This window comes from Amblyomma mixtum, chromosome 6, assembly GCF_055824585.1.
Source record: "Amblyomma mixtum isolate Tamu chromosome 6, ASM5582458v1, whole genome shotgun sequence".
NCBI classification, from domain to species: Eukaryota; Metazoa; Arthropoda; class Arachnida; order Ixodida; family Ixodidae; genus Amblyomma; species Amblyomma mixtum.
Genome location: NC_143017.1, coordinates 45,608,450 through 45,752,628, shown reverse-complemented (window position 1 = coordinate 45,752,628; position 144,179 = coordinate 45,608,450). Strand labels below are relative to the sequence as shown.

At 44.8% G+C, this 144,179-nt stretch overlaps 1 long non-coding RNA gene and 1 pseudogene across 1 annotated transcript; one reads left to right on the top strand and one right to left on the bottom strand.

Moving 5' to 3' along the window:
- Positions 1-2,121: 2,121 nt before the first annotated feature.
- LOC149338959 (uncharacterized) lies at positions 2,122-13,034 on the top strand. Its single transcript, XR_016283770.1, has 3 exons — positions 2,122-2,418; positions 3,501-3,574; positions 12,944-13,034. It is a non-coding gene; the product is annotated as an uncharacterized LOC149338959 (long non-coding RNA).
- Positions 13,035-28,653: 15,619 nt separating this feature from the next.
- LOC149338958 (uncharacterized) lies at positions 28,654-125,483 on the bottom strand (annotated as a pseudogene).
- Between the last annotated feature and the right edge of the window lie 18,696 nt (positions 125,484-144,179).

Here is a 144,179-nt window from a genome sequence, read left to right as displayed (position 1 = left end):
TGGAAACCACGGTGGGAGCCTATGGATGTGTACAGTCGCGAGCAAAATATATTAGCACAGATCACTGGCGATCAGAATTCGTATATCTCACCACGCGGCGCTGCGGTAGGCAGAACTGCCTAACGGGCCGTTTCCATGTTTGCAGCCTAGGGGGGGGGCGGCAGGAAGTAAGCTTTATCAAGCGTGCACCGCCCGAGCGTTGAAGTGCCAACCCTACGTGACTGTGCTTGCGGAATTTATTTTGGCTCGGTTATCATGAGCACAGATGGCTTCTTTTTATTACTGTTTTTTTATGTCCGCGATGGTTTGTCAAAAGGAACTCGCGGGAACAATATATGATAGCGCTGCTTTTAGTCAGCAGTTTTGCTGTCCGTGGCAGTCCGCTAATTTGCTGTCCGTGGCAGTCCGCAGTAATTTTACTGTCCGTGGCAGACCCCCTTAATACTGTAGAATGGGAACGGCCCGGCACTCCCGTTATCAGCCTCTCCGCCACCCGCAGTGCCAGGCGTTGTCATTCCGGCGCTCTGGTGTTCCGTCATGTGTGCTAATCTTTTTTACCCACGACTGTACCTACTTGTTTGGCATGGCACAAACCATGGCTGTATTTGAATGGCCGATGCTGGGCAGCAGATACTGCATGCATGTGCCTATATGGTTGACAAAATGAAACTCATCAATGCACTAACAATCTCAGTGGGTCAAATCCATCAAACGTACAGCCTTTGTCAAAAGTAACCAGGCTGCATGGTTTGCTTCTAGCTCGTACAGCGGATCCCTCACAGCTTCCCTGAAGCTGGAATGGTAGCTAAAGGTAAGGGCTGAGGGTCTTATTACCTTCCAACACGTTTTGATCCTTAGGAATAACACAAGGGCTCCTCTATACAAGCTAGAAGCAAACCATGCAGCCTGGTTACTTTTGACAAAGACTGTACACTTGGCACTTTATGCTGTTAGAATAAAAACTGCAAGACAAATTTCTCTTTTTTTACACGTGCATTTGTTGACTTGACAGTTTCAGAAAATTTTTTTAAAAAGTAACGACTTATATACTTGGGCTTAGATTATCATTAGCAAAATATTTGAGAAAAAGTTTAACTTCATTGTTCACAAAATAATAAATTGCAGGTTTGCAGAGCCCTGCATGCCTGAATCCGAACACTCAATTTCATTCAGAAAATTTTATTGAGCGTGCATTTCAAGACATATACTAATTCAATTAACAAATTGTTAACCACATAGCTGGCCACACAGCTTCTTTGTAGAAGGGTTACGAATACAAATATATACACAGAATATTTCGACAAGGCTGCACTCTTATACATGCACCTCGGTACACAATTACCAGTACAACACTGCTTTTCAAAATATAAATGCAGATATATATAAATACAATATGAGGATATAAATTACACAGCATATTTCATACTAAGAATTGATTTGGTTTTCACGTTGGATGAGAGAACTCCACTATAAAAAATGCACACCTTCACTGTAGTCTCAAGAAAGCATATACCGTGGAGGTTGTTCTCTCGACGCGCGTTTCAACGCTGCCGCCTCTCACGTCGTGCTGCCGATCAAACAGCGTCACCATGTTTTTACGACAACCTACTCTCTACGACTGCTACGTTGGGTATTTTGTTAGCCTTGCTGATCTCCCATCAATATAAAAAAAAACTTCCCCATACAAACAGAAATCGGCATGTAATTTCGTGAATGAGCAAAGCAGCAAGCCATACTGCCGTGAGAACTCAGGCATTTTTCAACCGCAGCGCAAGCAACAGGTTGTTAATTCGCGCATTTCTACCAGTGGTAATTGCTCGCAATCGCTGCAATTTCTGTGGATGCCGATACGGCTGAATACCCAATAAAAATACCAAAAATAAAATAAAAAGTAGGCTACAAGCTTTTTCACAACGAAACCGAAACAAAAACTGGTTGTCACCGCCAGGTGGCTGCCGGTAGCTGTTTTTCTGTGTTTTTCTGTATAACCCTCATGGCGGTTCGGGTGCTGCGTCGCGTGCATCGCGCTTCGGCGCTTGCTACAATTCGCTACTTGGATTGTGAGCCGTCGTGAACTGTGTTGTGGTTTGCGTGTGTTTCTTCTTGCTCAAGAGTGCACAATCGCGCAGTGCTGTCGACGTAGCCTATTCGAGGCAAAGTGTCATTTTTCTGGTCTCTCTAACTTTTCAGTCTGTGCGCTTCTTTGTGTAGTCCAGGATGGGTGTCCAGGCACAAAGACGCGCGGGCAGTGTCGCGGTGGAAATGTTCCAAATAAGGCCCGGAATATTTTCTTCTGTGTGACTACGTGGTAGAGAGTGCCGGCTACGTAGCACTCGTGCTGAAATCTCACTGGTTGGTGTAGTGCCCGTGACACGAAGGCAAACAGCGTTCTGCACGACTACGCAATCATCTGAAAAGGTAAGCAGTACTCGTGCATTATCCGAAGCATATAATGCTGGAACGGTGACCTGTCGTACTGCTGCAGTATTCGTGTTCAATGCTATAAAAAGCGTTTAAGGCGCTTTTGTTGTCGCCGCGGTGAGTTGCTCTGCCAAGAATTGTCGCTGTCGGTACTTGTTTTGGCGAAGGGGATGCGACCGTGCGTGCGCTAGCTTTGCATGATTTTGGTATGCGCATGTTTGCGCGTTTTGTTTCTTGTTGAGCACAGATTTGTCCTCGTATATGCCTCGTTCTACGCGTTTCTGCCCATGCTTGTTCACACCACCGCGCACGTTTCAAGGACCGGCACTTTGGCTGTGCGTAAAATGTATGATTGTCTTTCAAGATAGCGTTAGCACTTTGAGGGGGATTGAAACACTTTTTATTCGCCGCGGTTTTTGCTTGGCCCTAGACTGTTGAACCTTAGGTCGTGGGGTCGATCCTGATGGCAGTAGCCGCATTTCGATTTAGGTGAAATGAAAAAAAGAATGCCCCTGTGCTGTGCGATGTCAGCTCACGTTAAGAAATTCTAGGTGGTCTAAATTAATCCGGAACCCTCCAATACGATCAGTGCCCATTTTCCGCATCTGAATTCAAACCCCACTATAAAGAAAGCACTGTCTCAAGTTGCAGTTACCAACGAAAGTTAATTTCCGGCCGTCAGGATCTAATTTTTAAATGAGTATGTGAAGATTTTTTTTTTATGATACCGATAGCGTTTCTGGCTACCCAGAGTATAGGATCTTGCATTTCGATCACTCTGCTGTTTGAAAATTGGTTTCTGAGGAAAACAAGTGACGCAATAATTGTCTCAGTTATTACGATGTTTATCTACGCTTTCGAACGCAGATTTGTTTTGCTCATAGCAAGATTCCTTTACTAGTGCTAGGGGAACTGATGCATTTTAAACAGGGTAGTTTTCCTTTGTATTGAGGCGTATACTTGGGCAAGTATATTTTTCCTGATCTTTTTACATTCATGTGATATTCACTGTTGGACCGAGTTCGCATGCTTGTTTTTGTACTCCTGTCATAGTGATAATGGAAAATTGGTATCTGCAGGTGGCACATCTGTCTTCCAGTCCGAGTCAATGGCATGGATTTTGTGGCCACCAGATGAAGTCAAAAGCTGTGTTGTAAGTTGTTACTGCATTGTGCTTTGTTCTTGTGGTTGCCATGAAATGTTCTCTTACTTTCATTGCTCTTTTCCTTAATGCTACTGCTTGGAGCAGTTTGGATTGCTCTGGCCTGATATGTTTACATGTTTATATGAGTAATATTAGTTGGCTGTCAGAATGGGCCGGTTGCAGGCCATTTGAAGTTTTACATTCAATATTGCTCGTCTTTTAACCGTTGCATTCTTTGCATGAAGTGCGAAATGTCTGCATGTTTTTGGCTGCATTATGTGATACTATTTGACTACGAATATTAACATTATGATGCATGTGTGTTAACTTAAATATGTGTTTTTATGCCACTCATCGCAGGTCACAGATGTAAAAGAAAAAGTGCACACATGAGAACTGGTTTCATTACTGCTGCCTTGTTTTTGCTAAGCATGGAGAGCTGAGCTAATTGGTTCTGGGTATAATTATGAGACGTCATTCCAGTGTACAAAAACACATGAACAAAGAGAGTAGACTCCATAGACCCCATACTTCAACTGAGGTTGATTCCACAACATGAGCTTTTTACATGCAAAGTGGTACTAGTGACCCCTGTGGCTGAAAAGTGTTTCCTCGACCAGGTAACAATTATTCAATGTTGCAAAAACAAAAACATAGGCATAAGGTTAGCTTGTCACTCAAGTTGAATGCATTGGCGTGACTAAACATTGCCTACCTGGCTGACCCAACACACATTTGCGTTGAGATAATCTATTTCTTTTTCTGCCTGCCTGCTCCAGTCGCCTTACTTTGTCATTGACGCTGTCACGACTCTGTGACAGCATCAATGCGCAAGTAAGGAGACTGGAGCAGGCAGTTTTCACAGGAGAAATTGTAGCCTTAGTGGTAGAAAGCCAGGTTCGAGAGATGAAGTGTGCTGGGCAGCGCAAGCCGGAAGACAACGCACATTCGCAACAGTGACCTGTCATTGTGCCCTATTGCCATCAGGTGTCACACCGCCTCAAGAAGGCCAGTGACAAACACGATGTACATGTCGTATTTTCAGCTTGGGAAAGCTGGGATGCATGTGCCACCTGATAAATGACGTTACGAAAAAGCCTGCCTACAAAACTAAGCACACCAAACCCCTCGTTAAACATGAGGTTGACATGGTGTACAGCATCCTCCTTGCCTGTGGCAAACATTACATTAGACAGACGAGGCTTGCATCAATGAACGCTTGCTTGAACATTGCAGGACAGCTGATTCATTAAGTGGCAGAGGTCATTTAGCTGAGCACATTCGCCTTTGCTCGCACAAGCGAGCATGCAAGGCGTTTTTGAAAGAAACACATGCCTTGTGCAAGTTTAGCACTTGAAAGGGCTGGGAAATTTTTTAAGCCTTTTGTATCTCTGTTGAAAAAGAGAATTACGTCAGCAGCCCTTCTGCAGCGCTCCAGAAAAAGAAATAGATTATCTGGAGGCAAATATGTTTGTTGGGTCAGCCAGGTAGGTGATGCATAGGCGTGCCGATGTGTTTAATGTGAGTGGCAAGATACCTTTACCCCTATGTTTTTTTGTGTTTTGGTTTTTGCCGTCCTGAATAATTGTTATCTGGTGGCGGAAATACTTTTCAGCCCCAGGGATCACTAGTACCCCTTTGCACATAAAAAGCCTGTGTTGTGGAATAAACCTCAGTTGAAATATGGTGTCCATGGAGTCTACTCTCTTCATCCGTGTGATTTTGTGTGCCGGAATGATGTCTCATAATTCTCCCTTGTTTTCAGTGAATAAGGAGGGCTTCTGGTGTCTCTTTTTTTGTATGTGATGGTTATAACAAAGTGGCTACCCATAAACTGTCATTTTGGGCTTAATTGAAGGATCCTTGGGAATTTGTTTGACAGCATATTCCATGGGCACTTTCTTGAGAAAAATCAGTTATTTGTTACCCATTTCACTGCATTAACCATTGCTTCTCATCATGTCTCGAAAAGTCATTGATAAGCACAAGCTTTCGAGTACCTGAGGGCTGTGTGAGAAGCCTTCTGACATACTTTAAACTACTGAGGATATCTGAAGACAGATTTTACCAATAATTGTTAGCCAATCCAAACCTCTTGGTTCTATCCCTGACAACCTGAAGCTGACCTGTCAATAATTAAGGCTGGAAACCGTTCTGATCCCCAAACTGTTCTCCTATTTTATTGATGTGCATTTTGCATGAACTGTTAGAGCACGAAATGAGTCCGCATATTACTTGCCACCATAATTCAAACTAATATTTCTATACCACTCATCACGGCTCCCATTCTCTTTACTAATGTGCAATCCAACTTTTTGAATTCACAACAGATTTTCACCCAAATTTAGATTCTTTATTTTAGGCAAGTGTCATCGACTTGAATTTCTCCAAAGCTTTTCATGTTTGTCATTATAACCTTTTAGCTACACTCTCATGCTTGAGCCTTCATTCTTTGATATTAGTGTAGATTCATTGCTTCCTGTTCTACGGCTGGCCTTAAAAAACTATTGTACTTCTTCTCTTATGAAGCCCAGCATATCAATATGCAAAATCATAAGGCGTCCCTCATCCTGAGTCACTTTGGGATGTTAAACCCCCATAAACCAAACCAAGCACATTACTAAAGTACATTAATATTAGCCATTCAATAACAGTCTTTGTCTTTATGTCCCAACCTTGTCTTTATGACTGCATTATTCTGAAGGATGCCCCAACTATCTCAGCTACTCTGACTGTATTGACTTTTGCAAGACGGATGAATGGGCTTGTTTGTAATTCATTATGTCAAAACAGCGCAAAGAAGAGAAAGATGAGGAAGGAATGCGACGGTGCGAGTGCTGACTTTCAAGAAGGTTTATTGGAAAGCACATCAAAATATATACACTGTGGCCTAAAAAAAGAATGAAGAAAGGGTGCCTTGTAACATTCACTTTGGATCTGTCAAAAACAAAACGAAAGTTGAATATGAAGCATTTAAGAGCATGAACTCTTTATTAGGGAGCGATAAAGAAGGTGTGTTAACACATTGATTGCGTTTTTTCTACAATTTCAGTGGCCTCGATCATCTCATGCACAAACTTTTCTGTGTCTGTCTATCACAATGCAGCACAAGAAATTACGCCTCACAGCATAAAGGATGCGGCAAACGATCGCAGTCGCGACAATGAAACATCAGATTCCCCTGCTAGCTTTGTTCACATCGTAACGGTGGTCTTTTGACCTCTCATTGGCACCTCTGCTAGTTTCTTGCTGAAGTTGATACATTAGCCAGATGGTTCAACTTTAGATTATTACATAGTTTCTTGGCTCTGGACATTGCTATTAACAAATCAGCTGTTGTGTGACACTTGAACTCAGAATTAACTGCCTCCGTTGCCTTGGACAGAAAGACGCCTTTAGACATGACCACAAAACCACCTTCTTTATCAGCAGTTGAATGCGATAGGGCCCACCGTCTTAAACCCGTTACAGTTCAGCCTGCGGACAAGTTCCTGGCATGGTTCAAACCACGACACCCCATCAACCAACGCCCCCTGAAACACACCTGTCACGCTCAGGTCCAGGCACAGGAAGGCAAGACGTCAAAGTATGGCAAACAGCTCCAGAATAGTCCTCTTCGAAGGAACAATGGCAAATTTTGGCCCGTATATGCTTCAAGCAGCAGACGAGGCAGCAACTCAGTGTCGACATTGTGCACCTTGTTTTCAGACACTCGTGCCTTGGCTTCTCTGCTCCGGGCTATTGAGCGCAAAGTGGCTGCAAAGTGGCATTCCAGATGGCTTTCACCTGGTCAACGGTGCGTGACACCGTCAACCAGCCACTCCCTGGCTTGTTTTCAGGCACAAGAGTTTGACAACAAGGTGCACACCTTCAGCTTGGAGTCGCTGCCTCGTCTGGTCCTTGAAGTGCTTATGGACCAAAATTTTCCGTTCCTCCGAAGAGAACTATTGTGGAGATGCTTGCCATGGTTTGACGAGTTGCCTTTTCCACGCACAGACCTGAGTGTGACAGGTGTGTTTCGGGATGTTTTGATGCAGTGTCACGGTTTGAACCCTCTTGAGGAACTTGCCCACAGGCCGAACTGTGTCGTATTTAAGAGGGTGGGCCCTCTTGCTTTCAACTGCTGATAAACGGTGGTTTTGTGGTCGTATCGAAAGGCGCCTGTCAGTCCAAGGCCACAGATGCAGTGTATTCTGAATTTGAGTGCCACTTACTATCTGATTTGTTAAAAGCAAAGTCCAGTGCCAAGAAACATTAACAATCTAGAGTTTAACCATCAGGCTAATGCCATCAACTTCAGTAAGAAAAATTGTCCAGCTATCTTCTTTACCGCAAAGACCCATAAAGGTGACTGCTCCTTGAGGGTTGTAGTTTAAGAGAATGGAACCTGTCAGAAACAAATCGCCTTCTCTTTGCGACATAAAATTAAGTTGCTGAGCATTGATGACTCCTCTCGTGTAAGATCTGCAGAGAAAGTAACGCAGTTTCTACACAATAACTCTCGCACCAGTTTCATGGGGTGCTATGTTGACATCAAGGATTTATATTACGCCATCCCTCAATCAGGATCAATAATGTGTTGAAGAATTCATTAACCTAAATGGAGCAGTGGCATTCCAAAAGTCTCAGGCGTTTTGGTGAATAATTTTGTCGCACTTTTAAGCTCATACCTTCAGTCCACCTTTATTACATTTCAGAATAGCTTGTTTTTGCAAAAAAAACTATTAGCGCCGCTGTTACGTGGCTTATTGCACGATCTCCAATCCTGACGAAGCATTGTCTAAGGTGAGAGAGGAGTTCAGTCAAAGCCTCAGTCCACTTTGAATCACCACTGAAATTATAGAGGATAATATGTCATCACATTTATTGGATCTCAATCTTGGGTGGTTACACTTGTTGGGCTTACGAGCCAAGGGAAAACAAGCTACTTTTACCATTTTCTTCGGTTCAGTCTAAGCTGGTCAAGAGGTGTCACTAACCTTTGCTTCAAAAATTCCTTAATGAAATCCTGTTTGATTGCCATGACATCCAGTTTTGCCCAGCTCATATGCCGTTTGTCCTTTACTGGATATTTAGAACCTTTGTCAGTGTCTTTAGCCGATTGCTTTAAGCAGAAGTTGAAACATTCTTTTTGTGCCCCCGTCGAGACTAACTCCCAAAAGGAAGTTTGTACGTACCTTTCCCTACATCCACAATTGGTCGCACCGGTTAAATAGGCAGTCGAGTTGGCGTCGATATTGTTTTTCTAACCCTATGAAGTTTCAGTACCTGTAGTCAACCGAGATTATCCATCAGAGTCTCTTCGTGCACTGCACAGAAGACATAGTGTGTTCGAACGCCTTGAAATGCGGCTATGTTTACAGTGGGAAAACAGGCAAGTGTGTCACTGAGAGGTTTAAAAGATCACCACGACGATGTGAACAAAGCTTGCGGGAGAACTTTGATGATTCACTGTCGCAATTGCAATTGTTTGCCAGATCCTAAACGCTGTGAACTGGAATTCATGTTCTGCATTTTGCCTGACAGACACAGAAAAGTTTGTGCGTGAGATAATCGAGGCCACTGAAATTTAAAAAAAAACCGCAATCACTGTGTTAGCACACCTTCTTTACGCTTCCTAAGGAAGAGTTCATGCTCTTAAATGCTTCTTTGTCAGTTTTTGTTTTGTTTTACACTCATGCAATGTGGTTGACACAAGGTGCCCTTTGTTCGTTGTTTTTTTTAGGCCACAGTGTATATATTTTGACGTGGTTTCCAATACACATTGGCGATAGTCAGCACTCATGCCATCATATTTATTCCTTCGTTGTCCTTGTCTTGTCTGCATTGTTTTGTCACAACGTATTGACCTCCTTTCCAACCTCTAGGGTTAATGGTATGGAGAAACCTTAACCAGATGCAGCCCCACATACTTGGAGCATGTCACGATACATGCTGCTGGCACCACAAGGGCACTCGGGTTTATCAGGAGATGTCATGATCTGTGTGCTCTTGCCATGCTGCGCAGTTTATGCATAAAAATTTTATTGATTCCAAACTGAAGTATCCCCTAGCTCTTTCAATTTTGCACCAAACTGTTTGATGCTACGCCACCAACTCCCTTTAATCCAACAGCGACACTTGGTACAGCATATGTGTAATCAGTCATCTCATTTGACCACCAGACATCACTGCATAAAAGGGGAAACGCTCGTTTAGGTGTGTTCCACATACTCTACAATACTTTTCCACAACTTAATGTTAAATGTTGCTGCCCCGCTTCAGACCAGGATGCCATCACAACTAAATCAAGAAATTTTTCCTGTTCCCATTGAAGAATAAATCAAATCAAAGTTTATTTCCCATCTAGCACTACAGATGGAGGAATCGTAGAAAAAAGCTGCCCTTGGGCAGCTTGACGAGTCTACAATACTTATTATTGACAGGGAGGCAACACGAGAGTTTATACAATTTTAAAAAACAAGCACATCAAGGAAGCACCGGAGAATACACGAAACAGCAATATGTATACATAATGAAACTTAAACAATGTTATGCAAAAACAAATTATGTAGTTCATGACGTGAAAAAGAAAACAAATCGAGGTTAATGTGGATATACCTATTTAGAAGAGATGGAAGTGTGTACTGAAGGCATTCCCTACCAAGATTTAGTCGAGGTGTTGGCACTGTCCATTCTTCGCCACGTCTTGTTGGATAGACTGATTCTTTTTTCCTTAGTTCTGCAAAATTTTTAAGATTTGTTACATTCTTCTTGATTTCTGTTTTAAAAGTAACACTGAGGCGATATTTATAAAGATTATGTGCTTTAATAACTCTGGAATGACAAAAGAAAGCTGCACTGGGATGTCGGAACGGTAAATTATATGCATTTCGGAGATATCTTTTTTGCATTAAATGAATACGTTCAAGGTTAGTGAATGTTGTAGTGCCCCACACCAACTGGCAATAGTTTAAATGCGAGTTGAATATTGAATTGTATACCAGCATCTTAGTTTTTGTGGGAAGTATGTATTTTAGACGGCCTGTAACACCAGTGATTTGAGCTATTTTTTTCAAGATATAATTGACATGATAATCCCATGACATACTGGCAGAAAATATGACCCCAAGGCATTTAAACTGCTCAACAATTTCTACAGCCCGCGAGTTTAATATAATATTCTCGTGCAGTGGGATAACTTTATTTTTCGGCCTAAATATGACAGCTTTGGTCTTACTCTCATTTATTTGCATCAGGTTAACTGCAGACCAGACCTCAAGAGGCATTGTGGCATTACATTGTTTGATAAGTTCATGAACATTTTCACCCGAAAAAAATACGCTCGTATCGTCTGCATAGATGGAAAACTTTGTATTATCGCTAATGTTGACAATATCGTTTCGGTAAATATTCAAGAGTAGAGGCCCTAGCGTACTGCCTTGGGGGACACCGTAGAAGAGCGGCTTCGGTTCAGACTGTATACCATTTATGTACACCACTTGCTGTCTAAACGACAAATAAGAACTTAACAATGAGAGCGCTTTTTCTCGGATACCATAGTAGTGTAATTTATTTAGTAAGATTTTATGATTTACCAGGTCAAAAGCCTTTGAGAAGTCCACAAATACACCAATGACAATAGATTTGTTTTCAAGTTGCTTTATTATATATTCCTTTTGTTGGAGTAATGCAAGTTCAGTGGATTTGCTTTTGCAGAAGCCAAACTGAAATGGTGTTAGCAAGTTAAATTTATGGATGAAATTTGACATTCTTAGATGCAGCATTTTCTCAAATGCTTTCGAAAACACTGGCAAAATAGAGATTGGTCTGTAGTTGGCGAGGGCGTTGCGATCTCCTTTTTTGTAAAGAACAACAACTTTTGCTAATTGCATTTTTTCCGTAAAAACTGCAGTTTCTAAACAGATGTTAAAGATGTGAGCAAGTATGGGAGCAATTATGTCAACTACATGCTTGACTGGCCGTATTTGGATATCATCAGTGTCACAGCTACTGCTATTGTTAAGATTTGTTATCACCGACACTACTTCGTCTACCGTGACTGGGTGCAGAAAAATTGTTTCATCATTCTGAATTCGAACATATTTGCAAGCGTCAGATCCGGCAGCACGTGTTATAGCACGGGTAGCCAAGCTCGTTAAAAAAGTATTGAATACATTAGCCAGTTCGACGCCAGAAACTTCCTTTCCATCAATATTTAATTTTGTTAATGCAGTGCGTGAACTGTCCCGCTGCAGAAGTGTATTTAATCTCGACCATAGTACACCATTTCGAGCATTCTTAACATCTAGAAGTGACACGTGATAGGCTGTTCGTGCAGACCGCAGTTTTTTAGTCAATTTGTTCCTATATTTCTTAAATACCGCAAGGTCCTCAACCTTCCGGCTGCTCAAAAATTTTCTGTACAGCTTGTCTTTCATTTGTATTTCTCCGCGAAGCTCTGGCGTTACCCATGGCTTGCGGATTCTGCGACTTTTCACGCGTGTTACAAGAGGAAAGCAGTCGTGATATATCTGTTTAAAGCAATCGACAAACGTATTATAGGCAACATTTGCATCATGAAGTTCAGCTATCTTACTCCAATATACTTTCATGAGCGCATCCCTAAAGGATTTCAATGATGATTCTGTAATAGCTTGGTATGTGATTGATGTGGGCTTACTTCCTATTGTACTAGCGTTCTCAATGCAAGCAAACACAGGAAGATGGTCACTAACACAACAAGATAAAACACCAGAAAAAGCATTCAGCTGCATAGAGTTAGTAATAATTAAATCGAGAACAGAATGGCCTTCGCTTGTGACTCTACCTCACCACATTTTCATTGCATGTGGTCCCTCAAAATTATGGAAATAAGTGATATCGCTTGGAGCATTGACACTGGTTTGTTTTACCTTTTCTTTGCTGCTGTTTTTATTTTTTGCAACTGATGTATCAATGGATTGTATGCCTCTTTTCGTAGTGTATCGTCTGCGACATCTCAGCTGTGCTACTGCAGTCACCCTTCTGATGTTACCTTTATATTGTCCCTCTTATTAATACCCCACTAAAAGCCTTCAGAGGACAAAAAACGATGGCTTTTTTATTTTGCTCATTATGGCACACGTCAGGCTTATGTTTAGGGATATAGGAGAGGCCTTTGTCTTGCAGTGGTGCTAGTTATGCTGCTGATGATGGTACTTAATGACGAGCATATGATATATTGAATAAGAACCTCAAATTATTTTTCTTTTTGAGTGCGAATAGCTTCAGTGGTTCTTGATTTAGGCTCACTTTATTCCTGTGGCCACAATACGGAGTTTACTTTTTTAGCACTCTAATACTGACAAGAATAAAAACTTGTGGATCCTGATTCTTTCATTTCAATCTTTTCTGCAGAGTGCATCGCCCAGTTTTCCCAAGCCCTCATGCATCGGTGGTACATCAACAAGGCTGTTTCATGGGGCCCAGCTGCATTGACAAGTCGCTAAAGAAGAGCAAGAGGAGCATGAACACAAAATAAAACTGGCTCTAGGAGATTCATCTATTTTGAAATTTGCTGTCTCATTGCGACAGACATAACATTGCTGCATGGCCCCTGCCCCAACATCTCCCAGTCATTCCAACATGCCCAGTCATTCCAACATGCCCAGTCATTCCAACATGCCCAGTCATTCCAACCTGCCCAGTCATTCCAACCTGCCCAGTCATTCCAACATGCCCAGTCATTCCAACATGCCCAGTCATTCCAACATGCCCAGCATTCCAACATGCCCAGTCATTCCAACGCATTTTCCATTACCATAATCCACCAAGGTTTCCAGTGTTGGTTTCCAATATTTACATCATTGCCTTTTTTTCCAATAGGGGTTGGTTACATTCCGCTAATTTCTCTCTTACCTGGATGATAGTGTGAATATGATCTATTATAGAACATCCTTTACGAAAGCCGGCCTGATCATTTGGTTGATTGAAGTGAAGGTAATTTCTATCTCACCTTATTTATAGTGTGAATATGATCTATTATAGAATATCCTTTACGAAAGCCGGCCTGAACATTTGGTTAATTGAAGTGAAGGTAATTTTTCTCTCACCTTATTTATAGCGTGAATATGATCTATTATAGAATATCCTTTACGAAAGCCGGCCTGATCATTTGGTTAATTGAAGTGAAGGTAATTTCTCTCACACCTTATTTATAGTGTTAATATGATCTATCATAGAATATCCTTTACGAAAGCCGGCCTGATCATTTGGTTAATTGAAGTGAAGGTAATTTCTCTCTCACCTTATTTATAGTGTGAATATGATCTATTATAGAATATCCTTTACGAAAGCCGGCCTAAGCCGCCGCGGTGGCTCAGCGGTTATGGTGCTCGGCTGCTGACCCAAAAGACGCGGGTTCGATCCCGGCCGCGGCGGCTAGAATTTCTTTGAAGGAGAAATTCTAGAGCCCCGTGTACTGTGCGATGTCAGTGCACGTTAAAGAACCCCAGGTGGTCGAAATTTCCGGAGCCCTCCACTACGGCGTCTCTCATAGCCTTAGTCGCTTTGGGACGTTAAACCCCATAAACCAAACCAAACCGAAAGCCGGCCTGATCATTTGGTTAATTGAAGTGAAGGTAATTTCTCTCTCACCTTATTTATAGTGTGAATATGATCTATTATAGAATATCCTTTACGAAAGCCGGCCTGATCATTTGGTTAATTGAAGTGAAGGTAATTTCTCTCTCACCTTATTTATAGTGTGAATATGATCTATTATAGAATATCCTTTACGAAAGCCGGCCTGATCATTTGGTTAATTGAAGTGAAGGTAATTTCTCTCTCACCTTATTTATAGTGTGAACATGATCTATTATAGAATATCCTTTACGAAAGCCGGCCTGATCATTTGGTTTATTGAAGTGAAGGTAATTTCTCTCTCACCTTATTTATAGTGTGAATATCATCTATTATAGAATATCCTTTACGAAAGCCGGCCTTATCATTTGGTTAATTGAAGTGAAGGTAATTTCTCTCTCACCTTATTTATAGTGTGAATATGATCTATTATAGAATATCCTTTACGAAAGCCGGCCTGATCATTTGGTTAATTGAAGTGAAGGTAATTTCTCTCTCACCTTATTTATAGTGTGAATATGATCTATTATAGAATATCCTTTACGAAAGCCGGCCTTATCATTTGGTTAATTGAAGTGAAGGTAATTTCTCTCTCACCTTATTTATAGTGGTAATATGATCTATTATAGAATATCCTTTACGAAAGCCGGCCTGATCATTTGATTAATTGAAGTGAAGGTAATTTCTCTCTCACCTTATTTATAGTGTGAATATGATCTATTATAGAATATCCTTTACGAAAGCCGGCCTAAGCCGCCGCGGTGACTCAGCGGTTATGGTGCTCGGCTGCTGACCCAAAAGACGCGGGTTCGATCCCGGCCGCGGCGGCTAGAATTTCTTTGGAGGAGAAATTCTAGAGGCCCGTGTACTGTGCGATGTCAGTGCACGTTAAAGAACCCCAGGTGGTCGAAATTTCCGGAGCCCTCCACTACGGCGTCTCTCATAGCCTTAGTCGCTTTGGGACGTTAAACCCCATAAACCAAAGCAAACCGAAAGCCGGCCTGATCATTTGGTTAATTGAAGTGAAGGTAATTTCTCTCTCACCTTATTTATAGTGTGAATATGATCTATTATAGAATATCCTTTACGAAAGCCGGCCTTATCATTTGGTTAATTGAAGTGAAGGTAATTTCTCTCTCACCTTATTTATAGTGTTAATATGATCTATTATAGAATATCCTTTACGAAAGCCGGCCTGATCATTTGATTAATTGAAGTGAAGGTAATTTCTCTCTCACCTTATTTATAGTGTGAATATGATCTATTATAGAATATCCTTTACGAAAGCCGGCCTAAGCCGCCGCGGTGGCTCAGCGGTTATGGTGCTCAGCTGCTGACCCAAAAGACGCGGGTTCGATCCCGGCCGCGGCGGCTAGAATTTCTTTGGAGGAGAAATTCTAGAGGCCCGTGTACTGTGCGATGTCAGTGCACGTTAAAGAACCCCAGGTGGTCGAAATTTCCGGAGCCCTCCACTACGGCGTCTCTCATAGCCTTAGTCGCTTTGGGACGCTAAACCCCATAAACCAAAGCAAACCGAAAGCCGGCCTTATCATTTGGTTAATTGAAGTGAAGGTAATTTCTCTCTCACCTTATTTATAGTGTGAATATGATCTATTATAGAATATCCTTTACGAAAGCCGGCCTGATCATTTGGTTAATTGAAGTGAAGGTAATTTCTCTCTCACCTTATTTATAGTGTGAATGTGATCTATTATAGAATATCCTTTACGAAAGCCGGCCTGATCATTTGGTTAATTGAAGTGAAGGTAATTTCTCTCACACCTTATTTATAGTGTGAATATGGTCTATTATAGCCTATCCTTTACGAAAGCCGGCCTGATCATTTGGTTAATTGAATTGAAGGTAATTTCTCTCTCACCTTATTTATAGTGTGAATATGATCTATTATAGAATATCCTTTACGAAAGCCGGCCTGATCATTTGGTTAATTGAAGTGAAGGTAATTTCTCTCTCACCTTATTTATAGTGTGAATATGATCTATTATAGAATATCCTTTACGAAAGCCGGCCTGATCATTTGGTTAATTGAAGTGAAGGTAATTTCTCTCACACCTTATTTATAGTGTGAATATGGTCTATTATAGCCTATCCTTTACGAAAGCCGGCCTGATCATTTGGTTAATTGAAGTGAAGGTAATTTCTCTCTCACCTTATTTATAGTGTGAATATGATCTATTATAGAATATCCTTTACGAAAGCCGGCCTGATCATTTGGTTAATTGAAGTGAAGGTAATTTCTCTCTAACCTTATTTATAGTGTGAATATGATCTATTATAGAATATCCTTTATTAAAGCCGGCCTGATCATTTGGTTAATTGAAGTGAAGGTAATTTCTCTCTCACCTTATTTATAGTGTGAATATGGTCTATTATAGAATATCCTTTACGAAAGCCGGCCTGATCATTTGGTTAATTGAAGTGAAGGTAATTTCTCTCTCACCTTATTTATAGTGTGAATATGATCTATTATAGAATATCCATTACGAAAGCCGGCCTGATCATTTGGTTAATTGAAGTGAAGGCAATTTCTCTCTCACCTTATTTATAGTGTGAATATGATCTATTATAGAATATCCTTTACGAAAGCCGGCCTGATCATTTGGTTAATTGAAGTGAAGGTAATTTCTCTCTCACCTTATTTATAGTGTGAATATGGTCTATTATAGAATATCCTTTACGAAAGCCGGCCTGATCATTTGGTTAATTGAAGTGAAGGTAATTTCTCTCTGACCTTATTTATAGTGTGAATATGGTCTATTATAGAATATCCTTTACGAACGCCGGCCTGATCATTTGGTTAATTGAAGTGAAGGTATTTCTCTCTCACCTTATTTATAGTGTGAATATGATCTATTATAGAATATCCTTTACGAAAGCCGGCCTGATCATTTGGTTAATTGAAGTGAAGGTAATTTCTCTCTCACCTTATTTATAGTGTGAATATGGTCTATTATAGAATATCCTTTACGAAAGCCGGCCTGATCATTTGGTTAATTGAAGTGAAGGTAATTTCTCTCTCACCTTATTTATAGTGTGAATATGATCTATTATAGAATATCCTTTACGAAAGCCGGCCTAAGCCGCCGCGTTGACTCAGCGGTTATGGTGCTCGGCTGCTGACCCAAAAGACGCGGGTTCGATCCCGGCCGCGGCGGCTAGAATTTCTTTGGAGGAGAAATTCTAGAGGCCCGTATACTGTGCGATGTCAGTGCACGTTAAAGAACCCCAGGTGGTCGAAATTTCCGGAGCCCTCCACTACGGCGTCTCTCATAGCCTTAGCCGCTTTGGGACGTTAAACCCCATAAACCAAAGCAAACCGAAAGCCGGCCTGATCATTTGGTTAATTGAAGTGAAGGTAATTTCTCTCTCACCTTATTTATAGTGTGAATATGATCTATTATAGAATATCCTTTACGAAAGCCGGCCTTATCATTTGGTTAATTGAAGTGAAGGTAATTTCTCTCTCACCTTATTTATAGTGTTAATATGATCTATTATAGAATATCCTTTACGAAAGCCGGCCTGATCATTTGATTAATTGAAGTGAAGGTAATTTCTCTCTCACCTTATTTATAGTGTGAATATGATCTATTATAGAATATCCTTTACGAAAGCCGGCCTAAGCCGCCGCGGTGGCTCAGCGGTTATGGTGCTCGGCTGCTGACCCAAAAGACGCGGGTTCGATCCCGGCCGCGGCGGCTAGAATTTCTTTGGAGGAGAAATTCTAGAGGCCCGTGTACTGTGCGATGTCAGTGCACGTTAAAGAACCCCAGGTGGTCGAAATTTCCGGAGCCCTCCACTACGGCGTCTCTCATAGCCTTAGTCGCTTTGGGACGTTAAACCCCATAAACCAAAGCAAACCGAAAGCCGGCCTTATCATTTGGTTAATTGAAGTGAAGGTAATTTCTCTCTCACCTTATTTATAGTGTGAATATGATCTATTATAGAATATCCTTTACGAAAGCCGGCCTGATCATTTGGTTAATTGAAGTGAAGGTAATTTCTCTCTCACCTTATTTATAGTGTGAATATGATCTATTATAGAATATCCTTTACGAAAGCCGGCCTGATCATTTGGTTAATTGAAGTGAAGGTAATTTCTCTCACACCTTATTTATAGTGTGAATATGGTCTATTATAGCCTATCCTTTACGAAAGCCGGCCTGATCATTTGGTTAATTGAAGTGAAGGTAATTTCTCTCTCACCTTATTTATAGTGTGAATATGATCTATTATAGAATATCCTTTACGAAAGCCGGCCTGATCATTTGGTTAATTGAAGTGAAGGTAATTTCTCTCTAACCTTATTTATAGTGTGAATATGATCTATTATAGAATATCCTTTATTAAAGCCGGCCTGATCATTTGGTTAATTGAAGTGAAGGTAATTTCTCTCTCACCTTATTTATAGTGTGAATATGGTCTATTATAGAATATCCTTTACGAAAGCCGGCCTGATCATTTGGTTAATTGAAGTGAAGGTAATTTCTCTCTCACCTTATTTATAGTGTGAATATGATCTATTATAGAATATCCATTACGAAAGCCGGCCTGATCATTTGGTTAATTGAAGTGAAGGTAATTTCTCTCTCACCTTATTTATAGTGTGAATATGATCTATTATAGAATATCCTTTACGAAAGCCGGCCTGATCATTTGGTTAATTGAAGTGAAGGTAATTTCTCTCTCACCTTATTTATAGTGTGAATATGGTCTATTATAGAATATCCTTTACGAAAGCCGGCCTGATCATTTGGTTAATTGAAGTGAAGGTAATTTCTCTCTCACCTTATTTATAGTGTGAATATGGTCTATTATAGAATATCCTTTACGAAAGCCGGCCTGATCATTTGGTTAATTGAAGTGAAGGTAATTTCTCTCTCACCTTATTTATAGTGTGAATATGATCTATTATAGAATATCCTTTACGAAAGCCGGCCTGATCATTTGGTTAATTGAAGTGAAGGTAATTTCTCTCTCACCTTATTTATAGTGTGAACATGATCTATTATAGAATATCCTTTACGAAAGCCGGCCTGATCATTTGGTTAATTGAAGTGAAGGTAATTTCTCTCTCACCTTATTTATAGTGTGAATATGATCTATTATAGAATATCCTTTACGAAAGCCGGCCTGATCATTTGGTTAATTGAAGTGAAGGTAATTTCTCTCTCACCTTATTTATAGTGTGAATATGATCTATTATAGAATATCCTTTACGAAAGCCGGCCTGATCATTTGATTAATTGAAGTGAAGGTAATTTCTCTCTCACCTTATTTATAGTGTGAATATGATCTATTATAGAATATCCTTTACGAAAGCCGGCCTAAGCCGCCGCGGTGACTCAGCGGTTATGGTGCTCGGCTGCTGACCCAAAAGACGCGGGTTCGATCCCGGCCGCGGCGGCTAGAATTTCTTTGGAGGAGAAATTCTAGAGGCCCGTGTACTGTGCGATGTCAGTGCACGTTAAAGAACCCCAGGTGGTCGAAATTTCCGGAGCCCTCCACTACGGCGTCTCTCATAGCCTTAGTCGCTTTGGGACGTTAAACCCCATAAACCAAAGCAAACCGAAAGCCGGCCTGATCATTTGGTTAATTGAAGTGAAGGTAATTTCTCTCTCACCTTATTTATAGTGTGAATATGATCTATTATAGAATATCCTTTACGAAAGCCGGCCTTATCATTTGGTTAATTGAAGTGAAGGTAATTTCTCTCTCACCTTATTTATAGTGTTAATATGATCTATTATAGAATATCCTTTACGAAAGCCGGCCTGATCATTTGATTAATTGAAGTGAAGGTAATTTCTCTCTCACCTTATTTATAGTGTGAATATGATCTATTATAGAATATCCTTTACGAAAGCCGGCCTAAGCCGCCGCGGTGGCTCAGCGGTTATGGTGCTCGGCTGCTGACCCAAAAGACGCGGGTTCGATCCCGGCCGCGGCGGCTAGAATTTCTTTGGAGGAGAAATTCTAGAGGCCCGTGTACTGTGCGATGTCAGTGCACGTTAAAGAACCCCAGGTGGTCGAAATTTCCGGAGCCCTCCACTACGGCGTCTCTCATAGCCTTAGTCGCTTTGGGACGTTAAACCCCATAAACCAAAGCAAACCGAAAGCCGGCCTTATCATTTGGTTAATTGAAGTGAAGGTAATTTCTCTCTCACCTTATTTATAGTGTGAATATGATCTATTATAGAATATCCTTTACGAAAGCCGGCCTGATCATTTGGTTAATTGAAGTGAAGGTAATTTCTCTCTCACCTTATTTATAGTGTGAATGTGATCTATTATAGAATATCCTTTACGAAAGCCGGCCTGATCATTTGGTTAATTGAAGTGAAGGTAATTTCTCTCACACCTTATTTATAGTGTGAATATGGTCTATTATAGCCTATCCTTTACGAAAGCCGGCCTGATCATTTGGTTAATTGAATTGAAGGTAATTTCTCTCTCACCTTATTTATAGTGTGAATATGATCTATTATAGAATATCCTTTACGAAAGCCGGCCTGATCATTTGGTTAATTGAAGTGAAGGTAATTTCTCTCTCACCTTATTTATAGTGTGAATATGATCTATTATAGAATATCCTTTACGAAAGCCGGCCTGATCATTTGGTTAATTGAAGTGAAGGTAATTTCTCTCACACCTTATTTATAGTGTGAATATGGTCTATTATAGCCTATCCTTTACGAAAGCCGGCCTGATCATTTGGTTAATTGAAGTGAAGGTAATTTCTCTCTCACCTTATTTATAGTGTGAATATGATCTATTATAGAATATCCTTTACGAAAGCCGGCCTGATCATTTGGTTAATTGAAGTGAAGGTAATTTCTCTCTAACCTTATTTATAGTGTGAATATGATCTATTATAGAATATCCTTTATTAAAGCCGGCCTGATCATTTGGTTAATTGAAGTGAAGGTAATTTCTCTCTCACCTTATTTATAGTGTGAATATGGTCTATTATAGAATATCCTTTACGAAAGCCGGCCTGATCATTTGGTTAATTGAAGTGAAGGTAATTTCTCTCTCACCTTATTTATAGTGTGAATATGATCTATTATAGAATATCCATTACGAAAGCCGGCCTGATCATTTGGTTAATTGAAGTGAAGGTAATTTCTCTCTCACCTTATTTATAGTGTGAATATGATCTATTATAGAATATCCTTTACGAAAGCCGGCCTGATCATTTGGTTAATTGAAGTGAAGGTAATTTCTCTCTCACCTTATTTATAGTGTGAATATGGTCTATTATAGAATATCCTTTACGAAAGCCGGCCTGATCATTTGGTTAATTGAAGTGAAGGTAATTTCTCTCTCACCTTATTTATAGTGTGAATATGGTCTATTATAGAATATCCTTTACGAAAGCCGGCCTGATCATTTGGTTAATTGAAGTGAAGGTATTTCTCTCTCACCTTATTTATAGTGTGAATATGATCTATTATAGAATATCCTTTACGAAAGCCGGCCTGATCATTTGGTTAATTGAAGTGAAGGTAATTTCTCTCTCACCTTATTTATAGTGTGAATATGGTCTATTATAGAATATCCTTTACGAAAGCCGGCCTGATCATTTGGTTAATTGAAGTGAAGGTAATTTCTCTCTCACCCTATTTATAGTGTGAATATGATCTATTATAGAATATCCTATACGAAAGCCGGCCTGATCATTTGGTTAATTGAAGTGAAGGTAATTTCTCTCTCACCTTATTTATAGTGTGAATATGGTCTATTATAGAATATCCTTTACGAAAGCCGGCCTGATCATTTGGTTAATTGAAGTGAAGGTAATTTCTCTCTCACCTTATTTATAGTGTGAATATGGTCTATTATAGAATATCCTTTACGAAAGCCGGCCTGATCATTTGGTTAATTGAAGTGAAGGTAATTTCTCTCTCACCTTATTTATAGTGTGAATATGATCTATTATAGAATATCCTTTACGAAAGCCGGCCTGATCATTTGGTTAATTGAAGTGAAGGTAATTTCTCTCTCACCTTATTTATAGTGTGAATATGGTCTATTATAGAATATCCTTTACGAAAGCCGGCCTGATCATTTGGTTAATTGAAGTGAAGGTAATTTCTCTCTCACCTTATTTATAGTGTGAATATGGTCTATTATAGAATATCCTTTACGAAAGCCGGCCTGATCATTTGGTTAATTGAAGTGAAGGTAATTTCTCTCTCACCCTATTTATAGTGTGAATATGATCTATTATAGAATATCCTATACGAAAGCCGGCCTGATCATTTGGTTAATTGAAGTGAAGGTAATTTCTCTCTCACCTTATTTATAGTGTGAATATGGTCTATTATAGAATATCCTTTACGAAAGCCGGCCTGATCATTTGGTTAATTGAAGTGAAGGTAATTTCTCTCTCACCTTATTTATAGTGTGAATATGGTCTATTATAGAATATCCTTTACGAAAGCCGGCCTGATCATTTGGTTAATTGAAGTGAAGGTAATTTCTCTCTCACCTTATTTATAGTGTGAATATGATCTATTATAGAATATCCTTTACGAAAGCCGGCCTGATCATTTGGTTAATTGAAGTGAAGGTAATTTCTCTCTCACCTTATTTATAGTGTGAATATGGTCTATTATAGAATATCCTTTACGAAAGCCGGCCTGATCATTTGGTTAATTGAAGTGAAGGTAATTTCTCTCTCACCTTATTTATAGTGTGAATATGGTCTATTATAGAATATCCTTTACGAAAGCCGGCCTGATCATTTGGTTAATTGAAGTGAAGGTAATTTCTCTCTCACCTTATTTATAGTGTGAATATGGTCTATTATAGAATATCCTTTACGAAAGCCGGCCTGATCATTTGGTTGATTGAAGTGTAGGTTTCATTTACTTTATTAGCGAGTTCCTTAATAAATACCTTTTTAGGCAACGGATACTAAGCTGATCGGTTTGTAATTTTTCGACCTTGGCTTCCCCTTTCTAATGGGTTAAGATAATGTTGACGGTCTTCTAAGCTTCGAGGTCATAAGGCGTTGCGTATACAGTGTGGCTGATTTTTCTAACAAAATCTCCCCTCTGTCTTTCAACAGATCTGCTGTTACCTGATCCTCACGGGCTGCTTTTACCCTGTGCATTGCTCCCAAGGCTTTGTCTACTTCCTCTCTCGTTATTGGCGGGATGACGCATATTTTTGCGCTATTGTCCCTCTCATTAGTATTTAGATTACATTGCTTACTATTTGTGTAGAACTCTTCGGCTAATTTAACTATATTATCCTTATTGCTTATTACATTGCCTTCCTTGTCTCGTAACGCATACATCTGGATTTTATCTATGCCTAGTTTCGTCTTCAACGCTTTTAGGCTACCTCCTTTTCTTAGAGCATGCTTGATTCTCTCCATACTAAACTTCTTTAAGTAGGCTACCTTGCGCTTAATTATAAACTTCGATAGTTCTGCTAGTTCTATTCTATCTCTTGGGTTATTTTTCTTACTTGTAATACATTCGTCAGAAAGATTCCAAACGATTGTGAATTAGCAGTTACTCTTCTCGGTTGATTAATAATATTTCTATGTGTATTAGCATTTAACATGAACTATAGATTTTTTATTGTGCTATTATATTAATCAAACCAATTTTCAAGTCCCCACCGCTGATTTGGCTCAAGGTATTATTAGTGACAAAGCTAAACAATTAATCTAAGTAATAAAGCGAACGCAATGTTGAACCGTTTGGTGGGTGGTTTGGTTTGGTTTGGTTTATTGAGGTTTAGCGCCTCAAAGCGACTCAGGCTATGAGTGACGCCATAGTGAAGAACTCCGGATATTTCTACCACCTGGGATTCTTTAACGTGCTTTGACATCGCGCAGTACACGGGCCCCTAGAATTTCGCCTTCATTGAAATTCAGCCGCCGCGGCCGGGATCGAACCCGCGTCTTTCGGGTCAGCAGCCGAGTGCCGTAACCACTGAGCCGCCGCGGCGGGCCGTTTGGTGGGTGGTAGCACACGACAAGTGCTGTGTTTTGTAGTTTAACTGTCAGGATTTCATAGTCAGTTTTGGTTACCGAGCATTCGAAAACCATTTTGTGGTCGTAGTCTTTTTTTATATCCAAAACACACACCCCGCCACCACGACCAAAGACACAATTTATACAAAATGTTTCGCATGTAAGAAGTCAGTAGTCATTTGTTACGTCAGTGCTCTATGTTTTGGTTATCATTACGACGTCAAAAGCTTGGCCGCTTTGATTAAACAAAAAGCTTAAGTCTCATTCCTTTTTCTTAACAGATCGCACATTAAGGTGAAAGCATTTAAGGAACTTGAACTGTTTTCTCAAGTAATTCTCACAGAATTACGGGAGTGTGTAGGTGTTAGAGCCTGCTGTACTAAGCAACCTTAACTGAGTTTCTCAAGGTCAAGATGACACAATTGCCGCCTCTTCGGCCTCCTTTCTAAACAGAATTCGGCCATTTAAGTGCGAAGCTTGCTGAAAGTTGTTCTGCTTCACGTAGTTCTCTGCCTGAAGAAGTGAGTCCCCGGCTTGTTTTGTCAAATTTTCTTGCCCTCAAATCGTACCGTGCTTTTTCTGCAGTTCCTTTCTGCTCTGCTACCACTTGTCTCGGTCAACCTGTTTTGCAAAACGGCAGATTACACCCGGCGTTTTATCTTCCTTAGAAGGCAGGCGACGAACAGCAACTGCATCCTCGTTCGATAACTCTGGCAACTCAGTCTTCGCAGCCAGGACATTTATCTTTGTCAGCAGGTTTTCGTCATGTGTTACAGAAATTCCGTGGAACTCAAGGTTCAACTTTTAACTTTGCCATTCATGAGCATCAACCTCGGCTTTGGGTCGGGTTATATCTGCGTCTGGTTTTTGTAACCTTTGTTTTATCCCGTTAAGGTCTTTTTCGTTTTGTTCTCTACTTCCCAGGAGGGCGTAGTATTTTTCACTCATGATTTTCAACGCCTCCTCAATGCTGTGAACAGAATCGCTCAAGTGCAGCAACTGCTCAAGTTTAGCACCGGTTTCCTTTATCCACAGGAGTATATCTCGCGAGTCAGACTCGGTGCTCGGTTTCTTTTTTACTTTTTGTACATCGGCAGGCTGCGCAGCGCTACGCTTTGCGATAGACTACACCCTTTACTTCCGGCGTGGCGTCTGAGAAGCCCTCACATTCTCCTTCGCGGTATTTACCAGTGCAGTCACTACATTCATTTAGCTCCTGCGCTGTGTGCGTCTTTCGCTGTCCGTTGTCCCGTTTTGCGCTACGTCACATAACATGGATTACAGCATCTGTTTCAGAAATCTGCTCAGTAAATCCCAGACAGCTCATAACTGAAGCCACAAGTAAGTACACCTTGGCAGCAGCAGTACCACCTGGAAGGACAAAATGTTTTTTTTTTTTCCAGAGGGCAGGAAATCAGCACTAACCTGCAACGATACAGGGAGATTCTTAAGTCTGGCGCCCTCGGTGCCACCGGCCACTGCCAGCGTGTCGGTCATCTCCGTCCGTGCTGCTTTTATACGGTTTATCCGTTGACGGCAGCGCTTGCTCAATGCAGCGCTTGCTCGATGCACCGTATCATCAGGCAAGCTTCCTCGACGTGTGTCAAGATCACGTCGGCTTCTGCACTGATACAGGGCTGGTTCTTGAGTCTGGTGTCTCTCGGTGCCACCACTGCTCTCACCGCCGCCGCCAAGAACATGTGCATATTGGCGGTCTTGATCACCTATAGAGGAAGAGGGGGGGGGGGGGGGGGGGGCTCAAGTAATTCACTGTGGCCGCGCTACGAGGACTCCTTCTGTGGGCCGCCTGCGTAGAATCGCGCTCGACTTCTTTATTTCACGATGAACACGCACTTGTTTGGCCATGGTGGCAACCTAGTGTGAATCCGGCTTTCGTTTCTCGAGGTTGTAAAGGAATAATCGAGATATGAGGAAGAAACCGGTGTAGGGTGTTTGAAACGGCCGACGTGAAAACAGAAAGGCTAACAGTCGAAGGGCCATTGGAAATAATTTAAAGTTCCTCCGCGGCACAAGCGTAACGACAACGAGCACTAATACAGTAGGCGTAAAAAAGATTAGCACTAGCGACGTGCCATAGGAGCGTCAGATAGTAACGCATGGCAAACGGTTACGTTGATAAGGTGGATCGGTGACCTAGTTGGTTTATGATCGTATAACTGAGCAGCTGAAAGTGAAGAAAGACGTTGAAGAAACATACAGACGAGGACAGACGAGGCAGCTTGCCTATCGAAAAAAGAGGTCAAGTACCTGCACGGTGCTGTAAGCAGAAGATGATAGATTATCTTTCGAAGGAATGCCTGTTCTTCAGGATAAATGAGCGGTTTTTCAAATAAATTATTCAGTTTTCAGTGCAGCATCGTCCTCGTCTGTATGTTCCTTCAACGTTCTTGTTCACTTTCTGCTGCTCAGTTATACGAACGGTTACGAACACGCCGACAATAGAAGTGCCTGGTGTGTTCCGAAGACACAGCGCTCAGCCAGCCACGTGGTGCGGTTTTCACCCCTCCGGTGACACCATTGTGCTAATCTTTTTCACTCGTAGCAGTAAAACAGGTAAAGAGGAATACTGCAGTGATTTCATAACTGTTGTACTTTGTGGTCGTTGTGAGATGTCCGACTTACCCACGCGAGGTCAGGTGGTTTTGACGTCAGGATTCTCTACACCAATCACAATCTTCTCGACATGATATCAACCCGCCCCCTTTAACAAAACAATTGCATATCATCATACGTGCATGCTGTAATAAGGCCTCTCTTTAGAGACGCAACCCTGCGCACAACTCTTCGCACTTGAAACGTGCCCGTCAGTCATGTGTGTTCAGAGATATTTGTTATAAAATAGCTGTTCTTATTTATATAGGTCCTGCTAGTTAGGCAAATGATCTCTTTATAAATATAGGCAAGTTTTCCCATAAGAACTGCACTTTAATTGTCCTCCGTGCGCGCTACTACAGCGGGAGAGTTTCGTATTACCATGCTCTTGCTCTATTGATGTCACCAGATAAAAAAAGCGCTGACACTTAAAAGTTCGTCTGCCAGGGTAGCGAACAGACACCCGTGTCACAGTGTCAGCAGCCGACACTATAACACCGAACCACCGCGGCGAGTAATTCGCATAATTTCTACTTTCGTGCAGGTCGGCATGGAAAAAAGAAAACGAACTATATCTCTCTATATGACATAATTTCCACAAAACTTACCGGCCCGCTAAGACGGAGACAGACACACAAAAGACAGGACTGGCGCCAACTTCCAGCTAAGCTTATTGTTCGAAAAAGTAGCTTTATAACCACGCGCGCCAAACATACAGACAAGAAAGATAGAAACGGTGGCTAAACAAAAGACTTACCTGCCAAAACGACAGAAGTAAGCGTTACAATGTTGGCACTTATCCCCTAATAAACCTGATCTCTTTTTCTCACGGAGACACAGACGACTTACCGTCTTTTCGCGACACTACGCTTTTGCGCAAATTATGTCACGCTACAACCAACTAGCTCAAACAAAATTCATGCTATATCTCTCCATAGTTTCCAGCAAGTTTTTATGCATAAAATTAAAATAAAAGGGTGCAATCGCAGGGCTTGCTGAAGCGTTTTTATTGCGAAAGCAATACTACTTGCACTTTCACGCCGTTGCGTGCCGCGGCCGGTGACCACCGTCGTGCCGCGGCCGGTGGCCACCATCGTGCCGCGGCCGGTGGCCACCATCGCGCAGCGGCGGTGACCACCATTGACCTTCATTTGACCTTGATTGCATTACATTGGATTAAATTGGATTGGATTGGACTCGACTGGATTGGATTGGATTAGATTGCATTAGATTAGAATATATTACATTGGATTGGAGTGGATTGGATTGGTTTGGATTGGATTGCATTGGACTGGACTGGATTGGATTGGATTAGATTTGATTAGATTACATTAGATTAGAATAGATTACATTGGATTGGATTGGATTGGATAGGAGTGGATTGGAATGAATTAGATTGGAATGGATTGGGTGGGATTGGATTGGTTTGGATTGTATTGGATTGCATTGGAGTGGATTGGATTGGAGTGGATTGAATTGGATTGGAATGGATTGCATTCATTGCATTGCATTGGGTTGGTTTCGATTGCTTTGGATTGGATTGCATTGGATTGGATTGTATAACCGATGCATCACCACAAGTCTAACACAAGCACCACCACCAGCTACACTACGAGCTGTACCATGGCGTGCGTACGGATATTGCTTTCGCAATTACCGGGCTTAACCAAGCTAAGCCACAGATTTTTTTTCGCCGGCCATGAAGAGCAAGCAGATTCGCTGCTTTTCAGCCAACTCCCAAGCTACCACTTTTCGATGTCAGTGAACGTTAAGGAATCCCAGGTGGTCGAAATTTCCGGAGCCCTTCACTACGGCGTCCCTCATAGCCCGAGTTGCTTCGGGACGTTAAACCATAAACCTAAACTTCTGGATGGGTGTTTCTGCGCCGTTCAACTGTTGCTTCTTCTTCTCCTTCCATGGCGAGTGTCTGCACCTGTTCTAAGGGCAAACGCGCTTGTTGTTGTTGTGACTGAAAGAAGGATGAAAAGGAAATTGCACGGGCCTGCCTACCACCACGGGCCTGCCAAGCCACCACCGCTGCCACGTGCAGATAGAGGAGAGTTAAAAGATCAGGGGCAAGCGCGCCTGATACGCCCCTCCTTTCAAATGTGCACTGCGCACGGCTGCAGGGAAAAGTCAAACGATGACGAGGAGGAGAAGCGGCGGCCCACATGCGCAGTAGTGCGCGGCGGCGGCGAAAGGTCAGGCAACGGACTAATAACGAAAACCACGCAAAGGACGATACACAGGGAAGAAGTAGACAGGACGAGCGCGGACTTGCAACTGTTTATTGAAACACATCTTCCTTCCATCACCAACCCTACGCATGCGCAACAAGCAATCTCTATCTAATCGAGTTCAGGAACTTCAGTTCCTTCTTGTACAGATGGACCGAAGCCTCGCTTACACACTTTTTGGGCCCATATCTATCAATCTGCCAGGCTTCGATGACCTCACGTGTTTTCTGGTCTTTGGCCCTTCCGATTATCTTTGTGCGCTCAAAGAGTGGCGTGCATTTATTGTCACACGAAAGACAGTGTTTTGGCAAATGCATGCCGCTTTGAGAGCCCAACGAATTTTTATGTTCTTGTAGGCGCTTATTAATGCACCGTCCCGTTTGTCCCACGTAAACTGAGCCGCAACTAAGCGGGATTTCGTACACTACTCCCATTTTACAGGACACAAACTTGATTTTGAGGTTAACACCACAGCCTGCTTTTGTTCTTGATTCATTGTTAGTTAACGTGCACAAACGGGACAGCTTACAAGGCGCCGAAAAGAAGATTTCCACACCGAATTTCCTTGCCACTCTCTTCAGGCCATGCGAGGTCTTATGCACATATGGCAGTACTTCAAACTTCCGCCTCTCACGAATGACAGGTTCTCGAGCACTAGAAGTTGGGACGAGGGTTTTCAACAGAGACTCGGCAGCGGCCTGCAGAAGCGACGAGGGAAACCCAGCAGAACTTAGGCGTGCAACTTGAGCGGAAAAGCTGAGTGAAATCTTGTGAAAACAGGACTTAAATAATGATGACCTCAAGCAGGATGAAGCAATTCCTCTCTTAATAAGCTTGGAGTGACAGGAGTCATAGGGTAAAAGGGCGTTTTTTGTTCTAGGCATGTACATCCAACACAAGTGGTCCGGTTCACTGAAAAACAATCTCAAGTCCAAGAACTGTAAGCAAGAGTTCTCAGGCAATTCTACAGTAAAATTCAAACTGGAAGCCTTGGATTTAAAAGATAAAACTTCATTAGTGGCCTCTTGTGGGTTGTCATTGGGATTCATTTTTAAGAGTATTAAAAAATTGTCTACGTATCGGAAAACTCGCGCGATGCGGTCGTCAGTTAGCGCCCGTGAGAGTGAACAGTCAACTTCCGCTAAATATATTTCAGTGAGAACTGGTGCCACACTCGACCCTATACAAATGCCTCGTTTTTGCACATAGAATTTATCCTCAAAACTCACTAGCGTTGAAGAGAGGTACACATTCAACAGTTCCATGAAACCTTCTATCGAAATGCCGCAGGCATTTTGGAACCCCACAACCCCCAAACGCTCTATACAGTTGCTGACCGCCATGAGCAGTTCATTGTGAGGAACCGAGTAAAAAGAGCTCCTCAATGTCAACCGAGAAGCCGTAATTGACACCTGGTATGCCTTCTTTGAAAATTTTCACCATTCCGTCCGAGCTGGTGATCTTGTAGGGGTCTTCAGGCGACAGACTCTTCAGGTGTCTTTGAAGGTATCGGCTAACAACTGCTTGCCAGGTTCCTCTCTCCGTTACGATTGCTCTAAAGGGGCATTCCAGCTTATGACTCTTTGCACTAAAAACACACAGAGAGCACATGCACCTTGTTACTCATCACTTCATTCTTCATCCGCTCAAGCTTCAAATCATCTAAAAGCGCAACCGCTTTGGTCTTCGCCTTCGTCGGCTTCACATCCGCAACTCGGAAGTTCTTGTTGATCGCTGTTAGTGCCTTCTCCCCGAATAGTTTCCGCGGTAGGACCACGAAGCCCCCTTCTTTGTCGGACAAAAGAACCCGTAGCCCAGAATCACAAATTGAGCCAGCCACTCTTCTCAGCAGGGAAGTGCAGTCCTTCTCTTTCTGAAAGGTGTTGCTCACTGAATCAACTCCTTCCGAAAGGCAGCATCCTTTCTCTTCCCCTTCTACCTTGTCAGCGATCCTGTGAACCGAAGCCAAAAGCTCAGGTTTGCTGAGCGGTACTTCCAGGCTGAACTTAGATCCCTTCCTGAGGACCCTTTCGATGTCGAGTTGCGGATGTGAAGCCGACGAAGGCGAAGGCCAAAGCGGTTGCGCTTTTAGATGATTTGAAGCTTGAGCGGATGAAGAATGAAGTGATGAGTAACAAGGTGCATGTGCTCTCTGTGTTTTTTAGTGCAAAGAGTCATAAGCTGGAATGCCCCTTTAGAGCAATCGTAACGGAGAGAGGAACCTGGCAAGCAGTTGTTAGCCGATACCTTCAAAGACACCTGAAGAGTCTGTCGCCTGAAGACCCCTACAAGATCACCAGCTCGGACGGAATGGTGAAAATTTTCAAAGAAGGCATACCAGGTGTCAATTACGGCTTCTCGGTTGAGATTGAGGAGCTGTTTTACTCGGTTCCTCACAATGAACTGCTCATGGCGGTCAGCAACTGTATAGAGCGTTTGGGGGTTGTGGGGTTCCAAAATGCCTGCGGCATTTCGATAGAAGGTTTCATGGAACTGTTGAATGTGTACCTCTCTTCAACGCTAGTGAGTTTTGAGGATAAATTCTATGTGCAAAAACGAGGCATTTGTATAGGGTCGAGTGTGGCACCAGTTCTCACTGAAATATATTTAGCGGAAGTTGACTGTTCACTCTCACGGGCGCTAACTGACGACCGCATCGCGCGAGTTTTCCGATACGTAGACAATTTTTTAATACTCTTAAAAATGAATCCCAATGACAACCCACAAGAGGTCACTAATGAAGTTTTATCGTCTTTTAAATCCAAGGCTTCCAGTTTGAATTTTACTGTAGAATTGCCTGAGAACTCTTGCTTACAGTTCTTGGACTTGAGATTGTTTTTCAGTGAACCGGACCACTTGTGTTGGATGTACATGCCTAGAACAAAAAAGGCCCTTTTACCCTATGACTCCTGTCACTCCAAGCTTATTAAGAGAGGAATTGCTTCATCCTGCTTGAGGTCATCATTATTTAAGTCCTGTTTACACAAGATTTCACTCAGCTTTTCCGCTCAAGTTGCACGCCTAAGTTCTGCTGGGTTTCCCTCGTCGCTTCTGCAGGCCGCTGCCGAGTCTCTGTTGAAAACCCTCGTCCCAACTTCTAGTGCTCGAGAACCTGTCATTCGTGAGAGGCGGAAGTTTGAAGTACTGCCATATGTACATAAGACCTCGCATGGCCTGAAGAGAGTGGCAAGGAAATTCGGTGTGGAAATCTTCTTTTCGGCGCCTTGTAAGCTGTCCCGTTTGTGCGCGTTAACTAACAATGAATCAAGAACAAAAGCAGGCTGTGGTGTTAACCACAAAATCAAGTTTGTGTCCTGTAAAATGGGAGTAGTGTACGAAATCCCGCTTAGTTGCGGCACAGTTTACGTGGGACAAACGGGACGGTGCATTAATAAGCGCCTACAAGAACATAAAAATTCGTTGGGCTCTCACAGCGGCATGCATTTGCCAAAACACTGTCTTTCGTGTGACAATAAATGCACGCCACTCTTTGAGCGCACAAAGATAATCGGAAGGGCCAAAGACCAGAAAACACGTGAGGTCATCGAAGCCTGGCAGATTGATAGATATGGGCCCGAAAAGTGTGTAAGCGAGGCTTCGGTTCATCTGTACAAGAAGGAACTGAAGTTCCTGAACTCGATTAGATAGAGATTGCTTGTTGCGCATGCGTAGGGTTGGTGATGGAAGGAAGATGTGTTTCAATAAACAGTTGCAAGTCCGCGCTCGTCCTGTCTACTTCTTCCCTGTGTATCGTCCTTTGCGTGGTTTTCGTTATTAGTTCATGGATTACCAACTAGCCCCCCATCGTACACTCCTTCAGGCAACGGAGTCAGCTCGCGGCGGCGACGACGGCTGCGGCAGCAGCGGCCACCTGCGCTCCGCGTGATGTCACTCGGTTTCGCCCATGCGCAGCTGTGGCAAATCTGCAGTGTGGCTCACGCGAAGCGCTGTGTTGACGAGCCTGGTGAAGCTTTTTGCTTCAAAAGCAGCCTCCGCGGCTGGTTTCGAACCTGAGAACTCCGGATCCTTAGCCGAGCGCCCTAACCACTGAGCCACCGCCGCGAGTAGCTGATACCACGCTCTCTCTCTCATTTTTTGTAAGGTAAACGGAGGGGTGTAACGCTGATTTCTGCTCAGTGAGCCGCACTAGCAAAATCCCACATGCGCGAACTGATCACGTTTACTCCATTTGATTACGGCAACGGTATTGTCTATAGTATACATAAGTCGATATGTGCGCTTGGGAGCAGGTTACTCGATGGTTCCTGTACTAAATATTTCAACAACACCTGTCTTCCTTGTTTGAGTTGTCACGGTCTTAGCTTCTGCGTCCTCATGCTTCAGATAACTATTGCGACATCAGCGTGTTGAGTCCGTCACTCAGCCTTCCTCGCAAGCGACGAATAGGTAATTCTGCTAATCAAATCTACGAATGCTGCCTACGTAGCTCTGATTATTGTTATTTCGGGAGAATCAATGCTAAATATTGTTAATAAGTTGTGCTCCCGATTATTCTTAATTGAAAATTTTTACGAGCACCTTAAAGGACTGCTTACAAAATGTTTTAAAACCTGCTGCGGTAATGAACGATTCCCATGATGTCAGTAATATATTAAAGGTAAGGGAATGCGAAATGTAACCCGCTGGGAAGCCGCACGCATTCGTAAGAAATATGAGAGAGAACGAAGTTTGAGGATTTATTTATTGATAACTGCATTTTCTCCACGTCTCGAACTGACTTCCTCCTGGCGTACAATATCGCAGTCACTGTCAAATGCAGTAAAGAAAAAACCAGAAATGTCGCAGGATTGTGCAGTAAATTTTTTTCTCTTACATTGCTCACCCCTGCAGAACTTTAGGATATGTCATATTTACTACTCTTGTTATATGCAGTCTTGCACTCGACCAACACATAGCATTGGGGACAGAGACTATTTATTGGAATAATAATGCATACCCACCCATCACCTACCTTCCCCGCCTCTGTAATAGACGAGCCTGCAGGCCTGTCTAAAAGTATATGTTCACTGCCTCCTTTACTACACTGTGTTCGAGCGATTTCTGACAGACATCCAAGGAAGTCTGAGCAAAAAACATACCTGAGTGTGTTAACCATGGGACATCGTGGAAGCCTTTGTGTAAACCAGGCATGAAATTTATATAATGTTTAGGGCACCAACCACACACCGTAGAGCTTGTAACATTATAACTTCGAAGTCCGTGTCTTTGACCGGTTTATTTTACTGCCCATTCTCTCGCTCCTATTTGTGGAGCAGTTACACGTAGGCATGTTCATCTGCCAACCTGACTACCTTCTCTCTCCCCATTTTAACGCTCTCTTTGCCTCTTAAAAATAGACTGCGCAGTTTTCTTGATGGAAGACATTTGCTGCCTGATTAAATTAGTTCAGTGTACCGTCTAAGCTGTAAGCGTTACGTATATAAGAAAAATATTTCTTTCTGTGTGTGCCTACCAAACTCTTGAAATCGTACGAATGTATAGGATGTTGAGGAACTGGTAAATGCAAGTTGTGTGGATATATACTCGGTGTATCGATGTTGCATCACATCTTCAAGTTCGCAGAGGCCATACTGCCTCGTGCAAGTTCAGTGTGCTGAATATGTTTCGAGAAGAAAATATTGTGCCAGATATGAGCTTGCAATAGTCACGGTGAAAATTGCCATTCCCTTTTTGCACAGCTCAGAAATATCTTTTCCATATCACCCGCCTCAACGGCGCAGAACTTTTGCAAAGATGCTCCAACAGCGGAAAAGCCCCTCTAGTCTACACAGCCAATCCAAACTTCGAGACGAAACAGCCTACCGAATCCTCATAGCTAACAAAATGCAGCATCTCAAATTCTCTTTCCTTGTTTTTATTCGTCCATCTCATTCATTCCTATCTCTCTATTCTAAAAAAAGCAGTTCCGGCTAGGCGGGATGAGGACCTGCTGATAGAGCCCTAGAGCGAACCGCATCCAAAAAGCACACAAAATGCAGAATATCAAGAGCATTCGTTGTGAGCAGCGCAGAGAAAAGCATCCCTAGAAGCTAAGATATAGCCCCAGAATTTCCCCATGTTTCAGTTTTGAGATTATGAGCTGGATGTAGGCACCCAGTGTCGTGTCGCATGCTATTTTCCTCCTTGAGCCGTTTCTAACGCTAAATGTACAAGGAAGGCTAAAAAGAGTGCGAAAAGGAAAGCCAGAACGAATGAAGCTCTTCGGCTGTCGTGAACAGTTCTATAGTGTTTAAAGTATTGAACATATTTGTAATTTTCTTTCCAGAAAAGCGGCCTGGATTTTATTCTACCTTCTAGTGGAAAGTGGCAAGCCGACGGGGAAAAAAGCTTACGCTGCTCCCGGCAAGATGCATTAAAGCAGCACAGTTCGTGTAGCTGGCTCAGCACACGGTGAGAGCACCTGCCGCGCGTCAGCTTACTCGCTTCCCTTTTCTTTGTTCTCAGTGCTTGCGCCTTGTTAGGTTTTCTAGCTGCCTGGAGGTAGCGGGCGCCCAAGAATTAGCCTGATTTTAGCCGGAGAAAATTCAGGGGGCACTTTGACTGCCTAAAGTGCGCAGAGGCGAAAGCGTTTTCCGCGCCACTTTGACTGCCTCTGTGGCACTGATGACGTCACCACTGGATGACGTCACACATTATTAATGAATGTCAAATCACTAATTAATGGATATTTGCTCATTAATGACTATATACTAATTAACTGGTAATTAATTACGCTTAAGCTTCGCCTTTAGGAGTGGAACGCGACAGCGTATTCTAGCGCTGCCAGGGAGTCCACAGAACGCCACAGTTTGGCGCGATGCCTTGCCTGGACTGAGGGCAACCGACCACTGGTTAGAGGCGGACGACTTCGACAGAGAAGGCTCCTGGGGGTAGAACCAAGACGTCTCTGAAGCCCCCAAACCGCAGAAGAACCATTACTGTAAATAAAGTTTTCCCTTCCCCTTCCCTTGCCCTTTGAGCCGAAAGCTTTTAGAGGAAAGGAAATGGCGCAGTAAATCTCTGCAATCTCGGTAGACACCTGAACCGCACCGTACAGGAAGGGAGGAAGTGGGAGTGGAAAAAGAAAAAGGGGGCGTAATGAAGAAAATGAAAAGTGTATTTGAGGAGAGGAAATTACGCAGTAACCCTCACATATCTCGGTGGACACCCGTCAAAAGCGTGACGCCTCTGCTGAGAAGCTTCTGCTGGCAACCTTCTGTCGACAACTATGAGGCATTAAAGGCTTACGCCTTAGAACACACGGCTGCTCACAGCATTGCAGCTACGCGCCGTTCACGATGTAGTCCAGAAATGGCGATATGAGCTAGCACTGTGGCCTCAAGTTAAGCCCAACAATCTTTAATCCCGACACAAGACGTTTCCTAAATATTTATTTTTCTTGTCACTCTGTTGAGCACATTGAAGCCAGCCTTGGGTGCTAACGTTCTCTCCAGAATAAGTATTTAGGCTATCTAAAATAATTTTCATTCACCGCCTTCGAGAGCATAACACCTCCTCAATAGTGGGCCCATCGCCAGATATACTTCCAGTACACTGGTTCCTTGAGGTGGATCTAAACAACACTTGTCACTGGTTCCTTGAGGTGGATCTAAACAACACTTGTCACTCTGAGAATGGCTTTCCTAAAAATTTTAACTTTCATCAGTTTTTTTTTCGTATATAAGATTGAAACCTGATTGTTTCAATCATAATTTATTTCTGATGCAATACTCAGCTTACATAGAACCCCTTATTGTAAAAAAAAAGAATGTGTGCTCCGCGCGGAGATAGCAGTTTCCCAGAACATCCATAAATTTACAGCTTTAATAGAGAATTCTCCTAAAACTCTCGCGAAATAAACATCCTTGCAATGACTTGCATAGTTTAACCCATTTCATTATGCATTCTATAGTTTTCGTGTTTAATCTGTCAATTTTTTTTAAAGTTCTGAGTAGTTTGCGGATTCACTCTATCATATAGACATTTTGACACTGTGTGGCCGCATTCAGACGTCGTATTAGGCAGCGCACCCGCTACAAGGTAATGACCAAGAATGCAATTCTCACTGAAGTGCAGGCCATCTTTTCCCGGCTAGTAGCCTTGACAAGACGCCTGGCTAGTATGGGCTACTTAAGAAGCTAATAGCCCATAACTATAGCTTCCTGCCCTACCCGCGCCCATATTTCCTTCCCTATTGATGTACTGGCTTTTTACTACTATTGTTTCAATTGCTTCCGTTATAAAATTGGTCTATAGAAAGTCTAGAAAGTCTATAGACATCTTATAGACTATATTGCTGTCCTATACGTATTTATTTCTGTCTATTCATAGTCTATAGACTATCTCTAAACAAAAGTTAATTAGAAGTCTATGGCCATAAATCTATAGATTGTCTGTAGGCTGTCTATAGCGTTTGTATTGCCTATAGACTGTTCTTTAGGATTTGTCTATAGACAGTGTATAGACTTTATAGACAAAAGTATTCAGACAGTCTATAGACTGTCTAAAAAAATTTTGGAAGGGTTCCCTCTTCTCTTGCCGGTGCCTGCAGTCGAGAGCCGGGCGCCAGCAGTGAGCTTATTTATTCCTTTGAGGTTGGCGTCCTTCCTTCTCTTTACACAGTTAGTGCTGCAACTACAACTACTCCAAGTTATTGAAGATTGACCATTCGGGCCGCAAAGTTATAATGAGCGTTTACACTGGCATTAAGTTCGAAAGAATGAAACTGAAAGACGTTGACAAGTTTGATAAATTTCATCGGGTTGCAGATGGCACTCCAAGAAACATGTCCTCCTAATATTTTTTCGCCCGGCTGATTGCAACTCGTACTGGGGGGATTTGCTCCATCTTTATCGGGCAGGATGTCCCTGAACCTCTGATCACATCCTGTTGCCTAGGCAATGGAACAAGCAGCCTGCGTCGGTTTTTTAACAGAAAACGTTATGGAATGGAGGAACGACGTCAGGAGTGATTAACACCGTAATCGAGCATGTAAATCAAAGCTATTGGTAAAATAGCAACTCAGAAAGGGAACTCTGAAACCGTAATAAGAAAGAAAAATCTCTCTCGAATTCGCAGGGCCGTCTGCGTTTTCAGGTGCAGTTTTTTTCAGTGTCCTCGATTCACTTGTGCGATTGCGGTGTTAATCACTCGTGACGTCGTTCCTTCTTTCCTCCTTGCTTTTCATCCTAAATCCTGTGTGCGCCAATAAAGCTCACAGTACAAGTCTAGGGCATGTGTGGTCTTCTTCTCTCTTCTTGTTCTCTGTTCTCTGTCCTTCATGTTTAATAATCCGAACTTCATGCTTCCGCTTGTTTTTTATCGCAGTGATCCTGCAAAACGCCTTCAATCTAGCCTGTGGGCTGTTGATCTTTCGTCGTCTTTTTTCACAGCGCTAAGCTGTTAACGCGAAGATTCTCGGCCGCCGTATGATCGCTGTCGTCGTAGTGAAAAAGCGGCCACGGTCACATGACCACCTCGCACTCACGTAGTCGTTACCGGGGTCCCGTAACAGCTCAGTGCGCTTAGCCAGTGCCTTTCGGCAATTTCGCTGTAATCAGGTGGTGTTCACGATTTGAACTTCACAGCGCCAGGAGCCATTAAGCCCCTCTTGAAAAAATATCCTGAAATTACGGCATGCTGTGGCATACGGCCCGCCTGCACAGAACCTGCTGCAGCAGCTGTGATTAAACAGAGGCCGATCGCTTTCGGTACGTTTACCTAAAGCGTGCTGCACGACAGCATGCTCAAGTCTACGTCATCACTTTTCACAGACTATAAGGCACCCGTCGTCGCCATCCCAAAACAGAAACACAATCCTCACACACTCCTGCGTGGTAGCCGAATTCGCGGCAGATACACCAATTGCTAAAGCACAGAGTGCACCACCATCTGAGCATCTCAGTTACCAAGATGAAACCGCCATTTAACTTATTTCACACTGTGAACATTGTGGGCACTATAGAAAGAGTAATATGGAAAGTGCTACTCTCTCCAGTCGCGTTTTACTCCGTCTTGAAAGCTTGTGAAATCGACCGTTTTGTTCGCTCCGGGCTGAAGGCGTATCATGGGTTTGTACACTCTCACAGCCGAGGAAAAGAGTTTCACGTTCACCCTACTGCCTAAATTTGCATATATTTCCGCTTGTCTCCTTTCTCGCGTGAACGGCGCGTCGTCAGTGTTTGCATAAATCGCTGGTACTGCTGAATATCAAAAAGCTCTCTTCAGTTGTGTAAAGGCTGCACGACCTTCCACAAACACCCTAAATACGCCAGGTCAGCTAAGGAATTTGCGGAGCTTGCAAGGTGCGTGTAAAAGTCTGCTATCTGTTCCAGGTTGTTGGTCGCAAAAACATCTGTACTCACAATACAGATGTACAGTCATCTGTACGCAACAGGGGTCGTTCTCAGAAACAACGAAGAAAAGAAGGTGCCCTGCTGCCAGCAGCTGGCGCTGCGGTCGAGCCCGTCTTTCTACAATAGGTCGGAAATTTTGTCACCGTCTTACAGTAATTGCTGGTATCACATCGACCAGCGATGCCCCATGTAACAGTGCGAAATCTCCTTGCCTTTACCTCTTCATTTCGGTTGACCGCACCTTCATTCCGCTTCCGAAAGTTTGTAATTTTGCTGTGCAATGAAAATCCCTTGCAGTGTTTACCATGATCTGCGGCCGGCTCAGAAGTTCAACTGAAACTCGCGAGGGAAGTGGAAAGGAGGAACAACCACAGGAAAGACGCCATAACCTTTCGCTGCCTGCTGCAAAAACCTGCTGCAGCTTTGAGTCTACGTGCCCCGCGATGTCGTTTTTCTCTTATTTCCAGTACTACAAAAGTAGCTTACGTTTGCAGTCGAGTGTTGCATTTCACAAAGACCAGTTTCATTTTCATTTCATTCGGCAGTCTTCCTTTGCCCGCTGCTCACGTTGACGTTGGCCAAGGAACCATACGTCACGCTCGTAGCCTCAGTCCAACATCCTTGACGTCCTGTGCGGCCTGAAGAATGAAACGGCTTGTGATGAACCGACTAAAAGAAAATGTGGAGAATACAAAACATATTCCCCAATAGCGCATAGGATAACGCAAGAACATCTCCACAAAGAACTTATTTTCACACCACAAAACACGTTTCTGCAGCCGAAGGCAGAACACACACAAGCATTCCTCGCAATATATATATAGAAAGGGCTTTTGATAACGTTACACCCTATTAGATACCCAAATTCGTTCACGATACCAAAGGAGACAACCGACACGTACAGTTAAATTCGCAGTTTCGTCAAAGGTAGGATAGCTCGCTCTACGGCCGCACACTCTCTCTCTCCTTGCCAGTCAACATTACCGTAGAACAACTCACAGATCAACCATCTCTCCGACCTTATTTAATCTACGCATGACAGCACTATCTAAGCAGCTTTCTACAATGCAACCTTCGATACACCGTCTACACCAACATTATCATGTCGTATGGAGCTGGATGTAAGGCGTACACACCACATGGGTCTGCTTACAGAAAGCCCAACTCCAACCTTCAGCAGGAAAGTCTGAACTTCTTCTGGCGATTCGAATACAACACAGAAATAAATGAAACGCCTTGAAAAAACTCAGACTATCAAGCAAACTGATCAGAAATGTGACATCATGTACAATACTTGGATTCATCATACATCAGAAGGCCAATGCAAACTCAAAAGTTATGACTGCCGAACTCTCGTGCAGCTAATCTTACGGATCGTCAGTAAAAAAAAGTAGCTGGGTTTTAACGTAGTTAAACCGAGTACACGTGAGGAAGGATGTGTTCATTCTTCACTGCTTCTTTCGGTCATCTGTAGGTGCGCGGAACCGCGTTTCTCGCTCTTCATATTTACACCTTCTCTCCACTCGACGGAAGCTGGTGTGACGCCCGCCTCCCACTGGCTGCAGCTGGCGGGACGCTCCGTCGAACTTAAACGAGCTTCCTGCCATTGGCTGCAACTTGCGCAGCGCTTCTCTGAACTAACCGATGCTTACCAGAGTAAGTCCAAGGATTCGCACAAGATTACTGGTTGGGAGCATGCTAAGCACTTGTACTTTCGCTTTAAAACATGGTCTCAGGGAAGAATAAATAATCCTGCTAGTCACTACCCTCGTGTACAAGATCAAACGCTAAAACAGCTAAAAACTTGAAATCTTAAATCTGCACTGAGCACCCTTCCCAAAGCCGCCCTCGGTCGGCCTATACACACCTGACATGGACGACCTCACCAGAGCTCTTTCACACTCCCGCCAAATGCAGAGACAAGCAAGTGGCGCACTTGTCTCATACGGAGCAAGAATTCGCCTTTCTCAAAAGAGCAGGGATTAACCTCATCCAGCTTAGACGAGATAGCCAACGCATCAGCTAGCGTGCAACATTTCGCGTCCAAATACACCAAAAAATAAGACTTCGCGCCTTCATGGCGGTCGATGCCGAGCTCAAAGGACCACCGCAGAGATGGAACATGGAACGGAGATGGAACAAGGACGAAATATATACGCCTTGACAGACAACCCCGGTCACCCACGCAACTCGATCATTGTCATTTTGATAACGCTGACAACAAAAATGAAAAATATCCTGATATTACTGTTTTTGGAAGATGCGACTTATAGTTTAACAGCGGCTTTTACGCCCTTGCTCGATACTTTCATACTTCCAGCAGGTAAATCCCGTTTCAACTTTCATATCCAAATATAAAAACTGCAGCCTGCTATCTACCGTAACCTCAGTGGTGAACTGCAGACCCAGAAAATTTTCTTAAAATATTTCTAGTACATCCGTCAGGTGTTTAGAAAAGTTTGTTATTTCCACAAAGTTTAAGAAGCCATCGACGTAACGAAAAATGCGTGATGCTACCTCAGAGAAATAGTGTCGTATATTCTCCGCGGGCAAGCCAGTCGTCAAACCTTACCGCACCTAACTGACTGGCCAGATTCGACGACTGGCCTGCCCGCGGACCCGCAGAACGACGTTTTGCCCCGTGCGAATTCTTTACTGTTCTCGAGGCCTCTGGATTCACCACAATTCATTAATGCTGCCTCTACACCTACTCTCCTCTTTCCACGACCATACTTTTCCGCTTTCGCTCCAACCATCTCTCAAACATGCTTTTTTTTTCATATGTGGGGTGCTGTTGACCGAGAAAGGCCACACAAAAAAAATAGACCCACTTAATTTCCCCACAAAACCACTTTTATTTCTCTAACAATGTCTCTGCGCTGAAATTGCGGTTGTCTCGGACGTGTTGGAGGATCATGGTCCGTGGGATTATGCTGAGCTACATGCTGCCTTAGTATGAACACGACACCAGCGCAGCAACCAGTCCGGGTTTGCCTGTGATTGATCCCTTCTTCCTACTGCTTCCGTCACGATTCCACCAAGTGGAATGAAAGCAAATAACGCAATTATATACTGCTGCTCCAAGTGGGCCTTCTCTCCAATATAACTGTTTCAAATATGTACTGTCCAGGAGACGGTTTTTCAGAACTTTTCAACTCCCGAAGTTTGCTGCTTGGTCATGTTATGGAACTGCAGCATCACCTTGGACAATTACAGGCTCATAGCATCGTGTAACCTTAGCTTACATGTTTTCCTATGGACGCGCTGCTATGATAAATGCGCCCCTCTCTCCATCTTTCAAGACGGCAAGTGATCCCATGCTGTGTCGCTACTGCAAAGCTCTATTTTGCCCGTGTAGTCTTTCTCGCAAGGCAAAGAAATCTCATAAACGATTGTGGTGCAGTAATTCACAAATTGTGTGGCATGTTTTTTTCTGGAATCGATTCTTCTCTACATCACACCAGGTGCGGAAGCAAATCTGGACAAGCTTTTGAGGAGCAGAAAACAGGACAGGTACACCATGTCTGTCCACCACTTTGTTTATGTTATTTATTTATCGATCCATTTAGCAGCCTTTACACTGTGGGAGGGACGGGTTACAGAGACGTGAACAAAAAATGGAACACGAAGCTGGCGCACTTAAAGCGCAGTAAAAAGCATGAAAAAATCGTAATTGAAGAACATTCGGCGGGAGATGGTTCAAGTCTCTAATAATTTAAGCCAAAAAAGAATAGCGGAAGACGTCATCTTTAAAGAATGACTTTAAAGAATGGTTCCTTCTTTTGGACATATATTATGGAGGTAAGATGCATTTTTCGAGACCAATGCCAGTTTCTGAGCGGTGTGCGCGGCATGAAAGAAGTTAATCGGGTATTTCTGCTGCGAACTTTTATTTCTTGTCATTAGAGGTTGGGCTTAGTTCTAGTCATGTTGAATGTCCTGTTCTCATTGCCTGTAAAAATTCGGACTGCGCGGTGTCGTACTTTTCAAGCTTGTTGATTAGTTAAGCAGTATATGGGTCCCAGCAGAAGTGCATATTCAGCAGTGACCTTATAGGAGCAAAATATCATGACTGTCTCAGGTCGGATGAAATTGAACTAAAATTTAGCCTCAAAAAAGCCAAAATGCGACGTTATTTACTCACCGCATAATTAACGCATTCATTCCAACGCAAGTCGCAAGTGAAAAAGACTCCTCAATGCTCATATTCCTTGACTTATCTTAAGATAAGATTATTAGCATGGCATACTGCAGAGACCCTTCGTTCAAAAGGTGGCATGTACAGTTTTTCAGCATTCATCTCGCAACACGGACGCCAAGCTCTTACACTATCTAAATCACTTTGTGCGAGTGTGTATCACTGAAATTCTTAATTACCCTACATTATAATGTTTTGTAATCTGTAATGTCATTTATACAAAACAAAAACCAAAGGAGCCGCCGCATTAGCTTTGTGGTTACGGTGCTCAGCTGCTGACCCAAAAGACGCGGTTTCGATCACAGCCGGGCCAGACAATAATTCGACAGAGACAAAATGCTGGAGGCCCGTGCACTGCGCGATCTCAGTGCCCGTTAAAGGGCAACTAAATAGGTTTTAGAAATCTACGAGCTTAAAAAGGTCGAATGGGTGAAACTTCCAGGACTTCCAGGTAAAGTACGCGGAGTCCTTTTGGCCCACCATTTGAAACCGTGACGTAATCACCAATTAAAATTGCAACGGCCTTCAAGCTTCTCCGCTGCGCACTACACTAAGTGGGGGGGGGGGTTATGGTGACGTAATCGATGACGCAATCCATGCACAAGAGCACGCTTTGAAGGAAAAAAACCAACGCCACCGAAGGAAAAACCCGCCGAACGCTGTTTGGCAGCGTCCAACGAGGCACGGCAGAGCGTGGCTGACGGCAGCGGTAATTTGAAATCATACCTTCCATGACGTCACACTGAAATTCCCCGCACTCCTCCTCTGCTTTGGTGAGAAGTGCAAAACTCAAGTCGATTACGTCCCTATCTTAAATGGTAGTGCAAAAAAAACTTGGCAGGCTTTACATACAGCATATAGAGATTTGAATCCTTAAAAGTGCACTGAAGAGGAATCTGAACTCGTCTTTTGCCGCGGGAACTCGTTCTACACGTTCCTAGCATTCTTAGAAACCGCGACTTATTGCCCTGTGTGGCCGATTTCCCTAATTAAATCGAATTAACGTCCGGCTCCCGCCTTTTTTTTTTAATTCTTCCTCGTACGGTGGGCGGAGTCGACTAACGCGTGCAGTGCCCTTCAGCCAGCTCCGTGGAGGCTTTGCCTTCGCTTCATTTTGTTTTTTAGGTTTCCGTGAATAAAGTTTCATTTGCAGATAATACAACCGCAAAATAAGCCCGCAGAAATAAAAATACGCGCGGACTATTTGCTTCTACGGACTACTACGTATTACTCCGCCGATGGCAGAGCGGCAAGCCGCCACGGGACTGGGTGAAAGGCACTCCACGCGTTGGTCGACTCCGCCCACCGCACGCGGGAGAATTAAAAAAAAAGGCGGGAGCCGTACGTTAATTCGATTTAATTAGGGAAATCGGCCACACAGGGCAATAAATCGAAGTTTCTAAGAATGCTCGGAACGTGCACATTGAGTTCCCGCGGCAAAAAGGCGAGTTCAGATTCCTCTTCAGTGCACCTTTAAGTGTGGCGAAATTCTCAAAAAGTGGCGCAGTTGGCCTTTAAAGGAAACGAGGTGGTAGAAATTACCCGGAGCTCTCCACTGTGGCGAGTGTCGGGCCTGCACGACAGGCTGTGACTGCCTCAGCCCTTTCGTCTCGTACATTTTCTCGTCTCTCTCTTTCCTCCCTCACCTTTATATCCCCTCATTCCTTTCCCCCAGGGTAGCAAACTGGTTTCATCTACCGGTTAACCTCCCACCTTTCCTCCTCCTCCTCTCGTCCCTCCTCCTCCTCTCCAATGCGGTGTCACTCACAGACTGAGTCGCTTTAGGACGCTTAACCTCATAAATCCACCAAAAACAAAAGATGCCCTAGGACTAAGCCTTTCAGCGCTACGACAGTGTCAGAAACGTAGCTTGAAAAAAGGCCGTATATAATCACATTGTGCTGTCGAAGTGAAAAGTATTCCTCTTCTCATTTTATTACATAATTATTCACTAGTATATGCTGGAAGTTTAGAAATAAGTAAACCGTGTGCAACAACATCAAATGCCTCGCTGAAATCTACGAAAACACAACAAAACAGGAGTTGATTGCTAAGGGCTAAAGCTAACTCCACTGAGAACTCTGCAAACAGTTTGATGCACAAATATCCTCGACGAAACCAATGCTGACTGCAGTTGAGAAGTTTATGGTTTTCTAAGTGATCCATTAAACCGTAGTAAAGAACATGCTCGATATTTTACTAGCAACACTTGTTAGACACCGGGTCTTTAATTCTGCACATAATGCGGTCCGCTCTTGTGTACCGGCGCCACCCGCGCCAGTTTGCAGCGAGCAGGTATGACGACGTCATTAAAGGACTTCTGTAAAAGTCGTGCAAAATACAAACAGCGTGTTCGAATAGTTTTGATAGACTGATTAATAGTTTATCGGGATTTAACGTCCCGAAGCAACTCAGGTTATGAGGGACGCCGCACTGAAGGGCTCCGGAAAATTCGACCACCTCTGGTTCTTTAACGTGTACTCACATCGCACAGTACACGGGCCTCTAGAATTTCGCCTCCACCGAAATTCGGCCGCCGCGGCCGGGATCGAACCCGCGTCTTTCGGGTCAGCAGCCGAGCGCCACAACCACTGAGCCATCGCGGTGCAACAGTTTTGATAATACCTCGGGACCGCATGCTTTGTTAACATTGATGCTATTCGTGAGCCACTGGATGCTGGCTTTATACAAGGTCACGACGGGAATTCTCTCAAGTGCAATTGGACATACATCACGAGTTCTTGAATGAGCAGCAGCAAATACGCATAAACATTCATAACTGAAACACTCAGCTTTCCGCTCGTCCTCCTGAATAGTGGTCCTATGAGAGTAACAGAGCTGCCGTGCTTGCTATTCCGCCAAACATAGCGCTAAAATTCTTTAGAACCTTCTACTAAGGCCTCCGCGAGTTTGGAAAAGTAACTCTTCTTGAACAAGATTCTCTAAAAGTTCAATTTTAGCCGCAGCTTTTCAAATGACGCAAAATTTTCTGGAGAAGCGTTTCTCCTGTACTTCGTTTAAACGCGCTTCTGGAGGCGTACGATGCGACACGACTTCTGGATTAAACCATTCTTCATCACTAGCACGTTTATGTGAGGGTACGCGTGACAGAAGAGGTTCCTTACAAAAAGCTTCGCGGCATGTCGTATTTGCGGAAATAGGCTTGAAACGCTTCGTTAATGGCCTGATAATCCGCTTTACCCTACGGATACCCTCTTCTCCCAGGTTTTTTCGGAACCATCACATTTCCTTATAAAATTTTCGCCACTGCGGTCACTAATGCATGACAGCACTAGCATGATTAACATAGTATTTCATGTATTGCAGTATAACAGATCAAGAACATGGTCTTTATCATCATTTCTCGTTCGTAGGTCTGCAGCTTAGTGTAAATTCGTCCATTATGTGAAAAAATGTTGAGTATATACTTCCTCGCACTGCAGTCGTCGGGTCTTGGACAGCCAGTTAATGTAAGAGAGATTAAAATTATCTCCTAATAAAATCCGGTCGCTTCCGTATTTTATAAAATCAACTTCTAAAAAACTGGTGATCTTGTAGACGTCCGGAACCACTTTGCGTTTAACCGGTTTATGCTTATTCTCGCATTGCTGCCAGAAATGCTTCGTTTGGCTTTTCGTGTGCCCGCGATAACCGCTGCCAACAGTCATGACCTTCCCTACCGATAAAATTCAGACCTAAAACTGCAAAGAAGTATGCAAAAGGAAGGACGTTTATATAAGCCAAGCTCATCCTGTATATCTCAAAGTTAATTAAAATATTATCCACAGATTCCGGTACGTCAGCAATCTTTTATTTTGTTTTCATAAAGAATTGTCAGCGTATATATAAACTTTGGTTTCCCTTTCTCATTAAATCTTTTGTTTTGGGCTGCGGTGAATAAAGGCTAAATATTTGCTACTAAGCAGACGTGCAACAGACGATCCACTGCAAATTCATTGTTTTTTAAGGTGTAATGCGTTCTGAAAAGTGCTAATGTAGCGCTGAAGTAAAACTCGTGGGAACATATATAATTGTCTACCTCCACGCATGAAGGGTTCTAAAAGTCAAGTGCACCGCTTTTTGTTTTTGTTTTCATCGCAATCTATGACAGAGGCAACCAAGTCACCGCTAGACACAGAATTAACAAGTCGTCAGCGTGAACGGAAAAAAAGAAGCATCAATGAAGCATTGCCCACTACGAAACTTTTTTTGATTTCTTCCCAGCGAACACGCCCTGAACATGAAGTGCAATTAGGTGGTTCAGAACACACTAGCTCAGTATGTGTTCTGTTATATAATGAGTTGTGTTACCATATAAACACAGTCCGCGAAGCATGTACTAAACATCAGCTTTAAACTTGATTTCTGATCAGGTTTTCGGCTGGATGTACCTCCTAGCTGTTTCTGCTTTTCATTGCACAAAGCACGCAAACTTTATTGGCCATGCAATGTCACAAATATTTAACATTTATTTGCTCGCGCTCCTCAAATGTAGAGAACACGAAAGCATGTGCAAATTAAAAATTCAAAGGTTTTTAGTGTTTACGGCTCTCGTCGATTATGCGAATTTAGTTACATATACTTCATTTCGATTGGGACCATTGCAAGAGTGAGAAAAGTGCACGCTCATGTGTTTCATTTCCATTGATGGAGTTTCTTGTGAAAGTGCTGCACCAGTCCGCTCCTTGTTTTGCTCTGTCCTTTTCCGTGCCGTGCTTAGCGAGTGGTTGAATACAATAACCGCTGATGCTCCGTGAAAGCTGCCGCCGCTTTGCGCGACGGCACTAGAGGAGAGGGCGAAATGATCGAGAAGAAAGCGAAAATAAAAAACAAAATTTCCCGAAGATTTTGTGAAAATTTAATAGTTTCAGTCGGCGCAGTAAAATGAAATTGAATACTTGCCTTAGACCTCGAGTTATGATTTTTTAGCGTCCTCTCTAACGTTCTGAATCTCGTTGCTTCATTTCTTATTTCTCTTGAGAAGTTGGGAGAAACAAGAAAGTGACAGAATGGATTTGTTTCGTCGTTCCAGCTGAAGTCACTTGTGTGTCGTGGCAGCGTTTGGCGTTTGTTATGATGGGAAATGACAGCCTTTTCCTCGCTCGGAACAGCGAGTGAGTTTGTCCGGGTAAGGGGCAAAGGAAGAAATGAAAGCATGCTGGTTCTTGGCGCAGTCATAAAAATAAAAAAAAGAGCCAAGCATCGTGTGCAGAACAATGAATGAGGCAGACAAAAGACGGAAGGGCACTATTGGGGGAAGACAGATTAGGGGCGCTGTCGGCGCCAAAAGAACAGCGGCAGCTGTCGCAGCTCCCGACAAGGAAGCGTTGCTGCTTTCGCTAGCGTGCGGTTTCCCTCCGGGAAACGCGCGTGATTTCCTAGTGATATGAGTACAATGCGAAACACTTCCACGCATCAAAAGAGAAACGTTCATCGGACAGATATCCTTTGGTGTTGCTTTTATTCAGGCTTTGATCAGGCATTGGGGCTCGCAGAAGATATGAGGAAATCTTTCTTTAAAGGGCACTCTACGCTCTCCTCTCCAACCCCGTTTCTATGTTTCTGCAGTTTAGAATACGGCGGATCAGCACTGATAGTAAAAAGCAAATGCCGTATCTGCAAACCATGACAGGGAGTTCGTCACAAGTATTTTCATTTCACTATATGCCGGGTGCTGTCATTTTCGATGCTACTGGCGAGCAGGTTTTTTGCATTCGCTGGAATGAACTTTGTTGTCAGACTATGAATTTTTTTGTACGTGCGTTTTCTAGCCTAGCTCGAAACAAAATTTCCTTAATAAATGAATGTCTTTAAAGGAACATTAAAGACAACGCTATCATTTTTTTTTGCATTACAATACAATAGTTCGGCATTTCGAGTCTTTGTTGCCGCTTGTCCGATGGTTAAAGACGTATTAATTGCTTACAGATTTGGACTCAAAGTTGAAAATTTTCCCACATCGCTGTTGTCAAACCTCGGGACTCTCTGATGTCGAAAAAGCCCAATAGTGACGAAAATGGGGACTCCGTGATTGCTAGCGGCGAGCTGTGCAGCCTAACAATAAGTACTTTCTTCTGGGCGAGTTGGTTCATAATTTCCAAAGGTAAAAACTTGCGCAAACAGTAGAAGAAGAAGGAGACGGTACAACAGGACAGAGCGCTCTGTCCTGTTGTACCGTCTCCTTGCAGCCTAACAGCAGACGAAATGACAGCAAGCGCTGGCCGCAAGTTGAAGGCCTCTGTTAGCCGTCGTCGTTTCGTTTATGTTTGCACCAGCTTTGCAATGGATTCTGTTCCCGATCACGACAACGAAGTTCTCGTAATAAACTGCGGCCTGTACTTCAGCGACCTGAACGCCACAAAGTGCGCGATGCTTTTGAGGGCTGAGGCGGCGGGTCTGGCAGGATAGTCCGAGCACCGAGGAAAGTAAGTCAAGGTACGGGCGCCGCAGCTATCACTGCCGAACCATAGACACGACTGATGAGTAGAGATCCGGTACGTATGAACAAATTTAAATTCTGTAATAATTGCCCTCGTAGCACTCGTTATGCAACCCAGCGTACATACCGAGCGGTGCGTGTGCTAACATGGAGGCTTGTGCAGCATCAGCTATTGACAGGTGGTATTCCTCGTCGCAGGTGTGTGCCGCGGCAAGAACTTCGTCCGAGGAGCCCTTGCAGGGGCACCTGTAGGTCCTCTGCTTCTGCGCAATTCTAAATCGGGGAGCGTCAGGTTTAAGGGGCACGCGGAGCGCATAGCCGCGAAGCTCCAAAACCTACGGAAACTGAGCTGACGTCATGTAGTGCCGCTATGTATAGGTTTTCTTTGAATTCCAGTGTTGTTTATTTACTTATATTTTTATATTTATTTATTTTTATAAAATGTTGTCGTAAATACAAAAATCTCTCACTGACTGCTCAATTAGTTGATAAAATAGTGCTGCTTTATGGCAGGAAGGCATTTGTACAAAGAGAACCTTGAACAAGAACGCAAGCAGTAATTCATCTAGGCGCTTAGAGCCTCAATATCGGTACGATAGTCATCAGGTAAAGGCACAGCGTCATTGCGGCAGGCACAGCGCTCAGTCGCTGTGTCTTCGTCCTTAGTCGAGCTGTGGCTTTACCCGTTGAACATAGACCGACTAGCTCAAGAAAATGCCCTTTTATTGGTACGATAAGCAAGTACGCAAAAATCGCAAATTGTTAAGGTGGTGTTTGCAGGTCCATGCTGTGATTGCTTGATTTTGACCACCATATTGTATTCATGGCTTTCGTCATACGTGACGTTGCGGTACATCATAACCGACGGCTCCAGCAGTCACACGTGCTGGGCTACAACTGGCAGTTGAAGAATTCATCGTGCCCTACCCCTGATACGAAAAACTTAATCGGAAATATTGGAACAAAACAAAGGAAAGCTTAGAGCAGCGGGGGATCATTCCTGTATCTCAGCTGCACACGTCTTCATGCCATCATCACTTTAGCAAAATGTCATACCAGTAATCAGTAAAGGAAATTGTGGCTAGACGAGAGCATCTGCACAGAACTGCAAGTGGCGCGGTTGAACCACTAAGACTCGCTTAGGTTTGTTTCGTACGCGTGTCGTACCTTTTTTTTCCAGCTATAATGGCTTCTGATATTAAGAAACTTCGTTTTGTTGAACGTCCTAAAGCGATACGTGGACTATGAGGGACTCCGTATAGTAGAGGGTTCCGGTTTAATTTAAACCATCCGAGGTTCTTCAACGCGCACTCACATCGCACAGCAAACCGGCGCTTTTCGCAAACGTTTATACTGATCTACGGCAAACGGTAATAATCAGGAGCAGAAATTGAGCTCAATCGTACGCCTAGGTTTTCCTTTCTGCATTTCGCTGCGCTCACCGCACTTCGAAGGTACGTCGGCTTCAAAATCGCTGAAAACTGATCTCGAACTAAAAACAAATCTCAACAGCTAATTTTTCCCGAGGTTGGGGGCAGTATGGGGTCCACCAGAGTTCAGTAAGCAAACATTACTGCACAGAATAAAATCCCCTATAATCTGACTTACGTAACCTCTGCTACCGCTTCCCCAAAAAGAGGAATGTGCATCAAGTCTCCAACTACCCGTTAAGGCTCGGGCATTTGCTCTAAAAGGTTTCCTAACTCAGTGTGAGGTACTTTCATACTTTCAGGAGTGGCTCGAGGATTACGGATCACAATGAAATAGTTTTATACGAAAGCAGAGTGGCTGCTATAACCTCTAATCGAGTTTTATGTTTTACTTCACGAGCAACGGCTCCACTTTGTACTGTAATGGAGACGCGGCCTGAAAGCCTGCTCGTGGGCTCTCAATCGCAGGCGGAAACGATTAAATTTAAGCATATTTGTATGCTGAGCACCTAAGTTTGTTTCTTGGACGCAAATGTGACAGTAGACAGTGAAGCAAAGATTTCTTTTTTTTCCCTTAATGCCTAAAAGTTCCAGCACTTCCATTTTACTATAAACGCCATTTTATTTCATATGTGCGAAGTGAAAACACTATACTAGGTTTTTGTTGGCCCCTTGACTCGGATCCTGTCTTTTTTTTTATGCAGCCAAGGAGCCCCGCCCCGCGTGCGTACGACGGGGACGGCACAGAGCTGCCTTGGGTTGTGTCTTTCACCTCTTCAGAGCAGCCGGACGACCGTGAAGAAGGCACATTGACGTTCGAGTTAGACCTTGAGCGGTGAGGAGAGTCCCTGAGGCCCACCGACCCAGGGGTCCGCGCAGCCTGTTTTCGGGTTGACGGGGTAGTGTTAAGCTACTCCAACTAGGGGCGCGGATGTCCCTGCCATAGGCTCGCTGCTTCTGGCCTGGACAGGTACCGAAGCCTGGTGTGGTGCGCCGCGCCCACGCACCCCATCGGCGAAGTTTGTCGTTGTAGTAAAAAAGAATGTGCCAATGGTGCCTGAAAGCCACATACGCCCTGCTTTGCAAGAAATGTTTTCCTTTGTTTGATACCGATGATTTTTTTTTTCAGTCTGCCATGCTGGGCAACACATTGAGTAGGCGAGCTGTTCGCCTTCGCATTGTGCGCAGTGTAGACAACCTTGATAGTTCTCGGTAGGATGTTGCTTTCAAGCGCAATTGGCGCATTCTTTATGACCGAGCAATTTTCCGAGCCATGCTCAAACTTCTCATCGTTGAAACATCGAAGGAGGTTAGAAATATATGGGCGGGATTTTTTCATTTCAGGCATCCTACTTTTAGTCAGTCTGGAAGTGTGCTGTTGTTAAACCTGAAGACTAGGTACATTGTAGAGATTTCTCTTTTGTCCTTCTGGATTTTTATTCTGTAGACATCAGAGACACCCTGGTCACTCAGTCCTTCAAACATTTCCTTCTCTGTTAAATGATTAAAATCGCTTCCGAGATATCGCCATGGACCTTGTGCAACGACCTATGAGCAGTTACTGTGACAAGTATGCGTCCGATGGATACTATATGTGCAAGCTTTCAATGCTAGGCATTACATTTGATTTCAATCAAAGGGCCCAGCCTGCCATTTTGGTTGGTTTATATCCTGAACCCAAGGCTTCTGTATAATATTTTGCTACTAAATGGGGTGATAACATCTTTGCTGGTTTTCTTCGACTTCGTTCTGAACGACATGCATTTGTGGGAAGGCTTTTTTTTTTCATGAATTCTGCAGTTACATCGGTCCGCCTTCGTTTCTGAGCCGATCATTTGCTAAGGAAAGGAAAACCATAAAAATAATTTGTCTTTCGCCTGCTGTGCCAGCCGCTCACCATGGAGCCTAGCAAAGGAACGGGGCAGGAACTTTTAAGCAAGGCCTGCCCTCGACTACTTTACACCCCAAATAAAACCCAACATGAAGTCACACAGGGTTAACCCTCGCCGCCTGGAAAGAAGAAAAAAGTCATTTAGCAAGGAAGAGGCAGGATAGTTGTGAGGAAGAAGATAGGAAATTGAAAGATGGAGGGGACGGGAGGAAAAGATGACTGCAGATTTTCCCCGGTCGGATCATCCAGGATGTGTTCTACAAAATTACTTTGGGACTAACAAGAAAATTTAAGAAAAAAGAGTCCTACCCAGTTGCACTGGGTATAACAGGCGTTAAGGGGGTCTATAGGGAGCGTGGGCCAAAGTGGTGTGTTGCCTCCGCCGACGGACCTTAAAGGTGCACTAAAGAGGAATCTGAAATTGTCTTTTTGCCGCGCGAACTAGATCTACACATTCCGGGCATTCTTAGAAACTTCTAACTGTTGCCCTGTGTGGTCGATTTCCCTAATTCAAAAGTTATTAAAGACAGCTCCTGCCTTTTTTTTTTCAATTCCGTGCAGACGGTGGGAGGAGTCGACCAAGGCATGGAGTGCCTTTCAGGCAGTCGCGTGGCAGCTTTGCTTTCGCCTTTATTTTGTTTTTGCAGCTTCATTGCAGCTACTACATAGCTGCAAATTAGGCCCACGGAAATAAAAATACGCGTGGACAGTTTGCTTTCGCTGATCACTACGTATCACTCCGCCGATGGCAGAGCCGGAAGCCTCCAGGGGACTGGTCAAAAGTAGTTTCTAAGAAAGCTCGGGACGTGTATATCGACTTTCGGCGGTAAAAATACGAGTTTACAATCATCTTCAGTGTCTTCAGTGCACCTTTAAAGGGGCTAGCAGAATTAAGGAGCGAGAAATTCACATTCTCAGGTAACGCAATGCAAAGAGAAGGAAAACCGGCAGTCCTGGTGGTAGCAGAAGAGATTCTGAGAAAATAAAGCAGAGCAGGGGGGAGGGGGGGAATGTCAGATGGCCGTATGAGATAATGAGATAAGTTAGCGGAGATAATGGTGATGGTGGCCACAGCTGGAAGTGGACAGGGTGAATTGTAGAGATGTGAGAAAGGCCTCTGTCCTCAAGTGGGCATTATTGGGCTGATGGTGGTGGTCATACTGATAGCAGGTTGCGACAATAGAAACGAATTTACTCACAGGGTGAATGCAGGGATCGGGGACGTGACAGAACCGTCAGCCTTGTGCGAGCCTCATCTCAGACTTGTGGCTTCAACCGCCTTGTCTTTTTCACGCGGCATCGCAGTGCGTCGGAACACTACATAAGTCACGAGAAGCTCATCCTCAAGTGAGCATGTTAGACAGCGTATTCATAGCAGCTTCTCAGGCGGGATATATGGACAACTTGCGTCTTGCGGGAGAGGCGATTAACTAGGGTACATTTTTCAATAACATAATTGGCGTCACTGAGGCGGTTGCCAATGACGAATGGAGCGGAGTACTTGGAGAAGGATTTCTGGCAGAAGCCTCGTCGGCGTAGTGGAATCCATAGCTAGATGTAGTTGCCTGGATCGTATGCAACCAAACCGCAATGCGGCCGCCATCATAACGGCGTTTAGGGTGAACTTGTGAGCTGACTTTTCACAGGAAAGCGAGTCGTCGCCTTTCCTCTGCACGTCACAGGTTACGTGGAACGGACGTATCGGGATGCAGAGAAAATGGGAAAATTGTGCTCAGAAAAATGCCTGGCTGTAGGGAGTAAAGGTTGAAGAACGGGGAGGACGCGGTGATGAGCGCGCACGGTCATTCCAGGTGACCTCACGAGGTATTATCGTGCATAGCTTGAAAGACAACGCCCTGCGAAGACCGCCAGGGACGGCCGGAGGCCGATGGGCACCCTACAGTGAAAGTTTTATCTCACCAAGCCCACCTTCACGTATACCAAGCGGAGTTACCAAATCGAACAACGCTTGAAGAGTACGATCGTTGCACTCTTCCTGTGGAAGGTCTTTAGGCTGGGAAACTGCGTTGAGAGGGTAGACAGGCAGTCGTCGAAACAGTCTTCGAAAGTGTCAGGGCAAGCATGGCGGGGACCGCTCTTATATGACGCAGTAAAGCCATTATCCTTTTGTCAAACGAGCAAGTCGACCACAAGGATCTCCCAGGCCAACAAGCCAACGCAAAGTGCAATTGCCGGTGAAGATCCTGAAGTTACGGCGAGTAGATATGGTGCATCGCTATATATATGGACAGATATAGCCACTGGCGCATCGCTTAACTACTGCACCCCTGCACCAGAAGCGGTATAAGGACTCCCAGGTATCTATGAATATCAAGTTGAGAATGAACAATTGCGCATATATGGGAATAAACCCATTAAAGCTATCACTGCAGAATCTGAAGCCGGAGCCTAAGTGCTTCCTCCATTTTTTTTGTGAAGCTCTATGAGGATTGCGCCAATTCCGCCGCATCTGGCGTGGTTGTGCACTTCAGTAAGCGTGGAAATCATGGGTCACTCATGAGTATATACAATGATCAAGGAACGAGATAAGTTATATATACATATTTTCGCTCGACAGATGTTGGCAGATTACTGGAGTATAAGAACGTTCGAAACAAGTTGAACTCTGATCTTTAAAAAGCTAAGACTGAGTTTTAGAAATGAAGGTTCATTTCAATGTCTAATCATCCTCGGAAAACTGGAACGAAGTCAGAAGCCTTATGAGAAACCCTAACACTATGATCCCTAGCGCACTAAGATTTAATGGTAACAACTAATAAGTATTGGGATACTTCTCTTGCGGAAAATTCACTGACCATTTCTTGAATGTCATTGCGCCACCATATTTTTTTGAAGTAGAAAAACACACGTGTCGATTTTTCTGCACCCTTGTGCGAAAGGTAATTTTCTCCTTCCTCACATACTTCAAAAAAGCACAGCGGCTGGAGACCTCAAAGCCGAGCCATTATACCTATCGTCGATATACTACGCGCTCCGTTGAAACATATTTGTAATGAGGCTTCAATTAGCGGTCGTTTATCTCACATCATGAAAGCAGCTAGCCAAAGTACTGGTTATACATAAAGGAGGCCCGTGTGTTGATATAAAACACTACAGACCAATCTCAGTCATGCCTGTGTTCGCAAAAGTTCTAGAGCGCCTCCTGAAAACGCGATTAGTTAGATTCCTTGAAAGAAAGTCTTCGCTGGAGAGCAGTGTAGTTTTCGTGGGAAAAACTCCACTGAAACAGCGTTACTGATTATTAAAGAAATACTGCTGAATAATTTGAGCATGAATTCTTTGCAGTCGGATTGTTTTTGGATTTCAGGAACGTCTGCGATTCAATTAAGCATCATATTCTGCTTCAGTAACTCCCGTTTCATGTCAATCGAGGTGTTACGCTCCGGCTGGTCCGCAGCTATTACTCCGGAAGATTCCAATCCACATGCCTCAATGGCTTTCGTTCTCAGCTTAAAGAGATAACCTATGGCGTTCCACACGGCGGCTCCGACTTCGAACCGTTCTTTTTATTATCTACATTAATGACATTGTGCATGTTCCACTCACCCCAGCGTTATTATCTATGCTGAGGACACTAGTTTGTTTTTCCCTGGCAATAGGCTGGGCACTCTTGCATGCCGGGCTAATACGCGGTTGAACGAATTATTGTCTTGACTGAATGCAAACCAACTACAGCTCAATGTTAGTAAAACGAAATACGTCATTTTAACCCTATAATTAATCAGTATTAAATTTAATGTCATTGTATTAGAGAGGGTATGCTGATTTAAGTTACTGGTCGTTCACTTCGAGGAGCACTAGAGCTGGGCGCCTCACGTAAATGAGATACGCGCGAGTGCATCTCGACCAATTAGCATGCTGCACGAAATTAAGCACTTAATCCCTGCTTGGTTAAAGGCACAGTTGTAGTTCACCCTTATCCAGTCTGAACTTAACTACTTCTTACATAGTCTGGGCTCTACCCCTCAGCCTAACATTGACAGACTGGTTATTCTTCAGAAACGAGCCATGTGCTGCATTGAAAACCTTTAGTGGCTGGATCACACGGTCCCGCTGTTTTAAGGCACAATGTGCTTAAAATTAACCAGTTATACGAGCCGAATCTTGCCACACGCATTAGAAATCCAACTACGCAAAGTTCGTCTAGAATAACTTACTTGCGCTCGCCCAGTAATACACGGTACAGCATGAGACACAATTTCTTCAAAAATCCAGCTGTGAGAACAAGTCATGGTACCCAAAGAATGATGTACTTAATCCCTAACTTCCTCAACACCCACCCATCTTTCCAAGACATTATACAGCAATTTAGATCCCCTGGGAGCTTCAAAAAAGCCATAAAAACTTACATGCGGTCTTATTAAATGTCATGAGTGTTTTCTCTCTTCTTCTGTGCCCAAGATGTATATATGTTCAAAATTTTGGTTTTTTGTTGTTGGTGTTTTTTTTAGTTTATTTACAGTACCATTTGCATAACGATTCATTCCATCACTTGCAGTTGCCAAGCAATGTACGTCTGACAGGGCCCTCGTCAGGGAGAGACCATCTGCCTTGTCCCCTGTTATCCAAGACCAGTTGTGTGCTAAAGAATGTTCAAAAATAAATAAATAAATAATAAAAATGGGGCTCTCAAAGGGCCAGTGAATGAAGTTGCAGTATGCATTAGGTGTTAGCGAACACCGGTTCACGAATATCCTCCAAAAAGAATTTTTTGAATGCGGTTTTTAGGAGCTGAGTTATGTAGAGCGAAAATTTGAATTTAAGCATCTGTGGGCTTTTCTCTCTCTCGCCACTTTTTCCATGCTCAAAGGTAGGCACAGCTCCACCGGCTGCATCCACTCGGCCCCACCTCTGACACCGGAAAGAGCCAAGCTTCCTGACACACCAGAATGACGGGGTTGCCTGGCAGCGGCCACAGCAGCTGCGTGACGTCTGAAAAAATCTAACCAATAGCCGTCTCTCAACCGACATAAGCAGACGCACTACTAGGAGGAAAATGAGAGTTTCAAAATGTCGCCGGAAAGGGCTGGCCAACTTTCGAGCTCGATTGTGGGTTATAGGCTTTGTGATCAAGTGTATATTATTTGGCTTAGGTGTTCATTGCAGCACAACGTAGTGATTGAGACAGTTTATGTACTCTGCTCACAAGGTACAATAAAGCCTCTTTAAGCGCACGCAAGATCGCTTTCGCAAACCATTCGAATTTAGCTGGGGAACGGCATAATCCGCTAATCCGCATAATAATTAATTTAACTGTCACCTCCCACGGTTGGCAGGTTGTGATAACGTCACAAGGTCGCGTGACCTAGATGGCAACGTGTAACCTGCTTCTCTGAAGATTTTGCTGCGGAAGCGACACTACGCTTGGTGTGACGATTTCGCGGAGCCCCGGAGAGCCCCAACTGCGCATGCGCGAGGAGCGAGTGACGTCAGAGCAGCACAGAGCCGCCACCGACTCCTCCGCTGCGCGAGTGACTCAGAGGTGCCGCCGCCGCTGCGAGTGCCACGCCGTTGCTTCCGCAATTCTACTCGGGATGGTTATTGGTGAAACCACAGCCAATTTTTTTATTCGCTCATACCGCTGCCGCCGACGACGACTCCCGGTTTCCACCTGAACGGAATGGTACGGCATTAACACTGTTAGCGTTCTTTTAAGTCATCGCTCATGTCAAACCCAATAGCTGGGGTATTTTAGTTATTAACAAAATAAAACTAAAATAATAGACACGTATTCTTTAAAACAATAGTATTAAAGGCACGTTACCCGGAAAATCCGGCGTCAGCATGTCGTCGTTCGCACTGTTATAGTGCCTAGCACTGTGAGCGAAACAAGATGGCGAAAGAGAAGCAACCCTGATTGATTGATTGATTGATTGATTTATTGATTGATTTATTGATTGATTGATTTATTTATTTATTTATTGATTGATTGATTGATTGATCGATTGATTGATTGAAATAGAGGATGAAATATTCTTCCACTCGCTGCTTCATAACGGAGGAGGATCATTACAGACTAACTGAAATCTAGGGATTGGTATGAATGATGATTATTCAGATCGCAATGATCTTTAACCCGATTGGAGCCCACTATGAATCCGGCGAAGGCACGAAAATAACTACTCCCTGCATGTGACGGTTGTCTAAGCTAGTCAAAATGCCAGCAGCCTTTCACAGTCCAGCCTTTGGACGCATGTTCAAAAGGCTTCGAATACCTGCACCATATTGTCTCAGCGGGTATTGAGGACTGTGCTATCTTCTCTTCTCTAGCCCAACAGCGAACAGACGAAGACATCTGGACACTGAGGGAAATGGGTTCGTTTTCTGATGGACTGGCGAGCACGAGGCAACTGGCAGAGAAGTGGCAGAGCCTATTGAAGCGACTGGGATACAGAGTGCGTTCTTCTACTAATTACGCATGTTATCCGGCATTACATATGCAGTTTCAGCTTCTAAACACGCTGAATTAGCAGCACTTCTAAGAGAGCTGAAACGCAAACAGGGAGCGCCTTTCTTGGGAACTAACTATGTGTTGTTTTAAAAAGCAACAAAGAAGACAGCCGACGGTGGTGGATACCGGGTAGTGTGTTTACTCAGTGCAAAAAGCAAACTGGAGCCACCGTTTCGAGGGGCGGCTCTTAACGATGCTTCCGTTTGCTCTTCGTTCTAGATAGCTTGTTTGCTTCTGGCTCTGCTTCTTGCGTAAGCCGCCGCGAGGTGAATTTTCCCCTTCTTTTTATTTACATTGGTCGCAGTCGCTGAACTGACACTTTTTATAAAGTCGCTTCATTGATCTCTACGCGCAGTGGTCGAACAATGTCAGAATCTTCTTAGCCTACAGTCGCTGTTTTGTGAACTTACGGTATCTCTGTTGTGAAAGTTAGCGGCCGGGCATAAGCCAGCAAAAAAAAAAATTGCCTCTGGAGTTTATATCAAGGCATCTTTAAACAAAATAAAAGAAGCAAACGTATTTATATCGCGGGAAGAGATCCTAGAACTGTATTTCTTGTTTGAGCAAAACCTCAAGCCTACATTTACAAATTGTCGACTCTGCGAGGAAACACATACTACAAAAAATGTTTTCGTTCAGATTATTGCATTTGCTGACCAGGTCTGACATGCAAGCCCTGTACTACCCATCGTTTTCAATTAAACTAAAACGGAAAAAGAGAAACTTATCTGCATGCAAACGATATGCACCTTTCACCTGATCTATGGAAGATGATGGAAAGGACATTCTCTGGAAATCTTGGCGCTACACTGCACCTCTAACGGGATATGGCTTTGTGTTTTGCCTTCAAGTTCCAAAGTTTGCCGCCAGCGTGCGTCTCACCCTTTCTTCATGAGTAATGTGCAAAAGCGAATTCGAGAAATCCCGAAGTTGTTATGACTGCTACGCATACCCTGGGTATATTTATGAAGAATTTGCCCCGTCCGAGTGCATTTTCTTGTGTGCTTGACGTTTCGATAAAAACCTAAAATTATTTGTAACCATACGACGAAGTATGTACAGAGAGAGAGAGAGAAAAAAACTTCATGATAAGCGGTTCGGGGCACGCCTTTGGGTCCCCGCACGGCCCCACTGCACTCAAGTATTTATGTTCCTATGGCCCATAACACTGGCAGCCCGGCCGGTGGCGATGGTCTGCACGGCCGGGTCCTCCGAGCGCAGCAGGGTCTCCCAGTCCTCCCACGTGTTGAGGTTCTCTATTCCACGCGGGGAGAGTCCGCCGGACCTGTACCTTTGCAGCTTGCGGGAATTGGTGCCTTATTTGCGGAATATTTCAGATTATTGCGTTCCAATTGAGTTGCAAACGGGAATAAATTTCGCCGCTGCTTCCACTGCGCATCACGATTATTGGTTCTGTCTTTATTCCTTCGTACCCGGATCAATTTTATAGGAGCATTTCGTTGGTTTTTTCTTTTTGTGGCCATGATTGTTTCGTTCTTTAATATAAATAGGTGCTGCCTGTCAACACGGATTTCAAGTTAAATGCAGCTGTTTGTGAGTCAGTGTAGTTATGGTAGTATTTTACCGTAACCCGCCACCCTGAGCCCGCATCTTCAGGCTATTGGCTTCTTTTCGATAAAAGGAAACAAAACACCTCTTTACTGTACCGTAATTAACTCAGACGGAATACTACTTCCGTGCGACGCAAAACGGACCTGTAAATTTCCCGAGGTGGAGCATCTTGGAACGTGCTTGCTCATCTGAATGCCAACATCTTGCATCACGCGTTAAAGAAAAAGAATCTACGGGCGCGCTGCCAATAAGACTCGACCAAAGCAGCCCGCTTGAGCATGTATGCATGTCCTCGCTCTCGCAGCATCTCCGCCGACCAACCGCTTTAGATATAACCTGAGGGAATTCTGCAATATAGCAGAGCTTTCTCCCGAGTTTAGGTTTTCGAAGTTCTGCCACTGGTTTGAACTTAGTTTAGGCGAAAAAATATATCAGATTAGTAGTTATCCATCGCTGATAATATTAATTGATTATGAATGCATCGCTAAATAGGCACTTCATTTACGGGGTTCATTCTCAGTTTTGCCAAATAAATACTTTCAACAATAAATGCATAACATATATATTAAGAAATTGTACTTCATTCCAAGTAATATTTACTTATTACGCATTACGTACAAGCCTGGTGATAAGAATCGCTTCGGACAGGTCGTCATTGAAAACGGAACATGGCACCGTTGAAGGCAAGAACTTTTATCCAGTGTGGGTAGTCTAGCAGTGCTGCTCAAGGAATTAGAGATAATTAAAATGGATCCTATTTGTACTGACGACGTAAGGAAGACATTTGAAGTATATATAGTGTTAAAGAGCGGGCAGGTACTATGGCATCGTGGTTCAGCGGACGGACGAGAACAGGGTGTGGGACTCCTGGTCAATTAGGATGTAGCTGGCAACATAGAGGAATTCTATAGGATTAACGAGAGGGTTCGAGTAATCGTAATTAAGCCTAAGAAGAGTACAAATCGAAGGTGGAACACGCCTATGCGCCTACACCTATCCCACAAAGATGAAATGGTGGAAAGCTTTTATGAAGATGTGGAATCAGCAGTAAGTAAAGTAAAACGACAGTACACTGTACAGATAGCCGACTGCAATGCTAAGGTGCGCAAGAAGAAGGCTGGAGACCAAGGAGTGTCGGCTGTGGCATAGGCGTAAATATAGCAGGAAGGGCTTGCAGCAGAATTCGCGAAACGAAATATTGCACGGAGAATGAATACCTTCTTTCTCAAAAGAGATAATCGGAAGTCCGCGTGCAACAGCCCGAATGAGGACACTAAATACAAAATAACTTTCACCTGGTGCACTGATCGTGGTATCATACAGGATATGGAGGTGGTTTGCAAAGCGCGATGTAGTGACCATAAGACGATAAGGTCTGGAATTAGCCTAGTCTTGAAGCGGGAATGGAAGAACGTAGTGAGGCAGAGGCCGATTAAGGAGTTAGCTGTAAGAGGAAAAGTAGAGAAGCTAAGGATCTTGCCACAAGACAGATATTCGATTTTAACCAAGGATGACGACCTTAGCGTTAGAACAATAAACGATAATCTCGAAGATATGATTACGAACTGCGCAATAAAGGTAGTCGATAGAATAGCAAGACAGGATACCGGTAATCTCTTTCCGGCGACGAAAAGCCTGATTAAGAAACGCCAAAGCATGAAAGCCTCTAACTCAATAGGCAGAACAGAACTGGCAGAGCTATCAAATTGAAGCAATTAGTGTAACGTTCTTCCACAAGGAAGCATAATATATGCAGCGAATCGAGCATGCCCCAAAAAACGGAGGTAGCCTTAAAGCGGTCAAGAAGAAACTAGGCATACGCAAAAACCACTAGTAAGCGCTAAGAGTCAAGCAGGGCAATTTCATTACCAATAAGGATAAGATGGTTAATGAACCTGATGAGTTATATAACGATCTGTACAATAGACGAAGTAGAGAGGGCGGTCCTCAGGGAAGCAGCTGTGCAGAGAAATTAGACATTCTGACGGTAACGACAGCCTTAGCAGCAATGCAAACGCAAAAGTAGTAATTCTTGAGGAAAAGGTAACACCAAAATCTGTCGAAGGACTGTGGGGTGATTGTTCTGGAAAAATTGGTCACACTGTTTATGTGATGCTTCGTGCCTTGGAACGTACGCAATCTTGCAAGAGCGCCAACATGATCTTAATTAATATGAAAGAGGAAGTCAAGGACTTGAAAAATTACAGACCGATAATCTTACTGCCTGTGACCTACAAAGGTAATCACTCAACGTAACCGCTAATAGAATACGGACAATTTTAGAGTCTAATAAACCAAAGGACCAGGCAGGCTGTCATAATGGATACTTGACTATAGACCACTTTCACGCTCTGAATCAGGTGATAGAGAAATGTCCAGAATATAACCAACCCCTAAACCATACCTTCTTAATAGATTACAAGAAAGCATTTGAGTCAGTTTAAACGTCCGCGTCCATGCAGGCATTGAGGAACAAAGGTGTAGAACAGCCGTATGTAAAAATACTGCAAAAAATCTATAGCGGCTGCCTAAAAACTATAGTCCAACACAAAAAAAAAAGTAATTTAACATCCGAATAAGAAAGGGTGTTAGGCAGGGAGACACAATCTCTCCGGTGCCATTCACAGCTTGTTTACTCGACATATTTAGAGACTTGGATGGGGAACAGTTGGAGATTAGAGCTAACGGACAATACCTTAGTGATCTGCGATTCGCTGATGACATTGCCCTGCTAAGTAGTATCAGTATCAGTAGTATGAGTAACGGTAGTATCAGGACAAATTGCAAAGCATAATCAATAACCGAGACAAGCAAAGCACAACCGTGGGCCAAAAATTAACATGGACAAGACTAATATATCGTGCAACAGTACTGAAGGGGACAGCTGTTTACGCTAGGTTGCGGGGCGTTGGATGCGGTAAAAGAATACATTTTTCTAGTACAGCTAATGACCGCAGATCCGGGCCACGAGAGTGACATAACTAGAAGAATAATAATGGGGTGGGGCGCAATCTACTATGTTTTCGTAACATCTTCACTCTGTGATGCTTTTTTCCCCCCAAACCAGTTCTGTTGAGTCGACTAAAAATTGCCCGCCTGTTATTTCACATGTGCGGCTCTTCATGTTTTGTTAGTTATTGTGCTGGTGCCAGAATGTACTTGATTGATTAACACTGCTACACCCAGCATAATTTTTCGTTACTGTTTATAGTTGTTGTTGCGACTGAGAGAAGGATGAAAAGGAAATTGCACGGGCCTGCCTACTGGCTCGAGCCGAGCAACCAACGCTGGCACGTCCAGATAGAGGAGTGTTAAAAGGTCAGAGGAAAGAGAAAAAGAAAAGAAAAGACGCGCGTCGCAGCAACAACCGCGTCCGCCAAAGCGGCCGCTGGCTGAAAAAACATACGCGGCCGAAGCGCATTGTCACACCTTTTACTGTATTGCCCCTCCTGTTAGGGGCAGTGTTTTGGCCTGCAGTATCAACAAATAAATAATAAATAATTTGGAAACTACTATCGGATCATGAAATGCAGTTCACCGGCGTCCCTCCGATAAAAGTATATTATAGGGGTACCTTACCGGTACTCACCTATTTGGCAGCAGAAGCGTGAAGGCTAACGAAAACGGTACATCTTAACAACAACGCAGCGTGCTATGGAAACTAAAATGGTAGGTGTAAAGTTAAAGAACAGGAACATGGCAGAGTGGATCAAGGAATCAGTGCGAGTTAAAGATATCCTAGTTAAAATCAAGACAAAAAAATGGGTTTGGCAGTGCATGTAACACGAAGGCAAGATAACCGATGATCGTTAAGCGCAACACAGAGGATTCCAAGAGAAGGCAAGCATAGCGCAGGTGGCAGAAAGTTAGATGGGCGGATGGGATTAGCAAGTTTGCATGGATAAGGTGGCTGCAGTTACACAGGACCGAGCTAAACGGAAAGATATGGGAGAGACCTGAGTCCTGCAGTGAGCGTAGCAAGGCGCACATTGTAAACTAATGTAGAAGTAATCACAAAGTGAACAAGGGAGGAAGGCCGCCGCGGTGGCTCAGTGGTTACGGTGCTCGGCTGCTGACCCGAAAGACGTGGGTTCAATCCCGGCCGCGGCGGTCGAATTTCGATGGAGGAGAAATTCTAGAGGCCCGTGTACTGTGCGATGTCAGTGCACGTTAAAGAACCCCAGGTGGTCGAAATTTCCGAAGCCCTCCCCTACGGAGTTTCTCATAGCCTGAGTCGCTTTGGGACGTTAAACCCCATAAACCAACCAACAAACAAGGGAGGAGAGAGCTTCAGGATGCTGCCCAAAGTTTTCACAAGAGGACTTGTCTTTGGGCAAAATGTTCATTGGCAGGGTTTAAATAGGATCTTCAGTGCAACCCTGCTGAAAAAAGGTGTATGATGCAATGAATTCTACAGTTTCTCATTCAAATATCATACAATTCTAAACAAATCAGGCAATTATCACACAAATGTCATACATTTCTGCAAAATCAACTGTCATCATACAGATATCATACAATATCACTCAGATTGTATGATATTTCTATGACGAAGCCTCTGTGAGCTTATTGCATCATAGAACTTTTTTAGCAGGGGAGGAGAAGGGTGCAAAGTAGGAAGGGTGCTACGATGGGGAGGGTGATTGTTGTTCAGGCGTGAAGACAGCTAACTCCGGTTCCGCAAAACTCCAAAACTAAAAAAGGTCAGCTCACTGGAAAGGAATCCGAGGGTGTAGAACGTGGAGAGATAATGAATGTGGGCTCGAAAGGCTGCGTGTCTAGCTGGGACATCTGGCTTGGTATGACTTGCTGTGTTGCTGACCTGAAAATTAATTGGTAATGATCTATTATACAAACAGCGTAAAAAAATCTCCAAAACGCTCGGACCAAGACTTCTGATGCTGATGAAGACGATGAGGACCAAGCCCGACAATGTTCAAGTCTTCAGTGGTCAAGAGTAACCAGAGCAGGTCAGTAAAGCCCTTGAACCAGGACCAAACTCTACCCTAGCGCACCAGCGAAGACACCGGTGTCCAGGTTGGTCGCCAAACTGGTGCCTGAGGAAGACAAGCAGTGGGGCATTAATGACAGTGTGGCCGTCTTTCAGCGTAAAAAGGGAACAAGACAGAAGAGCAGTCCAGCATTTGTTGTTTCTGACTGGGTGTCTGTATGAAGAGCACTTCCTATTTTTCCTGAAGAAGTATTCAGAACCAAGGCGAAAGAAGTCTTTTGTAGCCGTATCTCTCTGTCTGTCAGAGAGACCGTGGACAAAAAACAAGCCCCTGCTCTTTTCACAAATCGAACTCTGGAAACGTTGCTTGCACACGTAAACCGGGCCACGAACCTTCACCTTGAAATTTTCTTTGCAGCCAAGACGCATAAGGAGAAGTCCCGTTTCGAGCATCTTTCTGTGAAAGGGCACATCGCAGCTGCGCATCTCCAAGTAGCTGCAATATAACTTATCGAGTCTATACATTGGTGATCTATAGTCATACCGAACTAGGAAGCCCTTGTTCACTGACGGACGCGAATCAGACATGCAAGACGTTAAGTAAACAAGCTGCCATGTTGGCTGGCCGGTTATTCTGCTCGGCTGCTGATTCGAAAGACGCGGGTTCAATCCCAGCCGCGACGGTCGAATTTCGATGGAGGCCGAACGCTAGAGGCCCTTGTACTGTGCGATGTCAGTGCGCGCTAAAGAACCCCAGGTGGTCGAAATTTCCGGAGCCCTCCACTAGGGTGTCCATCATAGCCTGAGTCGCTTTGGGACGTTAAATGCCATAAGACTAACGTTCAGTGCAGATGTAGAGAATTCTATAACACTCTACCACAAACAGCGTTTTACAGCATGTACAGAACTGTAACAAGGAAGAAAATTATGAGCTTGCTTCTGTCAGCATGCTGCTGACGAGTATAGTCCTGGTCCAGATGAAGGAAAAACAGTTCCTAGATTTCGACCCTAGGATAGAATAAGCTTGCTCCAAATTTATGGCTGGAGGAAAGCAGACTCCGACACCGTACGAGAGAGCACCACGCCTTCAAAACCTAATTAAGACACCTGGGCACACCAGAGCCACCTACTATTCACAGGAAAAAGGGGACCTCGCGGACGTTTCCCGGGCCCGAAGGGAAGGGGAGGAACCTCACGCGGCGGAGGGATGAAATGGACCGAACGGGAGGCAGAAACGAGCGCCCGAGAGAAGCAGACGAGTCAACATCTAGTGGACGCAGCGAAAGCGGCTCATTTCGCACAGGCGCAGTCTTCTTTGAAAGCGTGAACTGATATTCTTCTAAATTTTGTTTAAGCGACCTCAGTAAATCAGTTTTCCAACATCCAGTTAGTGTCCGCTAACAGTTCCCAAGAAAGTGTGGACAGCGCTCCTAGTCTGCTTTCGAGTCTTCTGGTCCTAGCGCTTCTTGGCGCTGTTTTTCATAATAAACTAACGTAGCTCTACTGCAATCATTTTTTCTCTTAGTGACGTCAGTACTGAAGACAGATTGGAAGTACCATTTCATAAAATAATAAATGGCACTACTAATGATTCTTTGCAAACGGATTCTTCGGATCGGAAACGGACGGAGTGGGTGAGGGAACAAACAGGGGTTAATGACATCCTAGCCGAAATCAAGAGGGACAAGTGGCCTTGGGCAGGGCATGTAATGTGAAGGGAAGATAAGCGCTCGTCCTTAACGGAGTGGAGGGTAACGGAGTGGATCTCAAGAGGAGGCAAGCGCAGCAGAGGGCGGCAGTTAGGTGGGCGGATGAGATTAAGGAGTTTGCTGGGTTAGGGTGGCCGCAACTGGCAAAGGACAGACTTAATTGGAGAGACAGGGGAGAGGCCTTTGCCTTGCAGTGGGTGTAGTCAGGCTGATCATGATTAAATATTATTCTATCATTAGCTCGAAGTGGTGCCAGGTCAAGAATGCTCTTCTTGCTTGTATTTTTGTCTAAGTTTCGTTTATGTTCCAGACAACTGATGCTAATTCTAATCACCAAACGGAGTATTATTCGTTTTAAAAATATAAGTACTTCTTAAAAGACTAGTCAAAAACGGAAGAGTTCAATCTAACACGATCTCATACGGCTCTCTCTTACGAAGCTAAAAAATAAATTCTCCATGAACGAAACACTATTAAAAATGTTCCCTTATGTAGGCTGATAAAGGAATGACCTAAGTACTGGAGACTCACTGTGTAAGAAATAAGTGGAATATAATACTGAGGTTGAAGAAAAGTGCGTTTTGAATCATAAACACCGGTTCATTTCAACCTGCGGTGGTTCAAGTAAAAATACAAACAATGGCAGGTATAGTAGTACAGTTAAGTTCATTGCCTTTCATTTGAGAAGTTTCAATCGAGGTGATGTTTGTTTAAAGTAAAAAAGAAATTTTTGAAGTTAAGCTCTCCCGCTGCAAGTTGCTTAGTTTCTTAACGTTTCCTGACCGCAGCGCACGGCACCTCGCGTGACACATTTACAGCCATATAATCATTACGGATCCCCTCAATCGCAGTCGGGCACCTTTCTGTAGCTAAGGAGCTGACTTTTGGGCGGCTGGTATGCGATGAGCGAGATCGTTTTCGCTTTCGAAGTTCGGACGGACCCGCTATGGCGCCAGGCAGCCAAGAGCAGAAAAACGAGGGTATGCAATCTGCTGTCTCGCGTAGACCAAAAAAAAGGAACGACCAGACGGCGCGGTACCCGTAAAGTCAGTCCTTTACTTACGTCCGAATAAGGTCGCGGGGAACGCGCGCCTCGGAGCGCATGTGATGGGGCGAAATCATCACCAGGGCTTGGGGTAATGCGAGACACGCTAGTATGAGCGCGGCCCGATCGCACGGAGGTGCCACGCTGTCGAGTCATCAAACGCACCGCGACCGCGGCACCGGTACGCAGCATCGCCTTGTTGTCGCGTCCTCTGAACCTCTGTCATGGCTTTGACAACAATGATTGAGTGCGGCATGAACACACTCATTATATCACTCTCACGGGTGCTCCGCCGCGGTGGCTCAGCGGTTATGGCGCTCGGCTAGTGACCCGAAAGACGCGGGTTCGACCCCGGCCGCGGCGGCCGAATTTCGCAGAAGGCGAAATTCCAGAGGCCAGTGTACTGTGCGATGTCGGCGCACGTTAAAGAACCCCAGGTGGTCGAAATTCCCGGAGCCCTTCACTACGGCGTCCCTTATAGCCTGAATCGCTTTGGGGCGTTAAATTCTAATAAACCAAACCAAATCAGCCTCACAGATGCATATGCCGCCCCAATCGGAGTCTCATTCCATGCTAAAATCGAAAGTAACGGGAAAAAAATCGTAATCAGAAAGAGCCTGCACCTGCGGAGCATCAACCGGCTTAAACTAATGAAAAATAAAAGAACAGGGTTCATTTGGCCAAAAGTCGTATTTGATGGAAAAAGCCAATGGGAAAAATAAAGTACGGCACGTTAGCATTGTATCCTAAGGGCTCAACGAGCACAGAGGGATGATTAATCCTCGGTGAGCTTCTTTTATTGACAAACATCGATGAGAGTGTCAAGCAGAAAAAAAAGAACAATTGTAAAAATGACATAAAATAAACTAAAAAAATAATACTGAGAACTAAAAAACAACAACAAATAAATAAGAAAATCTAAGAGCTAAGAAAATCTTTTCCTACGAATAACCGTTCGAATCCGTAATGTCCTAATGGCTTCCTGCAGTGGAAACTTCACTTAGTAGCGAGAACTGGGCATTTCTTTCGACTGGCCACAATGTCGACGATGCTGTGTTTTGCGCTGAAGAGGCGCAAAGAGACGACACAACTTACGGCGCAAGAGATCAACTTCAATTGTTTTTCTCGCTTCCACCGAAAATCACCTTCATTACAACTTCAGAAAAAAAACGCCATAAACTGTTCCCCTAGACCCACCATTGTTGGCACTTTTAATTGGACCGTCTCAGGGTGAAATAAATGGGTGCCTAAGGTTGAAAACGCGCTTTTCTGCAACCGCAGTATTTGATTTCGTCTCGAGGTATTCAATTTCATCACATGTAGCATTTTTATAGGCAATATAGCAAGACGGCCATTTTTTCATTTCCAAGATGAAGCTCGAATTTTTTTTAAACGTGAAAATAGCATAGTTATTATATCTTATTTAAATTGTAAAACATAGTTATGCCGTTCAAGAATGCGGGATCTGAATCATATCAAAAGCCAGAACGTGCGAAAATGTCATTCAAATTAGTGGAATGTTTCCTTAACATTAGACTTTTTATCGTTTCTTAAGCTTAGCCGGGTTTAACGCCTTTTCGAAACTTTCAAACTGAGCTCACCTCAAGAATATGTTTCTTTACAAACATATTTTAGGATTAAATTAAGCACGTTGCGATAAGTTTCCATAAATTTTTTTGCACAAATCGGAAATGGTCGAGTGCAACGTCCTCAACATTTGGCGTAGAATGGCCCAAATCTAAGTTGTATATGACGAGCATTTCTATCCGTTATTCTCATGCGACAGCAAAGCCACTTCAGTTATTTCAACATTTTTAATCTGCGTTGATAATGTGAAAATAATTGAACTTGGTACATCTCATCTCTTACTGAATTTAGTAAAAACAAATCTGCTGCATCAGATTAAATGTGGAACTAGTTTTTAAAGTTGTATGCAGAATGGTCACCGGATACCTGTAATGCGCCACTCTAATCAGACGGGTCACCGGAAGACTGTAAATTTTCCAAATTGAAGGTCTTCTTCAAGAATAGAAACGATCTAATTATTTGAAATGATCGTCCAATGGTCTTAAGTTGTTTTTGCTGTAAGCTACTGCCGTGCATCAATCGCACACACACTACTCTTTTTCTTGGTGCTCTCATGCATGGGGCTCTCACGAACGCCCGTGGTGTTGGCATCGGCGGAGTAATAGCCCAGCGCATCCCTGGTTTCGATGAATACGTCGTTGCTCCAGCCGCACACTTAAGAAGGCTTAATCTAATTACCCCATCAGTGAAAGAGTGCTTGGCTATCGCATGGGTCCTTGCCGAAATCCGCTCTTACCCCTATGGCCGCTCTTTGGACTTGACGAATCATCATGCGCTCTGTTGGCTTTCCTCCCTGAAAGACCGGTCCGACCGCATTGCCAAGTGGGCTCGTAATCTGCAGGAATATGACATGCCCACCACGCTCATTCGGCCGTATCAGCATTGATTCCACGGCTCGCCTCCGTACACTGTGGCCGGAAACCCTTGGGCTATCGTTGCGGCTGATCATCTGACGAGGTATGCTGAAACCGCAGCCCTTCCGTCTGCCAGATCAACAGACGTTGCCACCTTCTTTTAGCAGCGTTTCATCCTTCGTCACGGTGCACCTCCTGGATTGCTCAGCGACCGCGGACGCTCCTTTTTGGCCGATGTCGTCAAAGCCTTGCTCAGCCAATGCAACATGAATCATCCAACCACCTCCACCTACCATCCTCAGACCAGTGGCCTCACCGCGCGATTTAACCGCACCCTTGGGGACATGCTCTCTATGCACGTTTCATCCAACCACTCGAATTGGGATTGTCTCCTTTCTTTCTTTCTTAAGGTCATCATCCGTCTGCTGCAATACAGGACATTCTGCCTTACATGCCTGACGTCTTCGAATATACCCGTTTCCGAAGCCGCACAACACTCAGACGACTGTCGCCAAACAACCCACTCACTCACGACTGACGCACAGTAACGCCTGATATTCCGCCACGACAAAGCTCCCACCACATCGCACTTCCCTCCTGGCGCCCTTGTGCGGCTCTGGATATATACCGACAAGTACTGCTTGACTATTCACATAATTTCTCGCCCAGTATCACGGCCCCTACCACGTGCTGGAGCGCACATCTCCTTTTAGTTACGTCGTCGAACCTCTCACGCCGTCTCCCAATTTCCGCCGCCGCGGCCGCGAGACAGTACCGGTCCAGCGCCTCAAGCCTTACTACAACCCCGTCATCTTCCCGTCGGCATAAGTCGCCAGTATGGCACCTCTTCTATCCGGGGGCGATTGAAAATAATAAGACCCACATTCACGACAAACAAAGGCAAAGAAGGTCATGCGCTTCAGCCGTATAGCTACCGCTACGAATGTCTGTACTCATGCTGTTTTCGGCGCTACTCCCGTCTTCCCATTTCCTCTCAATAAACCTTCTCCTATATATATATATATATATATATATATATATATATATATATATATATATATATATATATATATATATATATATATATATATATATATGCTATGGGCTTTGTGTTTCTCACTTACTTGTTCTGTGCCCACCCCTATAAAAGGATTCACTCCTGAAGAAGATCGATGTTCCGATCGAAACGTGGAGTCGAATAAATTTGTTTCCTTTAACGAAGCGTATACTTCGCTATATACTCTTGTCAGCAGTCAGGTACTTCATGCTTTCGCAACCTATATATATATATATATATATATATGAGAGAAGCCAACAGCCACAGAAACCAAGGAGCACAGGGGATTTTTTAATTTATTTTTTGTCGTGTTGATCAAGTGGTTATGGTGCTCGGCTGCTGACCCAAAAGACGCGGGTTCGATCCCGGCCGCGGCCGCTGGAATGTCTTTGGAGGATAAATTCTAGAGGCCCGTGTACTGTGCGATGTCAGTGCACGTTAAAGAACCCCATGTGGTCGAAATTTCCGGAGCCCTTCACTACGGCGTCCCTCAGAGCCTGAGTCGCTTTGGGACGTTAAACGCCAATCAACCACCCACCCACCCACCCACCCACCCACCCACCCACCCACCCACACACACACACACACACACACACACACACACACACACGCACGCACGCACGCACGCACGCACGCACAAACACAAACACAAACACAAACACACGCACGCACGCACGCACACACACACACACACACGCACGCACGCACGCACACACACGCACGCACAAACACAAACACACAAACACAAACACACACACACACGCACACACGCACGCACGCACACACAAACACATACACACACACATATATATAGTGAATTAACGTTGTGAATTAAATTCTTTTATGTTTTCAATTTCTGGTCACCCTCTAATGTGTGGGCGGGGAGGGGGGATGGCATACATACGTACGTATGTACTTCTCTCTAGCGGTCAGTATCATTCCACTCGGCTGCTCAGCCAGTAAAACATGGACATTTCAGAACATTGTTGCTGCTTTAAAATTCAATATACCAGTGGAATAGTACTAACCGCTTTAAAGTACAAGTTGACAGCATATATATGATGACTTCGATGGCTCCACCAGCTGCGTTTGCAGGCGTAGAGAAGGCATAGTACGAGGGACCTTCTGCGATGTCGGCGGCTGCGTTTTTGACAACATAAGTTCGCTGCTTGAGGCTGCGTTCTTGTCTGTAAACGCAGCTGGTGCAGTCATCGAAGTTAGAGCGGTGGTCTCTGCTGCTGCCCACACCGGAGAGACATTCCAGGAGCCCGGCTGTAAGTGACATATTTCGTTGGGTTCACGCTTCCGCATAATTCGATTTCAAGGACATCAAAGACTGAAACATGGCCGTTTTGCCACCGTTCCTGCACCGCGCTGGGATTGGTGGGAAGTACCCACGTGACCCAGAGCGCCCAACAGCTCTGAGAAGCAAGTGGGAGCGCCTCCACGCGCTTTGAGCTGGAGGCCGGTCCTGGTAAACGGCCAGCCGAATGTAGTCACAGCGCCCAACTGCAACCAGCGGAATGTGCAGTCGCCTCTCGGAGCCCTTCAGAGTGCTCTCAAATGATTATGCAAAGATCATTAGTAGGTGAACTCTTTTTCCTGCGCTTGGGTTGTTCTGAATTTATTAAGGCGTAAGCCTTTCATGGCTCATGCTCGCGGTGTCCGTCCGTGCGCTGACATCGTGCCAGCGGTGGCCTGTCCGCCGCGCAACGCCGCAACCTCCTACCCTCGTTAGCAACCGGTGCGCCGGTGGGGGGCGCAGCTGTGCATAGCAACCGTGGCGTTACACAGTAGTGGTAGAACGAGCGCGCGCGCGTCGGCGGTGGCAGCTGCACTGCCGCTCCTTCGCCAGACGTCTCGCTGCAGTCGAGTGAGTCTCATGAGACACATGGCTCCGAAGCGGCCCAGTGATTCCGCGCCAAGCGGTTCGGAGAAGCGGCAGTCGGTTGACCACAAGGCTTTCGCCAAGCACACTAGAATTTCCAAAGTGTATTAGGTAATTTTTGTGCCTTCACACTTCTCTTTATCATCTCATGTATATTATTATTTTTAATGTTGTATATTTTGTTTCTGAACCCTCTGACACATTGCTGATATCGGTTCCAGCCCGCTATGGGTCCTAGGTTGGAAGTGCTACCAAGATAAGTGGGTGAGGGAACAAACGCGGGTTAATGACATCTTAGTTGAAATCAAGAGGAAGAAATGGGCTTGGGCAGGGCATGTAATGCGAAGGCAAGATAACCGCTGGTCCTTAAGGGTAACGGAGTGGATTCCAAGAGAAAGCAAACGTAGCAGGGGACGGCAGAAAGTTAGGCGGGCGGATGAGATTAAGAAGTTTGCGAGGATACAGTGGCGGCAACTGACAAAGGACAGGGTTAATTGGAGAGATATGGGAGAGGCCTTTGGCCTGCAGTGGGTGTAGTCAGGCTGATGATGATGATGATATTGAAATTCATTTTCTCCCTTCCTAATCAGTAGCGAATAATTAATAGCGGAGATGAAAAAAGGCTCGCGAAATAAGCACGTTGTTCCTAGAATTCATAGCACTACCTAATGCTAAAAGAACTGTGAAAGCATACCGGTTTTTGGCACTCCAATGGAATTGGTGGAGCGGCAAACGTACGCGGCGCTTCGGCTGCGTAAACTCTGCGGCAGATTAGTTTTTATGTTTGCGTACCTTCTCCTGCATCAATCCGCGCTACGCAATCAGGATTTGGAGTTTGATCATTGTGGTGGTACTAAGTTTAACTGCCCGAATTCGTGCTTATAGTAACACCACGAATAAAATTCATTCCGAAGGCCTGCTTCTTCCTGACGTCGCCTATAGCGTTTCTTTACTCAGGATATCGATTTATAACGCCATATTTGATACGTGACCGCACGTTTTTTGCGTCCTCTGCCTCAAGGGAAATCAAGGCGATCGTGCTGGTGGGCGAGGCTTTGCAAGCGATGAAAACAAGTTTCCCAGCGGGGAAGCTCCGATGACATTACGACAGATAGTGTCATCAAGGATCCGCGATGACAGCACAAGCGCCTCCCCTGAATCTCCATCGTGTGCGTGCCACAAAACAAATATCTAGCATTCTGTTTTCACATCCTGCGTCTGTCTCTGTATCTTAATGCCTAACACCACACTTATGAAAAAAACAGCCAAAAAGACGGGGACAAAGGAGAGACGAGGAACACACAACGACTGGACTAATAACTGTGCTATATTGAAGAACAGCCCGTTTCCCAGGAAACCTAACAGAGCATGCGCAGCTCAACGGCAGCGCAAAACCAGCACAAAATACCCCAGAAAAGAAGCCCAGACTGGCTGTTTTTCAATAAAGCACACTTGTTAGTCCAGTCGTTGTGTGTGCCTCGTCTCTCCTTTGTCCCCGTCTCTTTGGTGGTTTTTTTATAAGTATGTACCAACTAACCCAGATTTCAACTCTCCTGTAACACCACACTCCCCAACATTACTTTTTGCGGCTGGCTTGCTGTACTGGCATCGGCACTGTTTATCAAAAAGCACTCAGAAAGTTTGCAAGCGCGCTTCCTGCCACAAAAAAAAGTGGGAGGGTTTTAACGCAGCTGTACCGAGTAGCATGTGTTTACCTTAGCTGGCTCATGGTTTTGTTCTGCTGGGTCGTCGGCACGTTAGGCGACATCTTTAGTTCAGTAGTAGTAATACCTAATGAAGACAATGAAGTGTAATGCACAGCGCGCGAGCGTGTTACAGTTTAACACGAGGCGTGATGTGCTGCGGTGATAGCATAGGGCTTTCGTGCACAGGCTGGCGAAGCTGATTGTTCGCGCCGCCGCGGATTCGAAGCCCAGTCGAGACAATATTTATTTATTCATTCATGCTCACGTTTCAGTGATAAAACGGCTTTTGCAGCTTCCCTCGAGAACTAGAGCTTCTGCTTTAGTTCACGACATCCGATGGTCTTTGGCAAAGCATCCGACTCGCATTCGAGAGGTGCTGGTTCGATTCCCAGTGCCGCCGGGTACCCGCCGGTTATCTAATAACTACAAGATTTCCCCCGGCCTGGTGCTCGGCTTTTGTGGTGTGAACTGGTTGATAAAAGTATCCTGGGCCAAACCATTGCGGTGACGGGCAAGTGAGTCACTCCACCGGCACCGCCAAAATCCACCTCGTGCGTTGAAAGAAACAAGCAAAAACAAACAGGAGGTGTGGCTGTGGTAGATGGGGCTGAACTTCCCAAAGCTTCCCATGCACTATAAGGGACACCGTACTGGAGAGCTCCAGATTGTGTGAAAACCATCTGGGGTTTCTTAAAGTGTACCGAATGGCACAGCACACAGACATATCTCGCATTTCGTCTCGCACTTTGTCTTCATCGAAATGTAACCGCCATGGCCTGGATTCCAACCCGCGACCTTGGGATCAGCAGCCAAGTTTGTCAACTCTGCGAACTACCAGACAGTCGGCGTACTGCCCAGAGACATTTGTCAATAAAGAAATTACACTTTCTATATGAAATGCTATAGACTACTGTATAGAAAATACTAATCTTGTGGGCAGTCTATATACAATCTATACCTAGATGTTTTCCTATAAGCTGTCTATACACTATGAATAAGCAAAAGGAAATAACTACAGGAAAGCAACATTTTATAAGAAGTCTTTAGGAAGTTTGCATGATTTCTATAAGCGAGGTGAATTTAGCACAATTTATGTTGCAAACTGCGTCTAATGCAGCAAATTATATTTATGAAAACAGTGAGCGCTTAAGCACGTCGTTCACCATTTTCTTGCCGGGAAAATTTGCCACCTGTACTAGGGCCAGTTTCTTTTTCTGAATATCTAGCGGCATTATACATATTCAAAAATGTACTTCCATTGTACACAGGGTAATAATGTAACAAATTTCAGTGTTGTGAATTTACAGTTTGCAACAATTTGGAGTGCTTGTGAAAAAATTCGCGCATGGTGCAGAAAATTACCTGTGGTTCGGTCTCGTTCAGAAAATGACGAATTGCCATTCTTTATATTATATCTGGTTTGGTTGGTTTATGGGGTTTAACGTCCCAAAGCGACTAAGGCTATGAGAGACGCCGTAGTGGAGGGCTCCGGAAATTTGGACCACCTGGGGTTCTTTAACGTGCACTGACATCGCCCAGTACACGGGCCTCTAGAATTTCTCCTCCAAAGAAATTCCAGCCGCCGCGGCCGGGATCGAACCCGCGTCTTTCGGGTCAGCAGCCGAGCACCATAACCGCTAAGCCACCGCGGCGGCATTTATATTATATCTGCTATATGTTCAAATTTCCAGTGATAAATGGCACCTGAAGGGGTTAGGCCAATGTAGGCTTCAACCTGCTGTCTCTCACGGAAACGCCATATGTATGCACGTGCTATTGCTCCTTAATAAAACGCGTACTGTGCAACACTGTACTGTGCGATGTCCTGTACTGTGCGATGTCAGTGCACGTTAAAGAACCCCAGGCGGTCGAAATTTCCGGAGCCCTTCACTACGGCGTCCCTCATAGCCTGAGTCGCTTCGGGACGTTAAACCCCAAGAAACCAATAAACCAAACTAGAGTATAAAGGCTACCTTTTTGCTCGGAGCGGTCTCTTTGTCATGAGGACAAGTACCCTAACAATACAGGATAACTTATATTCGTCGTCAGAGTGTAAGTGGCCGGAGGAAATAATTAATCACTTAGTGGCTGACATCACGCGTATCACAACTCGAAGTGGCCAGCGGGAGATAAGTCGCATACCTATATTGATATATACCGATGAGATCATTCTTCTAGCGCACTGCGCGCAGGCGTGCAAGATTTGACAGACATGCGCGAAAAAGAAGCGGAGGCTCTAGGACTCAGATTTATCACTGAAAAATCGGGAGTCATGGCTTATAATGATCACCTTGGTACGGTCATGCTACAAAACTTATATAGTTTGCGTTTACAAGTATATTGGTACCTAGACAAATGATGAGAGATTACATGCGAGTCCAAAGCGGGAAAATTATAAGAAAGCAAAAAGGAACGTAGCTGCTATGGAGAATCACGCGCTCTAAGATATAACAAATATGAAGTTTTGTAGGAAATTTGAAAAGGCGCAGTGGTACCGGACTTGAAGTTTGCGAATGCTGTGGTGTGCTTGAAATTTGCGATAAATTCTGGACTTTAATAAAGCACTTGAGAGTCGGTAAGCTTGCCTTGGAGGGCACATGAAAACACTACTAATGAAGCAGTTCAAGGTGATATGGGGTGGTCAACATTCAAAGCGCGTGAGGCAAAATATAAGGTGCCGTACGAAGAACGGTTGCGACACATGAAGGAGAAACGATGGGTGGCAAAAATATTCAGATACTTATACCGATGCAGAATTCTTACTATATGAGGGCGAAGAACTTGATGGCTTGGTAATGATTACAAATTTCAAAGGCATAAAATGAATAGTAACACTACCTTGAAACGGAAAGTACGACCCTCAGAACATATTCACAGGCAAAAGAAAATGCTGGATAAGCCGACATCGAAGCTAAATTTAGATTTTATAAAAGTAAAAAGAAAGAGGACAATTGTTTTTGAGAATTCCAAAAGGAGTGCTTCAGTTTTCGAGGCCAGGGCTGGGCGCTGGAAGAGGAAGTGTTACCGGGAAAAATTTGGTACCACGGATGACGTTCACTGCTGCTGCATGCAAGACAGGGAGACGACAAAACATGTTCTAATCCAATGTAAGACCTGCCAGCCCTTAGTGCACGATGCTGCCGCAGGAATTCGCGAAATACTGGGGTTTCGGAAAAACGAGGGCTTGCTCAATGTTCACAATAAAGAAACAAGGAAGAGACAACTAGAGGATTGGCGGAGAATTTCAAAAGAATAGTTTGGTGATGGGAAGAAAATTAGCACTTAATCCGTTGATAACGAGCAAGTTAGGAATTAATTGCTAGGTCGCACTTGTCATCACCTCGATAGAAAGGGGAGACTAATAACTATCCATCCATCCATGCATCCATTCATCCGTACGTCCGTCCTTCCGTCCTTCCGTCCATCTGTCTGTCTGTCTCTCTTCCCGTCCGTCCATCCATCCATCCGTCTGTCTGTCTGTCTGTCTCTCTTCCCGTCCGTCCATCCATCCATCCATCCGTCTGTCTGTCTGCCTCTCTTCCCGTCCGTCCATCCATCCATCCGTCTGTCTGTCTGTCTCTCTTCCCGTCAGTCCATCCATCCGTCTGTCTGTCTCTCTTCCCGTCAGTCCATCCATCCGTCTGTCTGTCTCTCTTCCCGTCCGTCCATTCATCCGTCTGTCTGTCTCTCTTCCCGTCCGTCCATCCATCCGTCTGTCTGTCTGTCTGTCTGTCTGTCTTCCCGTCTGTCTGTCTGTCTGTCTGTCTGTCTGTCTGTCTGTCTGTCTGTCTGTCTGTCTCTCTTCCCGTCTGTCTGTCTGTCCGTCTCTCATCCCGTCTGTCTGTCTGTCTGTCCGTCTCTCTTCCCGTCTGTCTGTCTGTCCGTCTCTCTTCCCGTCTGTCTGTCTGTCTGTCCCTCTCTCTTCCCGTCTGTCTATCTGTCCGTCTCTCATCCCGTCTGTCTGTCTGTCTGTCCGTCTCTCTTCCCGTCTGTCTGTCTGTCTGTCCGTCTCTCATCCCGTCTGTCTGTCTGTCCCTCTCTCTTCCCGTCTGTCTGTGTGTCCGTCTCTCTTCCCGTCCGTCCGTCCGTCTCTCTTCCCGTCCGTCCGTCTGTCTGTCTGTCTGTCTGTCTGTCTGTCCGTCTGTCCGTCTGTCCGTCTGTCCGTCTGTCCGTCTGTCCGTCTGTCTGTCTGTCTGTCTGTCTGTCAGTCAGTCAGTCAGTCCGTCCGTCCGTCCATCCGTCCGTCCGTCTCTCTGTTTATCCAACCATCCATCCATCCGTCTGTCTGACCGTCTGTCTGACCGTCTGTCTGTCCATCTGTCCGTCCATCCGTCTGTCCGTCCGTCCGTCCGTCCATCCGTCCGTCCGTCCGTGTAGCGCGCAGTCGCCTTCGCCAATAGCCGCCAAGCCGGCGCGCTCGGTGCCAGCGGCGAAGCTGTCACGGGCGCTCGAAGGTAAGCCATGGCTACTGCTTCGTGCTAGGTCTTAAAGAAACTGCAGTGGTCGTGAAGATTCCGCACGTGCTTCGCCAGTGGAAAAAAGTACGAAACAAAAAAACGAACAAGAAAAGGTTTCGAGACTGCTTAGCGGCTGGTGACAAGCCATGCGCTGCACTCGATTCATTTCAGGCTCCGTTTCTGTGATTTTCGTCTACTATTAGTTGTTTCGTGAACTTTTTCTTTTAATCCTTAGCTTCACGCAGCAATCCTTTGCAACTTACTCTGCTGTACACCCTGATGCATTGCAACCAATAAAACCACAATTACTGCCGGCAGCTCTGATGGAACGAATAAGTGCGAATCTCCTTATTTTCTCATGACTAACAAACAGTGACCGCATTCCGCTACAATAGGATGGGAAACTTCGAACCGCTTTTGTACCAAAGCTGCATTTGACCAAACGTCATTATAAAGGAAGCAGACCTGCGCTGATAATGGAGCACGCAGTTCTATTATGCGGGTCTGTTTATCGTCAGATTTATAGGTGCCGACAAAAGTAAGCGGAGCACGCAATTCTCTTCGAATACTTTTCAAGTGTCACCTAAGCGATATTTCCAGCAATGGTATGTGCATGCTGGTAGCGGATGTTGGTAGGCTTTCTCGTGGACACACAACGCTTCATTTCCAATAGGGAAGGCGTGATCGCAATTAGAACGGAACGTCCTCTGTTTGATTATGTCCGCACCTGTACGTGGATATTCTTCGCTATGCGGGAAGCGTCGTGCATTTAACGTCGTGTGTTTCAAAGAAACGAAGGCTTGAGTTTTGCACCCATTACCATTTGCGTCTCTAGCTTTTGGGATGTGCTAGGGCTGTCAGACGTCTGGGGTTATGTTATATTCAGTTAAGGTGAAATATTCAGAAATGCTGGCGGGCTTTATCATGCATCCTTAATAATATTTTCTGGATAGTAATGTCTGCTTTGAACTTATCTTGAGTTGTTTATTAAAAATGTACTTCCAGTTCCTCCCGCACAGCAAGGCAAACATCTCACTTCTACTAACTTCTGGTTTCGTTTTTCGGATTATGAATTCATATACTGACAAAATGTTAACATCAAATTTGGCATGAGCCATATTCCACACTAAGGCTATAGAAATAGAACATTTAAAGCGCGTAAATTACTCTTTGAAGCTGCGCATGCCGTTATGACATACTTGTGGTCAAATTTAGAAAGTTAACAGAACCTCTCTGTACAACAGTTTTTTTTTTGCATATGATGGACATCAACAATTTTATCGCAGAGTCTCGTTACTGATAACTACGCCTCAACCTTTTCATTCTAGCTGCAACCTACAGCAGATGTTTTAAAGCTCATGACTGAGATGTTCCCCACGCGCAGGTCTTCAGATAGTATTAAGAGGAAATGCCTCTGAGTTAAGGATCTCTAGTGAATGTTGTCAGTCCACTGACATTACGCCGATAATCCATTCGGACTCTGTTGTTTGTTATCTCAGATAACTGGCTAAGGAGCTATCCTTGTTTTTAAGACTATCGATTGAAGTCATTGGCCGATCTCCTCATTTGAGAGGTATTTGTCGCTGTGGTCTTTAACTCCATCTACTTAAGCTTATGTGCACTGAGAACTGAACCGCAATTTTTTTCAGCGACTATTTTTATTTACCGTAGTGCTTTGTTTATAATTTTCCTCTTTTTCAGTACCTAAAAAATTCCTCCAGATTGGATGTGTTGGGCTCTAAAGTGTTTCATTTCTTATATTTTAGTTTTATCCTAAAGGCGAAACCTCATGAATATCCAAATGAGTGAAATCTGCCTTTTTTAAACTGATGTCGGGGAGCCAAGCAATACATTTTTACAACAATTTCCTAAAAACGCGCAGCAGTAAAAAAAAACAACAAGAATCATCCCAAGAATTTCCTTAGATTATGCGATAAACCACAGAAAAATATATGAATATTTGGCTTCATAAAATTTAACTTAATCCCAGATGCATCACAACACTAGCACATCCCAAAAGCTATAGACGCAAAGGTCTATGGTTGCAAAACTGAAGCATTCGTTTCTTCGAAACACTTACCGTTACAAGCTGGGCGTTGCCTGCAGTGGCACATATATACAAGTAAGTCTGCCGATAAACAGACCCGAATAAAAGGAATGTCGGCACTATTTTCAGCGCAGGTATGCTTCTTTTCTAAGCTCCTCCTTCAATTCAGCTTCCCAGCAAAAGTGGCAGAAATGTTTCCCATCGTAAAGCAACGGAATGCGGTCATTGTTTATTCGACATGCGAAAATAAGGAGTTTCACACTGATTCGTTTTATACAGCTGCCGGCGGTAATTGTGGTTTTATTGCTTGCAATGCATCACGGTATACAGCACAGTAAGTTGCAAAAGGCTTCTGCAGGAAGCTAGGGAATGAAAAGTTCACGATACAACTAGTAAGACATGTAAATCACAGAAAAGGAGCCTGAAAGGAATCGACTGCATCCTATGGCTTGTTGTCAGGCGTTAAGAGGTCTTGAGACCGGGAGGCAAAGCACGCGTGGAATCTTCTCGGCCACTGTCGTTTACTTACACATTGTCCACGCTTAAGCGAAGCAGAATCCACGGCTTATCTTCGAGCGCCTGCGACAGTTTCGCCGTTCACACCGCGTGCGCCTGCTGGGCAGCGCGTACCGAAAGTGACTGCTTTACATCCAAGCAAACGCCATCGCACATGCGCCGCCAACTAAGTGAGAACGCAAACACAGCTCTTACTATGTCCAGCCAGCGCCATTCAGACTCCCTATCCCGGTAAAGAACAAGGGAGCCTTTCACCCTCAACCTCTATACCCTCGCACCAAGCGCGCTTGGTAGACGGGCACGCCAGCACTCAACCACGCAGCCGCTCCGCGGCTGTCCACGGTGGGCTGTACATTTTTGACAAAGACTGTACCTGAAGTATAAATCTATTATCACTTATTTCCAACAGAATACCGTACTGCCTTTGAAACAGAACGGGTTGATAAGAAGGCTTTCCATTATAACGCAACTTTTAGAAATGACGCATGATCTACCTGCAATCATTATTCTAGGCCTCAAGCTTTTGCAATAGTTGTTTTACCGGGCCCAGCACCCTTTCGTAATAAAAATATTTAAGTTCTTATCAATTGTAAATTGCCTAAATGCAACATTGCTGCTAGTACCCACCGCTACCTGGTGGCGTAGGGGATCGAACCCCGCACCTTACTTCTCTCAGCATACCTCTGATTGCTTCGAGTTTTCAACGTACAAAGGACCACAGTGATGACTTCTCTAAAGCGCCACTGGGGTCTGTACAAGGCTCAACATTCCCAAGTAGCACAAGATGTGTGGCCCTTGTGGGTCCCACTTGAGCATGTAGGGCGGGGGCAACACGTCTAATACCTGCGTGAGGTCCCGATAGGGGATAAGTAGGCTTGCCCTCTTGATGATATATGGGTCCCATATCGGCGTTGCTAGAGCTAACTAAGATTTCAGGTAGTTGCAGCATTACATCAACTTTGCATCAGTACCCACTTCACTAAAACTTACTCAGTACAAAACACTGGTCCACCCAAAATTGGAATATGCCTGTGTCATATGGGATCCTATTCATTCTAATCTCACTTCCCTTGAAAGCATCCAGAATCGGTGCCCCCGCTTTATCCTCTGTAGTTACGTCATTCCAGCGTGACGTCCATGAAATATGCACTTAATCTTGCAGACCTTTCACTATGTCTCAGCTAGTTTCTTCTGTGTGTATTTCAAAAATACCCTAGTTTAATTCATTCCTGTTTTTTTTCCTCCATGCCTCCAGGCATGCCTTCAGGTCGTCTCTTTTGGGTTCTATGCTTTTGGGCAGTGCGATAGCAAAGCACTAAAACCAAGTGAAACTTTCGTTAGAACAATAATTAAGTTCTTGTGCACATATCTGCATTAAAAACTTGAAAAATGTGTGACGCGTGGACGCATGAATAAGCGTGTTGGTACATGCGTGCGTGAGTGCGTGCGTGCATAAGTGCGCACGGTCTAGCGCGTCAAATCCAAAGCCGATCCGACATGCTGCATGGTCTCTGAGATCACCGTTGAGCAAACGAGCGCGCGGTTGGGTGATCTCGGAGGCCATGCATGCTGACTATTAGTTACTGCTGCCTGACGCTACTGACGCCGCATGTTTGCGGTACGTTTGCGGTGATAACAAATGCTGCTTTTGGCTAAACTTGAATTACCGCCGTGAGCTTCGCTTGTTTCCTCGTGCTGCTGCTGGGCGCTCTTGCGCGCCGCTGTTACTGTGCTGGAATCGCAAAAGAAGGATTACCGGTGTGTGCTGCCGGTGGGCGCGCTCTCATCCAAGAGGGGTAGCAGCTCCCAATTAAGCGATCCGTCGGGGCATATGTGTTATGGATGTCTGGTCGACAACGATAATGAAATCAGCAGTGCGGTGCCGTCGTTTGATGAGTCGAACCTTTCGACCTATTGCACTGCTAACTTCGTTGCAAAAATGCCTGGCTCATAAGCAGCGACAGTGGCCATTGTTTCTGTGGTGTGTTTCGATTACAAGACGGCGCCCTTCTACAGCGTGGCTTCCTTGGAAACTTAGTCGGCGGTGTGCTTATTGTGCCTGCAGCGTCTGTGGCTGTCAGCTCAAACTGACCGCCTGCGAGCGCTGCCTTCTTTTGCGATGTGAATAGTGACGGGACACTTACTGCCTGTGTCTGGAGGTTATAGCAAAAACGAAGAGTGCTTTGTGTCAAGGTTTGACGAAGTGCGTGTGTCTCTCTGGACCCGTAGCAAGTCATACGAGATGCGACATGCAAAAGTGGTCCACCAGTCGCTTCAGCAGAAAGGAGTGCGGAGGTTTTGTACGTTACTTCAATCGAGAACTGCCCATGCAAATATTTCAACTCGTCTCTTGCCTGAACAGCATAGTAAAGAAGCTAAAGCAACAAAACTGCTCTTTCCACGCTGTATATTGGTTCCGCACTCGTGCTAGAAGTTGGAAATATGTATCAGTTATTGGCGGAGTTACAGCCTATGGAGCACGTGCAGCTTCATACAATTGCAGGTTAGGATATGCGCCTTACTTGGTATTGACTTTGTGACCAGACATAGACATCTGTCAAGTAAAATAAATTTCCTTGCTATAGGATTCTGCAGCACTATGTATGCTTCTGGACACTGAATACCGGGCGCGTCATCTCTCTTGAAAGCACTCAGAGTTGTGCACTTATCAGTACGTTTAAGATGAGAAAATTTTATCAGCTTCTTTTCTTTATTTTATAATTAGCGATATGGCATGTTGCGAAAAAAATGTTTTAAGGAAAAGTATTTCAGTTTAGAGTAGAATGGCTCAACCAAGTTGTTTTGTGTATTCTGGTAACCTCAAGATGGTATCTGACGATTGCATACAGATGTGCAAGTCAAACCCCAAAAGACATCAAACTTAACTATATTGCTGAGCTTATCCTTTCATGCTTTTTATGTGTGTGTAGATCACCTGGGGAAGTTCAGTATTGGATGTTGGATTTCATAGTTCTGCTACAACTTTTATCTTCCTTTCTACACATGAAACATGACTGAACTCGATTACACCCTCCAAGCAAATACCTAACGCCTTACAAGCGTTCCTTACTGTGCACAGTTATCCCAGTGCATTGAATCCATTCATGTGCAGCACACTGTTGTGTTGCTTTTGGTCTCCGAATGTGACTCTCAGCAATATGATAGAATCATAGCGCATCCAGATGGTCTTTGTGGTAGTGCAAATTTCAAAACAGATTGTAGAAGAATGAAGAGTGTGATATTTCGTCATGCATCATGCAATGCTGGTGCTAATCAGGCAACATGTGTGGTATATATACTTCGCACGTTTGAGATTCATTGGCTTTGTTCTGGAGCCGTACTGGGAATTAATTAATCGATCTGTGATTTGTCACTGAAATTGAGAGAGGGCACTAATTTCTGAACTTTTGACACTAACTGTGAATTAAAAACTGTCTTTGCAGGTAGGCTTACAGGCCTTTTTAAGTGTATGTAAATTTGTGCTAATGACTTTAAGTTTTGGAAATTGCCTCTAATATTCCTGTTACAGCTCACAATTCGCTTTCTGCACGTCATGTTTGATTGAACCTGATTGTATTCCCAAGCATGTTTGTTGCACCTAACAAACACTGTTGCCCTTTCAGAGTTATTCTATTCATTGACTCCTTTCGAGTTCAAGCAACAAATGGTAGTGTTGCTTCTGATTTCGAAATGTGGCTGTATGCATGACGGGCAACAACATAAGTGCTCTGGATGGCTTTCACCATGCATCTATAAGATATCTGTAACTTTCAGAATTGGTTAAAGGAAGAACTGAAGGATGCTGTAATAGTCATTAGCAGCTTGCGTTTTGCATTATTTTGCAATGAACTTGCAATGTTGACAAGTTCTTGCTCAGTGTGCATGTTGTCATGTACAGGTCCCTGCAGTATCAAAGGGAACAACCATTTTGCACTGAAAGATAATTTTATATTATCTTCCTGCTTTACCATGACCATATCAGTAGAAACAAAAAATGCCATTTAAAGCAGCTCATTCCTCACACTTGCAGAAAAATCCTTAGTAAATGTGTTCCACCGTTTCTGTCATGCCGTAACACTCATGCATGCACATTTTTTTCCTGTGTCTACACACTTGTGGGCTGACTTGCCACGTGATATTGTCGAGACACACTATATCGAGGAGTTCGTTTGGCGATTGAAATCATATTTCCAGTCAATTTCAAAACATGTTATCGCTTTGGCTGCTGTGACGATCTCGACCATGATATCGGGACCCGAAATGTACCACTTTCATCTGTATTTCGGCCAGTAATGTATGTTTTCTTGGCATACTGACCTGTTTTCCCAGCCTTTACTGCTATATTCATACCGCTTGTTACAACAGGTAGTCTGTAAAATGATTTATTGTATGTTTGTTTGCGTCCCCCTGTATAAGCCTAAAAAAAGTTGACAGTAAATAAAAGCCAGTGGCTCCGTATAATAGATAAGCATGCTCTCAATCCTTGAGAAACGTTGCTAAGCGCTTTTTTATCCTTGTCCCAACCTTCTTCACATTTAATTGCCTTAAAGCCACTGGACCAGATGTTTTCGTCAAAACGCTTTCAGCATAGATGTAGAGCTAAGCTAATGAAAAACAAACTATTGTATCACGTGGATTAAAATGCGTTGACTGGGGGCACTGAGCAAGAAAGCATTGACATAAAAATATAAAACTTGAACCAGTGTTCTAATATGAACAAAGAAAGCCTCTATGAAAGAACTCCCTGCAAGAAATGGCACGTGCCGTACCGCAACAGAGCCCATAGCTACACCGCACGCTTATATTGATTTTACTCAAGAAAAGTGACAGAGAGAAGCGCGTTTGGCGTGACTGTCTCCCATTAAGAGGGCGCCTCGGCACAGCTCCAGGGTTTCCCCATAGGGCAAAGGGTGCAGGGAAAGTTTGAAGCGGCAACAGAAAATACAGGGCGCAGATCGTGCGCATGAATGCGGCTAGAGCTCAACCGCCGCAGTTCGGCCCTCGTTTCGAGAGGAGCAATGGGCGAAACCTCTTCCTTTTGGCACGAACAGGCCAAGGGTTCGCGAAGCAGCCGGAGAGTTGCCGGTTTGCACCGCTTTCATTACAAGAGTATGCATTTCAGCATTGTGAAAGGAAACTCCGAAGAGCCCGTGGAAGAAATCAGCGGAAGGCGCCCATTTCTGCCGGGAGAGAGGACGGTTTTAAGCAGGGCCGGAGTGCCTTGGCTGTGGCCAAATGGCGGCTACGAGTTACGGGGCGCTATTGGCTCTGTATGCTGTGACGAAATGCTTTTGTTAATGCGATATCATAAGGAGCCCACCTGCCAACTATGGGAGGTGGCACGTTATGTTTAGGAGCACTTTCGAATCTCCACCTGCCACCTCCAACCGCTTCCTCACCCTCTCTACTTGTAAGGGAGAAGAGAGAGACGCGGACAGAAATGAAGTAAAAACAAAATCAGAACAAAAATCAAATGTGAATTCAAATCGGAATAGAATAACAATCGGAATCTATTGCTGGGTGTAGGACGATGGAATCAAAATTGAAATTAATTGGCCGATGAAAGAAAACTTCTATCACTTACCTCCCCATCAATCATACTAATCACTTCTAATTTTCTTCCCTTTTTTACTGTCAGGCCGCCCATCTTTCATGGGTTTGTCATAAATTTCTGTTTACTGTGCCGCTTGAAATAGCAATTCGCCATTCCTGTTTATTTTATTTCATCAATTGCATTTTTAGAGCACAGTTTCATTTTTGCGTGTTCGAGAACCCTGCGTGTTTTATCCCGCATCCAAATATTTCCCTCTGTGCATCCCTCCGCGGATGCGCTTCTCTAGCAAAAGCACTACGGGGACGCTTAAGTGACCTTAAATGGCCTCTGAAAAGGGCTCTCAATAATGTCGGTATGCCTAAGATGTTGAAGGACGCATGTTCACAAATATCCTCCAAGAAATTTTTTTAATGCGTTTTGTCGAAGCGGAGTTAGCTGTGGTCAACATTTTAATTTCCGCGTTTTCGCGCCTTTCTCTCTCCTCTCTTCAATCCTGCACACTGAAATGTCGGCGCTCCTCCGCCGGCTCCGCCCACTCGGCACCTCCTCCGGCTGCCGAAGCGCGCGGGAATTCCCCGGGGGGCGGAGCTTCCGACCGCGGTCATGGTAGCTGCATGATGTCAGAAAGAGTTGGCACGGCGAACCAATGATAGCCCTCCGCTGCTGATTCAACGAGCGCTTCATGACACGTTGCGAGTGGATTCGGCCGAAAGCCCGGCACCAATGGTCTCGCGAAGGCGTAGAAGCGCAAGTTTTTAAAAACATATTGGAAATGATCGGCTTGCTTTCGAGGTCTCTGCATAATGCAAGCGCGTTATAGCCAACCTCACACATCCTTTTCAGGGACCCTCTCAGAGTAGAATGCGACAGCATTACATTTCACATTTGTCGCAGCTTCTGTTCCAACCTCTGAGTGCGTTGGCGTCAGTCTCTTTGCACCTGTCGGTCCATCAACCGCGACATTCGCACTGCTACGTAGCTGCAGGAGGAGGTGTCCACTATGCCGTGGCGGTGCCGAATTTTGCATGAATCACAACTTTCCTCATTTTTTATTTCCATTCTCTACCTAGTTTGTGCTCAGAACATGGTGGGCAAGTTGCGATGACGTCACAAGGTTTTGTGAACTCTCTCGGACAATGATTAATTTACCTACCCAAGTGCGAAAGTTGTTCACAATCCGGTGACTAAGTTCTCATGACGTCACAACGTCAGGTGAGCTTTCGGACCGATCAGCCTTGGCCAGCAGGGCAGGTTGTGGTGACGTCACAAGGTTGCGTGACCTCTCTGGACCAATTAGCGAATTTCTTCTCTGAGATGGGCGGTGTTTTGTGTGACAACTCAGCGCTAATGCAATAATAAAGCGAAAACCTAGTTAACAGTTAAAAGCGTCGTTTCGTGCCTTCGTAAACGCGGAAATGTGTACAGGCCACTTTGAGCGTGCGGTCACTACATGGCCTTGTTAGTTGAAGGCTCTTTTGTCCATGTTATTCCGGTCAGGTCGGGAAAAAAAAGAGGAGCGAATAGAAGGCGCAGCAAATGAAGAAAACATGACTGCCTCGAAGGATACAGTGGAGTTTGATTGCAAGTAAAGAACTCCGGAAGCTGTCATGGACCCAAAAAGAAAAGAAAACGACATCGTGGGCAAGGTTCTACTAAAGATTGTATGGAGGCGCTTGTACGAAAAGCATAACAGCGACGAGACGAGTACATTACTGCATTCAGGAATACTGCGATACTTGCAGTTTACAATACGATTCGTTTTAGGGCCCATTCTTACATGCGCACCACTTCCAGCTAGTCCGAGAGCCTCTAAAAAGAGGCGATTCCTGCTCGCAAAGTGAAACGCAGCAGAGAGTGCAACAAAACGAGACACAGATTTGCAAATCAAAGCCTTATTTTATTAGTCGCAAGTGTCAACAGACGGTAGTGCCTAATTATTTGCTGCCGTCCATGCATCACGCTCGCTAAAGATATGAAAAGGCGAACTGAGGGGGAACACAGTAAAATTTAATATTACTTAAAAATTCATATTGTGGTATTTTCCTGCACGAGGTGGGGCAAAATGAGACGCTTTTTTTTTTGAAGTCAAGATATTAGACAGTTTTGCAAACAATGCGCACAAACCGGGTCTCGTGTACGAAAACACAATGTTCCTGAGCCTATCTCCATGACAAAAATGCTATAACCACAAAGGACCCAAACTTTTTCCCTATTTTTACGTACTCCTATAGCCAGGCGTTTTGTGTAACCTTCAGTTTTCTTCCTTCTTGTCAATGCTCTTCCTTTTTAGTTTCACGTCTGTTTCTCTTTCGCCTATTCTCTGTGGATTAGACATCTTATTTAGTTAGATTAGCAGTACGTTAACTCGAGCTTCTGTGTTTTAAGTCACACAGAAGGAGCGTCTTTGCTGTCGATTTGCTGTAAAGCAGTCGCCCTTTCTGGCGCGAAAAAAAAAGAGTGCGGTTCCTAGATTCAGAAAACACTTTCCCATTTATCAACAGCACAACGATAATACAACAATATCTCGGAAGTCCTCCACTCTGTATGGCGTTGCTACGATGTCCGCGTGCAAAAATACGGCATTCATAACAGTCAGTCCTGTTGGCAGACCTGGCCAATTCACTTCCTGTTCCTCGTGCACGCTTGCTGTGTCCCTCGTACTGCGTTTAGACACGGCCGCTCGAGCTGTTCTAATGAAGCTAATGATTGTACGTCCGACACACTCGTCGACCATAAGTACAGTCAGCTCCGACTATCAAAACAATGCACGTGTACGCGTCTCTCGAAGGCATTTGCACTTAAAAAATTCGGGTGTGTACGATGAGTGCAGATAAGCGGTGCCTTCCTATGCAGATAAGCCTGAATCAGAAGCAAAAAAAAGACAAAATGTAGGGATTCTGCATGAACCAATAAATAGAAGATGAGGTAGATGTGGTCATAACCAACTAGTGTGTGATTATATTCATGACTATGCAATTACATCAGGTAGATTTCTCTGCTAGAAAGACATTTCATTGCTTTTTCTTTTACGAATTTTTTTTGTACAAATTCTAGTTTTAGGTAACAAAATTATCCAAATACTCCACGCCTTGTAGATGAGGGCGTTTGTATCCGCTGTTCACCCTGGCCCTCGCCCTGGGTATGTGCCATTAAGCCTGAGGACATCATCATCGCTATCATCATCATCGTCAACCGCGAAAAAGAGTGCACTGCGTCGATGACAGAGGGTAACGAAGAGGCAAACAACAGTTAATCGGCAAACTCGGGTCATCGGCTAACACATCAGAGATTTCGTGGTCAGGCCTTTTCGCACTGCATGAAAGCGTAAATGTGCGCAGTGGGCCAATGGTAAGCACCCATTATCATTTGCGAGTAGTTTAACTTCAAAACAAAGCGAAGAACGTGACTACAAGAGGACAAGGATGAAGTCGGTGTCACAAACGTCAACATCCCTCTCCATCTAGGGATCAAAGACGGGCAGCTGCATCCGCTATATATTCGCGTGACATACACATGGCCCAAGCATAAAAACATGTACTTCACCTTTAAAATGCCATTACTCGACATTATTGGCAACAACAAGAGGGACAAGCGCAATTTTGTGGGTGCATAAAGGTGCATTTACTGAAGACGCCCAGTGTGCATAGATGGGAAAGTCCCGGCGCAGCACCCATACATTCCTGAAGAGGAATAGTTCAGGCATAGCATGGGTTAGACTGGCACTTGACACCCCTCAGCAAAACGTACAAGACCACCTGGCACTCAGCCCTCAGCAAAAAGCCCCAGTAAGCCCGCAACCTTCCATTCATCTGCCTCAGACTATTCCTAATTTTCAGTGCATCTTTTCCCTGGTGCAGTTAAGCTTTCTGGTCTCCTGATGCTGCGGAGAGAGGCAACCTGGCTACAGTATAGATATATCGAAAGAAAAGGGGTGGGCACCTTGCGCTTCAGACTCTGCATTTCAGTCTACAAGTGGGCACTCTAACCACTGAACTACAACAGGTGCTAAGAGAGTGGAGAACCTTCGCTGTGCATGTCATGTCCGCGGAAATGTGGTTTTCAATGTGTATGCCGCATTGTGCTCGCAAATGACTCACCAGTACCTCCATCTCATTATTTACCTTGCGACGCACCTGTCTTTCTCCCTTCTGAGTTCCAAAAAGGATGACACGTATCATAGCACACTTGCGTCCTGAGCAGACTACAAGCTTTCATGTGGTGGTGCTGCTGCAGACGTCGCAATCACTCAGTTTTGATGACCACGTCTCGAAAAAACGACTAGAAAAGTCGTTTTGCGCTCTTGAAACATAACATCCTACTTCAAGTCAGCTAAACATAAGCGCCCCAGTGTCATAACGCTTAAAATTTCGAATGACAAGTGGAACTGAGAACCAAAAAATTGAGGGCTCGACATTTGCATGGAAATGCAAAGTGCTTAACAGAAAACATTGAATGACGTAAACAAAAATGATGAAGTGCTGAAAAAACACCTTCATATAAAAAAGCGTGCACGCAGGCATGTGTAGCACTCTTTTACAGAACAGCGCGGAAAAACACTCGAAAGCAGAAAAGAACACGACACGAGCGCCATCTAGCCTAAAAAAAAAAACAAATGAGCCTTGTCACAACCACAACAGAAGTGTGCCAAATTAGAACAACGAAAAAACAACATTATGAAGGGTTTAAAAGCACAAGCTCTTTCTTAGTCAGTGTGACGGAAGGGGTGCTTACACAGGGATTACGGTTCTTTGAGATTTCACCGGCCTCGATTATTTCGCGCACCCATTCTTCTCTGTGCCTTTTAAAGACAGTGCAGGAAGCGAATTCCGGCTCACAGCAAGCAGGTTTTATCAGGCGATCTAACTCTCGGCTGCGAAGCACCAAGTTGTCTCTAACAAACCAAATCACATTGTAATGGTGTTCTTTCAGCCTCTCATTAGCACATCTGTTAGGTCGACCGATATAAGCATCGCCACATGACCAAGAGAGGGAGTACACAATGCGGTCGGTGCATTCTACTAAGTGGTTCTGGTGGTTGATCGTGCAACCTGCGTTTTCTTCTCGATATTTCTTGACACGCTTGCACAGATACGGAAGCTTCTCAGGTGCGGAGAAAACAACATCGACGTCAACTCCGCTTTCAGTTCTCTTTAACCGATGTGATAAATTTTGGATATATGGGACAGCCACAACCTTTGTTTTGGCTTTTTGCAGCCCTGACAGGGGAATCACTATTAGCATGCATCTTGGGCTTAATGCACTCGGCAACGGACATTAACAAATGAACCGGATACCCACGCGCTAGAGAAACGCCCAATTTGCTAGGCAAAACTGGATGTCACGGCGTGTACGCACGACCTCATCAATGCGTTGGTGATGCAAAGGTCAATGATAGCTCTTTTTACAAGCTACGAATACGAAGATGAATACGATAAAGGCGGCTTTATTGCCCTCAGCCTTATGCCCAGAAGTGTTGTCAGCTGAGAATGAAATTCTGAGATCCAAAAACCGAGCAATTCTTGGGAATCTCACTTGTAATCAAAAGCGAACTGAGGCTCCTGATGAAATGCAATAACTCTACACGCTGCTTCGTCAGGATCGTAGACCAAACCTCACAGAGAACTAGATAGTCATTCACGCGGGTCCAAATACTTTACGGAGGCTTGTTCCCGCTGGTTAACTTAAATTCGATTTCTTATCGGCAAAAATAAGTCAGTGCAAGTGATAGAAACGACCCAATACAAATACCAGTATTTTGTAGGTATCATCCCACGTAGCAAAGGTTGACAGCAGGTATATCTTGCACTCACAATTGTCCTCTCCTAGGAGGCTAGCCTGAATATAAAATGTGAAAGAACCATCAAACTAACTCGCCAAAAGCTCCTCTTACTTCAAAACAAATGATCGGAGCTAGCTCCAATTAATCTACCGAAATAGCGTGGACGGTTTAACTCCGTGATAATAGCACATGAACCAAAGAACAACTGCAGATCATTGCCCAAAGGATACAAGATACGGAACAGGCCATGCAGCAGTGAATAAAAGCCAATTCTTTATTATTGGATACAGTGAAAGCCTACTTCATTCAAAATGTGTTAACATACTAGTTGTTACAGTAACTCTTGTCGACCTGTCACTAACTACTCCAAACGCCTAAGCACAATCAACTTGTCACTCAAGCTAAGGAAGCACGTTAAAGTTGCACATTGGTTTTTCCGACGCAGGAAATTTCATCTGCTTTGCAGAAAAAAAAACTGCTTACACTGACTCACCCCGCCTTCCACTCTATCTAAGGCTTCACAATGTACAAAGACAATGAGGGCATTCAGATGGTATTCTTTTCTTTATTTTTACAAGCAATGCCTGGAATTTATCCGGTGCTAGGTGACTTTGCAAACCAGGGCTACTTACTCTTGTTTCCTCTGAAATAACATTTCGCAGAAACTCGCTTCCTTACTCACTGTCACAATCTTCAGAGTGCCCTGCTGAGGCCTCTTACACAATCGCCACCAGGGTATCTGTTTCTCGGGCCATAAATACTGTGACCACCCCAATACCACTTGCTCGTTGGGAGCAATCTTTACTCCATAGTTAATATGAAGTCACAGTGAGCTATATGGAGCCTCTAAGGGAACTTGTCTGATGCAGTTTTTCACAAAAGCAACCTGTGTGAGATGTAAAAATCTTTAGGTGGATTCTCGCACAGTGATGTGTCATGCCAACACAGAACGCAACCTCATTCCTTTGTGTCTGGTGGCAGATAGGCCAAGCGATCAGAAGAATGAAGGTTAACACATGTGAAGCATGAAGCTTTTCGATAGTCTCCAACAGTGTTCAACCCAAAGAGCGCGTTATCAATAATATAAATGCGGTTCGCTATTTTCATTGGCTTCATACTTGAAATTAGTGTTTTCGCTCTCAGGTTCGGAATGATATTTTTGAGCAATTTAAAAAAAATGAACTCGTGCACTCTGATGAGAAGGCCCAAGCAATACAGCCATTAACTTAGTTTGGTCAAAACTTTGCTGAAGTAGCCCTCTAAGTCGCGCAGTTGTGTCCGTCTCCTGACGACCTCAGGCCGTCCACTGTCGCCTGAAGCTTACTCAGTCTCGTATTAACTTCTCCCATTACACTGTCCATCCACCTTATACTTTTGTATTCCATGTTTTCGATGCAACTGCATTTTCTAATAAATCCTGCGCTTTAGTCAGGTTGCTTCACTGTTTAAACATCCAAGGAGAACTCAGGGTTGATTTGTTTATTTAGGACGGTCTTCTTTGATCTGCTTGCTGTCCAAGGGATGCTCAAGTCCTCTCCAGCACCGCAGTTAAAAGCATTGTTTGTTTGCCCCTCAGCTTTCCTTACTCTCCACGTATAAAAGCCATATATTGCTCTAGGAAAACTTCAGCATTGAGTATACGAATCATGGTAAGTAAATTAATAACTCGGCTGACAATCTAATATCCCTGGACAAAATTCATAGAGGCGTCAGATACGCGGCGGGTGACACGGGATGTCGCTTCTTCGGTCCCGTTCGCCGTGTTTGCTCGTGTATTTTTATTGCGAAGCAATACTACTTTAGCTACCACCTCAGCCCGTCAAAACACGAGGCGGTGGTAGGCACGGTTGACGTTTAGCATGACGTCTGATGTGACGTCACACCATCTGTGTAAAAACGGGGCCCCATCTCACGCCGGCGCGATGCGAGGCGGTAGGCACGGAGCGGCGGCCTAACTCCCGCTCCTCCCACCAGGCGCACCGCGTTCGGAGTGACGTCACACCATCTGTGTAAAAACGGGGCCCATCTCACGCCGTCGCGATGCGAGGCGGTAGGCACGGAGCGGCGGCCTAACTCCCGCTCCTCTCACCAGGGGCGCCGCGTTCGGAGTGACGTCACACCATCTGTGTAAAAACGGGGGCCCGGCTCGAGCCGTCGCAGTACACTGCATCTGTTCTCGCTTCGGCGAGCGCGGCTTCGGCCGCTTATCTGTTTTTTGAGCAGCGTCCGCTACGGCGGACGCACTTGTTGCTGCGACGCGCGTCTTTCCTTTCCTCTCTCTCCTTCCTCTGATCTTTTAACTCTCCTCTATCTGCACGTGGCAGCGGTGGTGGCTTGGCTCGAGCCAGTAGCAGGCCCGTGCAATTTCCTTTTCATCCTTCTCTCAGTCACAACAACAACAACAGCGAGCCGTCGCAGTGCGAGGAGGTAGGCACGGAGCGGCGGCCTAACTCCGCTCCTCTCACCAGGGGCGCCGCGCTAGGAGTGACGCGCTAAGAGCCACGTATTGCTTCGCAATTACCAGGCTTAACCAAGCTAAGCCACCACCAATTTTGATGACTCTCCAAAACCGCGTTTGTGGTTTCCTGGTCACCAGTATTAATGACATTGGCTCAGCAGTGTTTACTAGCGTCTCCTCATCGCAGCATCCCCAGGGAGGACGGCGCCTCATTGCTCGGGAAGGCTGCTGTACCAAAGGTGGCGCTATAGTTCCTCCGAGAGTGTCCCGCTGCCCCACGTCATATGCAACGCTTTTAAATAGTATCTAGGCTACATGAATGACATCACTTTCAGAGCCGTAAAAAAAAAAACTACTTCGTGGTGTATTGCACACCTGTCCTGCCCAAGATGCAAACGCGTCAATATTTGTTACGCCAGGAAATTTCCTACCCCTTAATTCAGTGTAGCACGACCCAAATGACCGACGAATCACCCCGCATTAGTCGCTAAACTACTGTCTTATCGCCCTCAAAGCAGGCAAACATTGATCATCTCCTGCAAGCAAGAAAATGCTGGTAAAAAATGAGGCTGAGTCTCATTAAAAAAGTTCCGCAAATGAGATCCGGGGATCTATACGGCCAAGCAGTTCTACACCGACCACCGGTAAAACGAAAATAATCTATAAAAATGCCGAGCACCTCTGCTTACGACAACGCAGCAGGTGCGAGAGCATGCGGTTGCTTGGTTCACCTGCAGAATCAATATCTTCTTTGTTTATAATCGCGTCAGCAGCCGAACGCATAACCACTGAGCCACCGCGGCGGCTCGCGTTGAAGTAATGAGTCTGATGGACTCATTAATGCGAACGGTCTGTGCCACGCTTGGCCTCGCTGAAGTTTTTTTCCGAATGTTACAGTATTACGGTTCTGAGAAACATCGTCACTTTCCTGAATTCGATTTCACCAAAACATTCTTCGGTTTCCATATCCCGTTGATGGCAACCGTCAAGGTTCCGGAAACTTTCGGAACCCCGAAGCATGTCAGATGCTGCAATTCTGCTACCCGAGAAGATGGAGCCGGGAAACGAAGACCGATACGCGATAAAAAAAAAAGAAAGCAGAAGTAGGAAACAGGAAACACGAACGCTGAGTGACGTTCATCAAGTATGAAATACGATATTTCGCTCGCCGAATTCTTTAAGCAAAACAATTCACCAACATGAACGAACGCAGTGAGAGAAGTATTACTACAAAGACCCAACTAAATGTGCAAAGGGTATTAAAAACTTTAAAAGGCGACAAATAAGCACAAATCTCAAGGTCCCCAGCGCTCTGTGATGTCCCTGACGCAAGGCGCGCTTGTAATCTCATTTCCATCCATTGTGACGGCGCGCGTGTCAACAAGATCGTGATTTCTCGGCACACAGACGATGCAAGAAGACACCCACTCAGGCGTATGCGTCATCGCGGCAGCAGTTCCGCGAAAATGTAAACGTCAAAAGCAAGGAAAACACTAGCCCCTCTTCAACTCAACGCCCTTTGAAAATATTTTGCGCAAGGACCGTAAACCTCGTTGACAAAAACCCACACATTTTGTACACGTGTCGAGAAGCTGTCTGTAGAAGCCAAATGTCAGGGTGGAATAGCCGTGTAACACAAATAAAAAAAACAGTAACGTTTACTTTTGATGTGGATGCAAACTAAGAGGGACGTCGAAATTCGCTGAAGCCGTTACAATCGTGTTTTCAGAGTGCGCGTGGCAGCAGGCGAGGTATCACAATTGTGTCTACTCATTCTCGTTACTTTTTCCCAATCGTAAAAAATCCTACCGCCAAAAACCCGCGCAAAAAGCCAGCGAAAGTAGCCTATGTCGTCCAAAACTTCATACCGCAGGATATGGGCTTTTAGCACTCGTCTCTTTGAAGCCCTGAAGAGAAATGTCTGGAATTGTTGGCATTTTTAGACAAGAATCTATTATACCATAAAGTACACATATACTAGATGGAGTATAATAAAAGAATGAAGTGAAGAGCGACTTTAATAAAAATTTTACATTTATCATTATGCAGAATGAGCCCAGGTTCAGCCAAACAAGTAATTTTCATTAATATTTATAAACCCCGCAACAACTGGTCCCATTCAACAGATGGCAGAGACTAGAAATCCTGGAAAAACGACAGTATTCCATGCTTCGGTCTAAATTTTTTATCTGTGTCCCACAAATGGAGACACACCGTGATGCCGAGAGATGAGTTCTGCTATTTTATTGCCGTGCGTGCTGTTACTATACGCACCTTCACTTCGGGCGTGTTATCGTTTTATTGTTCACTGTTCTGCATTACTTTTCAAAGACGCGACTAGCTGGTTCCCGAATGATCACAAGGATGAATGTGTCAAGTTCTACAGTTCTCAACATTTCTTTCTGGTACGGTTGTTTTCTATATACGAAGTTCTACGTCAATAAATCTTTCAAATATTTGCTTGTAAGTAACTGGGTGCAGTGCATTGTCTATACAGGCCGACCCCCAGAACTCAGAGACGAGCTGTGACAGTGGTTAGTATATTTAAAAATGTCACTGGAGTAGATTGCAGGCGCTGCATAGTTTTACAAGAAAAGGGGAGATCCCAGGGAAGATGTCCAACGCGGTTACGCGACACTACCAACTGAGGGAAGCCAAGAGTCAACGAAAAAAAAAGAAGCATAAGGATTTTTTTTAAAATTTGTGGTGTTCATCAAAAAGAGAATAATACGGTAATCATTTTTTAGAGATAATTGATTAGAAAACACAAGAAAAAACAGTCACACGCCGTCGGTGGGATCCAAACCTACGACCTCCGAATCCATGGGTTCGGATTTCGTCGGTGGCATGTCGTTTTTCTTCTCCTTTCTAACCAATTATGTTTAAAAACTGATTGCCCTATAAATCTCCAATTGATGAACACCCCAAATAAAATAAAAAGCACCCCCCATGCTTCTTGGTTTCGGTGATAGCTTCCGGGATCTATTACATAACAAACCCCTATCTTCCCTTCCCTTCTCTGCTTAACAGCTAACGAGAGCCTTGATTCTGGCGATCTTGATGCCATAGAAGCATAACAGGGCTCACGCGCAGCTCTCGCCCTCACCGTCGATTACGCTCCACGTCCCCCACGCGGTATTACAGGACGCACTGCGTCCGACGCTATAGATGAAGGTGGCGCTGGTGAACACTCTAAAGTTTAGGTTACACGGAATACATATATACCCTCCGAGAGCAGAATATTGGACTGCCGTCGCCGTATTTTAGTTGGCAGAGCACAGGACCCGCAATTCGGAGGTCGTGTGTTGAGATCCGACCAGCGGCATGCGGTTTTTTTTCTTCAATTTCTAATTATATATCTTTAAAAGATGATTATCCTGTTAATATCCCATTAATGAACACCACAAAATTAAAAAAACAATCCCTTATGCTTCTTGGTTTCGATGACTGTTGGCATCCGTCATGTATGTCATAACGAGCCCTCGCTTTCCCTTCCCTAGTCTGTTCACTAGAACTGAGGGCTGCCAGTGTGCCTTGCGTAAGTCCTTTTCTTGTAAAACTATATAGTGCCTGCAGTTTACTGCTGTGTTAAACAACGAACTAGCCCCGAACACTGCCTATACTTAATACTGTCATAAGAGCAATCATACAAAAGAAAAAAAGTAAACATAACAATAAGAACATTAGTGAGATGCAGTGGCAGTTATAACTTCCCCAAAATGTACAGTTTAATATCGTAGAGAACTCATGGCCGTTATTTATGTTTGTAGTATATCACGGTTGTGCGTTCCAATCCTCAATGACAGTATACGAAAACGAATAAACACCATGATTAGTTTTAACGCTCGGGGTCAGCAAAACAGCTATAGATGAAAGAGCAGAGCAAGCAGTGTTCAGCTGTAGGAGTGTTGCGGCAGGGCAAATACTATGTTTCAGTGTTTTAATTCATTAGTTAGTAATGCAATACTCGATGCTTTTATCGGCTTTTAGAATATTAAGTCACTGAAAGGTGCAGGCACAAGAATCTCACTTGAGCAAAAAGTTTATAATGCGCAAAGCAGTATCTTGGGCGAGCTGTAATGAATGCGATGTTGAATGTTTCTTTAAGCCACGCACAGCAAGTGCATAAACAATATCGGAGTGTACAAAAACCTTATAAAGCGTCATTAATGTTTCTATTCGAAAACATATCGTAATTATTAAAACATGTATTGCCACCTGATTAGTTTCATTCTACTGCTGGCACAGGTCCGACCAATGTGCCAACATATTTGCATTTTTCAGCTTTCAGAGTAGCTCTGTTTTCAAGCAGATAAGCATTTGCTGGGAGATTCTTTTTCTCATTACGCGTAGATCTGCGCTTTTTTCCGCTCCGAGCTCCATTCCCCAATGGCAGAACCAGTCAGTGATTGCTACGAGGCCACATTGCAACACATCAAGATCATCATGGCAAATAATTTACTTCAAAAAAATTTGCTGGGGCTTAGCTTTGGTTAAGCCTAGGTAATTGCGAAAGCAATATCCACTTGGATAGGATAGGATAGGATAGGATAGGATAGGATAGGATAGGATAGGATAGGATAGGATAGGATAGGATAGGATAGGATAGGATAGGATAGGATAGGATAGGATAGGAAAACTTTTAATGTCCAACGGAAAGAGGGTAGCCAGAGGGCTACCCGCCTAGACGACGGCCGAAAGGTCTTGACTCACGGCGGCGGCTTCGGCCAGTCGGACGAGTTGTAACTGAGTCGCCGGGTGGGAGCTCAGAAGTAAGGCCTCCCATTTATCTTTTGTGTTTATACCTCGTGCTACGCTATGTGTTTCGCTTATGGGTGCTGCAACGCGACAGCGTCTTGCAACGGTGCCAGAGAGTCCACAGAACGCTATCGCCCATTCGGCTCTACGCCTTGCTCGACGGTAAATTGGTTTTTGAGGAAAGGAAATGTATCTCTCTCGCATATCTCGGTGGACACCCGAACCTCTCCTAAGGAAAGGGAGAAAGATGGGAGTGAACGAAGACGCCGTATTAGCTAGACGCTCCTTTGTTCGGTCGCAGGCGGTAGACCGGCCGCGAAGTTCTAGCTGCGGCGCGCTGAAGAGCCGACTTGGTGCCCCATTTCTCGCTCTGGTATGGCGTCAGTAGTCACATAACCGACCACCGACCGTGAAGGGTCGGCTGCGGTACCGCGAAGAGGCGACACCTGGCGTAGTATTGCTTTCGCAATAAAATTGTTGGCAGTTTAACATTGCTAGGCACAAAATATCGTGCGACAGCACAGTTTTTCACACGTGGACAGCACCGCCACGTACCTGAAAGTGCGATTGAGGTTTCCACGGTCCTAGGCCAATTCACCTAACGCACGCCGGCGGCGGGATTAGGCTTCATTGACTACGAGAAAACATTCGAGTCAGTAAAAAAGTCCGCAGTCATGCACGCAATTCAGGATGTAGAAGTGTGAAAATACTGGAAGGTATCCATAACGACTTGACAGCTACCATAGTCCTTCATACAGTGCATACATGTACAGTCTTTGTCAAAAGTAACCAGGCTGCATGGTTTGCTTCTAGCTTGCACAGTGGAGCCCTTGTGGAGCCCTTATGAAGGTAAGAAGACCACCTGTCCTTACCTTTAACGACCATATCAGCTTCAGGGAAGCTGTAGGGCTCCACTGTACGAGCTAGAAGCAAACACTGCAGCCTGGTTACTTTTGACAAAAACTGCATATAAGCATACCTGTTCCGCCTCTCCCAGTTTTCCGTTTATTCTTTTATCCACGCCACTCGCGACAACCATGACGCTTAGCCAACGCCTCCCTTCATCCCTCGCTCACACGCTCATCTTATGGCTCACTAACTCACAGTCCCATTGCGCAATCACTAACAAACACATGTCGCAGCGCTGCACAAGGCACATTTGTCGTGTAGGCACGGACAAATGACCCGCCTGTGTTGCTAACTGCGCGACCACCGGCCGACCACTGCACGGGGAAGGGAAAGGGTGGAGGCATGTAGGCAGACAGGAAAATAAACGCGCAATGCACAGCACAGGCGACCACCGGGTGCTCGGCTCCTGCTATGCTATCTCGCCTCGCGGACGGCGTTCTGACACCGTTATGTAGGAGGTTTGTCTTACTCCCCATTTGTAACGCCTTTCCGAGGAGTCCTTTTCCCGCCCGCGTCCGTCGCTTCGTCCGGTGCGCCGAGCTTTATCGGCAAATTTATTTCGCCAACCCTGCGAGCACTTATCTCGGACGGCGACGCTTTGTCTCTCTAACTCGCCCCCCTTTCCCCTTCTGCTGCCATTCTTTGTCGCAGGCTGGACCCTTTTTACGAAAGGCTAGCATCTTTCTTCGCTACGCGGACACTTTGTTGTCGTCTTCACTCTGTAAGGAGTGGAACGACAGTGTAGCCGCCTGATTTTTGTTCTTAGCCTTTTTTATTGTATTCTCTCGAGTACAGCCGAAAGCCGTCGCATTTTATGTCAGCATAAACCCTTCCAAATCGATATATATAAAGACAAAAAAGTATACTCGTATCCTCAGCGGTGCATGAATCCATAGAAGGCTTGTAGTTCGCCTGATAAATGGCTGGTGGCTTGGCTGTACTTTCAACGAGGCAGCAATCTGTCGTCCCAGGTAAAACGTCCGGTTGGCTCGTTGCCACACTGCCGCTATTAAGATCTGCTACTCCTGTCGCCATTGGCGTGATCAGTTATCTCTCCGCGGCTCTCGAGGAACCACTTAGCTCGATACAGTAGTTTTTTTGTACGAACCTGAGAGTTGACGCTTCTTATCTCCCACTTCTTATATAATGAACGATTTCTCATGGAAAATGCCTGCAGCCTTTCTTCTAAAACCAAAACTTTACAACCTTTTTATGTCTTCTAATTAAGCTTACCACGGGGAAGCGACAAAAATGAAGTCTCCATTTCTCTTTTAGGGTAATAGCAGCATGCTTACTACACCTGTTGAGTGTGTTTTCTTCATTGCTCTTTTAAAGCAAAACATTTTGAGCATTTCTCGACTGTGTGCATAGCTAACAAAAAAATAAAGCTGTATATGCTCTATATGTCATGGTTTTTTTTTTTTATGGAAACTTTGAGCATGGTGTAAGAAACCGAGAAAAAATGGCCAGTTTTTACCAATAATTCATTGATAATTTAATAACAAACAGCATCTTCGTAGCAGTCGCGGTTTAAGTTTTAATGAGGGACGAAATTTCGTACAGTGGCATTACTGGGAAATCACTGCGATTAGGGCCTTTATCCAAATATCCTTTGTCACGTGCCGGCTATACTTTGTCACGATGTCAGTTTTCAGCATATCTCGCCAATACCATGTGCACAAACCGGAATAGGTGCATTTTAGTGCACATTTCATGCGTGATCCCAGGGGCGATAGGTGGAGGGCGGCTGTGAACTTGAGTCATGGTTGTATAATGAAGTATACTTCATGGATCCCTGGCTTTTTCAATCCCTAAAGGATAATTCACTACACAAACACAACCCAAGCCGTATTCTTTGCTTGTGCTCCATTGCATTAGGAGTGCTGCATGAACTGAACGGACCCAGAGTTATATTTTACAATTACTCTCGGTGCAACAAATTCGGCCACGAAAGGTGCCGAAGTGCCTAGCAGTGCCAAAACCTTATTAACATTGGGTTCTTCGACTTCCACCATCGCGGGTACAAATCTCATTTTTCGCCCTTCTCTTGAAATGTAGCAGTGATGTCGTGGTAATAATTTCTACCTCACCACGTGAGTGAAAGCGTACTAAACATCCACAACATATAACTTCTGTATAGATGTTGGGTCGGAATTCGTCGCCGCTGCTCGGGCTAGAATTCATTTTTTTGCTCTAAGCAGCCAATGCATGTGATTCTTTTTTGTCAGGTCTTTGAAAGTGCCTGCCTGTATCGCTGGGTGAACACATAGGTATGGCCGGCTTTCAGCCTGCTCGAATTGCGGCGCCCTTCGAGAATGTTGAAAGCAGGTCATATCCTGCTAAACCACTGGCGCCGGCGTGCGCACTTCGGTACCTCTCCCCTGTGGTCGCACCTGTGCTGTGTATTCTACGCCTTGGTAGATCTCTGTCCGCCCTGCCCTCTCTCCGGCCGTCAGTCAGAACCGGGTTCCCTTCCGAGGCTTTTTTGTCCGCCACTGGTGCCTCTTATGCCTGCAACGGGAAGTAGTAGCCAATATTCACCCTATTTTATTTTAATTATATACTTATACAGACTGCAGCCTCGGCGAGCCTATTGCAGGAGTGGGGTACCATACAAAAAAGCAAAGAAAGCGAACATAGAACATTAGGGACAGGCATGAAAATTCTTCTCACGATAACGAAAGGATGTTGACTGCTAAGGAACTCCAAACTTCATTGGTATAAAGGAAAAAAGTGTACTGTAAATTAGTTCGGGCATAAAAGGGCGAACTGTTTAGGACGTGGGGGCTCTTGTAGATGGAGGTTTGGATGCTGACAGGTAATTATCCAGAGCAGAAAAGCAACGATCATTGACTGAATTGTAGAAGAATTTGAGGCATTCTAGTTGACGACGTACGGCAACAGTAGTGAGGCCTATTTCGGGAAGAAAAGTAGACGGCCAAAAATCCATGTCGAATCTCCTGCAAACAAAATACACGGCCTTCTTTTGCGCGGATTCTAGTTTGTTGATATCACACTGCTTAAACAGACTACAAACAACGCAAGAGTATTCGAGGATAGGGCTAATGATTAGTTTGGTTCGGTTTAGGGAGTTCAACGTGCCAAACCGACACAGGCTATGAGAGACGCCGTAGTGAAGGATTCCGGAAATTTCGACCACCTGGGGTTCTTTTTATATATTAAAATCTTAGTATTTTGAGGAACAGTGCGCAGCGTGAGATGCAAGTATCCTAGTCTTTTAAGGGCCTTATTACGGATTATGTCATTTTTTTCTGAGCACGACCTGTGCGTTAGCAGGAGACCGAGATTTTTGTGTTCGTGCACTCTGTGTAAGTTGAGTTTATTGTATGAATGTGCGAAAAAGGATGGGCACGAACGTCGTCTAAATGACATACAAGCGGCCTTAGAAAAGTTGATATTCATTTGCCACATCTTGTAATAGTTGTAGAAATCAGCGAATGAATTGTTAGCGGTAACACGATCAACTAGTGATATAATGGTTCGATATAACACCCAGTCGTAGGTAAAAAGGCGTATCTTTACTGAATCGTTAAATGCCAGCTATTTAATGTATAGGAGGAACAGAAAAGTACCCACGACCAAACATTGGGGAAAACCAGATGCAACATTTACGAAAGATGAGTTGGTAGGGTTGAAGTGTACTTACTGGGAACGTTGGGAAAGAAAGTCCAATACCTAGTTAACCAGGCACGAGCTTTTTATTTTAGCAGACAGCTTGAACATTAGTTTATGACGCGAAACTGCATCGAAGGCCTTTGCGAAGTCTATAAATCTAGCATCAACCTGATCACCGATATCGAGATAACTGCTAATGTCATGTGCAAATTTGTTCAATTGTGTTGCAGTACTGAAGCCATGACAAAAACCATGCTGGAAAATACATGATATTTTATTAGTTTCAAGCAATTGAATGATAAGTTTAAAATTGTTTTGCTCCAGTAGTTTACATGTGTACGCTGTTAAGAAAATGGGCTTGTAGGTAAATAATAACGGTACATCACCTGATTTCAATAGGGGGAGAACGTTAGCAAAGTTTCCACGAGGAAGGGTGTGTGCCGGATGTTTGTGATTTCCTAAAGGTAACCGTAAGGTACCTCATAAACAAAAGAGAGTGACGGACGAGAAATACAGCAGAGATGTAAAAGGTACCCACAATTTCTTGGCATCTATGTTTAATGTCATATTGAGCATAATTTCAGTGGACACTGAGGCCTCGCCGATTGAATAATGAGATTCAGAAGCCAAAACAGGAATTACCCAATTGTATGTCGTGAAAACTGAATGGAAGTATCCGTTAAAAGCAGATGCAATTGCTAGAGGCTGAGAAACTGCGACATCGTTTGTTATCAATGCATCCGAAAAGGACCCAGAGCGTACATGGACTAACAACGTTGGCGGGGATTAGCTAATAAAACGTTCTAATAAAAATATTTTGCTGCGTTCTTTTTAACACGAAGCATCATCTCTGGCGCTAATAAACCGACCGATCCTTGTAGGGTCAACAGAACGTCTTGATCGGCGTAATGTAGAGACACGACGTGATAACTGCGTCTCTACTCATTCGGGAATGGCAGGGTTATTTTTCTTTGCTTTTAAAAAGATAAAATGACTGATGCACATTTTGACAAAATTTTCAAAGAAAGTTGTTAAAGTATTGAGATTCCTAGTGGAATTCATTTGCTCAAACTCGTCAAACGAATAATATGGAATGTCAGCTACAACTACATCATATGCATGGTTGAAATCAGGAAACGTGCAGTAGAAAAAAGAAATTTAGGGACGGTGCAAGGAACTGAAACTAACACAGCTTTGTGATCAGACAGATATCCCCTAAACCACGTCACACTCATAATCATTCTTTATAATAGATGGAGCAAGAAAAACCAATTATCGAACTGCTGCCTGCCGAGTGGATTCCCCAACGACCTGACTTAAGCCACAAGACAAATAAAAGTGTGCCACCTCTCTTCCAACAGACACTTCATGTCCCATCACTGTCATACGCCAGGCGTGCTGAAATAGCCCACACAAAAAACGTTTTGAAGAAGTATTGTAGTCATGTGAAAACCTACTCAGAGTTTGCAATTCATTGTTATTAGAACCAGATGGACGGTAAACAACCCCTATTATCAAAAATAACTTTTCTAACTCGACCTTGAACCCCATAAACTCAATATCTGGTGGAACCGGGAGCACAGAAAACCGAAGGTTGGACAGAAAAAAGAGCGCCACGCCACCTGCTCTCTCGAATCCCCTGTCTTTTCCAACTAATTTGAAGCCAGTGGAGGCTACCTCTGGCTCTTCCACGCTGTTTTGTCGCCATGTCTCTGTGACACCAATAATATGTGAAGAGTACCAAGATACTAGCGAATGAAAGTTTGGGAATTGATTGACAACGCTTGTTGCATTATTGTTCAAAATAGAAAGATTATTGCAGGAACCACGGAGTCATGGAGAGTCTACATGAGATGATGTACCAGTGAACTTTGATCAACCAGCATATGATCTGACGACCATGTTGGATGTGCTTTCCCAGTTGTACCGAAGCTTGGCTATGAATACGTGGTGAAATCGAAGGGCAGGTCAGCCGTTATTCCTGTAACCTATGCGTCTGCTAAGATGCTATCCAGTGTCTGCTCGGCTTTGAAACTGATTTCGGCAACTTTCCGCAGCGGGTCTGTCGTCGGACAGTTGTGCATCCTACGATGCTTTCGCGCAAGAGCGGTATCATTGGTTTTTGTCAGAGTTCAACATAAACGCCAATATCCTTTTATTTATACAACTATCTATATTTTTAATTCATATATTCATTTACTGTTTATCCCCCGAGGCAATCAACACGGCTAAAAAAATCATTTGAGCACTTCTTTTTGTCCTTCATTATTGCACCACTAAAAAATTAGTGGTGAACTTCTTTGTCGCCTCAAATTTTACACTTTATTACGTCATTAGCTGCGGCCGTCTACAAACGAACCAGTTAGCCAGGGCCACCACGTCCACAAAGTAAGTGCTCTACCACACGCTGCTCTCCTCGAAATGCCAGTCATCTGGGTTTACTTCATCTCTTGGTACTTCCAAAACATCATCTTAGGGTGTCCAAGGAAGCCGCAGTTGTTTGCAATCGAGCAAAGATGTGTATCACGTGGCATATTCTAATAGAGCAGTGATGAAGAAAGCGGACTAGTTTCAATTCGTGTCAATATCGTCGTTGCTTTAATATGTTACGGCTTTTTTCGAGGAGCCAAGACGGTGGTAATCCTGTTTTGAGGCAAACCTCATGAAATCATCTCTCGGTCTCAAATCATTAGCGCTTCGCCGAAAAATTTCAATCCTCTGCCTATTCCACAAGCTGTACTTTAATTTTCCAGCACTTCGTGAAAACCTTCTGCGCACTCCGGTACGATCATCTCGCCGTTTATATAATTAATTTATCATACAGCGCTTGCACGGCTCCACCAATGCATTCAAGAAATCGTTTCTTCCTTGCGCGATCGAATTTTGGAATAACTTACCCGAAAACATTGTCGTTGAAACTGATCCTTCCAACTTTAGACAGCTACTCATCGACCATTTCCAAGAAAAATAAAACTTTCCATGTATCAGCTGCGATGTGCTACAAAACGATCGCTTTATTGGACGCGTTGTTTTACTGTGCTGTGTTTTTCTGTATGTTTTCTTTCACATTGTTTTTGATTGACTATATTAATGTATTTACTATTTGGCTTGTTTCTCACATTGTCTTTGATTGACTTCATAATTTGTTTACTGTTTTGCTTTGTCTAGCTTTCTTTCTAGTTTTTATTCTTTTTTCTCCTCTCTTCTTGTTCTTTTTTTTTGCCTTTTCTTATGTATGACCGTCGGAAACTTGTATCCCCCCCTTATGTAATGTCCCCACGGAACCCTTAAGGGTTAATAAATGATGATGATGATGATGAATGATGACCTATTTTATGTCCACCTTTCTTTCGGCAACCAAAATGCGTTGGCGTGGTTCAATTACCAGCAAGTGTCAATGTTGGCGCTGTTCTCAGAGGAATGCGTACTACGGATGCGCGAGCGCTTTTGCATTTCAACTTCACCAAGAAGTGGTCGACGGGACGAAAACAGAAACCACTAGGGCTCCGTATCGACATGCCGCAACCGCTCAGCCACCGCGTCAAGGAAGGGAGCGGGGATCGCGAAAGCGTGACGAAAAAGTCCACAAAAGTGCGCAAGAAAGCGTTTGAATATGGAACACTTTTGTGATATAGATATTGCAAGCAGTAACAGAGATCGTCTTGTGTGAGCGTACGCGTTATTCGTTCTTTCTCGTCCGGAGTGAGGGACGTGGCTGCCTCCCAAAAGGTAAATTGCTTTAGATTTATTTTAGCACTGGAGCTATACTGGAGGCTACGGCGGGCGCCAGGCAAGAGGAAAACTGCTTTAATTAGTTCGCTGATTAACTAAATATGTTAATTAACTTTTCTAATTTTTGTTTTAGGGGATATGTTGTATTCGCAGAATTGGAGATCGTCCTCCAAACAGTCCAACCGAGAAAAAACAATTTTAATTAAAAAATTTTCACGCACGTTACGAGGCGCGAAAAATTCACCCTGGTAGGCATCTTCACACCGTAACGCAGCAGCGGGAGCGCCTCTGACGTAGTTCACTCCGCCCTGCGCTTTGCGTCACGCGTCCCGGACTGGCGGCCTGCGCTGTCGCTGCTTATCTCGCTTCGCTCCGCGGCCTCACGGAATGCCGCGCTGGAACAAAAACGCATTGGCACAAAGTGCAGGGCGGAGCGAGCTACGTCACAGGCGCTCACAGACGCTGTGTTACAGTGTGAAGCTGCCTACCAGGGTGACTTTTTCGCGCTTCGTTACGCGCGCAAAAAATTTTTTCATGAAAATCTTTTTTCTTTTCTGGACTGTTTGGAAGACGATCTCCAATTCTGCTAATACAACAAAGCCCCTAAAATAAAAATTATAAAAGTTAATTAACGTATTCAGTTAATCAGCGAACTAATTAAAGTAGTTTGCCTCTTACCTGGTGTCCGCCGCAGCCCTCAGTATAGCCCCAGGGTTAAAATAAATCTAAAGGAATTTACCTTTCTTTAAAAATTTTGGACCTTCTAAAAAAAACACCCGGTATACATTTTTACAAATTTCACTGCATTAACTGGAATAAATACACAGCTCAACATACATAAACACGCGTACTGGGGAAAAAAAGTTACTATTCAGCCCTATATTGCGTAAGGTATCGCAAACATCACCTAAAAAAATAAATTACAGAAGGTAGTCGATAACCCTGCGCAACAAGAAGACGATATTCAGTGTATGATTGCGCAGCGACTCTTTTTCGTACAGGCAAATTGAACAATCGTTTCCGTGAAAATTGTTCCAGGTTGGCCCGGTCGGAAACTTGTGCAGCTTAACAAACCGCGGTACTTACCGCAAAGCGCAAAGCGTAATAGGACGCACATTCCCGTCTTTAAAAGGAGCTCAGTCGGCCCTTTAGCGTTTCCACAACCATATCTCAACCGTGAAATGTTTCTTAATCAGTACGGCAGGGGCTCCAACTTGTTGGTTAGAAAGAGTGAGGAAGTTGTCTGATGGATAGAATCCCAGCCTTTAAACAGGGTCGGTACTGATTTGCTGCTGCGAATCCCAGTGATTTACGAGTGAGGTCTCTCGCGCAACGAACTGACGTGCATTAATCTCTCCCTCCGGGCGTAGAATACGTCCGTAGAAAGAATTTGCGTCACTCAACGAGACTTCCACCGACCATCTCTCTCGTCTTTCGCAAGATATGGCTAGCGGCCGCAGTTCCCGCTCTTCGTTTCGTATCTATTTATTTCTCTCACTTGACTGACGACAGGCTTCGGGCTCAATTTGTTCATTCCTAGAGCTAGCCTTGAAACCTCAAAAATTGTTCTTCGTGGCGTGTAGCTATAAAGTATGATTGCGTGTCCGTCCTGCTCTCCATTTCTCCACTGGCTTTTAAAACTTTCCACAGCCTCGAGCGGTGGCCAAAAATGCCGCAAGAAGAAGTATCAAAGTTAGCCAAAATGGTAGCGCATTCTCTCTCTCCTTTTTCAAAAGGAACTGAAATGGCGTCATGCGGGAACAAGCGACAAAAGACTTCAAGAGCCAGCAGCAGAATTCGCGAAACCTGCTCGCGCCTCAAAGTGGTGTGCGCTGGGCTGGCGCTTGCAGGCGGGACTAAATAACAGGCTTCTCTTCCAGACTGGAGAGCTGGAACAGCTCACGAGATTGGCGCAGTGCAATTGCCTTCTCGGCGATGGATCGAAACCCAGCTCACCCCTAGACGATTCGTGGCGGTAACATCGGCATTTCGTCGAGGGCGATGTCGATGGCACAGCTCACTTCTCGTCATAGGCAGCCAGCGAGATCGGACGAAGAGAAGTCGTTGCACCCTTCCTACTGGAATGTCCAGCGTCTTCTGCCCGCGAACCCTTCCTGCCTCTCCTGAGTTCCTCACCTTCCTCTCCGGCTTTCGCCGTCCGACTGGGAATTTCCCGAAACCACTGGCATGTAGGTCACTGACTTCTGAGAGCCGGCGGATATCTCTGGCGCGGCCCCTCCTTCCAGGCCGTCTTGAGTCTGGAAGAATGCGCGATGAGTGACCGCAAGCGAAGCAGTAATATGGCGTGTTTCTTGACGGCAACTACACTACTTGTCCATCCTTGGCTACTACGATCGGTCACCACGTCAGCGCTGGAAAACTGAACCATTCCTATGCGCGCACAGTTCTATACACTCTATTCCTGGTGGTTGTGGAATGGAACGGTACGGAGCTATAGCCTCAGCACTGAGATTAATATTGACATTTATAGTAGTAAGAAGACGTCGATGCGTTTATTGCCGCATTGCAGAGGAAAGTAGAATGAAACATGATTGCAATAATAATATATATTTAGTGATCAACAGTCTCGCAATAGAAAAGCACTCCACAATTAACACCGAGGTGCTATAAGTGGTAAGGGAATATGTCTACATAGTGCAGTTAGTTACCGCTGATCCGAATTATGAGATAGAAATAACTATAATAATAATAATTTGGAGGATCGCATACGGCAAGTTCTCTCAAATCATGAATGGCAGTTTATCAGTATTTCTCAAGAGAAAAATATACAACAGCTCTATCTTACCGCCACTGACTTATAGGCAGAAAGTTGGAGGCTACCGAAAAGGGTTCAGTTTAAGTTAAGGACAACGCAGCGAGCTATGGAAAACAAAATAATGATAGGTGTAACGTTAAGAGATCGGAGGCGGGCGGAGTGGGTGAGGGCACAAACGCGGGTGAATGACATCCTATTCGAAATCAAGAGGAAGAAATGGGCTTAAGCAGGGCATGTAACGCGAAGGCAAGACAACCGCTGATTCTTCACGAGTGGATTCCAAGAGAAGGCAAGCGTAGCAGGGGGCGGCAGAAAGTTAGGTGGGCGGATGAGATTAAGAAGTTTGCGGGGATACGGTAAAAGCTGGCAAAGGACAGGGTTGATTGGAGGGACATGGGTGAGGCCTTTGCCCTGCTGTGGGCGTAGTCAGGCTTATGATGATGATAGTGATGAAGTAGTGGTCACTAGACGTTGCCGTGTTCAGGAGTTGTTCGCCAATGGCCACGATGCTCAGGGTGGCCAAATACTTTTCAGGGAGGAAGACATGTATTCGCTGTCTCATTAGTGAGCCTGTTCGCCAGCACCTGACAGTGTCCCAAGCATAGCTGTTGAATGATGGGTTAGATCAGAAACTTTATTACGGTAAGGTGGCCGCAGCCAGCTCGGGAGTGGATTACTTAATTATCAGTAGTCAAGTTCTTCGATTACTACTGCGCTGACCATCTTGTGTATATTCGTTTCAATTCATGCCGCCTCGCATGACGCTACGATAGGCGGGACAAGGGAAACGCAATCCATTAACACATCAGTCGCAGTCAGCAGCACATAATATACCTTGAGATGTCTACTTGGTGATAATATGATGACAACAAAGCTCTCGCGGAGTTTTTAAATTTACAATAGAAATATTCAACTTCGCGTGTGGGATCAAGTGCTCTCAGAATATACGGAGACTCCTTGCTACTACTTGCACCTTGGTGCCACCCCTTTGACTAAATATCATCTTTAAATGATTGTCCAGAGCGAAAATTGTTCACATTACGAAAGAGAAAGTAATCACTGTGAGAGGCCTGAAGCGTAGGGTGTATGGTTAAGCTGAGGAATTGGTATTCCCCGATAGCCGCTTCCGATTTGCGAGACTGTTAAACTGGCACATTGTTGTGAAGCTGCGACACATATGCCGGCGACTTCCCATACTGTTTCTCCCCTACTGCCAAATAAATACCTTAGTTGTTGAACCATACGTCTCTTGAGTAATTATTGCTTTCTACAGCATGCATTCTAGTAACAAAATACCTTCTCTAAACCCTCCCCATCAAAAAAGAAAAGAACGTTCCTATGGTCCAACAATATGTTCGGCTGACTACTGCACATGAGATTCATTTAAACAGCGTGAAAGTTTGTGGCTCCATTGCGTAGACTCTCGTTATGTCCCTAGATCATTGTGATGGGCTCACATTGCACCCCCAGCAACAATCCGAGAAAGACTCCTGGATGGTCTTCCAGCATTCCTAAATTCTGTACGATACTTGTACGATCTATTCTGTTCCCGGCCCACTAACCGGACTTTTAATTGTTTAATATAGTTTTCTATGTCAAAGCTGACGATAGTCAGATTAAGTGGGCGATAGTGGAGGACAAGGGAATAATTGCGCCTGAGATTCCTTAGCATACATCGGAATCTGGGTAAGAGCGTGCCTGCCTTTCGCCTTGCGAACGCTGGCGAAAATGCGACCGCTGTGCCCGAGAATCGATTCTGAGACTTTGCGCTGAGCCCTGCAACACCGAAGCCACAGAGCTCCTACCAGGCTTTTAAACTACTGCATAATTTTATTTGTGTTACCCTGAATATCGATCTCACTGATTATCAGTGGTGATAATTTTTTTTATTGGCACTAATAGGTAGATTAAGGCTGTCAATCGTCTTCAAAAGTAAAACTGTCCCCAACGCTTTGCCTCTCCATCCGGAAGAGCTACTTGGGGCTCCAGCCGCGTCCAACGAAGATAAACTCAAGACAAAAGTCCAATGAAAGCAAAGGCTATTGGCCCCGTTCTTCAGCTCACGGTGAGTCACAGAACCAAATGTGCTTCACCATCTTAACCCAGACGTGGGTGTGGTCACAAATCTGCCATGTGCATTTTGCGAAAAAAAAAAAAAGGTAGCCGTAAATACGTCTATTTTTTTTTAACAACGGCTGATTAAGACTCAGAGCAGTTTTGTCGCCCTCACTCTGAGCCCACCAAGTTTCAAGTGCTGAGTTTGGGCTCTTCTTACCAGCATCTTTTCATGGGAAAGCATTTCTTGCCGCAAGAGTGTCGTGGACAGGATGTGTCAGCACGGGCTATGGACAGGAACTGTGGACACAGCGTGTCCTCAGGAACTGTAGATCACCCAGTAAGAGCGTAATTATGGTTTGTAATCATTGATACTGATCGAATAGAAAGTTTAATTGACCGAGTTACTAAATAAACTAAAATATTAAGCGATTAAGGAGTTAATTTCCCATATTACTACGACGAATTCACCAAAGCGGTGAATTACTAGTCATTCCTCGAGGATTGAACGAAAGATAAAAATAATAAGTGAAATTATGTTATTAGTAACGATTAAATATTGAATAAAAGCTAACAAATAATGATTAATTAATAAATAAGTAAAAGCGTTATGGTGTGCTGAAACGGCAACCAAGTAACACTTCGAAGAAATAGTAACAGAGGAGGCAACGGAACTAGACATGCTTTCGCATTTCGGCACGTAAGGAGGCTTAAGTGCACTTTTAGTTATTTTTCTCCCGTTTCGTGTAGCAATGCACTCCTTTCGGAATAGAGGGCCCGGCTGTTGACATTTCGGCTCTAAGCGAGCGGTCAAGCTGCTGCGTCGAGGAGTGCGAACTTTAACTCTGAGCCAAATCAATCCGAACACTCTTGCAGCATGTCACTTCAAGGTGGAGTTTCCTGGCGCAGTGCGGAATACAGGAAATAACCTGTATTGAATCAGCAGATTTCTACTCAGTTCATACTAAAACGTATAACATCAAAAGATACACTGCAGTAGAATGAACACCCAAAATGAACATCACCCAAAATGAACACCAAAATATGTTTTTCTCCGCAGCTGCCGATCTAGAGTGAAGGCTTCTCGCATGACCTAAAAAAAAATTTATTTCTCTTCCTCCAGAAGGGTAGCAGATTGGGTCTGTTGGTAGGTCATGACGAGGTGCTGAAGCGCAAAACCGCAAGGATTCAGCGGAGACGTGGACGGGACGAGCGCTTTCTCAGTTGTCATTAAATTTCTTCCTCCGTCCAGTAAGCTTCGAAAAACGCAGTACGCGGCCATTTAAGCGAATTTAAGCGAGAACCAGGGTGCGGCGCCAGTCGTAGTGTTTAGTTATGCACAGTATGGCTGTAGAGTAGGATCGTGGGTTGGGGTAGGTTAGGGTTGTTAGGGAAAGGCCAGTTTAACACACTGCGATGCATCCGCGTGCGTCTGTACGCCTGCACGACCTTTCCATGCAAGGGGGGCATCTGGCGTGGCAGGCAGTGTGACGCGTTGCCAGGAAGTCATGCGGGACGCCATTGATTTCTTACTAATCAGCGAGACGCATTACATGTACTTTATTTCTTTCTCTCTCCTTTTTCCACCTCGGTCTCATTCACGTTAAACCAATCTCAATGCCACATAATCGGAAAACATGTCCTCAGCAGCTGTCACTGCAAAAAAAAAAAAAACGCATTAGTTAGAAGATCATCATTATTTCAAAGAAAAACTTTATCAACCGTTCTTAACATAGAAATTTCTGCCATCCGTTTGTACCTGCAATTACGCTTCTGATGGCTGTTCCTAAGTTGGTTGTTAATGCTATTGTTAATTGAAGTAATGTTAAGTTCATTGTCTAGAAAACACGGATACGTCCATCCTTAGGATGAACGTGTTCTCTCGAGTCCCACCAACATTTTTAAAACAGAAATTATAAATAATTCAAAGAATTGCTGCTCTTACTTTTGCAAGATAAAGGAGAGACTCGGTAACGGCAATGATGGGCTGATTTGAGGTGGAATCATTAAAACCACAAAAGCAAAAGCTTTTTTTTCTCACATAATTCAGGTGGAACCGAAAAGAACCCGATTTTTTTAGTCCTCTTAAAAACGGAGCGCGAGAATATATCACGACCGAGCAATCCAGTCTCATGATAAGCCTGTTGATGTTTTTACGTATTCTTTTTTTTTTCCCCAGACACCATTGAAATCTGGAATATTTTGCTTGGTGATGTTGATCGAACAGATGTACATAAATTCGAATGTTCAATTGATATTTTCTGTCCCTGCCATCTTACTTTACGATATGAAGTGTGTTCTGTTGTATTCTGCTGTATTGTGCTGTGTTGCATTCTGCCTCTGTAGCTGTAGTGTTCTGTTGTAGTCTGTTATATTTTGTTGTGTTGCATTATCTCTCTGTAACTATCCTCAAGCGAAGGTTAACGGTATTAATAAATGAATAAACAAAAAAAAAACGGGCACTGCATTTAAGGTTAGGTGCGTCTCGTTAGGGCGGCCCTTGACACCATGTCAGGACTGACGTGGAGGCTTGTCTTGAGCATGTGATTCTCTTCCTTACCTCACTGCCTGATTGCATTCACCTGGGCTGTATGGCCCAAGAGAATTCACCCACCCTAGCATCAGGAAGAGAGACCGCCTACTTTTTCGAACGTCGTTTTGTAGCCGTTTAGCACACTATGTTTTGCCGCAACATCATTCATTATGAGGGCGAATAATCTTCCTCTGCTACTCCTTACTTCCGGAACAAACCGCCGAGGATTATCGCCACGAAGAGTACAATTGTCTGCAAAAATATTCCGCTGTGCATCGCTATAGCTTGCTACTTGAGGGACTTTTTAAGTGTGATACAAAGAATAAATTTTTATTGAAGTGCATAGCCAGAGAGGTTTTTCTACAATAAAAGGTGCACGCGAGATAATATCCTCTGGCTTGTTAGTCTACAATGGGAGAGGCGGGCAGGGGTAGAAAGGGGGTTATGATGAGTTAACGTTGGGCCTCTTGTTACGTATTCACTGCCAACGAGCGCGAAAAGAAGTGGATCAGGAAAGAAGAAGACAACACGCCGCCAGTGCTCACTCCCAACTGGCGTTTATTCGAAAGAAGGAGCAACATATGCTAGAAAACGGCTCTTCTGTCTTTGTCTTCATCTTTTTTCGGTGCGACTGTACGCAAACGCATCATCAATGTGCCTGATATTTGCAGCGAACCGAGGTCCGTACGACAAGGGAAACGAAGGAGAGTGCGGATCCCCTGAGGGTCTTCTCAATCTATAGGCTGTTACATTTCGCCTTCGTCGAGTGGAAGAAAACGGCGTGGCTGCAGCAGAACGCCGACTAGCCCCGAAAGGCACGTTGGGTCAACGCCTTGATTACCCACGGAAACTGCGTCCGTCTGCCAGGATGAAGTTTTGAGCGAGTGTCTCCCCTACTCCGCGTGCGAACGCAGGATCGAACGCATGAAATACGCGGGAACGCCGCTCGTGGTCATTCCAGCGTCTGCGCGACGTCGATGGCATATTTCTCCCTCTCCCAACACGTGACGGGGGCGTGATCCCTCAGGAGAGAGTGTGTGATTGATGCCACAGTTAACTTCCTTCCTCGGCAGACCCGGCCCCCCTCTAGGGAACCTAGGGAAAGAGAACACTTTAAAAACTCGGCAGCGAGTACGGCCGAGGGGTCTCATCATGTGGTCTCATCATCAAGCGTTTCAGCATTGAGCGTCTCGTCATCGAGCTCCTTTGTACATAATGAAATCTGGCTGTATAAATTTTTTTCTCTCCTTGTCTTTTCCCGCATCCTCGTCTTCGACGTCCCTCATTCCCTCTCCGGCCCGACCATGCTACCTGATCTTTAACAAGGCCAATTGCGTAATATGACACCTTACAACAGAGGCCTCCTCTTGAAAGGACTGAATTAAAGTGGTCAACGCATATCTTTCTAGATATGCGAGACTTCTTATCAGTTGCATAGATGGGAAAATTGCCCCAGTAAGAACATTCCGCGCGTCCAGTTAAATGGAGCTAACGCTTCGTGTAAGCCACGCTCACTATCAGCCTACTCAGAAGAATAGCGTCGGCACGCTGAATGCTCCCGTTAGTTCAAAAGTGATCTTGAGGTTCAACTTTTGAAATCGGCTGTGATGAACTCCTCCCTGTGCCCAGTGTACCGATGTCAAACTGCTCGTAAATCTGAAATGAAACGCTAGTGGTGTCCGTTCTTGGAAACAGAGCTGCTATTCACACATCATAGATGAGGGCGGTTTTTGCTCCTGTGTCGGCGCTTTAGTTCGCGTGGAGCTCGCCGTTATATGTGCTCCACTGAAACACGGAACATTACTGACCTTTTCCTCACGCCGATCAGTGGAGCTCAGCGATGTCGAACGCCAAACTGGTAGGAGCTGTGTTGCATCACACAGTGAACACTTTTCAGCGCTGGTTTGTACTCACGGAATGCACTGAGATTAACCGCAGGTTTAGCGAATGCCTTTTTGCATCTACCCAAGCTGAACGGCCGTAGTCATTTTTGGGTTTAACGTGCAGTTTCAAATGATTTGCTGGGAGGGATATGAGAATAGCACTCGTTGATGAGGATGGCCTTGCTGATTCATCACTGTACATGCATGAATTTAGTACTCTGACCAAATATGAGCATGAGTCAGTAGCTTGACTTCAGATGTGACGTCACGGGCATTAGCAAACTGACTGATGGTTTGCCAGTAAAGCTTACTCTAACACAAAAAGGCAGGTTGCAAAGATGCAGGTCCATAACATAAGTTTAGCGCAAAACCAGGACGACGGACAAAAGGGGAGAGTGTCAGTCGGAAGTTAGCGCCTGTGTTGTGGGTGAGTGTTCTCTCCCCTTTTGTCCGTCGTCCTGGTTTTGCGCTACTCTTATGTTATGGATCATTACCGACTTGCCCAAGTTTCCACCGTGCAGAGCTGACACAAAGATGGAGGTTCGTGCACAAGGTGAGCAATATTTGCTTCCGACCATCTCTCCTTGCGGGCATTTCGCTTTCATTCCTAACGCTAGTGCTCTTTGTCACGAAATGAAGTATGAAACAAGAATTCGTCAGTATTTGTCCCTTAAACAGGCTTTCTAACCTCGAGGAAGAAAAAAAAAAGACATCAACTGGTCCGTCGTTCGCTCTCGCTAAACATTGCCAACTTCCTTTCAAAGGATATTTCGCCTCTACGCACTTTAGTCGCTCAAAGTGCCCCCTGAATTTTTTGTCAATGCTAAGCGCTTAACTCGCAGTGTTAGCGGATATGTGTGGTCATAAAGAATAGCTGGCTTCCATTCCTCTCCTTATGCAAAGCTGACACTGGCTAATCAGCTGATTACGCGGTGAACAGGACGAACGCAGAATTCATACAGGCAAGGCACAAGAGGTTTGTTGTATCGGTAATTTTTTCAGACTGGTAAAGAAACTATCAAGCGTGAGCCGAGTTAGCACGACTAAATTTAAAATGAAAGCTCAAGTAAAGAGCAATTTCGTAGCAAAACTTCAAATGCCATGAAAGGATTTTTGAGCAAAAAAGACGACACATACAAGATAACAGGATGAGCGCAAAACAGCGTCGGAATTCCACAGCAGTGGACCCACGTCGGAAACCCATGTGTTCCCTCATGGATCAAGAAAGGCCGTGGTGTGACGTAGGCATGGCGCAGAGCCTGTCGTCTCGAGAATGGGAGAGAGCAGGCAGCAGGGCGCAGACAGCACCGAACGAGGAACGGGAGCGCACACTAAGTGCAAAGTGAGTGCGGCACGGGAAGGGCATTTTAAGCGATTGCAATGGCCTCCAGGAAGCATGAGCTCTTTGATCGATGACAGGTTCCGGTTCTAAAAAATTCCCTTTACTTTTTGGGCTCGGGGTACGGTGATCATCTCGGTGCATTCTGCAAAATGATGACAGAGGCAGGACTTGACTGTGTCTAGAAACGGCAAATGTGATAGCTCTGCAAATACGGTTTTTCTGGAAAATGGTGACCCTCACCAGCCTGGGAAGCATCTTTTGGGATAGCTCGACTTGCTTCCTTATCCTCAGACACGGCAGCTTTGCCAGGATTGTGAGGCCCTTGTGGCGCATAGTAGTCACACTTGGTTCAGTTCAAATGAAACATAAATAATGTGAGCTTACAGCAAGTCAATCTGTTAGCCGTTGTTTATTTCAATATGTACCAATCACCCGGTTGGCTCTTCCGTACGTGGATGTTCCGGAGAGTGTTAAAGTTCTAAATGCATTGTGAGTACATGCCGAAATATTCAGAATGCAGTAGTGAACAAAATGATATGGTATTTTGGTTTGGTTCGGTTTATGGGGCTTAACGTCCCAAAGCGACTAAGGCTATGAGAGACGCCATAGTGGAGGGCTCCGGAAATTTCGACCACCTGGGGTTCTTTAACGTGCACTGACATCGCACAGTACACGGGCCTCTAGAATTTCTCCTCCATCGAAATCCGGCCACCGCGGCCGGGATCGAACCCGCGTCTTTTGGGTCAGCAGCCGAGCACGATAACCGCTGAGCCACCGCGGCGGCAATATGGTATTCTCAATCTTTTAGCATAAATTCAATACAATGGGGAATTAAAGGACCTATTCGCTATTTCTGAAGGCATTTTGATGAAATAATTTACTCTTATTTATTTATTTATTTATTTATTTATTTATTTATTTATTTATTTATTTATTTATTTATTTATTTATTTATTTATTTATTTATTTATTTATTTATTTATTTATTTATTTATTTATTTATTTATTTATTTATTTATTTATTTATTTACAGGTACCTTACAGGCCTCCAGGGAGGCATTGAGTAAGGGAGGAGCAATAAATATGTGCAGCAGTAGCTAGAAGAAACCAAAAATGCGTAGAAACAAACACTATTACGTTCGAAAAGCTGATTACAAATTATCACGACAGTACAAAATACATGCAGAAAAACATTGAATAAAAAAAATTAGAATATAAATACGACATAATAGTAACGGGGAAAAAAAAAACAGGCATGACTCGGGCAAAGAAGAAAACGTGCTAGGTGTTATCTATATAATGTTTGACCAGATGATTATGAAACGTGCCGTGGTTGCGCTGCGATGCAATGCAGTTTGGATGATCATTCCATAGACATATAGCACGTGGGAGCGGAGAAAAGTTAAAAGCGTGAGTACTGCCATAAATGCGCGTGTAGTTGAGGTTATTGTGCGATCTGGTTGATGAATAAGAGGGTCGTTGCAGGTGCGATAAAGGTGACTGAGTGGCATGGATTAATTTGTGAAACAGAGATAAAAGGGCTATGTCTCGACGAGTTCTTAATGAAAGGAGAGAAAGTTCCAGCTTTATTTGGGTAACGCTTGATTGAAAACTATAATTTCGTGAAATAAATCGACTAGCCTTATTTTGTATTGCTTCTAGCATGTCAATTAAGTACTTTTGGTGAGGAGACCAGATGGAAGACGCATACTCGAGCTGAGATCTAACAAAGGTTAAATAGGCTTGTTTACACACATTAGCAGTAGTGCTTTGTAAGTTGCGGCGCAGGAAACCTAATGATCGTGAAGCATTGGCAGCAATGGTGGTTATGTGAGCAGTCCAAGAAAGGTTTGGTGAGAAGTGAACGCCTAAGTATTTGTATTGAGTAGCCCGACCTAATATGTTGTTATTAATGTGGTAAGGGAAGTAAGAGTTTGCCGATTTTCGAGAAAAGGAGATTATTTTACACTTGGAAACATTTAGGGTCATTAGCCATGTTCTACACCAATCATGAATTAAATCCAGGTCACTTTGAAGTGAAATGTCGTCGTCAGTACTCTTTATGGATCGGTATACAATACAATCGTCAGCAAATATTCGTATGCGGGATGAAATGTTGCATGGCAGGTCATTTATGTAAATTAAGAAAAGTAAGGGACCAAGGACGCTCCCTTGTGGCACACCTGACGTAACATCAGAAAGAGGAGATAAGTGATTATTAATGACTGTGAACTGTTGCCGATTCGAAAGAAAATTACGGAGCCATGACAAAGTTAGAGCATCTAGTTTGAGCGCCGAAAGCTTAGGTATTAAGCGACAGTGAGCGACACAATCAAATGATTTTGCGAAATCGAGGAATGCACAATCAGATTGTAAGTTGTTGTTCATGTTCGAATGAAGGTCAGTAGTGAATTCGAATAACTGTGATTCACATGAAAAGCCTTTCCTAAAGTCATGCTGATTGGGGAAAAAGAAATGAACAGATTCAAAGGGACAGTAAATATGAGACGCAATAATGTGCTCCAGCATCTTGCAGCAGATACATGTTAGAGAAATCGGGCGATAGTTTTCACGTGCATGTTTATTGCCACTTTTGTAAACTGGTAGCACTTTTGCTATTTTCCAGTCATTCGGAAGCATGCCTGTTAATAATGACTGCCAAAAGATATGAAGTAAGATGTTACTAGACGCGGATAGGGAGTTCTTTAATATTTTGGAATTAATTTCATCGACGCCACATGAAGAAGACACTTTCAGGTTAGTGATCAATCGGGTTATGCCTTCGAGAGTAATATCAATCGGAGCCATGTATGGGTAGTCAAAATCGGGCACGCAAGGAATGTAGGAACTGTCTTCTCTAGTGAATACAGATGTGAAAAATGAGTTAAATGCAGTTGCGCTGTCAGCATCAGAGTAGGGAATGTTGTTGTTGTCATGTATTGAAATATCGTTACTAATGTTACGCCGACCTATTACCTTCCAGAACTTGCTGGGATTGTTCTTGAGCAGTGCTGGAAGGTCTTGTGAATAATATTTATCTTTAGCGTCGCAAATAGCAGAGCAGTAAGTGTTTAGATAGTTTTTGTATTTATTCCAAGCACTTGGAGAACTCGCGCTTTGCATTTTTGTACAGCCGTTTTTTCTTATTTCTCATTCTGTGATGGAGTTTCGTGAACCAAGGGTTGGATTTATCATTAGTTATAGTGATGAGCGGGACGTATTCGGCTACTAATCATGACAGCTTTTCTCGGAAGAGAATCCAGTTATCATTGATTGACCTATCTTTAAAGGAAGGCAGTAGTATTTTGTCGGCAAACTCTTCGAGTTCTGTGTTAATAAGGGCATAATCAGCTCTGTTGTAATCGCGAATTTGCTTTCTTGTGACTCCAATGAAGGGAAGCGGAATGATAATAGTCACTTGAAGCAAATAATGGTCACTAAATCCATCTAAGTATGAAAAGTTACCGACTGTTTCAGGGGCTGTTGTAAAGATGAGATCTAGTATATTGGAGCCACGGGTGGGCTTGGTAACTACTTGAAATAGGTTAAAATCTAAAGTCATGTTTATGAATCTTAATGAGGCATTACAAGGGGATGAGAGCTTTGTCCAGTCAATCTGCGGAAAGTTAAAATCCCCAAATAGATAAGTGATATCGGCTGGAAAGAGTTCAAACGCCTTAGCCATGCTGTCATGAAGTTTATTTAAAAAAGAATTGTCAGAATCTGGGGCTCGGTAGCAGTTACCTATTAGAAGTTTTCTAGAAGAAATCATGCTTGCTGCCCAGATTATTTAGAGATCCGAATCGGTATCAATAACAAAGGAAGCAACTGATTTCCTTATACCTAATAGGACTCCGCCCCCTCGCCTATGCGGGCGATCACGCCTGTATATGTTCAATGGACTGGAGGCTGAAATAACTTCATGATCACCGATATCGGGGTGCAGCCACGTTTCAGTCAATACGATAACGTCAGGATCACTGTCCTCCAGAAAAGATATGACAAGAGCGCGCTTTCATGTGATACTTCTGATGTTAGCAAATAAAATTGATAAAGGTGAAAAGACAACGGCTGGTTTAGGTTGTTGATAGTTGTGAGCACAAGAGATGGGTAGTGGCTACCGATCAGACAGGATGACTGAGTCAGTAGCGACGCCGTAGACATATATTTTGTGAATCCATACGTAGCTTGTCAACCGATAGCTTCAATTTCATTTTGTGCGTTTTTGCGAACTGAATCAGCTTTGCCCTGGCTTTTCGTGTTGTAAGTGAAAAATCTTCACGAATGGCAAAATTTGTTCCTTTCAGTTTATACCCAAAAGATAGGATGCGTTCCTTGTCCTTAAAATACGCGAGCTTAGCTATAATAGGCCGCTGCTTTTCAGAATCATATTTGCCCAGTCTGTGGACTCGTTCAAATTGTTGGCCAGTTGTAGCGATACCCAGTTTATCCCAGCAGAGATTAATTACTTTATTTTCAGACATTGCCCAGTCTTCCTGTTCGTCATCATCCACCCCAAAGAAGAGTAGATTGGAGCGCCGCATCCTATTTTCAGTGTCGTCACATCTTGACGTAATGGCTGTCAGACGTTCCGAGACACCAAGCACTGCTTCAGCATCAGCATTTGGCCTGTCTTCTGCTGCGCCACTCAAGGCTATGGATGCTTCCAATGCCGCCACTTTAGCAGTCAGCAGTCGCACTTCATTTTCGGTTGCTACCTGCTTTTCCTTTGCGTTTTTAATTTCCTCCAGTAATGAAGCATGTCCTTCTAGCTTACGGATAGCATCCAGAGCCTCGACAAATGCTTCAGCCTCAGCTTTTGACATCGGGCCAGGGTTTGACTCTACATCACCCGAGAGCATGAGCAAAATGTCAAACAGTGTGAGACAAATACCTGACAAAGATGCTAACACTCGCTTAAACGAATCATTCAACGCGGGGGGGCACGACACCGCAAAAAGAGAGTAATTGCTACTTTTAACGCAAGTCGCATTGTTCAGGTAACTAACCTGTAACATTAACTATCGTGAGTGCGTCATCCTTGGCGCGTTGTCATGCCCAAAGTGGACGCTTGCTGGGTGGCTTTTATGCTGTGGCCCGTCCGCGTCGAGCTCTGGTGTAGTAGTTCCGGGTTGCCTGACGAAGAAGCAGGTTTCGTCCAAAGTTGGCGTTCGTCGCATCGTGGCAGGTAAGGTGGGCGGTAGGTAGGTAGACAGGTATTGATTCATTCCAAGCGGCCCAGAACACACCGCCCAGGTGAGAGTTGCCTGTAACATTAACCATCGTGAGTGCGTCATCCTTGGCGCGTTGTCATGCCCGAAGTGGACGCTTGCTGGGTGGCTTTTATGCTGTGGCCCGTCCGCCTCGAGCTCTGGTGTAGTAGTTCCGGGTTGCCTGACGAAGAAGCAGGTTTCGTCCAAAGTTGGCGTTCGTCGCATCGTGGCAGGTAAGGTGGGCGGTAGGTAGGTAGACAGGTATTGATCCATTCCAAGCGGCCCAGAACACACCGCCCAGGTGAGAGTTGCCTGTAACATTAACCATCGTGAGTGCGTCATCCTTGGCGCGTTGTCATGCCCAAAGTGGACGCTTGCTGGGTGGCTTTTATGCTGTGGCCCGTCCGCGTCTAGCTCTGGTGTAGTAGTTCCGGGTTGCCTGACGAAGAAGCAGGTTTCGTCCAAAGTTGGCGTTCGTCGCATCGTGGCAGGTAAGGTGGGCGGTAGGTAGGTAGACAGGTATTGATCCATTCCAAGCGGCCCAGAACACACCGCCCAGGTGAGAGTTGCCTGTAACATTAACCATCGTGAGTGCGTCATCCTTGGCGCGTTGTCATGCCCGAAGTGGACGCTTGCTGGGTGGCTTCTATGCTGTGGCCCGTCCGCGTCGAGCTCTGGTGTAGTAGCTCCGGGTTGCCTGACGAAGAAGCAGGTTTCGTCCAAAGTTGGCGTTCGTCGCATCGTGGCAGGTAAGGTGGGCGGTAGGTAGGTAGACAGGTATTGATCCATTCCAAGCGGCCCAGAACACACCGCCCAGGTGAGAGTTGCCTGTAACATTAACCATCGTGAGTGCGTCATCCTTGGCGCGTTGTCGTGCCCGAACTGGACGCTTGCTGGGTGGCTTTTATGCTGTGGCCCAGCCGCGTCGAGCTCTGGTGTAGTAGTTCCGGGTTGCCTGACGAAGAAGCAGGCTTCGTCCAAAGTTGGCGTTCGTCGCATCGTGGCAGGTAAGGTGGGCGGTAGGTAGGTAGACAGGTATTGATCCATTCCAAGCGGCCCAGAACACACCGCCCAGGTGAGAGTTGCCTGTAACATTAACCATCGTGAGTGCGTCATCCTTGGCGCGTTGTCGTGCCGTCTGTCGTGCCGTTGTCGTGCCGTCGTTGTCGTGCCGTTGTTCTTCCGCCAGGTGTTGTTGGGGGAGGTGTTGTTGGGGGGGACACAGGTCGCTCTTCCCGACGAAACTCTCGCCACCACTAATTTATTAAGGAGAATACCTTTAATTCCGCCTACTGTCGTTAGCAGCCGTGTCGGCAGATGTGTCCGCGTTTCGGTTACGTGCCTTATATGGGCATATGCCAATCATTACTTAATCAATGGCATTCGAATTATGTCAGAACGCGATTGAAGGTATTCTATGATAATTAATGACTAACTGAGCCTAATTAACCTTTATAGTCAGACCACATACATAAATAAAACCGAGTAGGAAATTGGTTGAGCTGGGGAATCGAACCAGGGTCTCTGGAGTGCGAGACGAGCACGCTAACCACTCCGCCATGCCAGCTCGATGGTTTGGAATGAACAAAGGCGCGTCTAGTGAATACGGTGTCTTCGTTCACTCCCATCTTCCTCCCTTCCAGTTACGGCGGAGTTCAGGTGTGCACCGAGATATGCGATACAATTCCTTTCCTCAAGAACCAATTTACCGTCGAGCAAGGCGTAGCGCCGAACATGCGATGGCGTTCTGTGCACTCCCTAGCAGCGTTGGAAGAGGCTGTCACGTTCCAATCTTAGAGGTGAAGCTTAGCATCTCAACCACACATCAGTGACACAAGCAGCAACACCGCGCTTAAGGCTTTCTCCTCATCGCACTTTAGATCAGCAAAGTGTCCCACTGAATTTTTTATTTGCCGCGTGCCATGGTCAGAACTTTGCTTACCATACGATGGGCAAGTTGTCACCTGCCACATTGCGCAGGTTGTGATGACGTCAGAAGGCACGTGACATAGGTGGCAGGTGGACAACCTGCTTTTTCGCTCACAACGATGACGACTGGTTTTATGCAGAAAGGGAACCTCATGTGTAGCATTCTTGCACAAAAATTTTGGAAACTGGAATGTTGTAAGGTACTCGGAAATGTGGAAGCTAATAGTCAATTCTTTAGACGCGTGTCAGTTTTTCCATTGCTCGCATCCAGCAGTTACGACTGCCCTAGAAAACCAATGAGGAACATTTTTGACGGCAATAAAACGTTAATTTCAAAACAAATGCAAGCCTGTCGGCAGTAGGTCTGAGGATATGTTGATTGTTGTAGTGAAATCTTGCAATATATGAAAAAATTGCGTTCTTAAACACTAGCCGTTGAAAAATGCTTTCGTCCCGATATTGCTGGTTATATAACGCTAGCGCGTTAAAATTAGCAGCAGGCGGATGTCCGGACTAATTTCATTCCTCTCCTCTAAAGGTTCTTTTGGCATATTGCAAAAAAAATCTAGATCATTAAAGCCAATCAAGCGACGACTGCATAACCACTCGTTCAGCCGTACGCACTCTTCAAGCAATGCGGCACCCGACGGCGCTGCGCTATTTTGTCTTCATGCTGTTTTTTTCGCTGTCTTGGTTTGACGCATGCTGTATTATTTTGTTGTGTGCTGTTTTCCCGTGTGCTGTTATGTCATGCCGCCAGTTATGGCGAGAAATTAGAAGCAAATTATTCATATTGACGGTAATATCATAGAAATCAGATGAAAAGGCAACCACTTGCCCGGTTGTCTTTTTTTCTGCTGCCTATGTAAGTGTATTCCCTATTAAAGATCCCACACCACGACCAACCCCGCACCCAATACAAAGATTATATTCCCTCCTGCGCTTCCTTTATTGCAGTGACCGTAGGCTTCCTTTGTAAATGTCTTCAATACCCTCGTAACGCAGTAGTTACAGGACTGCTGATGTGTCACCTGGATCAAATGCCTTATTGCAATCTACGAAGACATTTCATGGAGCTGCTTGTATACTGCATGGTTCTCGATGACCTACGTGGTACAGTGAAAATGGTCATTTACCCTTTCTTTAGAGCTAACTTCCTGTTTTGGCTGCCTGAGTCTAAAGTTGCTCTCATCCTACTATCGGTTAACTTTCTAGATACCTGGAATCAAGAAATTGTAAGCCATCATGGCAAGCATATTGTGACGAAGAAGACGAAGAAGACAAAGCTGACAATAGCAGCTCATCACGCCTCATTCTTCGGCTGGCAACCTCATAAAATTATTAGTCTTTCTCGTCCGCGTTCTTGTGGATCATTATAATGTTGGCGCAACTCCAGGCTTGCCGTGCGTCAAAGTCGTAGGGCACTCTGTGTACAAGGTACCATATAATCCCAATACTATAGCATGCAGTATCAATCAATAAATAAAAAATACATAAATGGATGTGCCGTCCATCGACAGATAAGTGATTACATCATACTCACTGGCCACGTTTCGTTTTATTACTGCCTGTAGACTTCCCTCACAAACCCTTTTCTTCCCCTTGGAGCACTCAATCCTTCGAAGCCGCTGCCTTTGTCTTCAGGGTCGGGATGATTTCGACTGCTGAACGCATCCATTGTGAATTCCGCGGTTAGTTTAGCTGGGGGAGAGAGCAGTGCGAACAGACGAAATACTAGGCAAAAGAACCTACATGAGAGTTGCGACGACAGAGAACTTTCCGAACCTCATCAAGGAGAAGCATTTATACACCAGCTGTGAGCCACGTGATGAAACAAACCAAGTGCAAACCATCAAAATACGAAAAAGAGACACAGATTGCCAAAGAAAAGCATAATCCTCCAAGTAAATTTGAAACGTGTTCATCACGAGCACACTGCGATACTTAAGCCCAGAGCTGCCAAGGAATCTGGAGACCGGCATGACGAACACGGCAATAAAACGTAAAACGAGCACGGCTTAACGCAGTACGACGAGGGGAGTGGGGAGAACATCGTACCAAAAACACAGTCAAAAGTAAATATTAACGCGATTGGCAGCTAAAAACAAAAATTATTTTCAACAAACGCATACCAGGACGGAGCGATAGCATAGTCAGGAAAACAGCTGCCGGAACAAAAAATACGCGGCAGTTATTAAAATCAAAACTGAAAGCACTTATAGTGCTACGGAGGTGTCAAGCTGACGCTTTTCACATTGCGAGTTCCTTGCAGTCCGTAAAATAAAAGAGGTGCTAACACAATGGTCTCCGGCTCTGGCAATCGGCAGTGCTTCAGTGATTATCATTTCAGTTTGAGTGTGGGCACATGCTTTGATCGTGGTTCTTTAGTACGACGGCTCCCACTTCTTGGAGCCGTCAGAGTGTTTATCAATCTTGCCGTCACCATTGTTCCATACACGTTTGTGGAGTTAACGTAATCGCAATGCCACTTTCCATCACTGACAATCAACAAGCCCAAACAAAAATTCTAATACTCTACGTTATCCAAATTCGTAATGAGATTTCTTATCTTTGAGTGCGTGCTTCTGATTTTTACCCATGTCTAATTCACTCTCATTGCTGCTATGAGTCTGCCACAAAATTCGGCCCGTATTCGAAAAAAGCAATCTCGCCAGCGCGGGCCGATAGAACATGGGAGGAGGAAACTCCGGAGAGCGCCTAGCCTTGTGTGTGTGGCTGCCCTTTCCACCATCGCTCGCCGGCGAGGCGCCAAGGGAATTACGTCAGCGCACGTCGTCGATTTTTCCAGAATATTGGAGTAGTTCCTACTCAATGCTGGCGGAGAAGGCGTAGCCTTGAGTGCGCTAAGTGATGCCCTCTCCCACTTTACACGCGCACAGGTGGCGGCGGTACAAGAGAAAGATCTGGAAGCATTTTAAAGGCAGTTTCCGCGCCTGTTCATTGGGGGCGCGCGCACAGCGCGAAAGGGAGAAGGATATTGCACAGCTCATACAGTGTGTATGTGCGCGCCTGATTTGGCGCGAAGAACGAACAGACGCGGAGCGCGCCTATAAATGAAGGTTGTTGACCGTGTCTGTCAGCCCGAACCACCGTTCAAGCTTCAGAGAAGCGCGCCCTCTCGACTCCCGGGACAACACCACTCGCCCAGCCACGGACAAACGAAGCAGTGTGTGCCAACCTGCGGGATGGCCCTGTCGTGGACCTCTAGTCCTCGGACTGTCGCAGTGTCCGGTGAACAAATTGTGCTTTGTTAGTTTGACTCTCTCCTGTGTTAGTGCACTTTAGGTGCAAGCCTTTTGTCTTATTGTAGCCTCTCTCGGGTGTTACATTGCACAAATTGCATTGCATTGTAAATCAGTTTGTATGTGCCCGTACGAGTGGTTGAGAAATCCACTGTATTGTATCTTTGCTGTATAAAGTATGTTTTGCTTGTGAAACTTTGGCTCCGACCCATTCTCCGGCTTGCGACCGACGAAAGCTGGGCACCAAACCACCACCCCCCTTGTCACTTGGTAGCTGGTCTTTGGCTGAGCTTGCCACGGTGAGTCGAGAGCGTCACCTTTGTGACCGAGACCGCTACCCCCACACGCTCTAAGGTTGTCTGGGAACGCACTGCGTGAAGTGGGGACAAAGTCTACCTACCTACTTTTGAGCTTCCTCAAAATTCGCTTTAATATAGGCTATTCTCCCTTGTCGACCGCCTTGTCCTCATTGGTTAGCATTGACACCCATACGCTACTCCGATTTTTCTCTGGAGTTCAGAACTTTCGCACTCTGGCATCTTTAGCACTAGAATAAATTAAGCAAACGGGACATGTCCTAAATATACACTTGGTGGAAAGATCATGTAGTGGAAAGTCGTAATGCTTTTGATTGTTTCTGCTGTTGTTGATTGTTAGGTTTTGAAAACGGTGGGAGTCGCTTCGTGTCCAATTCTTCCGTATCCCTTTGCCCCGGCTGTTTTTTTTCTTCCGGTGAAATGAATTATTTTTCCGCACAAATAGCATATACAGGTCTAAAGAAACACAATATGCTACTTTTCTAGCTCGGAAATACTAGCGGTTGATTTTTTGCAAAGATGTCCAGAATTTCAGCTTAAGTGTCATAGTTGACTAAATCATCATTATCAGCATCACTACGCCCACTGCAGAACCAGGTCATCAATTTCAATTTTTCAATTTCAATTTATTTCCCATGTACACATGGTGAGGGCCGAGGGAAAAAATCCAGAAATTTTGGCTTGACGTGCCCCTCGGCCCCTACATTGCAGGGCAGCAGGTAACATAAATGTTTTAAACAAATAGCATCTCAAAATGCAAACAATAGTTATCAAAAATGGTTTTGCGTATTATTAGAAAAATGACAAGGAATGACGTGTACAACAGAAAATGGTAACAAAACAAGGAAACAGAAAAATACACGTCATCGAACAACAGGAATGCGGTTACTCCAATTAGGTCAACACTATACGGAAACGAAAGAGATAAAGAAGCAGTGAAGGGATAAAGAAGCAATGAATCTCTAAAGTGACACATACAACGTATATAACTTGGCGGCATGCACGTGAAAGATAAACTTGTGCAGTTTGAAACTTATTTAAAAGACGAGGCAACGTGTTTGCTAGACTATGTGTACCATATATTGTGCGGCAGGTTGGAATATGCCACAGTTCGCTGTGTCTGATAGGATAAACTTGTACATTTAGTGAAAGGTGTGCCGTGTCACGCAAGTAATTCATATTTTGTTTTATGTCCTTCTTGTATCTTTCAGCTAGCCTAACATTATACATTTCAGATACTTTTATGGCATTGAACTGGTGGAATAAATCGCATGTGTTTATATGAGAACCGACGTTAAGTACTGCACGCAGAGCCTTCTTCTGTAAAACATAAATCTTATTTTTATTGGTACCTGTAGTTGTTCCCCAAACTAAATGCGCATAGTTCCCATGTCACGCGCTTAAAGCCCTGCACACATTCTAAGAGAGCAAGCTTCTAGCGTGAGCAGTACCTCAATGCGCTCCACTGCTCGCTGTAAGCGGAGTTTTCAGATTTCTGTGGGCATGATCCATCTCAATCAGTGCGCACGCTTCAGCTAGCTGCTATCGCCCCGTCTGCACGGCCCTATCAAGGCCGGTTGCGGAAAGGTGGGCGTATCAGGAACACATAAAACATTTGTGGCCATTTTCAGATACGCACTAGAAGGAGTTTCCTGTTATTACCGGAAGAACATTACTGCGCTAAAAAGACAAAAACACCAAGAAAAGGACAGGGCATGCGCAAACTCTCAGTTTTATTGGGGCACCCATAAGGAATATGTACAGGAGGCAGAGGATGCTCAGTCTTAGTGATGTGCAGCCGTTACATGTTCACATTTTGTCAGGGTACAAAAATTCACTATCTAAATGTGATACAGAAGGCTTGTGTACGCGTCAATTTCCTCACTCTTTTTATTGAATAAGCTTCTATGATTTCTCGTGTCACACTAACCTTGTGGAGGAATAGAATACTAGCTGTGAAACGAGCAGGCCTCAACCTGCTTTTCTCTTTCTTTTTTCCTTCTTTGCGTTCCCTGCAATGTGCCGCAATGTGCAAATATGGATCTGGTGGTAACGACCTTAAATGCTCTTTAAACGGACATTAATGAAACAGCCCGTCTGTCTTACATGAACATTAGCACCCTCAAGTGTGCCATATGCCATGGCCCTCACGATTCCTTCTCGCAAAACTGCCCCCGCCTAAAGAACGAGCGAGCAGTGCTGGAGCAAATGGTGCGAGACCATTCTACGTACAGAGGGGCCGCTGCTAAGGAGAGACGACGTCGTTCGCGTCGCCGAAGGACTTCTAAGAAAGCTGTTACTTCTGGTAGGGAGGCCTCTAGCACTGCTGCATCTTGTCCTCCGCCTCAACCTGCCGTACCAAATCAACTGAGCCCGACGGCTGATAACGCCGGACTTGCTGCTTCGTCCGTTACCTGGCCGTCACTCCCGAAACCTTGCAGGTCCACTGGACCAGGACAGTCAATGCCATCTCCAAGTTCTGCCCCTACCGTTGATTTGGAGAAGGGCCAGGATCTCGGCCATGGCCAAGAAGTGCAGGTTATAGCAATGCTGAAGTCCGTTTTGAGTGTCATCCGCGCTGTGCTGGCAGGCCTGCTCACGCCAGCAGCACTGAACGCGCTGCAAGTACTGGACGCGCTAACTCCAGTCCTAGCGGCTCTGCATTTTTTACATCATGCTCTGCAGTAGCAGGAGCAATGGCTCCCCAGCAATGCCATTTGGAAAGCAGCCGAAGCAAGCATCTATTTTTCAATGCAATTCCTGCGGACTCCAGTCGCGAATTTTTATGCGAAGCATATTACTAGAAGTACACTACAGCCCTTCGCCGTGGTTATGCGCCGTGCACACCACGTGGTACAGTGACGTCACACCACATGACATACCACGTGACACATGACGTCACAACAGAGGAAGACGGAGGTACACTACAGCCCTTCGCCGTGGTTACACGCCGTGCACACCACGTGGTACAGTGACGTCACACCACGTGATATACCACGTGACACATGACGTCACGACAGAGGAAAACGGAGGTACACTACAGCCCTTCGCCGTGGTTACACGCCGTGCACACCACGTGGTACAGTGACGTCACACCACGTGACATACCACGTGACACATGACGTCACGACAGAGGAAGATGAGGGTCCACCTCGCGCCGTCGCTGTGGTTGCACGCTGTGCAGACCACGTGGTACAGTGACGACACACCACGTGACATACCACGTGACACATGACGTCACGACAGATCGCCGTCACGCGCTGGGAGAGGGAGAACGATGCCATCGCACAGACACCGGAATGTCCTCGAGCGGCATTCCCGCGCATTTCGAACGCACGTTCACACTCGGTGTAGGTGAAACGCTCGCTCCACCGGGCAGGCGGACGCGGCTTCCGTGGCAATCCAGGCGCCCACCCAACGCGCGTCTCGGGGTTAGTCGGTGTTCCGCTGTAGCCATGTCGTTGTCTTCCCCCACGACGAAGGCTTCTAGTGGTTGTATTAAAATGACCAAGTATTCAACTAAGGAAACCCATGTATTACCAAGCCTAGCCATCAATATGTTTCGCATCTGACCAGGGTTAACCAAGTTAAGCCTCAGCCATTTTATATTTTCGAAAATACGTTTACGTCAATAATTTCTCCATTCTTGTCATTTGCGAGCCGAATTTACCAAAGATATTGCGATTGTCAGGCTACGAGGCGTTTGCACCTCCCACGCACCGAGGGAACAGCAAAGTCATCCTCTACATTCGGCGTGAACTCACACATGTGCTCCATCCAGTTCCCTCCTAATAACGAAAACCAGTACATCTGCCGAACAGTGAAGAGGCGTAATCTCACGTTTACGCTTGGGGGTGAGTGTATGTCGCCATGAAGTCGATTTGACGCCGCACGATTGAGTGGCCTGATGGCGGTTGCACCCGGCCCTTTGATCGTCATGGGCGACTTTAACGCTCACCACACCATGTGGGGAGGCGTTAGAATGAACATTAGGGGACGAAAACTTGTGTCCTTCGTCTGTGACCATGACCTTCAGTGTTTATATGACGGCTCCCCAACCTATATTCGAGGGACAACTTACAGCAGCTGCCTTGACTTGGCTTTCGTTTCTCGATGCCTTATCAGCAACGTCCGATGGTTTTCGGATATTGAAACCCGCGGAAGTGACCATATCCCTACATATCTGATCATTGCTGGCCTTTCCACGTGCAACTCTGCCACACGCATGCAACGCATCGCTTGCGCAGTGTTCCAAGCACTTACGGGAGATGCTCGCAGAGAATCCGCTAGTTTCGAAGGGAAAATTAAGGTGGCCATGGGAAACGTGACACAGTTATTCACCCCAATTACAAAGTACATGGAATTCGATATGGAATTGCAGCACGTGCGGTCACTGCGACGGAGGGCAGAGCGTAGATACCGATGCTCAAAGTCGAGGCTTGACCTCAGAGATGCAAGGTGCATGCAAAAGAATGTTCAGCGCAGAATTCAAGCCCTTCAGGCACAACGTTGGAGGTCATTCCATGAAACGCTTGATCCACGGAAACCTTTATCACGCATCTGGAATGTCGTTCGTGGCCTTAGAACATCCCCACACCAGCTGCACCCTTTCAAGTCTCTTGCACTCTTCCAACGACGTGGCGTGGTCGAGATAGCTGAGGATTTCTGCGCTAGGGCAGCAGGACCATCCACACTATCTGCAACGCTATATTGCAGCGATGTTCCCGCTTCTCGGGATTCACGGATGGACCTTCCCTTCTCCGTGAAAGAACTTGACGCCACGCTGGTATGTTGCGGAGGGCCATCTTCGCCAGGACCCGACGGTGTGCCATATACTGCACTTGCAAACCTTGGACAAGAAGCTAGGCGTGTCCTTTTGGAGTATTACAACGAATCATGGAATGAGGGCGCAGTTCCAGACGAGTGGAAGCCCAGTCGTCTAGTTCCGCTCCTGGAACCAGGGAAATCGCCTCTTGACCTGACATCATACCGTCTAATTACGCTGGCTAGTTGAGTTCGCAAAGTAGTGGAAAGGATGGTACTTACACGTATTGAGTGGTACCTGGAGCCCCACCGCGTATATCCGGTTATAATGTCTGAGTTTTGACGTGGGCGCTCTTCAGTTGACAACGTCGTCGACCTGATGCCTTCTGTCTAGCGCAAAAAACATTTGAAGCACTTGACCGCGGCATTGTTCCTTGATATCAAGGGCGCATACGACAATGTAACCCACCAGGCTATTTTGGACGCTCTGGAAGCTGCCGAGCTTGATGGTCGCATATTCTGCTGGATACGTAGGTATTTATCCTCTTTGTGCAGACAGAGGAAGGCCCAACATCTTCTCATTTCACTTCCCGTGGAGTCCCGCAGGGTGGAGTGCTCAGCCCAACGCTGTTCAACCTGACACTTGTCGGGCTTGTCGATATACTACCAAAGTCGGCGCAACTCTCCATCTATGCGGACGACATCTGTATCTGGGCAGCGGGAGTTACGCGCCCACAAGTTCGAGCGATACTTCAAAAGTCGTCAAGTATTCTTGCGGCCTACCTTCAACTACAGGGCCTACAGATTTCAACCGAAAAGTGCTCGCTTGTTGCCTTTACACGCAAGAACATGTCTCATTATACCGTATGCATAAACGGCACAGCAATACCCTACGTAAAGAGCCATCGGTTTCTGGGAGTAATCATCGACCGAAATCTATCATGGACCCCCCATATTTCGTACATGAAGAAGAGACTAACAGCGATTTCTCACGTCCTCGCCTTTCTCGGGGGAAAGTCGTGTTGAGCGTCAGTGTGGTCGATGATGCAGCTCTACAACGCCTTATTCATAGGATTTCTTCGCTACAACCTCCCTGAACTTGGAAACATTCAAAAACCAAATGTACGAGGTCTGCAAAGCGTCCAAGCTCAAGCTCTCCGGACTTACCTAGGATTGCCGAAATGTGCCTCTACGGCCGCATCTGTACTCATCGCCCAGGAGCATCCAGTCCCTACCTACCTAACAGTTGACGCACCGAGGGCACATTTCCGACAGACACATATTCCGGGTTCCCTCTCATCACCTTGCGGGTCTTCCTATTACCAGGCCGCGCACATAGTTTACAGGCACCATTGATGAACATCGTGCCATTCTACAGTCCCAGTTTACACTGGCCTCTAGACCGTCCTCGCCACTTTGGAGCCTGCACAATCCCCGTGTGCTTCTTTCAATACCTGGCATCAGGAACACCGATTTATCGCCGATATAAGTAAAACAAGTCACTCGAATATTTCCATCAGCACCGTGCAAACCGGGTGCACGTCTGCACCGACGGCTCAATGAACCATAACAGTTCTTCGGGCTCCGTGCCCATCCCAGCAAGAACTACAGAAATTGGAGTTAGGATAGTTCACCAGACTTCTTCGACGGGTGCAGAACTCACCGCTCTTCGTGTCGCCGTTGAACACATCAATCAGCAGCGCCCTCAGCGGTGGTCTCTTTTCACCGATTCCAAAGCTGATCTCCAAGGCTTACAAGCTGCTCTTCGCCATGGAGCCCATGAACAACTGGTCGCGAAAATTCGACAACTACATCACTCTGCCATCAATGCAAGACATGACAGTATCTACCAATGGCTACCGGGGCACAGCGGCATAGCAGGCAATCATCGCGCGGATGAGGTCGCGCGAACTGCTCACCGGGACGGTAATTTTGTGTCGATCCCCCTTTCGAGATCAGACGCAGCGGCCAGGCTTCGCGTACTTGCGCGGGATATCACGATTACCGCGTGGAATTCCGGCCAATTTTTCAATTCACGTTTAAAATTCTTGGACCCAGATCCGAAGCTCCGGCTTCCCTCCGTCCTACCACGGCGTGAATAAATTTTTACTGTGTTGGCTGTGGCTTGGTGTAGCTTTCACGAACCATTACTATTTCTTAATCGGAATGGCTGATCGACCTGCATGTGCCATCTGCGGGTGTGACGAGACTATATCCCACATTCTTTGCCCTGCCTACAGTGCCGAAAGGCAGTATCTCAGCCGTGCGCTGGAGCGTCTGAATCCACGCCCACTGAAGTAAATAAAGATTCTCGGCCTCTGGCCGAGCCGATCGTCGGCGGTGAAGGCCTCCGAGACCCTGCTCCGCTACTTGCGAACTTCTAGCCTGCATGATATTCAGTGACATAACGAACGCTGACTTTCCATGTGACTTCAATTTTCTGTTATTCTCCTTTCTCTCATTTTTTATCCCCTCACCCCCTTTCTCATTGTAGGGTAGCAAACCATTTATTCTTCCCGTTAACCTTCCTGTTTTTCCTCTTATTCTTCCTCCTCCTTCTTAGCACATAAGAAAGGCAACTCTTTCTGAGTTGCATCTTTAGGAAACTCAAACGTGAAGCTGAGGCCCAAACCACATTCTTTCGGGACCCTGAGAGCATCACTGGCCACGTAACCTGTGTAAGCACCATCACACACACGATGTTTCACCTAAGACTTCACACAATTATTAGAAGAGCGCTTTTTTTGGCGTAGCGTTGCCAGGTGTGTGGTACTTCAGAATAAAGCTAAGATTTGCCTACTAGCAGACCGCTTAACTAATAATAAACAGATAGCTTTTTAACTATTAGAGTTAGGCTACATAATAATTGAGAGGCGTGTAGCCCACCTTAAGTAATATCTTGATCAGTTTTTAGAATCTCCAAAGCGCGGTTAGCCGCTAGCTGTGGCCTAGCAAATATTGGCCGCATCGCGCCCAAACAAATGCTCTTTCGAGAAGCTTGAAGGCAAAGAAACCTCTCCAGTGCCCAAAACTCGTCGAAATTTCTAAAATGTATTGCGCCCCAGCGCTTAGGGTCACCGCGTATTCGAAGTTCTAAAAACTGATGTGGGTATTACTTACGGTGGGCTACACACCTCTCAGTAATTAAGGAGCATGACAGTAATAGCTAAAAGTCAAAAGTAAATATAGTTAACCAGCGCGCTAGTTAGCACGTCTTAGCTGTATTCTGACAATGCTATGCCAAAAAAAAAAGCGTTGCGGAAGTACTTGCTGTGGGCTACTTGGTTCATATTAAATTTGAATGGCGTGAGGGAATTAACACAGGGGGACATAAAGATAGAAAGAGCACCTTAAAAAGTGTGCAAAGTGTTAGGTGAAGCACCCTGTATACTAGGTAGTCATCGACATAGCAAAAGCCGCTAAGCCAAGGCCAGAGAGTGTTATGAATGCCACTGCCTATCTTAAAGAGAGAAAGATTAGTAAGCACTGATTTCTCCTTAGACCCAATACAAACCCACCATTTCTGGACGCAAATTTCAATGCGCCATAGTACATGGGCAGATGAGAAGTAGTTTGATAAAAGCTCAAGAACCGATTCCACATCAATACCGCAATGTTTAACAAATTTGCATTGGTTATTAAACTGCGTTATGCATTCCTTAACGGCAACCAAAAGCTCAGGCTCACGAACAGCGTAGTGCAAATCTTCTACGTCAACGCTAAACGCAGATCTTCACCCTGGATTGCTATATTGCAAATACGGAGCCATAGATGAAGAATAAGCTGCAAGAAACAGGTCATCAAGCCACAGGTTTCACAGGACTTCCTGATGAAATCCTCATACTAATCGCTGCCGTGTTTCTCTTCAGAGTCAGGCCTGGTTTATGTGCTCTACTGTAAATAAAGGGGGAAGATTTTTCACTCTTTTCGACAGGTTGCTAAGGTTCAGATCTCCTAACAAGGTCAAATCACGGCTTCTTCACACGCTGCTCTTCACCGTAACCAGGTTGAACTCCTTCTTCAAAGCTGCCTTAGCCTTTTCTGCGTATACTGGTCCAGAAATCGCAGCAAAAGACCTTTTTTTGTTAGACTCAAGCAAACACATGCTAGGCGAAACTAGAAAGTCCCTAAGGGCGTCACATTATTGGCCTTCCGGTGACCAGGGCCTATTCTTGGGGTGCAAACAGCCGTACGCCTTCAGGAACCTTCAGGAGACACCTTTAGCCAAGAACCTTCTCGACGGGAGGCAGAGACGTTTCATGACCAAATCTTGATCCAGGTTCTAGATTTATGTCCATGTGGTGAACAGGGAACTGTACACCCGGTAAAAACCCTTTCTTGTGCTTCATCAGTCAGAGGTGATGGCATTAGGTCTGAGTGTGCGCGGTTGTGCGCGATTTTTCTTTCTTACGTAGTAAGGTTTATGTGTATGTGGACAGACTGGTCGCTGCATCGCTGCCCGTCTGAAGGAGCATTTAAGTCATTAGTATCGGACCCATTTTACACGTTGTGGCACATATCACGGAATGCTAAGCTGGCATTCTATTCCGCCACAAGGTTTGGACAAAGAGGAGCCATGAAAGTTTATTTTATCAAAAAGAGACAACAAATGTGCAAACCGGTCATCTGTATTGCTTGCAGATTGTGAAATTTTGTACTTAGGCAACACGTGAATATGTAATGGCAGCGCCATCACTGAGAATGAGAGTGCGCATCCCCTGTTCATTTTGTAGTGCGTGCCTTTTTAGCACAGCAACCTTCTTCCAGTCATAACCATTTACCAACTAGCACCTACTGTTTATTGTTGAAGTCTCATAATGCGCAGCACGCGCTCATAGTGGCCGAGTGAGAACGCCCGTGCCATCCCACGCAAACACACGCGGGAAACACACCATTAACGGCGTCATCGCCGCCCTCTGCATGGTTGGCGCGTTCTTCCTACCCACCCCCTCTTTGGCGGCACTAGCGGTGCAGCCAGATGGTTTGAGAGCGAGGAATCGATCACAAACCTCCGACCTTTAAGCCCATTTGTTGAGAGATAATTGAAGCGCTCGTCTGCATCCACAACAGTTTTATGGGACAAGCCGCCGTGGTGGCTCAGTGGTTATTGTGCTCGGCTCCTGACACTAAAGACGAGAGTTGGATCCCGGCCGCGGCGGTCGCATTTCGATGGAGGCGAAATGTTAGAGGCCCCTTATTGTGCGGTATCGGTGCACGTTAACCCCAGGTGGTCGAAATTTCCGGAGCCCTTCGCTACGGTGGCCCTCATAGCCTGAATCGCTTTGGGACGTTAAACCCCACAGTACCAAACCTAACCAGGTATGAGACAAGACGCGAAGGTCAGGAAGCGGTCGAGGGCAGCCCAGCACGCCGCTGAGGGTGAAGGAGAAGAATAACGTACTCCGTCTAAAACACGCATCTTGCTTGGCCGAGGCCGCCTTGGAACGAGTAGTGGGTGCATGTACCGGATTGAGATGTGCTACTCCGGTCGTGCGAAGCATTTTATGCGGACGCCTACTCACGGTGAATAAATAAACCGAATCATTTGATTTTTGCGTGAACTCAGCGTTGGTGCTTCCCTGTGGTACAACTGCCCAGGAGATGTCGCGCATGCAGCTGCAACGCCACATGCAAATGGAAACGCTCTGGCTGACGAATCTATTCAGCTATGCTCCTCGTGCCCCTTGTTCAGAAATACACTTATTCGACGCCTTAAAAATCACCGGACAGCACTCCGCGCCTTAGCTCATCTGATATTCAAGCCAGACTCAGCAAGAATTTGCCGTCCTGTTCCCTCTTTTCCTGTTGTGCCTTTAAACCTTGTTGGCGTCCCTCGATACGCGGCCCCTCCGAAGGAAATTGAACCAATGTCTCTCTTTCTGTTCGGCTTGCAGTATCGCAAACGCAGAAAAGCGCGGTCGCTTGTTGGAATCCTCAATGCAACAAATCCGTGCAGTATCGCGTACATGGCGTTCGCAGTCTTGGCACTGCACTAGTACAAGCACCTTACGCTACACAGCTCTGCTGGTTAGCGAAGTCCGCAAATATTTCAAGAAGTTCGCTGGTCAGCAGCATCAGCCTCCTCTCTTCACATCTCGTCACCACGAACGGTTCCTGCTTCGTAGCGAACCTTGGTATCAAAAACCTGACAAGGAAAATGCGGGAAGGGTTAGTATGACAGGAAATAAATAGCAGTTATCTCTTTTTTGGAATATGATGAGGAGTGTTAAGAGAAGCAAGGAAGAGGGAAAAAATATTTTTAACAAAAGACCCTGAGTTCGAACCCGTTCCTTTGGCTGGACCCGCTGGCAAGGGTCAGGCCAACTTCTATCCTTTTATTCTGTGATGCCCCTTATAGTTCCCCTTTCACTTTGAAAAAATTATGCACATACAGTCATGAAATTTATGAGCGTGAACAGAGGAGCTTGTGCCCTACATCCTCGAGCCCTATGTTGTAGCGATACGTGGCGGCAGCTTTCAGAAACAAAGTGGAAGGTAGGCGCGTTCTTCCGTTTCTCAGAAGCAGGCAACTAAGCGCAGCCCTTTCCACGCTGTTGCGAAAAGCAGCCGCTGCGTACACGTCCAACATTTCCAGGACAAAAAATAGAAAAATTGGAAACTTTAAGACGCTGTTATGGAAATATTGACGCTAATAGTTTATTTTATTTATATGTAACAAAACCTTTCCTTCAAAGTGTTTACAACGATCGCATCGAACAGTTAAGACTGTCAAATAAAAACATCATGGAAGGCACTTCACGATAGCAAAAACGTCAAAAGAAAAAAAAATACAAGATTGCCGTCGGGAAATCTGCGGATATATTGATTTTTATAGAGAAATTTTGTATTCTATGAAAAGTTGCGTTCATAAGCGGTTTCAAGCTCAGAAATGCTTCTGTCCAGAATCGTTGGGTATGTAACCACAAGTATCATGCGACTGTATCTCCCACGCGCTCCCGTGTTCACGCTCACAAATTTTTTACTGTACTTTGCATTTTGGCCCTAAGCCATTTTATAATTGGTGCCTTTGGCCACTCACGATACAAGTGTGCTGCGGGTGAGGTCTCCTTCCTTAGACATCAACCTACAACCGGTTAAGGAGGTTACTGGGAAAGTAGTTGAACGATCTAGAAAGGCCGGAAAAATAAGCGAGCCACGCGACGTTATGTAGCACCGACCCCCCATAAAAGACTGGTTACTGCACATCCTAGGCAGGCTCTAACCGCCTACGGGGTTTAAAGCTTGACAAGTTTAAAACACGAGCTTTTTTTATTTGTGCGCTCCAGTAGCAGTTAGCGGCAACTTCAAATGCTGCTGTGTACAGTAAATATTTACTGAATGGCGTCGGTTGCACCACTGTATAATTCGATTAACTCGTGCTGCTTACGATGTTGCTGCTTTTTTTTTCTGTAACCGATACTGACTCTCCTTTTCATGCGAAATTTTGCTTTATATTCAGTGTTTCTTACTTTGATAACTGTAATTACCATTAACAAGTATATCCATAGTTCAGTGTATCAGCTTTATACATTCGATGAATCCTGACTGAATATCCTGCTATCTTTTTTTGCGTTTTTGTTTTTGGTAAATGTGAACTTTCAGCCTGATGTGTGAGAAGTGCTGCCATCCTTATGTTTCAAATTTTTGCTCAGACAACGGCGTAGTAAAATGATCATTGTTATCGTCTTTCGTTTCTGCCCCATGATAGTACTTATGTATTTTTGTATTTTGGGGGACCACGTCTGTTTTATTTTTTATTTTATTTATTGTCATAACAGATGCACCTTCAATAATCCTCAGTAATGTCAAAAGCGCAATGAACAAACAACTAACAATGGGGCGACAACCCTCAATGTTAAACAGCGAAGTGTGTCAAGCCGTACACTCGCGGAAATAGCGAAACTCGACCTAGCTCACTACACTGAAATTCTACCATGGCCGTTCTCCAGCTGCGACTTTAGCAGACGCCCTGCGCTATTCAGGAAAGCTTAGGAATGCTCGCTGGTGCATTCTGCGACATAACAAGAGGCTGAACCTCCCGCCAAAGCCATCGCAAGTCGACTCACCGAAGC